This window comes from Coloeus monedula (assembly GCF_965178545.1).
Source record: "Coloeus monedula genome assembly, chromosome: 8".
In the NCBI taxonomy this organism is placed as follows: domain Eukaryota; kingdom Metazoa; phylum Chordata; class Aves; order Passeriformes; family Corvidae; genus Coloeus; species Coloeus monedula.
In genome coordinates, this window is record NC_138788.1 from 30,605,985 (window position 1) to 30,725,176 (window position 119,192).

At 44.1% G+C, this 119,192-nt stretch overlaps 4 protein-coding genes across 6 annotated transcripts in view; 3 read left to right on the forward strand and 1 right to left on the reverse strand.

Annotated features, from left to right (window-relative positions):
• Positions 1-558, forward strand: part of ADRB1 (adrenoceptor beta 1) — a 2,148-nt gene extending 1,590 nt beyond the window's left edge. The window contains exon 1 of the mRNA XM_082286493.1: positions 1-558. This exon is cut by the window's left edge and continues 1,590 nt beyond it. The gene's annotated coding sequence lies outside the window, so the exon portion shown is untranslated.
• A 26,379-nt stretch (positions 559-26,937) lies between these two features.
• On the reverse strand, positions 26,938-62,532 carry CCDC186 (coiled-coil domain containing 186). 3 transcript variants are annotated; one of them, XM_082286190.1, is made up of 17 exons: positions 62,413-62,514; positions 61,696-61,777; positions 47,995-48,685; positions 45,578-45,704; positions 43,551-43,679; positions 42,391-42,603; positions 41,350-41,469; positions 40,697-40,801; positions 40,257-40,355; positions 39,418-39,504; positions 38,510-38,652; positions 35,827-36,082; positions 35,055-35,244; positions 33,915-33,995; positions 32,673-32,883; positions 31,400-31,619; positions 26,938-30,761 (listed from the first exon to the last, which is right to left on the reverse strand). In XM_082286190.1, the coding sequence occupies exons 3-17, from the start codon at positions 48,666-48,668 to the stop codon at positions 30,678-30,680; spliced, it is 2,739 nt and encodes a 912-aa protein (XP_082142316.1). In that variant the 5' UTR covers positions 48,669-48,685; positions 61,696-61,777; positions 62,413-62,514; the 3' UTR covers positions 26,938-30,677. The 3 variants fall into 3 exon arrangements, with proteins under 3 accessions (XP_082142316.1, XP_082142317.1, XP_082142315.1); XM_082286191.1 differs by having other exon boundaries at positions 61,696-61,809; positions 62,413-62,435; XM_082286189.1 differs by lacking the exon at positions 61,696-61,777 and having other exon boundaries at positions 62,413-62,532.
• A 7,193-nt stretch (positions 62,533-69,725) lies between these two features.
• On the forward strand, positions 69,726-86,492 carry TDRD1 (tudor domain containing 1; the record flags this gene model as incomplete). The annotated part of the gene is given in 23 exon segments (XM_082286362.1): positions 69,726-69,922; positions 71,098-71,216; positions 72,362-72,426; positions 72,623-72,770; positions 73,167-73,272; positions 73,595-73,634; positions 75,146-75,182; positions 75,185-75,277; positions 76,790-76,870; positions 77,210-77,380; positions 78,530-78,637; positions 79,140-79,310; positions 79,561-79,809; positions 80,955-81,077; positions 81,995-82,105; positions 82,282-82,452; positions 83,370-83,618; positions 84,143-84,259; positions 84,478-84,588; positions 84,844-85,011; positions 85,350-85,571; positions 85,744-85,790; positions 86,400-86,492. Coding segments are annotated over 23 exon segments (2,997 nt in total).
• A 2,529-nt stretch (positions 86,493-89,021) lies between these two features.
• VWA2 (von Willebrand factor A domain containing 2) lies at positions 89,022-115,738 on the forward strand (the record flags this gene model as incomplete). Its single annotated transcript, XM_082285912.1, is given in 17 exon segments — positions 89,022-89,045; positions 89,049-89,084; positions 89,086-89,130; positions 93,748-93,827; positions 93,903-93,961; positions 94,495-94,569; positions 96,524-96,657; positions 98,006-98,115; positions 106,193-106,387; positions 107,173-107,303; positions 107,970-108,102; positions 108,559-108,614; positions 109,456-109,563; positions 110,353-110,934; positions 111,260-111,811; positions 114,748-114,870; positions 115,605-115,738. Coding segments are annotated over 17 exon segments (2,577 nt in total).
• Positions 115,739-119,192: the final 3,454 nt, after the last annotated feature.

Consider the following 119,192-nt stretch of genomic DNA (forward strand, 5'->3'; position numbering starts at 1 on the left):
ATCCCAGAGACAGCCACCTTGTCCTTAGGAGCCGCGCTGTCGGCGGGGACTGTGGCGGCAGCGCCTGCGCTCGGGTGACTGTCCCAGGACCGTGCTGGTGGCCGAACCCGCGGGTGGTGCTGGCCCTTGGCGGCCGAGTTCGGCTGCAGCTGGGGTCCGGCCACCCCCGCCTGGCCCCGGGGCTCATCTCCTCTCCCAGGGCACCGGGATTTTGGGAGGCGCGGGGTCGGTGCTGCAGGTGCTCCGGGCACAGAGCGCGGCCGGCAAGACGGAGACCTGCTGGCAAGATGAGTTTTAAGCTCGGAGTAGCCGTGCTCTCCTCGTCTGCAGAGTAGCGAGAGAGAAAATAATGAGTAATAAGGAGCACTGGTATATTTCGAAAGGGGGTAAAACAACCCAACCCACACTCTTGTGTTTATTCCCTCTGCATCAGCAAGCAGTGAGTTCTGTGCTTATCTCCTTCGGCCAGACAATAGCAGTCAGGCTGAGAAACTTCTACCTCAAACTGTGCATATTGTACAGGGGAATGAACGGACCATGTTTATATTAAACAGCATATTTACGTACCACTATAGGGTTTTATGACCAGGGCCGGGGAGGGGGGGCGAGGAACCTTCTGCAGCTTGTTCATTGTAATTACAGATGAACGGGGGGAGGGGGGAGAATCCTGGCAACAAAAATTTACTGCACATTTTTTTAAAAATGGCGACTAAGTCGTTTTTTGCACAGTGTTAAAGAGTTGTAAAGTTATTTGAGGATATTAGTTGCACAAGCATACACACATGCAGATTGAAAAGGAAGAGGAGGTTTGAGTAACACCGACCCTGAACCTGATTTTTGGTTTTGTCTGATCTGCTATAGTTTTATTGAGAGAGTGACTTTTTTAATATTATTTTTTGAAGGTACTGTGAATATATCCGTATTATAAATTAAAATATCTTAAGAGACTTTATTATTTTTATTTTTATTTCCAAATGCCCACGTGAATCTGCTGTTATTTTAGCACTTGTGTGTAATTTCCATTTTCCTCTCTGTGTGTGTTTTATAACATATTTATACTTTGGTGCAATTTACTACTGTGTAAGTAATTGGTCTATGTGCAATAAATACCATTGCAGCACAAGCGTGTCTCTATAGGTTTTGAAACAATACCTATCTATAATGGGAAGAACAGCATTTGTTTTTCTCCAAAGATGGCTCAGATTGCCAATACAACTTGATCTAATGGCTTTTCCTGACACAGTGTTGTAAAAAACCTGTTTAAACCCCAGTATGGTTGTGTTCCTGTTGCACTGAGGTCCACTAACTTCCCTTATTAACGAGAAAAAATTAATGGCTAAATTAATGGCTAAAGACAAGGTGTTTCCATGCTGATAATGAATACTCATTTTCTTGAAGTATTCCTTTCTGGAATATACTCTTCTGGGTTTTTTCTCTCTTTTTTTTTTATTTTTTTTTATTTTTTTTGTCTTTTGTTGTTATTTTTGTAGGAGTACATGGCTGGGAGTCAGGAGACCAGAATATTTAAGATTACAGAGGGCGTTTAATTTGAAAGCTTAAAATGGTCTTGAGTAGAAAGAAATCTCTGTAAGCATTACATGCCACCCCAGAAGTAAGTCCACCTCATGCTGACAGCTGATCCTCCCCAAGGAGGTAATGATAACTGAATGTTACATTTTTAATTGTTCTAAGTAAGGAGTTACAGTGAACAGAAGTGCTGCAGCTTTGTGTCCCTGGTCTGATTGTCTTCCTTTATGGCTTTATGAAGGTGTGCTCCATCCTTGTGATTTCATAAAGTTTTTCATTACTGAAATGAATACATGGCAGACAGAGCAACAAAAAGACAGTGCAGAATAAAAGTGAAGTCATTTTTAGCTTTATTAAACTCAGGAGTATAGTTTGATTAAATATCAGCTCCCAGGAAGAGCACTTCCCAGAGCTAGTTCTTCAGGGTGGTGGCTCACGGTTTGTTTTGGAAACCAGTTGTTCGTTTTTCTTTGTTTTCAAAGTTGAGGAATTTGTCCTTTGCAATTTCTAATGTTGTATTTTCAGGGGAGAAAAAAAAGTTGCTCTTTTTATGCAAAGACAAAATAAAGGGACCTGGGAAGTAAATAATGCTTTTCCATTGATGTTACTGGAGTTTGAGGTGAGCTGCAGTTAACGGTGTCTTCCTTGATGACAGTGAAATGGGCTCCTTAAAATGCTGGGTGATGTTAGATCAGGAGCTAAGTGAAGTGGGCTCTGCCACTCTGCCACCAAATGAATTAAAAAAAAAAAAAATCTGGTTTTATCTTTTATTACAGCAAACACAACAGGACCAAAAGGGTGCACTGCATGGTGATGTCTGATGACTGCAACTGCAGCAAGATGTTGGCTGTGCATGTCAGGGATGGGATGGGATGGGATGGGATGGGATGGGATGGGATGGGATGGGATGAGATGGGATGGGGAGACAGTGTTGCCTTGCTCTCCTTGTGAACGTCGGGATCACAGAGCCAGGGCAGGGCCAGGTCATGCTGGGTAGAGCAGGACAGGATCCCAGCAGCTGGCTGGGAACTGAAGTGACTGTCAAACCCTCATCCTCAGCGGGGTGCTGGATCCTGGGGAAGCACAGTGACTACTGCATGGAGCAGGACAACCTAATGGACTTGGCTCTTCCTCTCATAAATCAGTTCACATACTCAATTTTAACTATCCAAACACTCCTGTCTTTAGACTTTAAAAAGTGGTGACAATTTTGCCTCAACAGGTTCCAGCTTAGGTGGGAAATGTATGGCCAGAACTTGCTCTGCTTGCCCTGCTGAAGAACTGTGCTGGGTGATGCATCTCCTGGACAAGTGTAATGGCACTGAGGTAGGATGAGTTTAGCCCACTGGGCTAAACTCAGAAGGGCCAGCTGTGTCAGCAAAGCGGTCAGGATTTGTCTGCTGTTGAATTTTTGCCAGTTGAGGACTTGCTGGAAGAGTCTGGAGGCTGACACGTTGAGTCCCTTTGTAGACAGCTGAAGTAATCCCACTGGCAGCCTGCACAGGAGATGCCAGTCCATCTTGCACGGCATGGAAAAGGCGGTGGCACAGTAACAGCGAGGACAAAGCAGGACATATGGCACACATGTGTGCAAGGAAGGGGAGGCTGCTGGTGAGCAGTCTGCTGTGGATCACTCAGAACAGGCTGTTCTCTGCAGAGAAAAAGGATACTCTGAGAAACATTGTGGGGCAGCTGAAATACTCCGGAGGCAATGAGTCAAACACTCACGATGAATATTTTTTTTCTGACGAAAACCAGACATGGCTTAGCAGTTGGGGCTGCAAGTTAGAAAGTAAAGGTGGTAGGCATGCGGCTGCACACGTACGTGGGCAGGAAAGCAACAGCAAAGAGCAGCAGGCCTGTAGGAAGGGAGACACAGGTAAACCAGAAATCCACTCAGAGAAAATGTCCTGCAGCTGCCAGGACCAAAATTATTTGGCGAGGATGCCTGGAGACTTCCACATGGAAGACGCCTGATTCTCCAAGGCGCCGGCCGCACTCTGTGCAGTGTTTGCTCAGCACTTCTGAAAAGAAGGCTGCTTCTCTCCACGTGTTTAAATGGGAATAGATCAGGTTGAAGGACTGGATTCAGTTTTCCATGTGCTCAGGGAAGTTGAGGCTGTTTCAGACATGCAGCAGGCTCTGCAGAGGGACTCCCAACCAGTGAGAGCTGTACAGAAGCCCTCCTGCAAATCCGCTGTACTCTAAGACTGCAGCCCTCAGCATCCACTGGCTATAGCTCCAAGCAGCATGAAACTATGGGCAGAAAAGGTGGCTTATGATCTGAACTGTGCATTTGACAGCATCAGCTGGGTGTTTGAGTTGCTGCATGCACTAGATGCTGCTTTCCCTCTTGGGTATCCATGTGTTCTCAACTATAAGGACAACTTCTTTATCAGCTTTGGTTTTTTTTTTCTAAACCCTATCTGAGGTTGAGGTTTTATTAATAACTTTTAAGTGGCTATTTTGCAAACCTTCCTTGTGCTGCACACTTTCCTAATTTATTGTAATTTCCCGTCTGGTGGAGTGCACTTACTTCCTTTATGTAATATATCAGCTGCAGGGCTGGAAATTGGGCAGCTATGAATTGAAAAGAGCAGACTTTCGTGAGGCCAAATGCGGTCAGGTATCATTGCCACTGGGAGCAGAATTTGACCTGATAATCTAATCTCATACGAGAGACTATCTCCAGAAAAGTATTGTTACCAACAGCAAATGACCTCTGCTAATGAAGCTGGACCAATCAGTCCTATTTAAAGCTGTCGAGCAAATGTTAACTGCTAAACAACAGTTAGTGCTGGATAGTTCAAATAATGAGTGTTTTGTTTGCTGGTGTGTGTTAGGTGATGTGTTGGGAAATAATTATCCTTTGACTAGCAGCCAGCTTTGTACTAATCAGAAAGGAGAAGTCATGTTCTGTTTGAAGGATTATACCTAAAAATAGTTCTGTTACTGCCACATCAACGAGCAAAATGAAGCAAATTCACAGCAATGTACACACCTTCCTAATGTTTCACTTTTCATCCTAAAAACTCATTGTTCAGCAGGGACTTTCTGTTTGATTGTGTCAAGAGCACTAATGTGATCTCCTGCAATAGCACTAAGCACACTCTCCCTGAGGAACATTACCCTATGCACCACTGACTCGCTTTCAGACCCTGCCAAATCTCCAAACGCCCCAGGAGGAAGTAAGGATTCGTTCTCTTTATACAAACAATCACACATAATGTAAGATCAACAATATTTGTGACAACTGTGTTGCAGACGAAATCGATCTGCTTCTTCTCTGAGATGTTTGTATGCCTGCCCATCTGCGAGGAGCAGCCGCCCATGGTAACAGCAGGTGACTTATTCCTGCAATTCAGTAACTTCAAACTCTGCTGGGAAAAGTGACCGCGATGGGAAAAGGATAAAAAAGGTGATGCTGGTGAGCAAACACAGGATTGTCATTGCAAAAAGGAAAACTGGGGTATCTTTGGCCATGATGCAGGTGTTGCCTTTTACTGGTAAATTGTAATTGGTTTGGAGGGGGATACACCAGGCAGAGGTACTGTGGAAACACAGGTTAAGAAGTGTGAGAGGTGAGACATTCCATATAGGACCATGCCACCAGAGGACTGGCAGCTGAAACATGCCCAAAACATTCCTAGAAGTTTTTCTTATTCTTTTTGGATAACAGCAGCAGACTAAAGCACACCTGAGCAGCTTTCAGCAGATGTAAAGCCGTGCAGCTCCCTCGCCAGCTGCGGACACATGCGACCCCTTCAGCATCTCCCCCTCCTCTCCAAGTGGCTCCAGCTGAGTTTCTTTGGACTTGGAGCTGCTCCCCAGCCTGGAGCCACCCTCCTCCTGCTTGGTGCCAAACGGGAGGTGCCCCGTGGCCTCGGGGGGTGGCAGTGCTGCAGGGTGTGCCCGTGCTGCCCTGGCTGTCCAGGCGTGCTGGCACTGGCTGCCGGCCGTGCCCCTGCCCTGAATCATCCTCCATCCTGCGAACCAGGACCACAGAATCGGGCCTGCCGTGCTGCAAATGGAAGAGAGTTTGGGTTTGTTATGCAAACTGGCACTCAGCTTCCTGGTTCACCAAAACCAGCAGCTTGGTACTTACATTTGCTTCACAAGCTAACTTTTTTCTTCCCTGCCCCACTCAGCTTCCAGGTTTTTCGTGGCAATGTTTGCCTGCTTGGCCTTAGCACCCAGCAGCACAAGTTTTTTTGTGTGTGCCCTGGCAGCATTTTGAATCCAGACATGAATAGTACCAGGTGCTGGGCAGTGTCTGGATTTGGTTGTACCCATTCTTTCCAGGATTGATGCTCAGAGTTATTAAAACTGGCTGCACCAGAGTGCAAAATTCCCAGACAAATAGGAACTGAGTCCTGACCTCCAAGTTCACAACCTAAAGGAGAGAACAGAATCTTACCCAGACTTCTGCCATTACCATGATTAGCAGAGCATCTCAGATGTAATGGTGTACCTTTCCCATCTGATCCTGTGTAATGCACCAAATCTTGTTGTGCTTAATGAGATTAAATGAGGATTTTCTACTAGTTCAGTGCCTTAGCCATTAGCCAGAGTTGTGTGTCTCTAGGCAGTGATGTACCTTTGCAAGCCTGGCTCAGTGTCTCTCTCAAAGCCATGATATTTGGCTTCTTCCTACCAAAATTATTTTGGTAATTGGTCTTAAGCTCATTGGCACAATGTTTTGAAAGGCAGATCTGAGTGTATACACCAAAGAGGCAAATGGAGACACTAAAGAGCCCAAAATCTCAGCAGCTGCTAGGTGTATAAATATTTCAGCTACCAACAAGTCATTTTGCAGGGCCAGGTGAGTGCTGCAGCCCCCTCAAAGTCTGCAAGCTGCCCTCCCTCAGAGGGGCACCCTGCCACTGTAAGAAGTAATTGCAGGGACAGCACAATAGCTCATGACAAAAGATTTTTCCAGGTGGTAAAATTTGAACAGTGCTTTGTGGCCAAAATTTAGAGACCTCTTGTTAAGAAGAAGGACTTGAGACAAGCCCCTGGTGGGAGTTCCTAGCGCGGAAGGGAGAACAGCGTTCCGGCCCAAAGTTCGCATGTGCAGATGAAGAGCCCAGCATGGACTGGTCCCGTGAGGGTTACAGATGCCGCTGCACACCCTGTGCAAGCCGTGGTGAGGGACAAATGCCATCCACCCCAGGGACAGCTCACGGTGCCTCCAGTCACCTCCCTCTGCCCAAGCACCGGAGAGGACCCCAGAGGTGTCCTGAGACACAAAGATGAGTGTCAGCCCGCGTCCCCCCCGAGGCTTGCCACCCCCTCATCGTGCTGTGGAGGGAGGAGCGCTTCCTCTTGGACTGGCGCAGGTGAACTGGGAGATGTCCTACAAAGCTCCCACTGTTTCACAGCTCGCCCGCTCGCAGCGCCCGCCTTCAGCCAGGGGTGGTTTGTTTGTCTGCTCTTCCCCTAAATGCTCACTTGGGAGCCGTCAAATAAAATCTCAGTCAGCTCACTGAGGACACGAAGGGCAGTGTGGGATGTGTTCGCTGGCAGGCAGCGTTCCCTGGCAGGCAGCGTTCCCTGGCAGGCAGCTCTCCTCGCTGTGGGCACGGGAGGCAGGAGGGGCGGTGCGGGACCTGTTGCTCACACACAGCCTCGACCGAGGCATCGCTGGTACCCTGGCAGGTTCCCGTCCCCAGACTAGGACAGCCACACCACCAGGGCATCCCGGCTGGATCTGACACAGGAGCGCCTGATCTGCTCACAAAACAGCTCGTGTCAAATACAGGGGGTTTTGGAGCTTTTATCTAATATGCAGCACAAGGCAGCTGCTGCTGCAGTAATTGCCGGTGACAACGGGTGTTGTAGGAATGCTCTAAACCACCTTGAGAACATCCAAGGGAGAGGTTTTGTTCCTGTTTCACTGCCAGGTAGTTACCAGCTATAGTAGATGCCTGTCTGCGGTTGTCAGCATCAGCCTGTCCGAGCCAGGGCTGGGGCTTGCACCCTCTCCTCCCCAGCCCTCAACTCCCACTACATGTCCTGCTTCCCAGCCTGGCTCTGCTGCCTGTGCTACTGCACGGGCAGTGGGCTTCTGTGGCTAAACACCAGCCCTTTCAGACAAGGTTTGTTTCAGCTGACCCAGCAGGTGACACGAACACGTGTAACAATTGGCATAGGAAGATGCAGAGTGATGTGTTAGGGATCATCTGTTTTGGGAGCAGCCCCGATTTAGATCCATCACTGTGATCACAAGTCTCATGTCTGGTGGTGATGCTGCAGAAGCTGAGACCCAGACCAGCCCTCTCCAGCCTATTTTTTGCTTGAACTTTCTTGGAGAGGGAGGACTCATCACCCAAACCTTCCCTCTGTTTCAGAGGCTGCTCTGAATATTCTATTCAGAGGCTTAGTGACTAAGCCATTAAGCTTCTCACTGTATGTGAAAAGTTAAAATAAGTTTAGGTTTTTTACAAATACTTGTGCAATAGAAAAAAAATTTATTTAAGTATGGTTATTTGCAAGACCACAGCATGGGGCATGGGACAAGCTTTCAACAGAGATTGGGACCAGGACAGCTGAAAGAGCAACTCAGGTGGGTGACAGCACTAAACTGTCCTCAAATGCAAGAGGGTGACATGGCCACAAGCCAGAGGCAGTGGTGAAGTAATTCTCCAGGAAGAGCAGCTCTGTTTGCCCAGAGTGTACGTATGGATCCCAACACTCATGGGCACCACTGAGCTCTTAGGGGCTTGTGAGCAATCCCCATCATGTGTGTCTGCTGGTGAATGATGTTTAGCTGCTTTTATTCCTGCACACTTCACTTACGTGGGAGCAGGGAACGTGGTGATAAAAAGGCTGGAATGATTTCAGTGCTGGAGAGTTTCCATTAATATATTTCTCGTTACATAACGCCGCCATCACAGTACAAAATCCAGTAAGGTGCTTTGGAAAGGTGGAACTTTCCTACGTAGCTGTAATTAGGTAAGTGGGGTTGTAGAGCAGGCTGGGCTTTCATTAGACAATTTTTAATTGCACCAGATGTGTTTGGGCTATTGCATGGTATGAATTTCTTTGCCTTTACGTTACAAGGCACCTCATAAATTAAATGGTTGATGTTGTCAAGTGCCTGCCATTAGCACTCCGAGCAGATAATCCTTCCCGTGGCCTCATCGGAGTCTATCTGAGGGCCTGTCTCCAGATAATGGCCTGGAAGAAGAACAGTGGTACTCCCAGCTTCCCAGGGGCCTCCACTCTTCAATTCTGTGCTTCAGAGAAGAAAAATTATCATTATCTGCATAGCTCAAGCTCCCTTTGAAATGCAGTTATTTTTTACTCATACACTCCCAAGTATTTTTTACATGATATCAGTGAGAAACTTGAAACCCCCTTTGAGAAGAGAAAGATTTCCTGCAGCCCTACTACTAAAGAAAATGGATAGATCAAGTAGTAAAGTTCAATGACTTACTTAGCGTTAAATAAGAAAGAGAATAATGAATTGGATTTTGTGTGCCTGGTTTTCCTCTGCAGGGAGCAGCCAGGCTAATGGATTTTCATTGCCTTGTGCTTCTGTTCATTAGCCTAGGTGAGTTCAAAACACTCTTGCCTTTTCGTGTTCTCCTTTCCCTGCTCACTCGTCACAACTTCAAGTATTTGGAGATTAGCAAACACATAGGTTTGCTGCTATCAGCACCATCTTGACTGCTGAGGAAATCACAGGGTTAACCCTCTGCACCCAGTGATGACTTTTGGCTGCATGGGGATCTGTATTTTATGCCCAGTGGATGCAAGTAGGCAATTCCTTACCTAGGGTGGACACTAGCTTCCTGCTATTATGAGTTCAGGCTGTAACATCCTTCAAAAAAGACATTATTTCCCTGCTGGGCTCACCAAATATTTGTTGGGTCTCCAAACCCTCGTCTTTGTTTACAGGCTTTGCCAAACATGCCGTAGGGCTTTTATTGGGGAAGGAAGGGAGGTGGCGGAGGACGGAACTATTACAAAGCTATTTAACATAAACAACTTTCTCCCGTAAACTCCAAACATGGCTTGGCAGGGAAGAGGTTAAAGCTAGGGGGTGGATGGGGAGAATCATTAGGGCAAAGCAATAAATGACAAATTGGAAAGCCCAGGGAGAGACATGGGGGAAGAGTTGGGCTGACCCTAAATGGGGTTGACTCCCTGGATTGCTGGAAGCCTTCTGCTGCTCTGACCTCGGGGTTTGGACCTGGTTCCTCCCTAAGGCATGCCAAACCTGGGGGATGCTCAGACAGAAATCCTGCAGAACTGATTGGGAGTCATATTTCAAAGGTGAACCTGAAAGGCCTCTACAGAGCCAGAAATTGCTACTTCCTGCCCCAAACCTTGGCTGGGTCTGCCAGCGCTGCCCAGAGCCAGGGAGCTGCTCTCTGCCCACTTGGAGCAGGATTTCCGTTTTCCTACCAGCCTTGGTGCCTCAAGCTTCGTGGTCTGTTTTTTGTCTGAATGGGAAATGCATAATGACAAATTGTTTAAACAACTTATGGTACAAGGAAACTTGCTGGAGTAAAGTACAGTGCTCTAATTTATTTCCAAGGAAGTGATGCAGCCTCCAAAAGCACTGCACTCAAGCACTGCAATTCAAAGTTGCAGCATAACTGCTGGCCATCCTCAGTGCTGCCTGCAGCCCTCATCTAGATTGGTACTCTAGCACAGTTGAATGCCTGAGGAGTAGGGAAGGTCTGGCTCTCAGAGCTGTCCTGACTGTTGGTTTGCTTGTGTGGGTAATTCTGGTCATCCCAGTGCTGGGGAAGGAAAGCCCAGGGGCCACAAAAGCCACGGAGGAATTCTGTTGTTCTATTTCCAGCCCTGCTTTTTAAGACACTGAGGGCTTCAGATCAGATGCATTTCTGAAGCTTATCTTGTGAATATTTCACTGCTTATCCAAGCAGAACAAAAACCTTCAAACCTTCTGAGGTCTATCCATCAAGAGCCTTATCTCCCCATGTCACAATTTGGCTCCTGGCTGCTGCCGCTTGGAGCCTCCTGCCACCAGCTTCCCATCTCCCCTCTCTGTGCTTTTCCACAGTCACCCTGCGGCCACAGACTCCCTGTCACTTCAGTGATGGCCTCTGCACCACATGCAGGAGCAGCAGGCCTGTGCTGCTGCATGCTCTGCAGCCAGCCAGCATCCTCGTGGGCTGCATTTGTGCTGCTGTGTCACAGCCCATCATCTGCGTCCCCCAAACACACACATGGAGCCTGGGATATGGCCAGAGCCATGGCCAGAGCAGAGCACACTGACTCTGCCTGGCCCCAGGAATGGAGAACATTTCTCTTTTTTTATGGGATATTAATGAAGCTTGAATACAGGAATGCTGTCTCCTCTATCTGAGGTTCCAAGACTGAAATATCCAAGGAGAATATTTCTGATCGTCTCCCACCTGGAAGCTGCTGCTCCCCTCTGGCAGAGTCACCACTGCCATGGGGCTGCTTAGAGATCTCAAAGAGCACCCCTAAAAGTCCAGGCAGGCTCTACCCCTTGGTAGCTGAGCATGATACCTGAGCCACTGGGAAGCACCAGGAGCATAGCAAGAACACAGGAGAGGCACCAACATCATCAGCCAAGTGGAAATTCCTGGCCAGGTAAAACAGCTGCATAGTCAGACTTAATGCCCAGTTTATACCCTGTGTTACTGAGCTGTGTCAGAAGAGACTCTGCAGTGCCTTGTACTTGGTATCAGGGCCACAGGATTTTCCTTGCTTTGAAGCTGAGCTGGCACAAGAAGTTGTCTGCAACCATCCTGTCCAAGCTGTGGCCAAAAACAACAGGGTGAAGACTTTGGAAAGAGCCACCCGTCCACAGTGTAACTGATTTAAACCGGCGGCCTGGCTGGCTCAGGGCTTGAGAACAGCTTTTATGCAGGTCAGAGGTTGAAATCCTGTGCACCACGGTGGGGATCAGAGATTTCTGCTGCTTGGTACTGCCTGGACTCAGCCCAGATGTAGACAAGCTTCAGCATTGGGGTGACCTTTTCCAATGGGGACCATTTTCCTACGGTCCTGTTCACAGGAGACTCTGATGTGGGGGTTGCGTTTGCTCTCCTCCCTGTGGCTTTAATTTTTTTCTCTGTTTTGGTAGCCAGGGGGGTAAAGTTAATTCCCATCTCATATAAAACAATGTCTCAATAACAAGAGGATAAATGTACTTTTTATACTGTGGTGTATGATAAACTATTTATAAATTCATATCACTTCTGGAGCACAGTCAGAGTTTAAAATAAAGTTTTAATTTAACCATAGTTTTCCAGTGTTGACAGATATGATAAATACATTTTTGTTTCAATAAAACCTAATTTCAGCAGTGTTTTGCAAAAATCATTAGAAGCTAAGGATTATTTCCCTCGGTTTTTTTGCTTTGTTTTTCTCCATGTTCCAGTGTTTAGTTTAATGTTACATTCCATTATCGAAAAAAAATTGCATCTGTGGTAATTTGTTCTCCAAGGCCTCTGCTTAAGAGATGGAAGGATTTTCCTGAGAGGACTGATGGGGCAGTTGCAGCACCTCTCTGAGGCAGAACCGGCCCTCAGGGCACTGCTGCAAAGCCCATGAGCAATTTCACAGCGATTGAGCAAACCTCAGTATTTAAGGTGACCCCATAAGAGAGCCAAGAGGGCCCAAGTGGGGCAGGTTTCATGCCTGGAAGGTGAGTTTAAACACAAGTCCTCCATCTACAGGAGGGTTGCATTCCTGTTGCATCCATTGATGAGCTGAGTCCCTTCAATTTTTTTCTGGACGCTCTCCAGTTTTCCTTCTTCCCCATGTAAACAGCTTTGTGGAAGATGTCTTTTTATGCAATCAATCATTTTCATTCTGCAGTAAATAGCCCTTACATCAGCTACCATTGTATTTTAGATGTAAATGCAGCACAGCAGAGCCCTACTATGTTGTGGGGTGAGCGGGTCAGATACTGTGCTGGAACAACAAAAACACAAGGAAGGTTGAGCAGGAAAAACAGCTTGTTCTTAAAGTGTTTTAAAGCTGCTGTCTGTCTTCTCAGCCCTGCACTTTACAGCCCATACTTCTCATGCTGCCTCCGCGTTAGACAGACAAACAAGAGATGAAGCTATTTGGAGAGCAAGTGTGTGTGCTGCAGACATAAAAACACTGACACTTGTACCTATATGGACTGGCCTTTGTCTGTGAGGAGCTTCCAGAAGCTGAAAATACCCAGGAAAGTGTAGAAGGGGAGAGAGGTCTTCTTCTGGTGGGCTGCCATGTCACTCAGGCTGCTTTCATGGTGGTACCTAGAGGACGTCATTGATGCAGCCAGCTACGATAATCCTTTCAGTGGGAACAGGTGCTGGGGGATAATCCCTCTGTTTTCCTTGGTTATGGTTCTCTTCAGTCACTAAGACAGAGCAAACAGGATTATCACAGCAGCAATTCAGGAGGTGAAGTTTCTGGTGCTGTGTGCCCGGGGCTCTGTTTCTGAGGGACATTTGTTTCCGAGGGAGGTGCTGGCTTTGCAGAGCAGCCTGTCCTGCTGAGGGCAGAGGGAGGGCAGGTGGGCTTGGCTGGCTGCTCCTGAGGCCTTCACCCACACCTGCCCCTCAGGGGTGAGGGCTGAACTGCAGATGCAAAGCCCATGCTCTCTAGGAAGATGCCTTCCCCAGAACCCCAGACGCGTGTGGGGTGGAGACTGCCCAGCTGTGCATTGTCCCAAACCCTGGGCTGGGCCAGGGCACTGGCAGAGGAGCTGGGGGAGGACAAGGGGTGGTAGCTCTGCCTGGACTGCCAGATTTTCTCTAGCCAGGAGTGTTAGAGGCACTAAGACACCCTGGAGGTTCACAGTAACCCATCCTGTCCTGTCTGTGAATCTTCAGAGCAACTCTGTGCCTGTGTAAGTGTGGGCTCATGCCTCCAGCAGACTTTAATGTATCATCAGGTTTTGTTTTAAATCCCTGGAGTGCTGCACTCATCCATCCCCTCTTAGCACAGCTCCACTGCTCTTAGACCAGCCTGCACCCTGGTGACTGTCCTTGCCATGCAAAGCCACCTTTTGCTTTGCTGATAACAACCCCTGACCCCCCCGTGCGATTTCCTTCTCCACCAGTGAAGGAAAGCCATGTGAGGTTCTTGGAATCAGCCTTCACACAGCCTCTGTGCACAGATGCCTGCTCCCCACTATTGGTTTGCTTTGGGACTTCCTTGACCCCTGATTTCAGTATCAGCAAAGAAATTGATCTTGGCTTCATGGTTTTGAGGCAATCTGGGCCCAAGGCTGTTTTAAATAGCAAACTACAAAATAAACATATGTGTGCAGCATATGTTCACTGAACTGCAGGAATAGGAACCAGGGACGTGCAGCGCAGGAAGGGTTGTTGAAACTCCAGCTTGTACTCGTGCTGATAAGGCAGTTTCCAAGAAATTGCCCAGCCCTTAAATTCTAGAAACTCTCTCTTCCCAGGTCAACAACCTTCTATGGACTGAATCCTGGTGTCACTTACGAGCAAACATGGGCCAGGCAGGACCTCCTGCAGACGGCACAAAAAAGAGAATCTGTGTTGCTAAGAAGGGATCCAGGCACTCTCTGGTATAGGAAACCAAAACACACAATGAGAAGCACATTGGTAACTGGTAGTTTGGCAAAGCACAAGAAAATGCGCTTCAACCTTCATTCTTCTTTGGCTAAGCCTCATCCTTGCCTGAGAGGGGATGAAGGTGATGTTAGCTGAGCTGCTGCTCTCCCTGTGCCAGCAGTGGGCTGCAGTGCTGCAACACCTGGGCTCTCTCCAGGGTCTCCCCTCGTCCAGGGGAGCACTCCATCAGCTCTGAACCCAAGCTGCTCCAGCACCCACTCCCTGGCACCTCCACACCCTTCTTTTGACCAGCCTTAACTTCAGACAGGAACAAAGGCTCTTTGGAGAGCAGATTTTCCATGGCATCCCACAGCTCTGTTAGCAAAAATGTTCATTGTGGTTCTACTGAGAGCACAATCAGGGCTGATTAGACCCAGTTGTTTGGCTCCCTCATTTCATGGGGATATTTTAAAATATCTTATGCAGGTGCAGGAGTTGACACAACAGAGTGTGCACCATGTTAGAGTCTGTCCAGCTTGTGTGTAAACACCACTAGTCCCCTTTTCAAACTCTTAGGAGCTGTTTCATAAACACAAAATACTTCACTTAATTTCCAAACCACGTGGGTTTTCCTCAGCAGGGCCGGTAGTGGAGGACACGGCACCAGCCCTGTGTCCTGCAGAGCTGCCCCAGCTCCCTGCCAGGGCTGGCAGCAGAGCCAGGCAGAGGCTACCACCTGCTGGACCCTCCTCAGTGACTCCTGCTCAGAACGTCTCCACGGTGCCACTTACTGCTGGCAGGGACACCGTGTGCATGGCACAAACCCCTCTGGCCAGCCCTGTGTCGCTAACTGAGCTCTGGACATGTAAGCCTTGCAAAGAGTGAGGATGCTCAGTCAGTAGCCTTGGGTGCCCGACCTCTTTCTTGCTCATTTTATGCCTTCCAGAGTCTGTTTCTCTTCCTTACTGACCCCACAGAACAGGGTCATCTTTCTGAGCTGAGGCAAATTGCTAGAATTTTGCTGAATTGGGGAACCTGTCATCTCCCCATTGTAACTTGCTCCTACCAAAAACCAAAATGACTCTTCCAGCAGTCCTTAGAAAGGGGGAATAAAATTCATGTATACTGGATGGGCACATGCCTGAATTTGTGTGGGATCCCACACTTGCATGGGGGGTTTTGAAGATCTTCATGGGAACATGGGAGACACCCTTGCGTGCTTAGGGGTCTTCATGGGACCTGGTGGTAGAGTGTGGCCCCTGCTCTCACTGTGCAGGCAGCACTCCCAAGCAGCCAGGTCAGGTCACAGGACTGCTGATTTTGTGAGGGTGCAGGGCCTGGCCTGGGTAATCCAGGAAACCCAGGGTCATGTTTGTCCCACTCTGATGAGTTCAGTACCTCACCCTGACTCCTGCAGCCTTGAGATTAAGGGACTTTGCACCTGTGCTGGATGGGCACTCTGTGGATCTTGCAGTGCTGAACACTCACTGCTGCCAACTTCTCCAAGGGGCTCATGATGCGGCAGCAAGTGCATTTCTGGGGCAGAGACTCTGCCTTTTTGCACCAAGCACACTGAGTGCTATTGACATAGTTTCTTGATTTAGCCTTTTTTGTTTGAGCTGCTCTACCACACTGAGCCTCGACAAATCATGCTGGCTTGCACCTACAGTGCATCAGGCTCCATCTTCCCAGTTAGCCAGGCTCTGGGAAAGTCACTGGAAGGACTCCAATGGCTTCAAAACAGGAGTTGAGTCATGTCCCATGAGATCAAAACAAAATGTCTCTGCATATGAAAAAATATTATGGAAACTGTATCATTCATGCAAGAAAGCCACACTTCAAATTTATCATATAAAATACATAATATCGTAAATGGAAAGAAAAATTGCACAAGCCCTGGTGTGCATGAAAATTATTGGCATGTGAAAATGTCTCTTCCCATAAACACAGCTGCAGTCTGGTACACAAGTAGGCATCCAGAACGGGTAAGCTTGGTCCCTTTCTGCTCTTCTTCAAAACTCTCCCTTTCTGTAGGAGTTATTAATTTCTAGACTCATCCCTTGTATTCTCAAGAGTGACCCAGAGCAAGGCTTGAGGTGCAGTGACCAATACGAGGCATTGTGACAGCTATTTCAGGGCCCCACAAATACAGCAGCAGCACCTGAGATCACTGCTTGAGACAGGAGATGGGTGGTCAGAGCACCCCATGGCCAGGCTGCAGCACTTCGGGCTCACTCGGGTCTTTGTGGGAGGCCTGACTCTGGGGTCAGATCCTACTGCCCTCGTGCTGGCCAGGATGTGGCCATGGCATTCAGCAATGCAGGGTCCCTGCGATTTCCTCAGCCGACATCTGCGGCTTGATTGCATTCCAGCAAGAGCTGATTGCCATGGTCCAGGGAGCAGGATTCAGCATATCACCTTGAGGAAATGAGCAGAGGATGGCTCTGCACGCACAGCAAATGTAACTCTGAGGGAAAACATGAATTAATGTGGGTATTAACCAGCAATTTGTCATACAGCCTCTGGAGTCAGCTTCTGATGCTGTGAAGTGTGCCGTGAAAAGCAGTGGCTGCTTCTGTACCTCCTCTGGCTTCTCTGAAGCTCTTCAGCACTGGGAGCTGAAGAAGTGAACATGCCTGTTCACTGCTCAGCAGTGGGAGAAGCCAGGAAGAATGCTCCAGCTGCTGCTGCTGTGTCACCTCTGTCCAGGGGCCATGGGGCAGACTGCAGCTCAGCCTTTCCCTCTGTGCCATGCTTCCCTGCCCGGGTGGGAGCACCAGGAGCTGGCTGAGGGCACTGCAGAGGTACTGTCTGTCCCCTCCTAGGCTGGACCTGACACAGTTTCCATTTATTGCTCTGCGGTGCCTCAGTGTCCCCTCCCTGTGACACCCATGTGGCAGAAGGATCCCAGCACACACCCTCCAGCAGCTGGCACTGAATGCAAACACAGTCCAGATTCCAACGACCCAGAGTGCCAAGGGACCCACCTGCACCATTTGCCCACTATTGCCACCAAGTTGCCCATTTTTTTCCCCAAAGCACACGCAGTTCAGCACAGCTGGCCACACTGTGCAAGCCCATCACTGATCCCCATGCCTACGGAGAGCAAGAGCTGTGAGATGGCTGAGAGGACCCCTGGCTCTCATGGTCCCCTGCCTCAGTGTTACGGGGTGGAATGCTCCTCAGCTAACTGGGCTGTACTGGTTCCCTGCTGGAGCAGGGAACTCACTGACTGGCCCTCAACTGACATCAGGAGACATCCAATCTGCAATGACTAAACCCTTCTTAACTCCAGAAATCCGACAAATAAATGTCTCTTGAAAATCAGCTGGTGTTTTGTTCTGGGAAAGGAGCGAACCATCAGCCTGGCTGCTTGTGTGCAGAGGGCAGAGCCTCACAGGGACCCGCAAGGCACCAGGCAGTAACACGAGCATCTTGCTTGCCCATCCTCCCAGCTCGCCTCTCCTCCTTTGATGGGTTTGGAATGAGCTCTGGAGGTCTAACTGTGGAGAGTAATGATGTGTGAAAGCTCACTTTCATTTTTCACTCTACTTTTTTGGAAGGTGGAACATTTTAGAGTTGACAGTACCATGCTAAAGCCATATGAGGCAAGTAACTATTTTTAACAGGATGGAGACTATCTGAGAGTCTACTGCTGAATCATTTCAAACAAGGAAGAAATCATGGAATCCAAATGTAGGCGTGGGAGGGATGGGGCCAGGAAGGCTTTTATTATACACTTATTCCAATAACAGTCCAAGTGCTTCAAAACTTATGATGACCACTTAGCTGAAAATGCTTGTGGGGTCACTTCAAGTAGTGGCTGCATTTTACAAAATGCTCCTGCTCTGAGAGGGAGGCAGATCGTCAGGTTAGAGCAGCTTGAGAGGCTCCCTGTACTCACCAACTGCCTTTGCACCCTGCACCAGGCTCTGAGCTGTGCCAAATGGGAGAAGACACTTCAACATCTTGGCACTACCTTCTTTGGGCCCCCAACACCATGTACTTACTGGGTGCAACGTGCTGAAAATTTGTGGGACCACAGCCTGGGGTGAGAGGAGAAAGGGCAGCCTCAGCCCTGGTCTGGATGTCCTTCCACCAGACAGTGAAAAGCACTGCTTCTGCCTCTCCTGCCCACTCCAGCACAGAGGTGGTACACCAAGTAATGCGAGTTTGCCAGGTGAAATTGGCCTTGTGGATAAGCTGAGGAATTTTCGTCACATTTCCTTTATCTGACACATCTCAGACTTGCAACAAGAGGCCTTTCTCACTGGCAGCCATGGAATAAGGCAGCCTCTCACACAAGGAAGAGGCAGGAAGTACTGAATTACAACTGCCTGACAGGCCATGGCCCAAATGCTGTTAGAAGCCTCTCGCCCTTTTTGTGTGAATGAATGCACAGCCTGTTTACAGGCACTCAGAGCACAAGGGTGGTAACCACACACATGATGTTCAGCTTTGTGCTGAAGTGTGTTTAACTCCCTTGCAGGTGCAGCATTGACTGGTTCCATGTAGGAAGGTGGCACTGGTTGGGCACACCATGGCGTGGTCATGTCAAATGCAGCGCAAGCTGCCAAGCTCACGTGTGGACTGTGGGGCTGTGGAAAGAGGAGACTTGCATCTCCCATGGCACTTAGCTCTCATTTGGGGTCCCCACCCATGGCAAAGCTCAGAACTGCCCTTCCAGACCCTCCTCTTCTCCCTTTTTCCTGGTTATTTCTGATGTCACCCCTCCTTTCGAGGCAGGGCTGTGGGGAGGATGGCTCCCTGCTGCACAGCCCAGCCTGGTGCCAAGCTGACCCGGGCCCTTGGCTTGAGGAAACACATGGTTGACCTGATGTCACTGGACTGGCATCCAACATACTCACACTTGCACACCACGTGTGGCTTGTTCCACCCCTGCTCCTGCGATTTTGAGTAATAGGGACTGACACATGATTTTTCCAGAAAGCAATCTCTTCAGATCGAATTAATTCTGTGATTTCCAGGTGCTTCCTCCCCCGCACAACTGATGAGAACTTCCTGAAGCTAATGGCCAAGGCTGCTCAAAGCCAGGACATTTAAATTAATCTTTTGTTCTTGGGGACTCTCTGTAGCCTGATGACTCTGGGTGCTACTTCTTTCTCACTCGCAGACCTGTAGGTCCCAAAGCTGCTGGCAAAGGGGCATTTTAGGGGGAAGAGGAGGGGAGGGCAGGGTGGGAAATGGCTTGTCTGTGGGTTTGAGCCTGTGGGGAGGCTCCACTGAAAGCTCTTTGCAAGAGCCTCCCTGTAGAGCTGCGGTCTGGGTGTGGTGTGAGGGCAGCACTGTGAATCCAGCCTGGGATCCACCACAAATGGCCTCAAATGATCCTGCAGGGGCATCCCACTGCCTGAGGGTGAGGCCAGCAGTCACCAGGAGATCCTGAGGATGTGGTAACTGAAGGTTGTGTTTAAAGGCACCAGATGACCTCTCCTTCCTAATTTGAGGGGATGCTTGTTGAGTAGGATGTTTGCATCTGAGCAACACTGACTGTGTGCTGTAGGTCCTCTGTGCATCAAGAAGACCTGAGATTTTGATGGGAGCACCTTGTATTGTGCATCTATTTCCTCTCTCCCACTTACTGGGGTTGTATCATGTTGCTTATGGTAAAGTCTAAAACAGAGAAGAAGCTGTGAGGCACGAACAATAAATGCTACTCATCAGTAGATACCCCAGGAGATCATCCCATTAATAAGGGGTGATGAGTGACTAAAAATGCCTTGTACTCCCTGATCAAGAAATTTTTATCCACTGCTTTTTAGCATAATATCATGTTGGGTCTGAGCCAGAATGTTTTTATTTTTGTGTGGATCTACATTTGCATTTTCTCATGGCTATTCTGTAACCTGACTGCATTGCCAGTAGTGCTGGCATCGTAACATCTTTGTAGCCTGTGAAAGACTTGGAGCAGAAATCTAGAGAACATACCCCACACCTGTCTCCCACCTGCAGTGCAACCACCAGTACTCATCTTACAGGTACAACCTCTCCTAACCGGAGATCTCAAACATCCTTTGGTGAAGTTATTCCTTCTTTTTTTTTTTCAAAAAAATGCTACATATTTCCTTATCCAGCTTTTTACTTGAGCAAGAGGCAGTGTCCTGGTGCTGAGCTGCAGCTTTCTTGCCTTGCTCTCCTCATCAGGCGGGTCTGTTCCAGTGGGGTTTTTAAATGTGGTGGATTTTAAACTAACTAGTTTGAAATGTACAAACCTGAACATGCAGCCTTTGTGGTTACTGCAGTATTACCCCTAAGGGACAGGCCTGGTTGATGCTTTCAGTAAAGTCAAGTCCCTCTTCTTTACACTGGTTTTAGTTGTGCCTGCACTTGTGCCCTTGCTCTCCTGCCAGCTGTGAGGTCAACACCCCTGTTACACAAGCGAATGTCGTCGGTGTTTTCCTTCTTGATTGTTCTGCGTGTAATTTGGATTCCACGAGCGGCACCCAGCTTATGTCATTGCATCACTTTAATGGTGTTTTTCTTGGCTGCAGGTTTGATTGCCTTGGCGTTGCAGTTAGGGCATCTCTGCAGGCAGGGATGCTCGATAGTTGCACACGCCGCCTCCCCTTTTGCACACCTTGCCCTCGCCCCTGCAAAACCAAACTGCAAAGGACTGGCTTTGTAATTCCTCCCTTGCCCATCCACAATGGCCAACACACTCCTCTGCTCCTTCCAGTTTAGTGTATCTGTACATGGATTAAAGTTGTTACTGTACCACATGAAATCTTTAAGGTTTTCTTTATGATAGCAGTGCCTAGAAGATGCCTGCAAGGATCAGGAAGAAGTTGTTCTGCACAGGCAAAACCCAGCACTCCTGGTCGTTAAGTGCTTCTGCTCTAACCTTCACATGGGACAACAAAGGGATAAGGACAGGGAAACAGGATCACCAGGAAATGATGGTGCAACATTACCCATCATGATAGATGCGTATGTTTGGCACCACTCCTTTTCAAACCTTTGTCAGCAGCTGTGCAAAGGGTTTTCGAAGGAACTCGGAAGGGTATCTAGGTACTTTAGAGTGGTCACATTTTGCTTGTCCTTTTCTGGATGCATACCTTCCCAACCGAATGAGTTTGGGATTGTATTTTAACCTGGGCTGTTTAGCAAATCTATTCGTTACTCCTGGCAGTCCTGCTTTCAAGGTATCTCCAGCAACACAGGCATCCTAAAACAGTAGTGCAGGGCTCTTGATGGATTCATGCAAATCCTCACATTTTTGTTCCCAGTACTTTTATAACACAGTTTGCCCTTTCTTGCATGAGCTGACAGTCAAATCATACACGTTTATTTTGCCAGTAGAGAGCTGCGCCTTTTAATATTACCAATTATATTTCTTGCCTATGCTTTTTGTAAAAGAAAATCAAAGCAATCAACCCCCCTCCCAATAACAATCTTTTTCCCCTCTAAACCCATCAGAAGTTAGAATCTGCTTCTTCCTTGCCTCTCCCACTGCCCATACACTTCTACTTCTGTGCTCTCTGCCCAGGGATGGTCCCTGCACGGCTCTGTGTCCTGCTCCTTGGAGGAAATGTGATGTCAGGAATCACGAAGCTGAGTGAGGTCTGGCAGGGGCTGGGGTCCTTGGCTCCCACACAGGCAGTGAACTCCCAGAAGCATGGAGAGGAAAGAGGGAAAGGGAAAATTGATGCTGCTGCGAGCCAACACACAGAGCAGAACAGGCAGGCACTTCCCAGAAGGAACCTCCAAAGTAAATACGAATGTGCAAGCCATTTCTGTGCCATGTTTCCAAAGAGAGGCTTTTCTGTTTCTCTTTCATGTACAGCCACTCAGAAGTGCATGTTTGGATGCCCCAGGGTTGAATAAAGAGAAGTTAAGATCGTGCTGTCAGCTGTACTCCAGATCTGGGCATGCAGCACCCTGAGCACATTCTACGGAGGAGAAGGAAACCCATGACACTCCAAAAGCAAGTGGGGTTTGCTCTTGCGCCAGGATGGCCTTTCTAAAAAAACCATTTCTCTTTCTCCCCCATCCCTCAGTCTTTAACCAGCTAGCCAGTTTATTTCCTCTCCCCTGTATATTGATTTTAGGCCTTTTTTGAGGACTAGCAGCATCCCCGAGGAGAAGGACTTGGGGGTGCTGGTGGATGAGAAGTTCAGCATGAGCTGTCGGTGTCTGCTGGCAGCCCAGAAAGCCACCCATGTCCTGGGCTGCATCTAAAGGAGCGTGGCCAGCAGGCCAGATTCTCCCCCTCTGCTCCACTCTGGCAAGACTGCACCTGGAGTGCTGCATCTGCCCCTGGGGGACCAGCAGAAGAAGGATGAGGACTTGTTGGAGCAAGTTCAGAGGAGGACAACAAAGATTCTGGAGGGCTGGACACCTCTGCTATGAAAACAGGTTGAGAGAGTTTGGACTGTTCAGCCCAGAGAAGAGAAGGCTCCGGGGAGACCTTAGAGAACTTTCAAGTACCTAAAGGGGCTGCAAGAGAGACAGAGAAGGACTTTTTACAAATGTTTGTAGGGACAGGACAAGAGGGAATGGCTTCAAACTGAAAGAGGGCAGGTTTTATTAGATATTAGTAAAAAATTCTTTACTGTAAGGGTGGTGAGGCACTGGCACAAGTTGAACAGAGAAGTTGTGGATGCTCCATCCCTGGAAGTGTTCAAGGTCAGGCTGAATGGGGCTTGGAGCAACATGGTCTAGTGGAAGGTGTCCCCATGGCAGAGGGCTTGGAAATAGATGGCCTTTAAGGTCCTTTCCAATGAAATGATCCTGTGATTTGTTATGAGGGATCCTGTGATATGTTATGAGGGATCAGAACCCCAGCTGACCTCCCTGGCAGCTGTGGCTGAGGCAGACTCCTCACTGGTCCCGAGGCATCCACACAGAGGATGGTGGCCAGACAGGAGCTACTCCTCTGTGCCTCATCCAGCACAGAGGTGGTGGGATATCAGCACAGGAGCCTGTGAGGCTGCTCTGAATCACCCTTTGGAAGGGCTTCACTTCCTTGCTGTCTGATCCAAGGCTGCCTTCTTGGCAGAGGCCTCCCCCCAGCAGTCAGTGGTAAACTCTCTGCTTTGGTTGATTGGTTGGTGTTTTTCCAGTGTTTGCCCTGATACATAATTAATGAAACGTAAGTGCCTCCATTTATTGCTCTCTAGAGAATCCTTGGATTGCAAGTCCTGGCCTTTGGGGACATTTCTATTGTTTTAGCTGCCACCAAAGCCAAGGGAAGTTAAATCACGCTCTGTTCAGTGTGATGGGAGGGAGCTCACCTGCCACTGTGCCCGGGTGTTGCTTGCAGTTGCCTGAACATTGTCTCTAATGAGAGACACGCCACAGTGGCTCTGGCATTGCGAGGTGACCGCTACCCGCGAGGTCTGGGCTCTGTCACCAACCCAAGCAAGGTCAAATCACTTTGAAATAGTTGACTGATCTTTTAGCATCAACAAGCAGCCTTGGAAGACTGCGAGGAAATTCTGAGAGAGGGAAACAGTTTGACATAATTCAGGTAAACAAAAAAAAGCAATCTGCGAGCCTCGTGCTACAGGCCTACTACCAAATCTGCCATCTCTCTTTACCAAGGGCTTCACCTGCCTGAGGAGCAAAGGTGACTCGATCCAACCGTGTTTGGTCAGGTCTTGGTTTAGAGGTGTGCCTACACTTTTGAGGTGCCTGCATTGTAGTCATTACCTGCTGGCAGGAGACCTTCTTGATTTGGTATTGGGGCTGGACAGCCCAAGAAAGACCATGAGGGCTCCCAAGCACAGTGTCCAAGGTCACAGCTACCTGGATTGATGGCTGCTCTCTTTATCAGGTTGGTTTATGAAGCAGAGGCTTTCCTCTGCCAATCCTTGCTGATGGGAAACACCTGCTTGGCACTAGCTGGATCTTTCTAGATCCCAGAAATGTCTGATTAAAGCCAAGCAAAGCAAGGGGCTGTGGATTCTGGGGGAGGTTTTACCTGCAGCTGTGGAAGGATTTCACTGCCAGCTGTCCTGCCTCGCTCATGGCGCTCTGGCTGCACAGCATGGAGGATGTGGGAGCTGTGCAACCACCTCGGACAATCTGCAGGTCACAGAGCAGAATTGCCAAGGAAAACAATGCTCCTTGTTTGCCTCAAAAGGCTGAGCCATTACCTGCAGTGCACCCGGAGCTGCTCGGACAGCTTTGGGAGCAGGTGGACAGGCAAAGACCTCACTGCAGGACAGACCTCCTGTTCCCCGTGCCAGCCACCCCCACGGGCTTGAGTGAGCCCTAGGCCAGAGCAGACACATGGCAAGGGGAAGGGAGCAGGGAAAGGGCATCACAGGTTTGGTTGTCAGCAGCCAGATGTTGAGCCCATGAGAAGCTGACAGCAGGTCACTCTGATTTCTCATCTTACCGCACGGCTGAAGATCCCTTCTGCAGAAGGGTGGAGCCCTTAAATATTTTCAAGAGTCCATTTAATCAATATTGCTCTGACAGTCTAATTACTAAGGTGAAGTCAGGGCAGTGGATTAGTACAAGCCACTTACAGCATGAACAGGTCAGAGCTCTGAGCCCAAGTTTGATTTTTTCAATCTCTTTGACATGGAGAGTTTTCAGGGAATTTGCAAGCTCACAACACAGGTCTAGGCTGACCAGCACAAGGTCTGCTTTTTCAGCCATACACTGCTTTTACCCACAGTGTTGATATAAGTGATTCTCACCTTCTTCCTCTCCCCTGTGCCAGGCACTGACCAGAGTTAAAATAATTTCAGATCTATCATTTTTGGAGTATTTTTAACCACTTCCTTTCAAAGTACAGCCTCAGAAACCCTTCTGTCTGGCTGCAGATCGCAGCTTGAAAAACTCTGCCTTGCATTTGCACCCTGCTTTAGTCCATCTCCAAAGGCAGCAGCAGTTCCCAAAGAACTGCAGGTTGGAGGGCCCAGGGCAGTGTTTAAGGACACACCAGCCACCCCAGAGGGAGCAGCAGTGCCTACTGGGCTGTGCTCGCCTACCCTGTGCCAAACACCAGCACTTTGGTCAGAGCTCACAGACTTCATGCTTTCATCTGCTGCTTTTCCTTATTCCACACACATGGGATTATTTTAAAATAGAAACTTCTTAAGAAGCTCTTAGACATTCATAGGACCCAGCCTGTTAGTGAGCAAGGTCCTTGAGGCGGTTGAGCAGCCCTGCTGAGATCAGTGGGCAGCTGCACACGGTCAAGGGCCCAGTGAAACCCAAGGGCCAGAGGATTTCCTGACTATAGGGCATCCACTGGAGCAGAACAGCAACAAACACATCTAACAGCATATTTATACACGTTAGATGAGAACAACTTGTTCAGCAGCACTCTGCTACTGCAACAGTTACATTTATGCATGCAAAAATCTCTCAAAATCTGGCACAGACCCACTGTGGTTTGATGCAAAATAGCCTAAAAACAACCGCAATAACAAAACCCCCAGCAGAGCTCGCTATTAAAAATCCCCTTAAAATAAAGCAAAGAGAGAGAGAGAAAAATAGCAGTGATGATTTCATCATTCACAATCAGCCACAGAAGAGAACTGCTAGCATTTGGTTAGATTTTTATCACCCAGTAGCTGCAGTATCAGCCTGGCTTACTTGAGCACTGAGCTCTTAACATGTGCCATAAGAACCCTTCCTCTGCATGCAGAGCTGGGCTGGGTCAGGCTCAGACACAGACCCAAAAACAGGGGTGGGAAGTTGTTCGCCAAATGGCCGCTTGCAAATACCACCACAGTCAAAATTAGTATTTGAGGAAGCTTAGCTTCAGGCTGTTATTTCCAAGCAGCAGCGTTAAGTACTCAGGAAGCACAAATAAACCTTGATTTTTGGTCACATCTGTCACCAACAACTGTACCTGCTATCAGTGGAAAAAGCTGGAAGGAAAACTGTGAGCTGCAAAACAATTTCAGCAAAGGGTCATGAAGGTAACTGTAGCCAGAAAATTCACTGGGAGCCATTGGCCTGATCCTGGGAAGCTTGAGGTTGTTTTTCATTAAATTCCAGCAAAAAAGTAGGATGCTCCCTTCTCTCATTTAAGGTACTCTGGGAGATACTGGAATAAACTCCTAATTTATCACCTTCACAGTATTTTTTTCCCTTTTTGTGGGTCCCTGCAAGGGCAGGACAACCCCTACCAATCCAATTCCAAGGTTTTTAATATAAGCACCACCAGAAACCAGACAGCATCGCTTACTTACTATTTTTATAAGAAAAATACTGTCACGGTTAAAAAACAAACTATGCTAGATCTCCACAAGAGAATAAATAAATCAGAGGAGCAAATGTGGAGCTGCCATCAAGGACCCAGTCCTTGCTACTGGGATTGTGGGGTTCTCAAATTCACGTTATGAAAGGGAAAAGCATCGAGGGCACTTAGAGGGACTGCAGTTCTGAACTGCAGCACAGCTATCACCTGTCCACCGCAATTCCCAAGGGATGAGTACAGCAGGAGAGGTGTTTTCCCCGGCTGTGCTGCTCCTCCCACTAGCAGCAGAGGAGAAGAAGCACTGCCACCTCCTGTTTACCGGGCGCAATAGGAAAGCAGGGGCTGGCAGCGAGCAGGGGAGGGGCAGACCCCTGCAGCACTGCTCGGATTCCCCGAGGAATCCCGACCCGCTCGAGGGGAACACGAGGGGTTTTGGCGGTGCCCTCCGTGCCGGCAAGAACAGCCTGCGGGCAGTCCAGCTGCTTTTAGCCCAGAGCGTTTGTTTGCTTGCAGGCATCACGAGCTCCCACTCCTCAAGGATGAGCAGCCAGCACAGACCCCACTCTGAGAGCTGCCAGCACAGCCTGGAGTCAAGGCAGCAGCAACTAATGGGACAAATCACAGACCCAAGCCAGGCTTTCATACATTTGTATGTTTATTATTTCAAAGTACAGTATATACATAAGGTATAGCAATACCTTTGAAAACTTTATACAGAAACAGATATCTACAAAATTAAATCAACAGACATTCTGTGTACAGGACTTACACACATGGATTGGAAGAATCAACATCGTTTCAGTTAGAACATGAAAATGGGAAGGAAACACCCACCCATCTCGGAAAAGCTCTAAATACCACCCAGCTCCCTCTGCAACACAGGCACCTGTCCCTGGACAGGTGAGACAGGGTACACCTGATTCCTTGTGCCACATACTGCTGTCACAGGGACTGGCACAGAAGGGTGAAGGCCCCTTGGGATGGGCCTTGCCCTCTGAACCCCTCCCTAGATTCGGGTCTTTGCAGGATGTGGACACTCAGCTTTACACCTGATGCACTGGAAGCCAGACATACCATTTCCAAATTTTTCTTTTTTTCAGTTATGAACCAAAACATTGCAATGAAAAACATTTTAAGAGATACTACAGGTGTTGCCAGCAACAAATGAAGATAATGAGAAAATATTCAAGGAAGAAATCAATCTCCAGTTTTCTGGATATTATAACTAAAAATATTGCACAACTCTGTGTGGCAGCAAGCCAGTGATTTCTATAGCATAAAATAGTATTCTTCAGGTCAGAGAGTCTGGCTTCAGACAATGACAGTGCTGGATTTTACAGAAGGTGGAAAAGGATAGGCAGCTTTCTTGTAGGGCCTCTAGCAACATCTGTATGTGCGATGTTTGAATTCAAAGAGCACCCTGAGTATTTAAGAAATAGATGTTTAAGCTTGTAAGACACAACCAGCCACAAGCTTGGAATTTTCAAAAGCAGCCTGTGGCAATTACACATCTAATGGACACTGAATTTCAGTGACAGGCATGTAGCTAAATGCTCCAGGCTGCCTTCATGATTAGTTTATTAATTTACCAGTTTATCTCCAAAATTCAGTTTATCTGAGGACAGTTTTCAGTTTCAGGTTGATAATACAATTTCCAGAACAAGGGTAAGTGGGATGAGATTGCTACACAAGCCTTGCAACCCACCCTGTACCAGCTGGTGCTCACCTGTGTGAGCCACCCCACAGAAACACCTTTCCACAGAAAGCGTTCTCGGTATTGCACCAAGAGCATCACACTTCTGACAAGCTACCCCATGGAAATAGGGCCAGCAACATTTTATGGCTGATACATCAGTGCCTCTCAAAATGAGGAACATCTTTATGCCAAGTGCTGGTTGATCCCATCAGGTACACATCACAACCTGGGCTGACTGGAGAGTCAACTTGCCAATGTGCAAGCCAGAATGACTTCTCCATCTCTAGCAGATATGCTTAAAATAACACCTGTGGATGACAGCTTTGGTCCATGAAATCACTGTGCACAATAAACAATGTGTATTTTGGCTGCTTTGTGTGTCTCCATGACCAAGGAAAAAAAAAAAGTCTGAGAAGTTATTAGTGCTACAAAGAGCAAGCAGCATTTCCAGCAGGGCAGGAGGACAGCTAACAAGGTTTCTCAACTTAAAAGGAGCAACAACCATGCCAAAAAGAAGTAAGAATTTCCACAAAGCCATTGCACTGATTCCATCTGCACCACACCCCTCCTTCATTCACACTGTACACCTGGAGAACATACATTAAAAGATTACAATATTAACATGGTATCTAAAATACTGGAGTCATTCAGCTGAATGCCTGAAAACATCCAGAGATCCGGTACATTAAATCCTGAAAACACAAACATACAAGAGCTAAGCTATGTTTTAGCATGCAAATTGTTCTAAAGTACTTTTTCTCAGCAGAAGGTCCAAGCTCAGTCATGAACAACTGTCTGTTCGCTTCCTGGAAGCTGTGACCAATCTGTTTCAGCAGTCAGGTATTTTCACATCACTTAAACAACAGTAAAGCAGAGGGCAGTCCCATGACTGGACTGGCCCAAATTTCCTAACATTTCAGATAACCATTGCTCTCAGGAATTAGAAAAATAGATGTATAAAACCCCACCCAGATTAAAGGCTTGCAGTTTCTATATAATGCTCGCTCAGGTTTTAAACAATTTGTTCCCACTCTCCCTTTCTAAAGGATTACTCAATCCTTTGACACTGAAGGGACCTGCCATCCCAGACTCTTGAAGCTCTCTGGACCACAAACCAGGCCTTAATCCCACGAGGACTTTTCAGAGATGCCCATCTTTAAACGAACAAGGAAGTTCTACTATCTTGAACCTAGCTATTCACACCAAATTAGGCTCTTTTGCTCAACTGGTTTTACTACAAAGCTCAGGCAACTCAGTGGCATCTGAAAATGGAGTTCACAGCCCTAAGCCACCCAGATGTCTGATCAATTATCCCCCTCTGTGCCACCAGATCAGGTCCCTCATTTTGTGTACGATGCAAACAGTGCCTGCAGTAAGACAGATTCTTCCCCCACATCCCCCTTTTTGATTAAAGTAGCTAAAGCATTGCTCTTGTAAATGTACATTGACTCTTTTCATGACAATAGGAAGTTCAAGTACATAATAAAAACCTGAAGTATGTATTTACGCTGTGATCTGATCAATTTATTTTGGTCAAAAGATGACAGATACAGAAACCATGCACTTACTGCTGGAATAAAGATATTTCAGATCCTGTATATTACTTATCCTGGAATTAAAATGTGAACATGATGTTGTGACTAACCCAAATCTGGTCACCTTGATAGACTTCCTTCATCTGAAGGACTAAGTAACAGCTCTCAGTTTGTGCCATTTTGACCAACTAATTCTTCACAACAGTAAAATCAAAGAGTTGCACAGATTTCTGTGCCACTTTCACAGTCAACAATAGATTAAAATCCCATTTAAATACATTTCTTATTTCTTACCATTATTTTCACTAGTTGGTCTAGCCACAGATAATGACAAAATTTAGCTTCCATTTGCCTTTGAAAACAGATGCAATCACCATGTCTACATGTACATATGTAACAAAGGGCAGCTGAAACTCCTACTTCTTAAACGCTGTTAGTTATGCAGAAGCCCAGAGAACTTTATTAGCCAACTATCTGTATCAGACTTCTTTAGATCCACATGTCTAAGGATCAAGGGTTTACAAGATTTGCATTGGTTTCAATTACACGAACTCAAGAACTGAATCAACACTTTCTAATCCCTTAGTTTTACTGTTGTTTCACACCTCTGGAATAAAGAAACTGACCAGCTGAATGTTAACCTAAAGCAGAAAATATGCAGTATCATGGCCACCACTTAAAACCCAAAATTTTGTGACAAAGCATTATTCCATGCCTATGTCAAAAAATGCTTAATCAACTCAAAGATCAGAAATAATATGCAAGAAAGAAAATAAATGTCTGAAAGCCCTTAAAGCTCAGTAACACTGGATATGTTCAATAGCAACTAAGACATAACTGGCTTTATTTTTTTTTTAAGCTCCATCTTTAAGTGACTGATTAATTACACAGTGCAGAAATTAAAATCTCATGGCAACTCACTCCAAACAGTCTGCACTGCAAAGCATCTGTATGTCATTTCAAATAGAAGTTCCAGATAAATGTAGTGTGCAGTCAATTTCAGCAGTGCCTCAGGCTGGTACTGGGTAGACAGAACCACACAGATGCCAACCCTGTTGATCTCTCACACGAGTGAGCCTGTGTGGTCAAAGGCTGCTTCTGCAAAACCCCAGATGCTTGTGCTGGCAGGCAGAATGTAAAACACAGTGGTCTGTAGCACCTGCCTTTCCTGCATCTTCACGTTGGTTAGTCCCCAGAAGTTTTAGTTATGTCTGCTTGATTCTCTGTTCCAGTTCATGCTTGTGTTTAATAAGCCGTTCTATTTCTGTTCCTAGAGTCTGCAGGTTTTCCTTTAGAGGGGGGGAAATGATAAGGTAAGTTATACATGGAAAATGAGTCCATCAGCACAAAATGCACTAATAAGTCAAAATTACTGTTTATGTCAGCAGGTTGATACTTTCAAGTATCCAGAACAAATGCAAATGATTAGACAGAGCTGGAAAAAACCAAGCTCATTTCAATAAAAGACTCAAAGCTCTGGGCAAGTCTTTTTTTGCAGTTACCAATATTCTACAGGATGCCTAGAAAGTATAGCATCCAAGGGGAATGATAATTAGAGGAAGAGATCTCCAACTTGTGCACAACACTGCAGCTCAGCTGGCAGCCCGCACACCATTCTCCAGGCTGCCACCTCTCCCTGGCAGCAGATGTTGCTGCCCCAGGAGCTCAAGAAGAGACCCTGCCCTGCTGAAGGCACAGGCACTCCAGAACTTACTTCAAGCAGCAGCCTATTAGTGCAGCATGCTCTGACAGTCCTGAGCTGGAGGTACAGCAGGGATCATGTCACGTAACTCCCTGGTTAACCCCAGTGCTATCAGTGGCACCAAATCACAGTGAGGTGACTTCTGAAAAGCCTTTTAGCAGCACGCAGTGAAGGGAGTATCTGAGAACCACAAGAATGTGTGGAAGAACTGGCACAGCTACTCACTTTCAATGTAATATTCTTCAGTAATGTATCCTCTAACACAGCCTGAAGCTTCCTGTTTATCTCTAAGGAGAGTTCCAATGTGAGCCCACTGTCTGCAGGGTGAGATGTATACAGAGATGCCATAATCCCACCACGCCTACTCAAGTGTACTTTGTTGAAGTCAGAAGCCTCTGATGACAGCGTTCCAGCTTCTTCCCGCAAAATATAACTCTGAATAATTCTGGAGGATAAAAAAAAACCAAAACAAAACATCACAGCATTACAAAGAAGAGAAGAGTCAGACACTGAAGTAACTTCAGGTTCCTGACATAAATCATTTTATTTTCAAGCAGTACTGTATTACCAAAAAAGCAGTAAAAAGTACTCCTGCAATTTCTAAGTCAGAGGAAAACCTGGGATACCAATAGTGATATAGGAGATCCTGATACGCCAAGACACTACAATGTTCAAGATCTACTTATTTGGAAGTATTCTGAAAAGCTACTGGGACAAAAAAAGTACTTTAAAGAAGTCTCTACTTTTCTCTGCTGAAAGACTCCAGACACTGAATCTTAAGCTGTCTACACATGAGACAAAAATTACTAAGTCTCTTCTCAAGAGTCTTCCCACGTTGTGATCATGTTCTGTGAAATGGGACCAGCTGGGTATAAATGTCTGGACTCAGTAAGCAAGGGCTATTCCTAACAGGCAACTGCACCTTCCAGAAGCAGGTATATGCCAGCGTTTCTTCCCCTCCTAACTGGACTTCCAGACATTATCCTGTAAGATGAGATTTTTATTTAAGTGGAATCTTGTTTCACACATTAACTAATGACCACCTTTGGCTCAGATGCATTGTTTGTTTGATATGCATACCAGAACACCATCTGGAATGATGCAGATTCTCCTTCCAAAACAAACACAATCAGCGCCCTTTTAAGCACATGAGGAGAATGGACTCTTCTGTTAGCCAGTGGCAGCAGTCCACCTCACATCAGCTGCCTGCTGACCATTTTGCTATCAAAAACCCACTTGTGCCAGTTAATTCCTCTTGAAAAAATTCGGTAATAGTAATAATTGCCAAACACTTGGCAATTACTATAACTGCTGGAAAAAGATAAGGAAAAAAAACTCAAAAACTAATTCTACTTTTGCAATCTACTGTCACTGCAATATTTTTACTGTTTCAAACATTTTCATTTAGACAATTATTTTTCTTACATAAAGTCCAAAATGCTTGCCTAGTGCATCAGCTCAACACTGAAAACCTGCATGAACACAACACAGAACATACTTTGTTTTTTTCCTGATTTCCTCTACCAGCTGTTTAATGTGATCCTCCATAAATTCCATCTTCTCATTTTTTCGAGCATGTGCCTTCTGCAGCCTTAGTATTCTTTCAACCAAGACAGCCTTGTCCACCTCTGGGAAGCTGTCCACAGCCACTGCAGAGCCAGTGTTCTCAGGGGACCGATCCTCGTTGCTGCTGCGCGCGTTAAGGGACCCTGCCAACACATCAGCATTTGTAAGAACTCCTTTGGCTTTTACACCAGGTAAAATGCCCCCAGCAGAGCAGTGCATGCACCAATTACCTGTCAGGAGCTTAGGATACTTTCCTCAGGATGCCAGTTTCCCTTTATGTTAGTGGGGTTCTCTCTAAAGGACTCTTACAGAGTTGAAATGAGACACACTGGGACAGCAGTGCAGTCCCCTCCCGTGGGTGCTCTGCCTTTGGTGTAAGTCTGCTCCCTTCAGGAATGCTAATTCCCACTAAAACACCTTCATATTCATTTACTCTGCACAAGACTGCGCTGATTTTAAATGTGTGTTTTGGAGTAAACTAAAATTACAATACTATCAAAACTGTACAGACTCACAAAAGCTCTACATATAAACACTCTGCAGCACTGATCACTTAGAGCTTGCAGTATTTTCTTTACTTTCTGCTGTTCTTTCCAAGCATTTATCTCTCTCACACTGAGATTACAGGACATCTGGACAGAACTAACCCAACTTAAAACTCAAAGATATCAAGGAAGGAAACATGCTGTTTTCAATGCTAAAGATGAGTTCTAACTGGATAGAAAGTAATGAATATTACATAAACCCACTGAAGTCTCTAATGATGCTAATTGATTTCTCATTTACACAGTTGCAACTGTCAATAGGGTAATTAAACAATGTGGGAAGCTACTGCTCATTTTTATTTTGCCTATGGTGGCATGTAAAAAGGTCCTCTATAAACTGGAGTCCTCTTGAGCTTCCTCCAAACACAAAAGCAACAAAATAAAAAAGGCAGGTATTTAAAAAGAGACAAAATATATAAAGATCATAAACATTACACTTTAATCTCATAATAAGCACCTACAACTGCAGTCAGCCAAGTGCATTTTGGTGCTTAGAGGCTATTTTGTCAGTTTTAATGGGAGGCTGCCCACACACTGCATATGCACAAACCACATAAAGAGCAAGCACACTATGGCAACCTTGTTAGGACTGAAGGGCTGTTTGGCAGCCTGGCTATGTGCTCCATTACCTGATGAACTGGAACGGCTCCCCATGCTGCTGACTTCTTTGTCATAATTACCATTTTCCATCTGATCCAATTTCCTCCGTGCTAGAAGTATTAACAAAACAATGGTTACCAACAGCAGAGTAAGAACTAAAAATTACAGTGTCACCAACATACAGAGCCTCTAATCATCTCTGACCTGCACTAATTTAACGTGGCTTGGCAGCTGAAAAGACAATGGCAGCAACTAAAAGTAAAACCCAAACCCCATCTCCCTCTGGCCCCAGCCACAAAGCACCTGGATGTAACATCCACCACGATCCCTACACACTGCAGCAGTTGCAGTTGAAGGAGGTAGTGTCATATGTAGGATTAACTGGTAACAGTAAGACTTCAATTCGATTTTACTTTTGATTAGGTCTACCATGTAAATTACTACTGAATGGCAACTCTGTTCCAGCATCTCATAACTGTATCACTACAACCAGCAGAGTGTAGTACTTGGGCCAGAAGCACCACTCACTTAGTAGGGATCAAGAAGGAAAGCACACAGCTGTTCTTATGTGCACAAAAAGGGACAGGGAACTTGTCTTGTACAGTGCCAATAAGATTTCTTCTTTCAAACACACTTCAAACACATTTAATTATCTTCAAATCTATTTGCATTCAGAGCATATGCATTGTTGGGTATTTAATGACTTCTATTTGTAGACAAAATTAGTCATCAGTCTCGCCATATCCAGCTTTAAAAACTGAAGTGTTCTGTTTAATGTACTAAAAAAATAACTGTCACCAGCAATTCCTGATACAGTCAGCAACTAGGAAACTTCTGGCAACTTCTGAACATACTCCTACAAATACCTACAGTGTCATTTCAGTAGTCAGATACATCATATAACAAAGATGAAGCTCTCTTGAAATAAGTACTTCATTTTATGTGTAAGCCCACTTCAAAAGTTACATTTTAGACTGAAAATTAACACAAAGGCCTGTAACTGCAGTTTCCACAAGGTCTAACTTGCTCACTCTCGCTGTCTTCAGGGACAGGGAGAGCTTGAAGGGTGACACTCAAGCAATGAGCACACAACAGACAGGACCTGAGTCTCTACCAGACCCTGAAGGGATTCCAGATGGGGCTGACTCAAAAGTGAGAATAATCTTCACCTAGCTGAAGTTGTTTTGTGAGGTCTTTCAGGTTGGCTGCATGCTTGCGCTTCTGGGTAGCCAGGTCATCCTTCAGTTCATCCACGTGAGTCTTCAGTGCCGACAGCTCTTCCTGCTCTGAGGCCAGCTGAGCCTGCAGGGTCTCAACCTCTGACTTTCGCTGATCCTCCTCCTTCTGTAACTTGATGGCCTGAAATGTGATTTTGTTTTCAGTCATACACAAAAAAATTCTAACTTAACCATAGTGCATGCTTAACACCCCTACCTGCACTTTTCACCTGGAAATCCATTCACACTTTACTTTTATTATTTAGGCTGAACACTAGCACTTCATGTGAATAGTAAGATTCTTCAACTATCTCCAAAACATCTACACGATACAGTACAAAGTCACATGACCTTCCATGACACACTGAGTTTATTAAAAATTACAATTATCTCATAGTACAAACAGGAGCTGAGGAACAGCTGACAGTAATAAATTTCACAGGCAAATCAGAACTTTTTGTCTGTTTCAATGACAGTTGCACAAACAACTCTCTGCTCCCAAAGACAGAGCAACACAATGACACTTCCTCATTCCAGTGCAGTGTGCCTCAGGATTTCTTTCCCCTTGGAAACATGAGGTATTCATATCCCACTGCTACTAATGGCAAACTCAAGGAGAAATTGCAGTCAGGTAAGTGAAGACATGAGGTGGTATTCATGTGCCACATCTTTATCTGCATCAGACATCTCATTAGAGCGAAAACAAGCTGCCCACTGTACTCACCAGATCATCTTTAGCCTGTTGAACACACTCCAGCTGATTCTGCAGCTCTCTTTCACTGTAAGAAAGCTTATCCAACTGGCTCTGTAAGGAATTGTTTTCAGACTGAAGCTGTGCATTCTTACTGGTTAATTTTTCAGTGAATATCAATAGCTCAGATTCTCTTTTCCGACTACCTTCAATGTCCTTCTGAAGATCAGCAATCAGAGAATTGGAACCATCTATTTCTTCTTTTAAAGCATTGATTTCTTGTTCATCTCTGTCAAAAAAATTGTATCTCATTAGGGATAACCTGAGCTCAAAGACATCAAGTTTTACTGAAACCAAGGCATTCAGGTCAAGCCCACATAAGGCAGGGGAACAATTAATGACCCTGGAGCATCCATTAGTCACTGGATCATTTTAAATGTCAAGGGAGTTTTCGCTTAATTTCACGACACGCTGCAGTGCTGAAGTGACACATTTCTGCATCCCACAGAAGGACATGCAGGCATTAGCTCCTCAAGGAAGGCCATCTTTCCATATTCAACATTTCCATATGTCCTTCAGATCAGGGTACAAACAAAACCCTCAAAACCAGACCTGGTAGGTAAGAGGAAGGTTTGCAAACCCAATAAAGGTGGCCAATCTGTAAGAGGACCTGTCTTTAAGAGACAGGGAAATACAGTTTGGAGTGTCTCTAGGACAGCAGCATGGTGATTCCTGAAACATCCTTATCCAAGCAGTGCAGCTCTGAATCACAGGGCCTGTCTTACTCCACTATCCCTTCCCCAAAAAACAAGTCTCTCCCCTCTACAAAATAAGTTTTTGTTTCTACTGGAAGACTCCCATTAGGAGACCTTTCATCTATCACACCCAACCCATTTGAGTGAAAAATGCTGCATCTTCAGTTAGCATCAACATTCTAGAGAAAGTGTTTGAAATTAATTTCAAAATTAAATAGCTTTTAAAAATGTTACAGAATAAAAACATCCCTCTCATTTGCTTTTGCGATATTACTTCAATAATTTTTCAATCACAGGATTTTCTACACCTTTTCTAAAACTTTACTTTCAAACAGCAGAAAAAACCTCAACTCCCCCACAGGGAGTGTGTATATTCAAATTTAAAAATAAAATTAATATTACACAAAGGAAGAGCACACATCTGATTTAATTTACTGACATATGGTGTAATTACAAGGAGGATCAATTAATTTTAAATCAACAATCCTGTATTGATTTGTTTCTCCAAGAAGAGCTGAGACACAGTCATTTGTGCTGCGAAGTATCTCACCTGTAGCTCCCATTTAAAAACCTGTGCCAGAAGGCTATGCTTGTATTTTACATTTTCAAATATGTTGTTTCATTATGACAGGATAAATCTCTGCCTAGCAGTCAGGGTTGGACCAGAAAAAATTAAAGGTTTAGACCATTCTAAAAGAGATGTCTAGCTTATGCTTAAAAATCTGCCCATGAAGGAGACCGGGGAACACTGGAGGTGATCAGTACCCAATTCAGCCATGAAGTTCTTCCCAGCACTCAACCTAAAATCACATTCCTCCAGTAAACAAGCATAGCTGAACATTCACTTTATAATACAGCCTTTTATACATTTCAGGATGCTTGTCATGAAATTGAAATAAAAGACAATATGAAATTTGATGTAGGGACAATAAATGTTGTATGGGAAGGATACTGAAAAAAAAAATCCAAGTTGAATGAGAGACATATTTAAACATGTCTCAATTACCGAGAGGAAAAGATAACTGGAAAAACACATTTGTAGTTTCACACTTTGATCAGTGTCACTTTAATTCATTTGGCAAGATTCCAAGTGAAAAAGAACTGTTACTGATCCAAGTGTAGGCTCCAGTAGTCTCTAGCAGACTGCATTTCCCTGGAAGGCTGATGACACCATATAGGTGACCAGCACACAGCAAATGGGAAGTGGTTGATTTGCTAAACCCTGAGGAAGGCCTATAATTACTGAAATACTTTTCAATGATAAATGAGAACTGTTTAACAGCATGAGAGGGACAGACATGGATGGTTCTGCTTATCTGACATTTATCTATCTCCATTTATTCAATACCACTGGAACCAGCAGAGTGGGCAGCATTTGTATATCCCAGCCCAGATGTACCACACAGATGCAGGACCATGCTCAGACACTCCTGAACTGTGCATGAGCTCAACCCTCCCCTGAGATTATTTCCCTCACATTCTTAAATGAGCCAACTCTGACACAGCAGAATGAATTCCAGTCCATTAGAAAGACAAGTGCCCCATACTGTCTGAAGACAGCATCTGCCAATTAAGTAAAATTCTCTTCATTAAATACTTCCAGTCATCCATCACCATTTTAAAGCAATTTGTCTCTCTTTCCAGTTAAGTTGCTTCCCCTCTCTCTTTTAATAAAACAAGTACTGGGCACACAGTGAAGAAGATGTAACTTCCAGAGTAGGCTAGAAATCAAGCACATTTTATTCTAATAATGAGGGACGCTGAATTAGATTTATCAGTCTCAATCCCCTTGTTTTGTAAGAGTCCACCATGGTTATCTTCAGTATTAGCAACACTGATTTAAATTAGGACAGGTATTTTTCAAATTAGAATACTTTTAAAGCATCAATAACTTCAATAAAACAAACCCTTCCACATATCAGATAATCTTTTATATCATTACTCAAAGTGCACAGCTGTACCTCTGATGTTGATCCTGCAGGTGATCTACAGTTTTGACTCTGTCCAGCAAATTCTGAATTTCACTTTTCTGTCTATTTATTATTTCTTTATACTTGGATAACTCATCTTCTGTTCTTAAGCGCTCATCCTCTAGACACTTTACCTAAATGGAAAAAAAAAATAAAACCAGAAACTATTTAGTCTCACAAACTTCAGAGTGAAATTATTCTGATCAGCTGTCTAGACTGTTGTACAAAGCTAATGTGTTAATTTTTTGGTGATTCCAAGTAACTTAGAACAATATCCCTAAGTATTTCAGATCAATTAGAGCCAGAAAAATAAACAAAACAAAACAATTAAATTCAGCAAATGTGATTAACATTAGTTTTGTCCAAAGACTAAACTTATCAGCCTAATGGATCAGGATCCACAGATATGATGTTTCCCCAGTTACCAAGCCAACTCCTTACTATGTCTTCCTCCCTTTTTCCAGTCCTACTGAACTGCTCTGGAAAGAAAGATTGCCACAGGTCATGGATAGCATAACCCCCTTACCAGAGGTCACATGTATGAACTCTACAAAACTCATTCCACAGGCAGAAGCTTACAAGCATTTTATTTATACTAAATTTACAAGATTTGAAGTGTTTACAGGATTACGACTTTCAAATGTTTCTCAACTTTTCAGCCAAATGAGGTGCACACCATGAAGCAAAACACTGTTGTGTTATGGATCAGCTCATACTCCCTAAAAAAAAGTTATCCAGAGTCAACAATTAGGTATCCCTTCTAGTCTCATGCCAGCCAATCTCTAATCACACTGTTTATTCCTGAAGAACTGGAAGTACAATTAAGAGATGGAATGCATTCTTGTTCCAAAACCCCAACACTGCTTCCAGCCCCACTCCAATCCAACTCAGCACGTTACCTTTGTTCTCAGTGTTCGAAGCTCATCCATGCTTTCCTTAAATGTTCTCTTCAAATCTTCCAGTTCTTTTATTTTTGCGTGCTGCACCTTTTCAGAGGGTAAAAACCTCATTGAGTAAAGTAAATGTACAGTGGCACCTCAAAAAAATCTAGGCTGATACAGGCCACCACAACAGCTGAGAGGCTTGAGGCAGAAGAGGGGCCCCAAAGGGTTGGTTTACTTCTCCAAAAAGGAAAGCAAAACCTCAAAGCTACTTTATTCTCAGAAGGACCAAGAAGAAAAGTAAGACTGCACATTGTGCTTTAAGGTACACAAATCTATGGCCCAACAGGCCCTAGGAAAGCTCTAAGCAAACTGGCACTTGGTCACCCCTGAAGATGGTGTGTGCACAGATGAGCTGTGAGCAGATACAACATCATTAGAGAATTTCACTTTGGGGTTAGCAAATCTCTACCAAGAACAGAGGCTGGTCCTTGTCTCTCCTTGCCATGTATCTTGGCAAAATACTGGTCAGAGAAAGGCCTGCCTGTCATCTGAATTTGTGCTTTTAATTACAGCAAAATTCATGTTTCTAAATCAAAGAACAGTTATTTTACCTTCATTACATCATATTTTTCCCCAACTTTGTTTTTAAAAAGTGAATCCAAGGTAGTACCTGAAGACATCCTCCAAAAAACAATGCTAGAGGGCAGACACCTGTGATTTAGTATTAGACCACAAAAAAAAGACAAAACCCAAAGAATTTGGCTAAACTGTAAGCAACTTAAAATAAGATTCTCAAAATTAAAATATCATGGAATTCTTAACCACAAAGTGGACTCCACACACCACATATTTACCTCCAGGTGATCAGACTTCTCCTGAATTTGTTTCTCTAGTTCTCCTTTAGTTATTCGGAATTTTGCATCCAATTCATTTGATTTAATTTCTTCTGACTCCTAAAGGGATTGAAGAAATGTAAGAAGAGTTTTAGAGTTTTATGTTTCCTTTTCTATTCTACAAGCGTACAGACAGCTTTTCACACCACTGAGTGTTTCCTGTAAGCACATCTCTGATAATCCTGACCATGCCAAGAAAGACCCCCACACTACATGCCAATCAAGATAAACATTTTCCCTTTTATGTAACAACTTTCCAGTAAAGAAACCAGTCACTATTCATCTCAGCTTTGGAGCTTGCACAGGAAAATTCCTCCCTGCTACTGCTTAAGCTAGAAAGAAATGAAAAAGAAGACTCGGGCACTAAACAATAATTTGACATCTTGAGAAAATGTGCCTACTTGATAGGATTTTATCATTTCCTGACAGTTTTTCCTTATCTGATCTCCTTCTTCTTTTGCTTCAGTTAATTTTGTCATTGCATCTTTGAGGCGTTCTTTGGTTTCCTACAAAAACAGTAATTAAAAGAATGGGTTAAACCTAGTAAAACTTGTGTACTTAACTTCACCTGAGAAGCACAATTCTCATAATGAAACTTTCCTTTCAGTCTGAAAAGAATTAACAAACACTATTTTTCCCCTTGCTTTGTTCAACCGTTACTTCAGGCAATTCCATTCGACCCACCACTGAGGGCACAACAAAAGGATCTCGTTTATGTGCCATGCACATTTCCAGACAGCAGATTTAATTCTATCACTTAAAAACTAAGACAACTTATTTCAAACACTGCCCCCCCCCCCAAAAAAAACCCTAACAACAAATGAAAACATGATGACCAAATTAAAGAGAGTTCCACAATACATCCTCCCTTCACATTCTTCCAACATTTCCATTTCAGCATCAGTATTTAAGAGCACTATTCTGAATTTTGCTGCAGGTATTCAAATTAAACAGAAAAACCACTTTAGAAACAGTACATAAAAAGTAAACACTGTAAGAACTACATTACTCTGATTATATTTTCATGTAATGTTATCAGCACCATTTCACCCACCTTGTGTGAATCCATTTCTGTTTTCAATTTGTTCTGAGCCCATTTTACTTTGATAACATGAGAATTGATTTCTTCTTTCAATTTTTCTATTTCTCTGTTGTGTCGAGTGGCTTCACCATCCTGAGAAAATTTCATAGGTTTTTCATACAGTTTAATGATCCAGTGTTTCTACAACAAAACTCCTGTCCAGGTACCAAGTTGTTTTTTTCTTAATGTCTGGATTTTGCAAAATCATGCACATATTTGAGAATGCCCAACAATGCTTTAATCCAGTGGGGAAAAAAACCCCATTAGTGTTGTGGTTTGAATAGCAAGGTAAGGTTGCATTAGTGTTAGTATATGTTAATGTTACATATCTCTGAAAAGACAAAGCACCACAGAGATCATTTTTGTTTCAGAAGAGTAGTTTTCAGGACTTTTAAGATGTGTCCTTCTGTGCACAGTACCCTTGCTCAGAAGAGGCCCAAACTAAAGCTCGATCCCCAGTCATTTATTAACTTTTGGATCTTCCACATGAAATAGAATTGTACAACACAGCTGTGAAGAAGAATACAAAAAGACCTAGGTAATGTAATAGTGATCTCTTACTGCTTTCTAAAACGAGTAGAAAAATTTTGCATGAAAAATCCTATTGCTTTATTATCTATTTTTAGTTGTACAAGAGAGGAAATACAGAGTGAAAACACAGGAAAACAGCAAAAAATAAGATGGCAATAATTTAATGCCATTACAGCCTTTAAAAAAAAATCTGAAGCCAGAACTACTTCAAAATCTGCAACAAGCTGTCTTCTCAATTTCGTCAAAAAAAAAAAATCCCTAATGTTTCACAAACTAATTTTCAGGGAAATATTAAAAGGAATTCCAAAAAGATTGCAACGAGAACTGAGTAACTTTGTTCCCCTTCCCTTGGAGGAAAGGCACTTTCACAGCTATGCAGCAAAAACTAAATGAGAACAGGTTTTACCAAGTATAACAGCAAACAAGTGATGAGTCTGTTCTGACAGTGCTTTTAATCAAGTCATACAGCAACACTTGGAGTACCTTAGCTTCATAGAGCTGGTGCAATCTTCCTTTTTCCTGAGAAAGTTGTTTGATTTTATTTGTAAGCTTTTCTATTTCTTTATTTGCATCTCTCAGTCTTCTCTCAAGGACCTCTTTTTCCTTTCGGAGGTCAAGTGACTCCTTCTCCCCTCGGACGTATTTCATCACCATCGTCTCCTTTTCATGGCGAGCTTCCTCACATTTCTTGTTTGCCTTGAAAAATATCAAATCAGAATAAATCAATCTAGTATTTCATAATTAACTGGATATTTTCAGTATTGCAGTAGAACAGCATAAGAAGGCAGGACTCAAAAGCTCCAGTTTGGCAAAGACTAACATTAAATCCCTCTTAAGCATTGAAATTACCCACACTCCTAACAGTGAACATATATCTAAGCAGCTGCATCTTCACAGCTGAACATCTCAAATGAGTTATCAATACATTAGTAAATTCTTGTTTAGAAGGAAAGAAGTATAAAGTTTAGGAACAAAATAATTTTGCAAATACTCAGTAGCGGTCCTCTGTCTTCCCTCATCCACATGCCAACTGCACAATCATTATACAGTGGCTAATTTTTCAGATGGCTCCCTTTCAGTGGCTTAATTTTACAGATGCCCCCACCCCAGCATTAGCAAGTTCTGCTTCAAAATAGAAAAAAAAAAAAAAAAACAAAAACCCTAAAATCAGACACTGAGCTTTAGAATACATGCAACAGAGAAAATACTTGGCATAATATGATACTAAGAAGGAAAAAAATTCCCAGATTTCAATAATACATAAAGACAAAATAAGAGCTTTGTGCTGGAATTGAGAAAAATATTAATTTTCTGACATCCTGTCTGAAAAATGCTACTATCAGCTTTTAGCTCCTTCTGAATCAAGTTCAGCTTACAGGTAAAGAAGATGAGATTTCCTTGAGAGCTGAATTCAATACATATAAAAATAGGTATTTTTTTAAAGAGCTTTCAGGCACTCTGAAGTGTTAACAGCTATTTGGAAATTCACTGCTGACAGTTATCAAATATGCAGATATAACTGCACATTAGGAGTTCCAATTTTGGAAAATTTTGTCTTACCTACTGATCCAACATGTTTCCTACAAGAACCAAGTTTTTTCAATAACGGAGATGGCTCAATAGTTTAAGGTTTTCCATATTACCTGTTCCATTCGAAAGGCCATCTCTTTATGCAACTGCTGAATAGTATTTTTGGCTGCTGCATCTTGAGTTACAAGTCTGTCTTTGCTAGCTTTCACTTCTTTATTAAGCTCTTCTATTCTTGCTTCCAGCTAAAATACAACATCATGACATAATTATAGAGACAATAACTCTTTGATCATGGTTTATACAGGCAGGCATATTTCACACAAAATTAGATGCTTCAACAGATATTTACCTATATTTCACACTTGTCAAGCTGCAACCACCCATATCAACATCTAGCTTTGCATGACAGTAAAAGCATGAAAAGATGTCAATTCTTATCTTCAGTGAGAGTGAAGATGCTTCAAATCAAGTAAAACACAAGGCACAGTAATTTACTACACAAAGTAATAGATGGACAGCAAGTGCTGAGCTGCCAGAGCAGAGCTGGCTGCTATCTGAGGTTGCTGCATCTTCCACCCTTTTGTTCCTATTCTCGCGCCATATCCTTCACCGTGCCAGCAAAGCAGCCATGCATGCATACTGAACTGGGCTGGGAATTAATTCACTGAAAAATCACTCAGCAAATAGAGATGAGCTTAGTCACTGTGCTGGCACATTTTTAGCCACCTAGTGAACCAAGTCAGAGACCTGATGCAGCTTAAGAATAATCCCCAGCGTTAACTGGACCACTTCCCAGGGTGTGTTCCCTGCCAAGTCATGCAAGTCCAGCAGGAGCAGTGTGGTGGCTGCAAAGGCTGTGGCACTGCCCAAACGTTGTTCAAGCTGTGCCTAACGACTCTCCTCTTGTCCTAGGGGAAAGCCAATTCACCCAGCTAAGGGGGTTTTGTTTGCTTTGGGGGAGAAGGGGCGAGATCTCAGGGTCAGTCTCTTGCGTTTTGTGCAATCCCAAGCTGCTATGCAAGAGGCAAGAACCACCTAATTTGCTTCTGTTACCACACCATGACTTCACCACACTCTGTTCAGCTCTGCAAACCCATCATGCACCAGACAAAAAGCTTCACGTGTACAAACAGGCAGGTAGAGTTTGTTTAGAGCTGTGAGTGCAGCCAAGCCTTCATTTACTTAAAAGTTACCATAAACACTAATTCATAAATACCAGTAATAAAACACTCCCATCACAAATGAAAAACTCCAAGTGTTTCACTGCAATGTCTCTTATGACTCCAGGTGCTCTCAACTACTGTATAAAACCATTACAGTCCAAAGAATATTTTCTGAAATCACTTGCAAGCATGTAATATCACAAACACCCTCACAAATCCTTTATTCCAGAATGGAATAAAGTAATTGCTGCATGATAGAGCTTCATGAAATCATACAGTGCTATCATGGAAATACAGACAAGAAAGAATGAGGGAGCTGCTCATACTGGTTTATTCAGGAGCAAGCAATTCCAATTTGTAGCCTAAAAATAACACTTTCCAATTCAATTTTCAATCACACCATGGATTTTCAAATATTCTCTGAAATTAACCATGAATATATGAATATATCACATGAATATATTCCTCTAGAATACTTCAAGCCTGACACCCTGCTTTGTGAATAGATTTCTGTGTGATGCAGTTACCAACAAAGAAACCTGACAACCATGATAGTCACCAGCACCTGGACAAACAGAAATTTGTATTTTAAATGCTATCTCTTGCCAGATTTCCAAAACATAACCTATAATCAGTTCCTAAAGCTGGCCAGCCAGCTGCAGGGACATCAGCAGATAGCTGATAACAGACAAGCAGTGACACCTGGTGTGAAACCTTTTCCTCCCACACTAAAACCAGCCTACACCAATGCACACACCATGGTCCTCCTTGACTTGTCCCTGAGGAAAGGCGTGAATTTAGTACCTGAAAGTCAGTTTATCCAAAGACACTAAAGGCTTTTAGATGATTTCTTGGAATACAAGAACAGATTTATCCTCTTAAAAAGCTTAGGATAATAAACATGGGTTAAACAGTGGCAAGAGTTACATAATATACAAGTGAGATTCTAACCAGCACTTCCGTTTTGTTATCCTTACCTGTTTAATAATGCTGAGGTGCTGCTTTTCTGTTTCTGTTCGTTTTTTCAATTCATCTTTTAAGTTGTCCTTTTCTGAGCAGATTTCCAAAATCAGTTCCTGATGCTTTTTATTTTCTTTAATCAATCTGTAAAGAAAAAAAAAATAAAAACAAGGTACATCAGTACTGGTTTTTTTTTTTTGGTTGGTCGTTTTCAATTTTGAGATACATGGTTTTTGCTCTTCGATCTGCAAATTTTATTGGGAAGCCAGAAACCCTAAAAAACTCCATGAAAGCCTTACAAGAAAAAAAAAAATAATGTTGTGCAAGTAGAACTTAACTCCAAAACAGCAAGCAGCAACCTCCTTTGAGGAAATTGCTTGTTTCCAGCATTTTAGTGCTGTTGTGGTGCATAATGACATGGGACATTTGGTAACCCTATGAAATTACAAAACTGTCAATGTTAGTAATTTTAAGGTAATGTAAGACAGTAACTTTCAGTCAGATAGTTACACCAGTCAAATGTCTGAAAACACAAGAGTTTATTAATTTCGTGGACTTTTCAAAAGTTCACATGGAAGAACCCATGTTCTTACCAGGTTCACAACCTGGTAAGAAACAGAATCCTGATTTTTTTAAGTCCTAAGTAGGTAACAAGTCTCCATTTTCAATTTTTACCAATAGTTCCAGTTCAGCTCAGCTGTTTGACCACACCTATCTTGACATTCTAGCATAAAACTCAGAAATTACATTGTCAGAACTGCTAAATAAAGAGTCTCAAACGTATTTACATGTTTGCAGATACTACTACATGGTGGGTATTTTAGGCCACTAATTGCATGAATTTTTGGGAGGCATGCATTCACCTGAAAAAGATACTTAAGCATCCCTTTATCCCCTCCCCTCTATTGAAAAAAAAAAAAAATCTCTAACCAGTCTCCTAAATTATAAGGAATTCAAAACCATCAGTTATAGAGAGCTTAGCACTTGTGATCTGCTTTTTAATCTATTAATGAATATTCCAGGATTACAAATTCTTAATTCACGCCACAGCTGCTCACGTACATATTTAGATCTGATCACAGGAGACAACTGGGCTACTTCCAGAACGATGTTACAAGAAATTCTGCTGATCATAAAGTAAGGGACAAAACAAATACAACCCAGAATACCCTTTGGACCAAACCCAAAATGTTCCACAGCAGTTTCACACTCTTGAGGTGAGTTGCCAAGTGTCAGATGGGTGCAGCTGGCCAAAAAAAGAGACACGGTTTTATATAAAGCCTTCTGGAGGCATACATAACATACACACATATATAAACACTTGTCTCTAAGAAAGTAATTCCGAGGCTGAAAATGCTGCTCTGCCTCTACCATGAACAAGTAAAACTCTTTACCTCATGATTTCCTCGAATTACCCCTCTCTACACACCCACCACTTCAGATTCCCACTCCTCCTCTGTAACTTCTGAATGTCTAACTGTGCACTCTCCAGCTTTCCTGTCATCAGGTGACTTTCCTCACATGGATGGTTTCTGTCAGTGAAGTGCAAGAAAATACTTTCCCTACTGGGAACTCTCTTCCTCTATCTGGTTTCCCTTCCTTTGATGTCCTCCCATAAAATGATTTCGGAGAGCCTTATATGAAAAGTAGGACACTCATTTTCAGCTCTACAAAAAGGAATAAATAAGAAGTTAGAGGCTACATTTTGTTAGCAAAAAAACATTTCTAAAGAGGTAACAAAGTATTAAACATCAAGTAAGGAATTGTGAAATCAAGAAATGAACTGGCTTTTGATGAACAGAAATATTCATGTTGAATACTGCCTAGCAGAACTATTAAGCACAGTTCATTATAGCAACACTTACAAGCCAAGCATTTCAGAAGTCCTCCTATAAAATGTGGAAAAGTGTAGTTCATCTATAAATGACACTTCCAACTCAAACAATACTCTCAGCTGATTAACAACTTTGCTGGATGATGGCAGGAGACTGAATACTACTTGAAAAAGAAACAAGTAATTTTAAACATAAATAAAATGCCCATTGTGGGAGTTAGTACTTTCAAAGGCTCATTTCTCCACAGACACATACGGACTGAATGAATCCTGGACTATTTTTATATCACCATTACTGCTGCAGTATTTAAGTAATTCTAGACATTGGCAGGGTATTCAATGACACAGTTGGCTATTCCGTTCCTGCCAAATCCTGCAAGAATTCAGACATCAAAGCACACACTTTTATTTACAAGTACATACCACAAGTAAAAATGATTCTTTCCTTAAAAAACAATCAAAAAAAGCTCGTTAACTATTCTCATACCAACTCAAGACAACTTGCTTCATACCAAAATGTTGTATGCTGGTGCACATAACATGCAGCCAGAATTGTTCAGCACACAGGTCCAACCATGATGCTCATACTCAAATACTCACTTTGTAATGGTTTGTTCTTGCTGCAGGTATTTATCTTGCACACATTTTTCAAACACAGCCAAGGCATGTTCTCCCTTCTGCACACCATTGGGGAGCTTTGGTCCCTTTGAAAAATCCGTGGATAAGAGTTCAGACTCTATTTCCTTTAGCAAATCCTCCTGTGAGGAAGTCTGATGTATTGTGGAAATAAGCTTCTTTGTGCAGTCTGTGTCATAAGGGCTTTCTGAATAGATTTTATCGCTCGATTTTTTCACAAAGTCAGATTCCTCCCTCAGATCCTGTAATATTTCCATTAATGATTGTTCTGTCTGGTTAGTTTTTGGATCGTGTTGTTCAAGTTCTTCACTAGGTAAAAGTTCTGGTTTTGTGGAGCCTTCTGCCTGCCTTTCACAGTAGGCATTAGCAGAGCAGTCTGCCCCTCCAGACTGCTGCTGTCCTTCTGCTGGGACCCCATTGCTGCTTATGTCAACAGCTGCTGAATCCTGATCTGAGGGCAACAAACTCGATTCCCTTTCCAAGACACCAGCATCACCTCCAGCGCAACTGATGCTTGAGCAGTCCTCCATTCCAGATGTTTTACCAGACTTCTCATCATCCGGGGACTTGCAAGAGGCATCATCTGACAGACTGACTGGCTCCAGTGTGCTCTGCATTTCTGGTAAATATTCCTCCATAATCTTCCTTCAGAAATCTAGATGTAGAATTCATATTGCAACATATTATATACAATATCAAAAGAGATTGAGATAAGGAAAATAACGGCTACTAGAAAATAAAATTCAAAGTGCAAAAGTATTTAGGTAAGTGTTATATAGAGTTTGTTGCTCTTTCAGCCCAACTTTTAAGTAAATGCTCCAATACAAGTTTTTCTAAGAGAAGGTGAGAAACCAGGGATAGCGAACAGGAGGCAGTGAGATAGTAAATACCAAGACAATAAAAAAGCAGCACCTTTTAAAATTAATAACTCTGCCATTTAAATCCACAAAAATTCCAAGTAATCACTTCTAAAAAATACTTAATGACAATACATTAAAAAAATAATTAAGAATCTAGGATCTTACAGCTTTCACTTTCCTACAAGCAATCTGAAAGCAACAATATGTCTTGACTGACTTATTTTTACAAGATAGGATGACTCCCTGGTCCAGCCAGAATATCCAATTTCCTTACTGCCACGTCCTCACTGAGCATCCTTACAGCAAAATGCATCTGTACCCAGGAACCTAAGGGAAGGGGCTGGGGGTGGATGGGGGTGAGATTCTCTTTTCCCATCTGCTTTCAAGCAACCAAAATCCCCTGTGGAAGAGCACAGATGGTCTTTGGCAGATCTGCTCTCTCAAACAGTAGCTTGCAGAGCAAGGACTTAAAAAGCTCTGTAGAAGCTCACTAGAAGGACACCATATTGAGATCCAAATAGCCAGAATACTTCTGGAAGAGCCTGGGTATAATGTTGTATCTTCTTTTTCCAGAATCCCAGATGGCTGTGTGTCTGAAAAGACTACTGGCATTTTTAGCAAGCACAAGAAGCCCTTACTTCCATTAGGAGAAATTCATTACAGCAGTCTTAACTTTTATATGCAACCTTATCCTCCTACACCAGATAATTTAGGCTACTTAAAACGAGGCAAATTTTTCATTTATAAATTCAACTCTGCTATTCCAAGCGTCATCTCAAAGGAAGTGCTTACATGCCACAAATTTTTTCCATCCTTACTTTCTGACTTGTTCAGTTCTCCCTTACAACAGCCACACCATCTGAGCCACTCAGGTACTTGCTCCATGCTCCTCCCTTTGCCTCAGCCTCAAAGGAAACCCCTTTGTGCTACTTGGCTTCACTCCACTCCCCCAGAGTCCTGCCTTATTAACCACCACTTCCTACTGAGGCTCAACATTGTTAAAACAGAGGGACAGGAGTCCCATTAGATCTGTCCTCAATTGCTACCACTGTCACCTTTCACTGTTAGGCACAAAAAGCAGCTTCAGCCCAGCTGTTTCTACCAGGAAACACCACCCCACAAAACACCAACTCAACCTGAAACCAACAGTTGGGCTACAACTGGGACTTAATCAACAAGAGGGAAGCACATGGAAACTGAGCATTCAGCTTGGAGTACAGAAGGGAATGTATCACACCTGGACAAGAGTCACAAATCAGCAAATGAGAAGCACACATTTTTTAAGAAACAAGCAAACCACCTTTCCTTTTTTGGTCTCAAATCCAAAAAAAATCCTCAATGCTACAGCCTCTAACCCAGTACAAATCAGTAGGAACCAGACCATAAGCAGTTAGGGAGAGGTACAAATGAGAATAGAGATCGGGAATGAGAGAGTCTATACAATGTGACACTTTCACAAGGATTCCCCGTTTTACAAACAGATCTTCTCTGGTACTAATAAAATCCCTAATTCCCCTTTGCTTCAAAAGATTTATGTTTAGGTCAACACTGGAACCAGGAAACCCCACCACTTGGTTTGTGCCGTCCAAACAAATGCTCTTTTGGAATCTATCTACCCTTTGATAATGTCTGCTGGTAACGGAAGTTCACAATGTACTACCGTTCTCAAAAACACCAACCTCAACTGACAATCTCAACATGCAACCAAAAATGAACATAACTGCAAGAGAAAGTATTCAGTTTAATAGCAGCAGAACACATTAGTTCCTACTTAATTAAAATGCTGTTAAAAACCAATGCTTTCAGACTAGAGCACTTTAAACAATCAATAACTGAAAGATAATTTGCAAATTATGCAGTTAAGACGGAAGAAAAATTCACCTTCTAGTATCTGTTCCCTCTTCCCAAAAGTAGTTTGTAATACACACTCAGCTGTAAAAGACACTGTATTAGCATAAAGCTGAAGAACTGGTTTTTTCTCTAGTAGTTACACCAGTCTAAGTTCTTGATGATGCTTTCTCTGTAACGATCAGAGGGTTTTTTTACCTCAATTTAAGCCTTTTTTAAAGTACTTTCTGAAGTGTTACAGAACTTCCCGAAATGTGCAGTTGTTTGATGCACTGCCTCAAACCTGCTTGTGACTGCCCAGCTGCTGCAGTTCACCATTACTACAAGAAAGGGAGTGTTAAAATCGTATACATGAACTTCCATGTTGGTTGTTACACACAAAATTTCCAGTCCAGTTAGCAAACTGGAAGGTATTTATCTCCATATGGAAGCAACAAGTGAAAAATACAGCCCTGTTAAGAGAGTACATTAGGATGGTCATTAAGTTTTCTTTTTACTGTGTTACTTCCTTCTGTAAATAATACTGTGAATTAGTATTACAAAGACTAATCTACATGGAAGCAGAAATACAATTATTTGCACAACTCAGTGACGGAGAAGAAAAAAAAGCCACTGACTTAATATCCAAAATAACTTAGTTATTATTACTCATTTAAAAAGTGTAGATTTTTATATCAAACTCATGGGGAATATGAGTAATGATTATACAAATCAGTTAAAGGATGAAAAGTAAATTATGATGACTCAGTGTTCCCTGCGGTTACAGTTTAATTTTCAGTGGTACCTAGAATATAATTTACCACATTAAGTTCAGTCTTTATGATTCCAATACACTGGATTTTAGCCTTATCTGCCCAAATTTACCTGCACCTATCTGCACCTGGTCATTAAATACATAGATCCCCCCCCCGAATAGTATTAGCTTTTACGTTCTAATTACTAACTTTTAAATAGAAATTAAGTAATTCATCACAGGATCACAATTTATTTTCACACCAAAAATGTCCAGACAAAGAAATCATGTGGAGCAGGTGTCAATGCAAATTCATACTGATATTCAAATGTCTCTTGAATATCCTAAGTTTGTCATGCCTACCTCAGGCAACTGAATATAATAGATACTTCCAATATGATACCAGAGACAGAAAACTGCAGTGATGTCACTAAAGAAAAGGCTCACGGTTTGTAAGCAAAACATTTTGTGTGATAAAAGGATCAACACAGTCCAGCAGTAGCCAGTTGAAATGAAACATGCTAATATTTGACTGTTTCATATCAAACATACAAATCCATCAAGCTCCAGATAATATTTGGACACCACCTGATAGGAGCTACATGCCTTTCCAGGTTTAATATCCATCCTCTAATACCCTACTCATCCTTATAAATGACTTTTCCAAAATCAGGGAAGTACTAAGGTTACATATATTGCATTAAGAAAACAAAACAGTTTAGTGCCTTTCTGACGTCTTCAGAATGCATCAAAAACAATCAAAAAGGAAAATCTTGACTGAAGCAAATGAACTGGCTTATGTGATATGCTTAAACATCAAACAAGCACACACTGTGTTGAGTGACAGCAAAGTGCTTGCACTGTTTTGCAAAGTTTCTACCTTCAACCACCTGCTCTGCTCCTTCCTTAGGCCTGATGATCATCTTAACAGTAGGGTAAAAGTGTGTTGCTCCTGGTCCCATCCGTGTGATGTTTGTCCCACCCCTCACTGTAAGTTCCTTCTGCTGCATGTGCCGCAGGAACTTCTCAAAGCAGCACTTTGAGTAGCCCAGCCCAAGCCTGCTTGCCCACATACCACGAATGACTGCCATCCATCTAGGGCAGCATGTGAAAAGCTCTGTCACTGCCTTGTGACAGCTTCTGCAGCTGTGACAGGACTCTTTGCTGTGACTGGACTCACGTAACTGGTCTGACCAGTCGTCCTCCTCCTCTGATTTACAGCTCAAAATTAGTCTGACACTCTAACACACCTTCCCCATGCTCTTGCTTCTGTTCCACAGCAGAGGAGGCAGCCGGCTGTTTTCCCCCAGTGCAGTGATACAAAGCAACGTGAGTAGAAATGCATCAATTCAGACCCTGCTAATGTGAGCAGCAGGAATGAGGAACACGAGCACAGCTCAGCCACGCCTGCAAAACATCTCCCTAGGCATCAGAATAGAGGCAAGTTGAACTCTTCAAAACCAGAAATGCCTTTTTTAAAAACAGCTAGTGTTTTTTCTCATCACAGATGTGTTCTTCAAAGATGCAAAGAGCATACATACTTTTCATAATTATTCACAAAACTAAGTTTAAATCTGCATCAGCACATATGATCTCCAAGTTCCAACGTAATATCTAAAATGAGTAAGTAGTTAAACAGCAGGCACAGGACACACAACATTAAAGGCTAGTACTGGCAAGGGTTACAACCATTTATCACACTACTTACACTGAGATGTGCTCATCTGCTAAAGTGCTGATAGCACAACTGACTGCAATCAGAGGCAGGGAGCAGAGAGCTGGCCAATAGACTGAGTGAACAGCACACCAGCTTTTAAATACGAATGTCTCCCAGGTATGTCAGGGAATGCAAAGACTCAGGAAACAGCAATTTTTTCATTCATTTTCTGTTACATAACAGAAACATCTTCTATTAACTGCTAACCAAATGATATAAGTAAGAACAAATACGACAATGATTCATTTAAGCTTTTCAAGGAAGTATCTGACACAATGTAAGTAACTGATTCTCTTGGGAGAACATCAAAAATCTCAATACATGCTCCTGTAACAGGCCAGCAAAAAGAAGAAAAAAAAAAATTTCCTGTAGCTACCTTCAGCAGCAGTCCAGAGAAGGTTATGCTTTAACAGCAAATTCTCACTTCATAGTCCATCCGCTGGCATGGAGAAAAGCAGTTTCTGTAACACTGGGTCCTCCTCCTTTGCTGAAAGTACATACACTCCTACCTTTTTAAGGAAGCTGTTGGCACCCTCATCCCTTGGCTATTCATCTGCTGTACTAGTTGAAAATCCTTCCCCCCACAGCAGTACTGCTAATTCTAATCAGGAACACCGCCTTGCCCTGCTCTAGACTACTATCCAGTGAGTACAGGCACGTGCTGAGGTTCTGGTATGTTTTAGTTCAATATTGTGCCATTTCAAACTGCCTGTCTTTTCAATCTTCCTGTTGAATGCAAACGTAATTCTTTTAAATCCCTGGCTACAAAGGCCTTTCCTAAGCAGATGTACTATTAATGCTAGCATTTAATTTCATTAAATAGATAGAATTTGACCCAAACTCTCAACACTTATGTTGTAAATAGTCAAGAAGGAGGAAATGACTTTGTTTCAGCCAATTTCAAAATACATGTGAGATGACAACTAAAGAAACGTATTAAATGATAACTATAGGAATCTTCAGCTGAGGTGTGGCTGTCTAGAAGACTTCACTAACAAGGGAAAAAAGAAAGTGTGCCTTGTCACCTAGTAACTATCACAATGGGGCCCTTTAGAACAAACAGATTAAAGAATGACAGAAGGGTATGCCTGGGGTGGTTCTGTAAGCAAACTTAAGGTCAAGGTCCTGAGAAACAAAAATCACTGCTTCAAGAGAAAAAAACATATTTACACCTCAATGCCTGAAAGTACTGCAGAGAGAGGGGCAAAAAAGTGCAAGAAGGGAATAATGCTTCATGGGTATGTGCATATACTAAACCTTGTTCAACCCAGGCTTGAAATGAAAGTGAAGAGCATTGAGATAAGCGACTCGAGGCACAAAACCTTCTCAAAGGGGAATAATAAGAACTTAATACAGCAAATGCAGTTTACTGGACACCAGACACATTCAACTACACATTACATAATCTAATGGCCAGTAGCAGTCAATTATTTCAGCTCCTTTCAACAAGAAAGGGTTTTGCATCATCTTTGGGTAGATGTTTTCCATTCCTGGCTGTGCTCCGAAGAGAGGCCTTGTAGCACAGTCACTGATGAAGAGGAAATCAACTCTCCAAACAAGTACACACGCAGTCTACAAAATGGTGAAAAATCAGTTCTCGCATCAGCTCATACCATATATACTCTTCACCTCCAGATATGTAAAAAGCATCCAAACAGAAACAAGCTCATTTTCAAACAAAAGTACAAAGTAGCTTTCCTTCCAGGTCATATTGGTCACAGCAGAGTACTCAAATAGCCTTTAGCAATAGACTGAAGTCTCAAAACTACTCAAAGCTGCCATACAGATGTGATGCATTTCAGAGAGGAGGTGGGGGACAAGGAAAGGAGTGATGAAATGCTCCATCAGTCACAGGCAGATGACTCCAACACTCAGCAGTGTCCTAAGTACCATGACACGGCCAGGCAAGCAGCTCAGTGACAGAAAAACGTGATGACACCAACAGAAGCAGCCCAAGTTCCCAGAAGTCCCTGCTGCTCTTATATGGATGTCACCTTAGGGCTCAGAGTTGGTTTGTCACTGCAGTGTGTGCCGTAAACTTGCTAAGGAACCATTGCACACCTCTAAACAAAGTCCACGTATTTACAGGAAAAACCTATCTAGAAAATAAGGCCCTTGAAACTGCTTCAGAGCAATTCTCTTTATGCTGTAATTTGTGATCTGTACTTCCTGGTTCTTTGTTAAGAACTGGATGGTAACGTGTAAAATTGCTGCTGTTACTCTTTATTTTGCTTTCCAAAAAGGCACATTCTGAAGATAAGTTCCACTGGAAATTCATCATAAAAATCCAAGCGAACACCCTTAAGCAGCAGTCTCTTCAGCTCTGTAACACTCACTATCCTTCCATATTGGTTCTGGTTTCTGAACTCTGCAGTTCAGGTTTAGTGCTCAGTGTCAGCAGCCAAGAGAAGGGATGCTTGTCCTTTGGAGACAGCTAGAAAACGGGTTTATTCTTAACAGATTCCCCAGTGATAGCAAATAATTACTTCTTTTCCCTAGTAACACACCAAAAGACTGGGCAGCAACACACAGATCAAATAACCAGCTGTCTATCCCAGGCACTGTTACTGTTCTCTGCAACACACTCCAAATGATTTTACAAACATCTCTGCTCTTCTCTATCCTTCTCTCCAATTGAATCAAAAATGCCTGTTTATGAGTTTACAGAGATTCATGTTTGCTAGCAGATCCCAATGTTGTGGGAGCAAGAAAGGTAAAAATAGCTTCATTTTGACACCGAAGGTGCTGGATGCAGACATTTATGAATCACTCCAGTTTTGGCAGAAGTGAATTTAGGAAAGCAGACATACAGCTTGCCTACATATACAGAAAGTTGTGGGGTTTCTCTCTGTATAGCCCAGTACTAGATGAACAGAAAATTCTACAGCCCAGCTAAACCAGGTAGAAATGTAATGCTTTCACAATGACTGCCCTGTTTGCTCACCTGCAATACTTCAGAAACCAAAGTAGAGCACTGAAGCACCTGAAACTGTAGCTGGTCTAAAGACATACCAGGAACTGTTCATTTCTATTACTCCAGCTTTCTAACAGCCCTCCAAACAAGAGGCCTGTTCAGTGATATGTGTTATATGTGAAAAAAGAAATACTTTTAACTTAGCTGTGCAATCTTTCAAAGATTATCCAAATAATAAAATAATAAAGGTTAAAAAGCCAAGATACACACACCAAAAGGCTACTAAAAACCTCCAAACTACCAGCTAAATCTAGAACTAGGATGTCTGGAAGAGAGATTTTTTTTTTTTTTTTTTTACAATGAAAAGCATTATCCTCATGAAATTATAACTGCAAAGAAAATACTGACTTTTTTCCTGCATCACCCAATAGCAAATTAAAATGCAGTCATGTGAATTTGCAAGAGGAAGCTACGTGCATTTTACAGCTATTTTGAAGATTCACACTTACACCTCAAGTCACACTGTAAAACACTCTCCCATCACTCCAGCCTTCCAACTACCCCTTAAAGCTCTCAGCAGCCTACACAGACACACCTACAGACCAGACTCAGCTACAAATGAAACTTCCACTATGTCTTACAGTGTTCTGTGTCTTGACCTGTAAAAGCACTGAGCACAAGTAGTTCCTCACCTTAGCAAATACACAACTTAGAGGTGAACTGAGACTTCAGCTCTTTCTGCTAAAATGGAATCTAACACTTACTTCACATGCAAGCAAGGCCTTTTAGTTCAATAATACTGAGCAGTGTTTTAAAATATGCCTTTTTTTCTGACATAATTTTCAAAAATTCTTATAAAGAAAGATCAGCAATGCCCTAAATCTAACCTGAGACAGCAGTGTTATATTTAACCATTGGAAGTTGTTATTCAACAATAATTTCAGTTTCAGAAAGGAGGCTAGTGTACATGCCAACTCAGAATCAATATATACTCCACCATTTAAACTACTCTGCCTCCTATTCATTCAAGTTAAAGAATATATAATATTAAATTCCAATCCATAGATTGATTTTTACACATGGTTCATTACACTCAAGCAGAATTCCATCTTGGAAGCACCTCTCGTCATGTAAGCAGCTACTGAAGCTCATGAAGCAAAGATAAATACATAACTTCAACAAAACCACATTTATCATTTATGGTGCAATAATGGGTTGGTTCTTTTCCCAATCACTGCAGTACAGACCAAAGGCCCTGGTAAACAGATTTTTTGTATTGCCTTACACTTCCACTCACACATCTATGAAATGAAGTGACATATGACTGAAATGTCAACAGTCAAAAGACCTTCGTGATGAAGCTCTGATGCTCATCAGAAGACCCCAATAAAAGCAAAAGCTGCACATGAGCACCACTTGAACAGTTCAGTTACAGACCCAATTCCCTCTTGCAGGTTCCTGAGCAACAGAGAGAGCAGAAGTGCTTTAGGCAGTTCAACTGCAAATTCAAGTGTTAATGTGAGATGCAATATAATCCAGTGAAACACCGGAGATGGACTTTGTATTTCAAAGACTTAATTAGGATTTATTGGCTGAAGAACACTGAAGAGAACAGTAATGATTTGTAGAGTTTTCTTGACAAGTCACACACAAAGCAACCAGCAACCTAATGTAAAAAAGCTTCAGAAATGCCACAGCCTTTATCAAAAAGAACAAAACTTGCCTGTACAGTTTGTTCCACAAAGAACTGTTCCTCTTCTTTAGCTATCACACTATAAAATATTCTATTAGAAACACAATCTTAGATGAATCACAACAGAAAAATACTTTCTGTTATCTTTGAAGTCATTATCCTAACACAGAGATATTAAAGTAACCATTAACAGCCAGACAACTGTTAGAATCAGCTGCCAATTCAATTCAATTTCCAACCTAGTGCACTCAGGTAAGAGATGAAGCTGTTAGACAGTTTACATACTACCATGTGTATAATGCCAAACCAACAAGACTGCTAAAGAATAATTTGGGGGTAAAAAACATTTCTAGCTTCTTACAGTTGTGTTGTTCATTGCAAAACCCAAGACGCCTCTCTTCAAGAACTTTTCACATCTTTATTAAACAATAATCATTATTTAAGCGAACTAAAATGCTTTTCCAAGTCAGTGCCAACCTGTCATTGCATCAACACTCTTGCTAACAATTTTACATGACAGTAAGACTAAAAACAAAATTGAAGAGAAATTTTATCGTTTGTTTTAGCTCACTGTAATCCTAATAATACTTTTACCTAAACTAATCTGGACAGACTGCACACACCTTTCTACTTCACCTGTTGGGTGAAGTTTTTGGTTTCTTTTTCCTAAGGCTACTTTTTCCTTAACTACTGTCTACTAGTCAACACACTGACTAGCAAAACAAACTTTCCTATTGTTTCCGATTAATACCCAGCTTACCTGTGTTTTGCATGGTATCTTTCACAAGAACTCTGTCACAAAAGGCTTCTTCAGACTAAGCATAATGTCACCAGGTAACACTGCAAAACAGGGAAGTATCTCAAATAACAGAGATACTTCTGTCTTCAACTGAAGTTTATGATTAAAAAAAGAAGAGAATTCTGCTAAAGAAGTTCTGTTGTACATGACAAGATACAAAATGCAGCTCTACTGCAGAGCAGCTCTGTAGAGGGACAAATCAAAAATTTGAACTAAATTGAAAGGGACTGGGATAAAAAGGTCTCAAAAAGCAGGTGTTTCACATGATCTAGTGTGAGAAGAATTTCAAACAGTCTTTCTGGCTTCAGGTTTATATATCTGATTACAATTCCACATCCAACATTAATCAGAGCAGCAAGCCACTCAAATTATGAAACACACTAAAAGGAGATAAACTCGATTGAAAAGCATCACACTGCCGAAGAGAGACAGAATTCGTAAGCTGAAGAGATGATGTGGATCACCACTGCTTGTACTCCATACAAAATAGAGGGTGACCATGAGGTCACACACCCTCAGTCTTCCCGTATTTACAGACAGCACATATAGGAAACAAAAGAAACACACCAGAGTCCCACCTACACTAGGTCTCCTGATATTAATTCATCACTTTTGCCCAAGATCAAATTAAAGTGGAAAACCTGGCTGTACACTGGGACATTGAGTCCTTCAGCTCAGGCAGAACTTGACACAGCTCCTGACTCAACCCACACAAAGACCTGCTTTGATGCACATGTTCATAGGGAAGGGAGTGGAACAGTGACTATACACAGTGGGTACTTTCAGGATTTCCTTACTTTTATCAGTTTAACACTTCAACTCAATTATTCTTCTAAGGTTTTTAATGTGACTTCATTAAACACCAATGGCAGTGCCAAGGTGCAAAGCTCAGCATTTCTATCAATTCTTTGAACACAAGACAAGTACTTTAGAAGACAAGGTTTACTTAAACTTAGTATTTGCTTTCCTTTGCTTACATCACAAGTTAGATAGTTGAACATAAATGTACAATTCTTTCAAGACAGCACCAGGTTTTCCATCAAACTCACGCACATGGTTAATATTCTGGTCATATTAACTCCATGTCTAGAGCCAACAGCAGAACTCCAAAATAAAGTTCATCAGTTAAGGTTTAACAAGTGAGGCTGGATTTGCTCCCATCATAACACAAGTCAAGGGGTACACCTTGGGAGTGTTATTTTTTGTTGTATGAGCCCCAAGGTTGGAAGCTCATGTATCAGGGGAAAACAACATTATTAGCAACAGCATCCTTTTACTGTGAACATCACATGAGACTCAGATACTTCAGGACTTACACAGAGACTTGCAATCTTCTGTGTGTCTTCAGCACAGAAGAGCTCTTACTCTTCCAAGTCAAGAAAATGAGTCTCTACTTCAGCAAGCAGTGCAATGCCAGCAACAGCACTGCTGTCACCTTTCAGGTTTCAGCATCCTGCCTTTAGTTCTGCTTACAACAAGGCCAGGAGCAGCTCTGTCTGTCCTTACTAGAACCCTGCTTGCATTCACGTTCTGACACTGATAACATCACCTGTGCAAAGAAGAGTATCTTAAGGGAGGGGAAGAAACCGAATTTATGACTGAGTACACAACCTTGACAAAACACACATCCTATGACAGATATTCTACACCTATAACAGAGCCATAACTCTTGTTCACACTACAGAAGCTGGAGCTCTGGCAGACCTTCTCAATAACCTGTAGTGTCACGGCATTGGTAAGATATGAATCTTGGTGTATTTGGCACTGGAGATTGCAGCATGTTAGCTTTCAATGGCTCTTTTCAAATGTTATTTCCAGAACATACAGAAGGCTGTAAAATTTCAACCATGGAATTACTGTCTGCATGATCACTGCACGCTGAAAAACACCATTTGAGGGGATGGTAGAGTTCTATTGTTTTCAAACCTGACTTTTCAAGAGTTTCTCCAGTATCCCTGAAAACAAACAAGTAAACACTTCAATCTTTTAAGGATGTGAACTACTGTGAGCTCTACAGAAGCGCTGAGTTCTGTTAATTAAGCTAAGAGGTAGTATTATATACAATATTATTCCAGAATAAAAAATTCAGTATTCCATGTACTTCTTGAAATTAGGGTCATGATTTTCTCCTCTATTCTGACACTGATTTGTTTCTGATGAGATTTTTTTTCACCCTCAATTCAAGGCAGCAGGGTCTTTGGCTAGGACTTGAAGGTAAGTATTATCCATAAGGCTTTCCAAGATTGTTTTTAGCAATTGGAAAATAAGTTCAGAACAAGTCAGCCCAGAACTAAATACTGGATACTGCTTCCTGGAGCCCACATCTACTAATTTAACATACCTAATAACACTATTAAATCCAGAAAAACAGTGCCTTTCTATTTTTCACAGCTCTTTAGAAAGCCAGCTTCAGGAAATTCAACATTAGCCTCAGGTAGTGTTAAGCAACAGAGCTGCTAATTGGAAGCAAATAAACGACTCTGTGCATTTGGTTCTTCGATCCTTTTCTCAATACTGTGAAACAGTGAACCTCACAGTGCCAACAAACATCTGTCAACAACCCCAAACCAAATCTTATAAAATGATAGAAAAACTGTTTTAAAACCAGACAAGAATGGATGACTGAAGATTTTCAGAAAAAGAAGAGCTCAAAGGCAATACAGAACTAGTTCTTTTTTTTTTTAATAAAACAAATGACATTTCAAATGTCATCAACAGCCTCCTGAAACATCTTCATACTTTCAGTTTCTCGTATCTCCAGAGCTTAACCATCTCCTCCCTAAAGTCAACGGCAACATAAGCATTTATAGCAGCCAGTGATTGCATTTCCTTGTCCATAGAGAAACGCAGCTGTGGCTCATAGTTCCAACAATTTCCTTATACAACAAAACATATTGGGACAGTAGCCATACCTGGGTTTTTAGTGTGTTCTGCTCGCAACACTTTGACTTCTGAAAAGCAGTTCTACAAGAAAATAAAGCAAACCACCACTAACACTGGAATGCCATACTCCTTATCTTACACACAGATTTCAACTCCCTAAGAAATCCTCTTCTGGTCTGCACAGAGTCTCACTAGAAGTACACACATATCAGACTCACCTGCGCAGACTGTTTTCCAGGACAAGAGCCAAAATCCGCAAGCCTACATCATAATCATCTCGCTGAAGTCCTTCTTTCAGACCTAGAAGGGCAAGCAGCTTTTGCAAATACCATCTGCAAAAACAAGGACACGTACCCTACCGCAACACCACAGCTTACTCTAAAAAATAACCTTCATAACAGTTGCTGGGCTTTGTTATCTAATTATTTAACCATACAGTGAAATCAACACGCAGGCAATGAAACAGGACAACCTAATTAATAACGCGGAGAATGCTGTACAGAAACAAAGAGATTACGAGCCAGCACAGAAGCCTACGCTGCCCGCTCGGAGGTCCCGGCTGGGAAGGCTCTCCTGTGGCAGGACCTCACCCCCAGCCCTGCTGTCACCTCGCTCCCACCTCCTGCGCCTCGCCCACAGCCCTGGCGAGACCTGTGCCAGCCCAGTGCCCCCACCTGCACAGGGAGAGCCCCTTGCCACCCGGGGGAATTCTGCCTCCCTCCCGTCCTTCCCCCGCCCCCGCGGCCGCGTCCGCCAGGGTTTATCGCCCGCTGACAGCGAAGTGGATCAGCGACCCCGCGGCCCCTCCCGTCCCGTCGAGCCCCGGCGCCCTCGGCCGCCCCCTCGGGAAGCCCGGCAGCGTCCGCGGGGCCGGGGGGCGCCGGCTCGGAGCACCCGCCCACCCTCTCCGCCCTTGCTGCGGCGCGGGCCCTCACCCGGTCGCTACGCGGGCGGCAGCAGCGGCGGCGGCAGCGCGGCCATGGCGAGCACAGCACGGCGCGGCCCCGCTCCCCCGCCGGCCGGCGCGGCCCGGCGCGCTGACACATCAACAAAGATGGCGGCGGCGGGAGGGGCCCGGCGGCGGCGGGGCGGGACCGGGGCGGGACCGGGCGGCGAGGCCGGCCCAGCCCGCGGGGGTCGCGGTTCCTGCGGTTCCTGCGGTCCGTGCGGCGTCTGCGCTGCCGCTCGGGACGGGCCGCGGGCGAACGGGCACTCGCGACAGCCACGAGGATCGGCAGGTGACTCAGGACCCGTCTCGCCGCCTTCCTTCTCCCCCGTGGTGCCACCGGGTTCCCACCCGCGCTGCCGAAAGCCTGCGATCCACCGACGGTGCTAAAAGCTCCGAGCGGCTGCATATAGGACACCGTGCCATGGTATTAGTGCATTCTGCGCCGGGGGACACTTCGGTTGGACATTTAGAAGAATTTCTTCGCAGAAAGGGTGATTAGACATTGGAATGGGCGGCCCAGGGAGGTGCTGGAGTCACCATCCCTGGAGGTGTTTAAGGAAAGCCCGGACGTGGCACTCAGTGCCGTGCTGTGGTTCACAAGGTGGTGTTGGGTCACACGTTAGACTCCATGATCCCAGAGGTGTTTTCCAACCTAATTGATTCTGTGATTTCACAGAAGATCATTTCGGGCATGCGTCTAAAAATTGTTTCAATCTGGATGGGGTTTTGTTTCTCCTCTTGTTTAAACATACGACGTTTCTGGTCAAGGGATCTCATGTCAGACATTCCATGGTGCTATCTAAAACCACGGCCCTGAGCAGCTGCCATACAGGAAGGATTTTTCACCCCAGCAGTTTTCAGAGAAATGGTCACGCAGATGCCTCTCCTTTTTCCAAGATCCAGTGCACAAGTAATGGCTAATAAAATCTTCTCCCTTATGTAAACTGCATTTCATTCTCCATAACCAACCCCTACATATTATGTCAAAACCCTCTACACCCACATGCCATATAAGAGTCAGTCCAGTGATGTTAATAATCAACTTCACTTAGCACCTGCCGGGACTTCATTCCTTACTCTGATTGGATTTTTTTTTTAAATGTGAAAAATTTGCTGGGCATCAAAAATCTGAACTACATTTCAGCACTGGGATCAGCAGTTTTTCAGTGGAACACAAAGCTTTTTGGAATCCAGAGCATGGCATAAATGCTGTTTTATTTAATAAAAAATAAATTGAAAAAAATACCTTAGCAGACAAGCTGTTAAGTGAAAGCAGTTGTATTTCCTATAGCAGCTCAGCTAAAATAAGCACTGGCATCTCTCCTGTAGTAATATCTTAAACAAAACAGTAGAAAAGCAAGTTAGAATCACTGAATAATTCAGGTTGGAAAGTACCTCAGGAAATTATCCTGTCCAATCCCTTACTCATAGCAAGGCTAACTTTGATGTTAGATCAGATTGTTCCTTTATTTTGGCTAATTTATTTTTATATAAGTATAAAAGTAAACACATACCTACATGTATGAAGTCATCACCTACCTAGTGATGATTTCTTCAGTGTGTACTATGGATGACCTTGAAAGTAGAATGTGCTGCATAACTTCACTTACAAACATTAGTTGTGAGAGTTATTTCAGAGCAAGTTCTTTTTCTCCATATTGTTTCTAGGTATTTGGAATTTCAGAGCCGGAACTGCAAATTTGGGGGTCCTAGAAAATGCTCTTTGAAACTTGTTGTTTAACCCCAACCAGCAACTAGGCCCCACAAAGCTGCTGGCTCCCTCCCCTCGCCAACAGGACGAGGAGAGAACTGGAAGACTCAAACTTGTGGGTCAAGATAAAGCCAGTTTCATGTGACAGATAATATATACAAACCGAGTGAGGCACAATGCAATTTTTCACCACTTACTGACTGATGCCCAGACAGTTCCCAAACAGCAGCCCCTGGTCAGCTTTTCGTCAGTTTATATCCTGAGGTGATGCCATTTGGTATGGAATAATCGTTGGCCAGCTGGGATCAGCTGTCCCAGCTGTGTTTCCTCCCTCCACCCCAGCTTCTTGCTGGCAGGGTATGAGAAGCTGAAAAGTCCTTGACAATAATGTAAACACTACTTTAGAAACAACTAAAAACATGAGTGTGTTATCAACATTGTTCTCATCCTAAATCCAAAGCACAGCTCTGTACCAGCTACTAGGAAGAAAATTAACTCTACCCCAGCCAAAACCAGGACAAAACATTTTAACAGATCCTTAAAATCAACTGTGGGATTTTAGAGAAAATCAATCTGTAAACTTTTCGGTGCTATCATAACTATAAATCTTTCAATGTCCATTATTTTGGGAAAGATGATACTGCTTCAGTTAACTAAACAATGTCCTAGCCATCACGTCTAAAGCAGCAAAGGAGTCAGTCACATGAAAGCATGTGTCTTTAAAAACACTAAGTTGAGAACATAAATGGAAGTAGGTTGCAGAGAGCATTTGTGCCCTCAGCTTTAACCTCTAAATAACATTTTAAAAGCAAGTGTCTAGCCCTTGCTTTACTCAAATTATGCTGTGCATTCCATCTTGCTAAAAATACATTAAAAATCAGGTGTGGAACAGACATAAGTAAAAACTGTCTCTTTTTAGAAAGCAGTGCCGTGCAACACTCACTTGCTAATTGCCATGCAGCCCCAGTCTAAGCTTTGCTTTCAGAAAGGCTTCTTTGCCTGCTGCTGTTCTGCAGCTGAGCCACAAAGTTCACACAGTCTTGCTGCTCTGTAACACAGTCACTTCAGTGCCCAAATGCTTCTTATTTGGTCTTCTAGTTATTTAAAGACAACTGCAGAGACATCAGTATGCTCTGGCCCCAGTCTTTTTAAGATTTGTGCTTTTACCTTGCTGTATGCCTTGTCTGCAGTCCCACTGATGTTACCTGTTTGTGGTTTAGTGTGTTCCACCAGACCTGGCAGAATTTCATCTGATTTTTGCCTTTTATTCTGGACATTTTTTTTAGAGCAGGATTAAAATCAGGTTAAGAAAATAGAGCCTGGTTAGTGGAGTTCTTCCTTAAAGGCAGGAGAAAAGGATGTTTTGTACTCAGCTGGACTCCCCATAGCTCTAGTCCCAGAACTGATGCTGACAGTTCTGACTCTTACAATACCGGTGCTAAAACTGAATTTTCATCTGAAGAGTATCTTATCCCCAGGAGGCAGCCACAGATACTAAGGGAATGATAATGACAGGTCACAGAGAGAGTCCTTCCCCAAACCACTTGCATTCGTGTTAAATAAGAATTAATTACTGTACCTCTTAATTAGCGAGCCATAGCTCTCGTTTGGCATGTACAAATGCTGAGGAAAACAATTTCTTAGTGAGAGAACTTACCATCTGAAAGACAGACAGTCCTACACAACAGACTTGTCTGCTGCAGACAAGCTCTGCATTGCAGAGGCAGAAGCAGAATTTGGCCCACATATTCAAAAGGTTGTAGTTCTGGCTTTTGGCTCATGCTTTATTATAAAATAAAAAGAGAAGTAAGTATTCATGTAACTGCTCAGTTTCCAGGTGATGTTTGTTAATTATCCAGAATAGTTTTTAGCTTTGCCCACTGAAAGAGCTTACAAACCTGTTTTCTCCTTCAGCTAAAGAAGTGTTAGCAATTCTACTTTAAGGGAGGAACAGTGTGGTGGCTCAAACAGCAGATGTGCTGAGAGACACCTCACACTCCTCTGAGACCACTGGTGTGCCGAGGAGGAGCTGGCAGCAGAGTCCAAGCTTGCCCAAATCCCGTCTTCTGTATTTGTCAGAAGGCTGGTCTGTTGTAATGTAATTACTGCAGGCTGAATTGATTCCTGCATTTCACATCATGGCAAAATTACATAAAGAGTTATTATTTTCTTCAGTGGGAATAAATGTCATTGTGTCACTATTTTATTCTGAGCAAGCACAGTTTGCCAGGGGTCTTCAGGGGGCACCATTTACAAAGCCCCATCTTCCCTCCATGTGTCAGGTAAGGACAGCATCTCTGCTGAAGCTGCTTGCCACACTATCACATCTGATCTATGCATGGTAAATCTCAAGTGTGACCATGATCACTCAAGTGGTCTGAGTAAGTTACAATTGGAAAAAATTATTTTCAGTATATGTTGCTTTGACTGTCCTTTTTTCAGCATGTAGCACAGTGGTGTCTCAGCTGGATCTGAGACATTTAGATCCTACAGCTAGGGACACACTGGTACAGTTATTACAGAACCTACATGTAGGTAAGCCCAAAGCTCTTGATAACATCTGCAGGCAAGTCACATCAGCCTCGTGCAGTTCCTGGGATGTCGCTCCTGATCAGCCTCCATGCTAACAGCATTGTCCTCAGTTACCTCTGTCACTCAGTTACCTTGCAGGAAGACCGGGATAGGCTGGAAGAGTGAGCTAACAAGAACCTTATTAAGTTCAACAAGGTCAAGTGTAATGTCTTGCACCTGAAAAAACAAAATCCAGAAGTGCAGCACAGGCTGGTATCTACCCATCTGTGGAGCAGCTCTGTGTAAGAGACCGGGGGCTCCTGGTGGACAAGCAGCTCATCATGAGTGAACAGGATGCTGCTGCAGCAAAGAAAGCCAGCAGGATGCTGGGCTGCATCAACAAGGGTACCACCAGCACAGATAAAAAGTATTTGCTCCACTCACTGCTTGCCAGTCTACGCCTGAAATGCTGTGTTGACTTTTGGTCCCTGCTACACAAAAGAGATGTGGACAGGCTGGAGAGGGACCAGAGAAGAGCCACAAAGATCATCAAGGCTTGAGAAGCTTGATATGGAAAGAAATGGCTGAGAGAAATGGGCTTGCTCAGCTGTCAGAAGAAAAGGCTTGTGGGAGGCTTTATCACCACATTCCAGTATTTACAGGGTGGCTACAAAGAAGATGGAAATTCCTTTTTTTTACAAGGATTCCCATGGAAAAGACAAAGGGTAATGGATACAAATCACTTCTGGGGAGATTCCAGTTAGACAGAGCAGTAAAATGTTTCACAATAAGAAAAATCAGCCATTGGAATAATCTCCCCAAGGAAGTGGTGGATTCCCCAAAGCTGGGCAATTTTAAGATCCAGCTGGACAAGGGTGCTGGGTCATCTTGTCTAGATGTTTTAAGCCACAAAGAAAACCTCATTTTTTTTGAGAAAGGTTTGAATGACAGAGAAGTATTTCTAAATGCCTTACTGGTATTAGTTCTTCCTAGGCATGAGGATTATTGGGCTAATCTTAGGGACAGAGGAACAAGGGGCAGGGAGATGATGAAGGCTGTATGATCGTGACTACCGTGTCTCCCTGCAATCTCCTGTATACAAGTGTGCCTACTCTGATATGCAACGCTGATCAATTTGGCACGTGGATTTCCTGAAATCCCTCGAAATCCCACCTAATTCTCCCTCTTGTTTTAAGAGCTGATACACTCAGCTTCTGCTCAGGCTGGAGCTGAGGGCTGGAGGTTCATGTGAGCCAGGAAGTCTTTCCTCTGACTTTAGTAGGGGGTATCTAAACCACCAAGAGAAAACTCAGCAGCCCTTAGATGTGTTGTTCACTTTTCTTTTGAGAATGCTTAGTTTGGCAGACAGGATCCTAGACTTAAACACAGATGATTTAGACTGAAATGCTGTCACAGCCAGATGCCAAATGACTTAAGGCAAAATAGTTATGCCCCAGCTACTTCTCTGTGAACAGAGATAATTATTCCTTGTTGCACAGAACATGTAAGAATAAAATCCATCACTGATTTTATACACTAAAGTACAACAATGTAGGCACTAAAATAGACCAGATTAATTTATTTTTGGCGACAACTTAATTGCACAGCACTGGGAACACCTGAGATCATGTCTGAGTAGTAGCATAAAACTGCAGCAGTCTTGAGGATGAAGTGTGTTTTTCCTTTTAGACACTTGAACGTGGGAAACAGAAGTTGAAGAAAAGGAGAAAACACCTTGTATAGAAAAGAAAAGTGAGTATAGGTTGGAAATGGGAGATGAAGTGATGTCTCTTCCAGGCTGCAGGGCAAAATTCAAATACTTTAAAATACAAATGTCGCAGTGACCGCTACTGACCACTATCCAGGCTAGCTCCAGCAATGTGCAGCAGGAGTGGGGAGCCGCCGAAGGCTCTCAGCTTTAAAGCTGCTCCTCAGGAGCTCAGCTCTGCTCAGGGGAGTTTGAAGCCCCAGACACAGTAGCTGTCAGGACGAGGGAAAGGATAAAAAGTAGCAAGGAGGCTTGCCACACGAGGTAATCCAAATTCGTTGGAGAGAACTCACAGGGGACAAACCCAGACCACCTCCGGGGAACATCTTATAAAGGGAGGTGTTACAATAGGGATGGCTTAACAGGGGACCAATAGAAATCCTTAGGGGACGGATAGAGACAAGGATAGACAATTACTTAGGCCAATAGCCTCAAGGGGTGGAGGGAAAGGGATCACATGCCCCAATGGGGCGTCGAGGTTTAGGGGATTTCCAAAGGGGGAGGTATCCAGAGGGGTAGGGTCTCGGGGGATTGATGGGGACCATATAAGGGTAAACTGGGAGGTTTCAGGTGATGTACACTTAACCTTCGGGAACAACGGGAGGGGTTTGGGTGATTGATAGGGAAAGAGCCAGAACAAGGGGAGAACAACCATGTAGGGAGCGCCGGGGGAGCGGCTTGGGTCTGGGGCAAACCAGCTGGGAATAGGAGTGGGGAAGGTGGGGATGAACCGTCGGGGTACAGAGAACATATAAAAATACAATAAAAAACCTTGCATCACCACACAAATGCATTAATTTTATGTATCGAATTTCATTTTTTTGCCTAGATCTCACAGCCATTTTCTGAATTTGTGTTAAATAAATTGGGGTTACTGGTTACATCCACAAAGATGCTCAGAAGCCTGAAGCACCTCTGCTATGAGGTCTGGCTGAGGGAATTGGTGCTGTTCAGCCTTGAGAAGTCTCTCGGGAGACCTGGGAGCACCTTCCAGTACCTAAAGGTACAAGAGAGCTGAAGAGGGACTTTTTACAAAGGCAGGTACTGATAGGATGTGGGGGAATGGCTTCAAACGGAGAGAGGGTGGGTTTAGATTAGATATTGGGAAGAAATCCTTTACTGTGAGGGTGATGAGGCCCTGGCACAGGTTGTCTAGAGAAGTTGTGGATGCCCCATCTCTGGAAATGTTCAAGGCCAGGTTGGATGGGGCTTGGAGAACCCGGAGTAATGGAACTCTCCTCCGGCCGCGCCTCCCTGGCCGCGATTGCCGCGACGGCGGCACTGCCGGCTGCGAGCGGCCGGGTAGCACATGCCCCGCTCCGCCCCTAAGGAGCGGGATCCCGCCTGGGCGGGGCGGAATGAGCGGCTCGGACCCGCCAGGACGGGCTGGAAACGTCCCTGCCCTCTGGGGGCCGCTGCTTTTTCTCTTGCCGCCGACGGTCCTCGAGTGAGCGGCGGGCGCGGCCTCCCGCGTGGGCAGCGCCGACGGCGGGGAGGCGGCCCGGGGTGAGCGCTGCTCCGAGGGGAGAGAGGGGCAGGGGGCGGCCCGGGGCGAGCGCTGCTCTAGGGGAGAGAGGGGCAGGGGGCGGCCCGGGGCGAGCGCTGCTCTAGGGGAGAGAGGGGCAGGGGGCGGCCCGGGGTGAGCGCTGCTCCGAGGGGAGAGAGGGGCAGGGGGCGGCCCGGGGCGAGCGCTGCTCTGGGGGAGAGAGGGGCAGGGGGCGGCCCGGGGCGAGCGCTGCTCTGGGGGAGAGAGGGGCAGGGGGCGGCCCGGGGCGAGCGCTGCTCTAGGGGAGAGAGGGGCAGGGGGCGGCCCGGGGCGAGCGCTGCTCCGAGGGGAGAGAGGGGCAGGGGGCGGCCCGGGGTGAGCGCTGCTCTGGGGGAGAGAGGGGCAGGGGGCGGCCCGGGGTGAGCGCTGCTCCGAGGGGAGAGAGGGGCAGGGGGTGGGCGCTTCGCTTTCCCCCAGGGAAGGAGCCGGGAGCGGCCCGGGGGTGCGCGCTTTGCTGAGGGGAGAGAGGGCCGGAGGTGGCCGGGGGGACTGCGTGCTTGGCTGGAGGCCGTGGGACGGGGGTGTCTAATTTTATTCTGAGTTAATTAAAATGACTTAATTTAAATAGCACCTGTTAAATTGCAGTTGTTGAAAGCAGGTTTCTGGTTGAGTTGGTTTGCAGTGTCACTTCGAAGACTACTCTGCTTTATTCGCAGGTTCATTTTATTTTGTTTTCTCCAATATTTTTCATTTAAAACAATTATATTGTGTGTTATCATTTGGAGGATTTGGTGCTGAAAATGCATTTCAGCAGAGCCCAGGGCAGTGGTTCTCCTCAGGTTCCCGGCCATGAGGAACCCAGGAGTGTAGCCTGTGGTTTTTATTACTTCAAACTTTTTTACTGAAAGTACAGTGAGGTCTTCTCCACAGAGAGACAGCGAGCTTCACATGTAGGTGGTGATGGCCACTCCTGCTTGTCAGTGTGTTCCTCTCTCCTAAAGGAATTTTTATCATTCAGTCTGTAATGCTCATTGTTGAGATCTTTAATGCAGAAAGTATTTTGCTGTGCAAACAAAAGAAATAGATGGTAGAGAATTAGCCTTCCAAAATGAATGTTTAAATATATGTTCGGAACATGACCCAAAAATACTTTGTGTGCCTGCCTGAATTAATCTTTAAATCCATGCTTTTGCAGTTACCTGGCCCACAGCCACCTTTGGTCATACTCTAATGTGAGCCTTTACATGATGGCAGAACCACTTAATCTTCAACATAATGAAGTTACAGATGGAGATTTAAGCAACAGGGTCACAGGTACCAACTTACTGTTGAAAAGCTTCTAGTTTTGAGGCTGAGTTTCTGAAATATCTAATAAAAACCAGTATTTTGTAAGCAAACAATACAGGGTATTTTTGACAAGTGCAGAAACAGTAGAGAAAGCTTTAACAGCAGTACAGGTGCAGTAAGAGAGACTTTGTCCAAAGATTGACAGAGGTATCTTGACTTTGTTGTTCTGTAATTGTGTATATGCTTGATTATTGATACATGTCATCAGTATGAGTATGGCTTATAAATACAACTCCTAATTATCCAAACTTGTGCCAGCTGAAATGCCCTAGACACTAAAAAAACCCACCAGGATAATTGAAGTATTAGGGAGTTTGGACCAATATGTGGGAGTTTCAGTTCCTTCAGCAATATTTCTTGCCTCTTAAGTGCCTCTGTACTGTCTGATCCATGATCTTTACTCCAAGTTGGGGAGAGGGAAAGGCTTCATTTTGGAAGATCTGAATTAGCTTTGTATACAAACATCTTGGGCCTGGAGAGTTCATGCAATTTGATTTCATGTTAGTCAAGAGTTTTAGTTCAGGCAAAGTTTACAAGATCAACTTGCTTCCAGGTGCGAGGAAAAGGCCATGTGAGCTTTATGTTGTCTCTGTGGAGACCTTGGATAGGCCTGCCAGACTGGAGCAAGCTCTGACTGGCATGCGTAGCCTAGAACAGAAACAAATTCTTTGAAGGTGGATTAGTTTCCTAGTAGGAAACTTGAAAAAGCAGTTCTTAGTATATGGATATGCAGGCTAAGCTGAATGTCTTGTAAGAGTTGTTTGGTAAAGATAAAATTCGCAGGGAAGACCACAGGGTTTATAAGGCACTCAATGGAAAGTCAGAATCTCTTTTTTCAGAGTGTTTTGTTTCTCAGTACTGAGTGATAAGCACAGAAGGTGAAACTGTTATTTTAGTAATACCACTGATTGCATTATTGAATAAATATGGTATCAGAGTGAAAACAAGTGACTTCCAGAGTGTGTCATGGTCCAGGCATCTGCATTCACTCAAAGGGGCTGGCAGAATAGTAGGAGTAGCCAAGAACCTTGTTTCTTCCTGCAAATATTCCATAACATAGGCACGTGTTAGTGTTGTTAATCAGATCCCTTTGCAAATACTTCTGCTTCTAGGAAGTTCTATGGAAGACAAAACTGGTAGAGAGAACTGCATAGCTGCAGCTGATAAAGGAAATACTGTGAGTTATTTCACTTTATAGTTGCCCCAAGTATTCTGAGCATTTCTAGATAGCAGAAATTATCAGCATGTATTTATCTTTCTAGAACTTTGAAGTTTTGTCTCTCTTTGTTGTCATATTTTTGTATATTAAAATATTTCTACCCTAATGGGCAGCTTTTTTACAGTAAGAATGACTTCAGGTTTTTCTTCCACAGGTGTCACATTCTAATTGGATTAATGGGAAGCCAAAGAAATTGCAATATTCCTCTAAGAGTGCTTTTTCTATTTGCTATGATAAGAGTTTCTTGAGTCTGTTAGTACCACCCCCTAAAGGGGGCACTTGCCATCATTGTGGTCTGTTTGGTAAGTGCCTGTTGTCCTGTAGTCTGTGACATACAGTACATTTATCAGTGAAACCAGGTCAGGTTTGCTCAGAAATGCCTTAAAATTGATGTATATTTTTAATTCTCCAACACAAGTATAGACTATTCAGAACATAGTTGGAGTAACAGAACTGACAAGCAGAAGAGAGCATCTCTTTATCAAAAGTGGTGGGGTTTTTTTCCTTAACTGTAGAAGGAATTTGGATCATTGGGGCAGCAATGTCTGACAGCTGTATGTGAATACAAATAGCTATTTGTATGTGCTTAGAATTGCAGGAGAGGTGTTTTGTAAAGCAATTATTTAAACAGGTGTTGTCCCTTCCAATATGTGTTTTGCTCAGACTTCTTTTTTTTGTCTTTTTTGGGTTTTTTTTAGGAAAGCTCAGATGTTCACAGTGTCTGCAAACATACTATTGCTCTGCAGATTGTCAGAAAAAAGATTGGCCGGCACATCGAGTAGTTTGTGATCCCATTAAACAGAAGTAAGTTTGTTGACAGTTCTGCCAAATAATCTTCATGGAAAGACAATATCCCTCCCACTACAACATAAATGGCCATGGGAAGGCACTCTTACAGTAAAATGTGTTGCTTTTTCTTAGGCTAGTACTGCATTATCTTATGTCTGTCGTTATTACATATTACCATATTTGTAATTTTGCATATTCTTGGATAAGGAATAAGTGTTGGCAAAAGTCATGTACAATGAACACAGCCTTTTGTCTCTATTTGCAAGTAGATTGTATTATTAATGCTACTTGTCAGTCTTTTGTTCTTCAAATTTGACATGTTTTTCTTTGATTACAGTTTAAGGAATAGCAAAACCAAGACAGGAGTTTATCTTAAGGTATGGAATACGATTTTCACTATGTCTCGAATGGATCTGGTGTGAGTGAGTGGCAGTGTGCTTAATTTAACCTGTACAGGAAAGGGACAAGTTGCTCCTTTTAGAACGATCAGTGCTTCAAATGAAAAGTTACTGGAGAAGTATTCAGAAAAATGTTAGTTCTGGAGCTCTTAGAAGCACTATCAGACAACTCTGCTTTTGTTTGAAAAAACATTTGTGAAAAAGTTAAAAGCAAAGACGTGTATGATGTTGCTAGAGAGATACTTTGGGAAGGAAACAGATGTAGTGTGTCAAATTCAGAAAACTTTTGGTGTCTTGTTTCTGGGAAAAAGCTGTGAGCTGATTCTTAGAGGCTTGGAAATTTATTAGAGAAATACATTTAATGTAGTATTACACAGTAGCAGATGCAGATAAGCTGTTGTTCCTTTGCTGTAGAAGGAACTAAAGATGACAGTTCTCCTTTGTAATGTTTTGAAGCCTCTCTTGATCTTACTTTAAGCCAAACATTTCTTCCAGTCTTCTTACGAGCTCTTCTGCAGCAGTTGATTTTTCTGTCCTTGTAGCTTCTTGGGATCACATTTATGAAGATGAATAAATGTGCATACCTCCAACTAGCCTCATCTTTGCACTGTAGAACTCCTTTGTCATGTACTTCTTTGAAGTAGTTTATTCATCTGTTTCGAAAGGATTTATTCATGTCATGAGACTTCTGTTAGTTCATCCTGTTAGTTCCTGCTGTGTGTGTACTTGTGACTGTATTCTAATGAAACTGATGGTGAGGGCCCTTTATACCAAATGGTTGTACAATATGAATAAAAAATTTGCAGTCACTTTATTTTCAAAGAACAGAACGTTGTTTTTCTTTTCCCTTTTTCACTTTTTGAAGCTTACATAAGTTCTGCAGGAATAAGAGAGCTTAGATTGCATGTTGAATGTTAATTATATGGGTTACATTAAATTATTAGACTTCTTAAAAATGGATGCCAGCAGTTAAAGCAGTAGCTATAATCTACTCTGGGGTGTTAAGGTTACAAGGAAGCAGGTGGAATTAAATTCTTTTTATTTATGAGAGCATCATAAGTGGGAATTTTAGCTCAGTTGTCCCATAAAACAGATGTGAGGAGGTGAATGCGTGAGTCTTCAGCACTTGTTTTTCATTGATGTTCAGTATATCTCTGCATTGTTTCTTGAAGTTTGTTATTACAAGGAGCTACAGCTGAACAACTCCAGTTTAAACATAACTTGTACCTGTTACAAATAGGGTAATTCAGCTTCTGGGGATTCTTACTGTTTAATTTCCCAATTCTGTAGAAGAGAGAGCAGAAGTTAGTTGAATTGATAGGACTTCAATCCCCAACAACAGCTTTAACTTTAATATGCAAGACAATATTTCTGAAGGCCTTAATTATTTAGTCACTTAGATGGGGGGAAATAATCTGCTATCCCCTCTTGTTCTAATTATAATTATTTCCAGTCCATTAAGTGTTTCTTTGCCAATTATGGTCCAAAAGGAAAAGGATAGAATAAATGCATTGCTAGCTTTTTATCCCAGCTGATGGGAAAGCACTGTTCAGTAACTGGTGTTGATATCTTACAGGAGGAAGTGAAGTTGAGTTTTGCTGTAGATGTTCTTCCAGATTCTGGTAAGTGCTTGGTTGTGTGGGTAAAAAATCCCAACACAGTTAAGGCTTTTATGTTCACATCCCTCCCGAACACCTGTAAAAGGCAAGTGTTTTTTCTTTTGCCCTCCTCCCTCTTGTCACTCTCCCAGTCTCTCCCTTGACTTTTTTCAATTTTATTTTATTTCACCTTTCCATAAAATGTCAGTGCCTGAAATACCTTGTTAAGCTTAATAACCTTAAATTTTAGTGACATTACTTTTCCAATAGAATTGTATTAACTTCAGTGTGTTCTGAATTATGTTGTTAATTTTTCTCTTTTAATAGATGCATGAAAACTTGGTACCATTTTGTTTCTTTCTCATGCATTTTAACTCTTTAAAAATTGCAGTATCAATTTCTAGTTCCATGTAGGATTTTACCAGCTTTCATTATATTTCATACATGCTCACTAAGGATCTCAAAGAAAGAACAATCATTGGATATTTCTGTATCCAGCTGGAGAACACTATAAGCATGTTTGTATTTCCAGCTTAGGAAGCCTCGGTGAGAGACAAGACAAAGCAGCAGACCCTTGAGGAGTCAGACTGAAGATTTTCAGTTGAGCTGGGTGGCTTTGATTGTCAAAGTAGATCAATGCATGCAAGGTGTACCTTTTATCATGTGGAAGATTCTATTGTTTAGATTTTCCTCTGGCTGCAGAGCAGGAGCAGTGTGATGCCAAGAGCATATTCATTTCATTGATCTGCAGCCCACAGAAACTTCGAAGGATGTGGTGGTTGATTGGCTTAGCTTGCTAAATTTCTTCAGGTGCAGGAAGCTTATCTCCATGTTGTACTGTGCAGTCTGTCAGAGAATGATTCACCTTGGTCCCATTTAAATTCAGCTGATTCAGGGTTGTGCTTATTCCACATTTGCTTGCTTCACAGCACACTAGTGGCATAGTGATATATAACCTCCCAACCCTTTGGAGAGAAGATCACATAAATATCACTGCATTCTTGAAATGTTCCACACATTCATTCCAGACTTTACAAGCAACTGAAACACCTGTATTGAGGTTTTCATTTGCAAATAATAGTATTGAAAGTTTGGAATACTGCTTCATGCATCAGAAATGGAATATGTAATAGCTAAGAAACCAAGATTTACAAAGACATCTTAACTAAATCATTACACACTCAGTGTTGTTTATAATGAGGTGAGTCACAAATCCTTGTGTCTGAAAACCTGTAATGAGTTTTTCAGCTAACAGTCTTTAGTGACTGCAAGTAAATGTTGATTGTTACTGCTTTGCTCATTTTATGAAGTCAAACAGTCTTGGAGCTGTGAATGTGCTCAGAAGACTCAAGAAGTTGAGCTAGTCTGAAATTATTTTTGTTTTGCATTCTAAACATAGTAAGTGCTGAGCAAATAAATGGAACGTGTTCACCTTGTGATAGGGATATAGGTCTGGCTCAGAGGATGGTTCTGAAGTGAAACTAACTCATGGCTATTTTGTATAGTAAATCACTTATTCTTACATGTCTGGTTTAGAAGACTACCTAAATAAGGTTCCCTTAGAAATGAAGTCGCATTTAACTCCAGGAAGTGATGCCAGAGGAGACTCTCCAAGAGGTAAGCAAGCAAATCAAACTAAACTTGTGGAATTTTAGGTCCTCCTGTGCTTCATGATATTCTAGCTGCTCACTAGTATCACCTCATACTTTAAATGGTTGGCTAATGGAGATTCCTTCAGGTTACTACTGACATTAGCTCATACCAGCTCATATTACTTTCTAATAGTATTAAATATTTGTTTAATAATTATTATATGAGCATTAATTTCATAGTATGACAGGAGTCTTCAAAGTCCAAAGCATCAACAAAAAGAATAAACTATTTCAGTATGTTTATATTTTCAAAGTCAGCTAGCTTTTGATTGGCAACCTTTTTTCTTTTTCTGTACTGTATCAGAAAACCATTCAAAGGGAAGTGAAAAAAAATTACCTGAGGATGAAGACTCTCCTCACTGTGCTAATTCAATTGCCAAGTTTGTCTCTTTAAGTATCGGAGATGAATTTTCTGGTGTGGTTTCCCACATTCAAAATCCAGAGACCTTTTTTTGTCAGCGGATGCAAAGTGCCCGTAAGTAATGGGTTGGAAATGGGATGTAGGATGCCTAGTATGGCATTTTTCTGTTTGGTAGGGAGTGCCTGGAGGAAGGTACTGCTGGTCTTGGAGGTTGACCTGAAATGGTCATTCCATGTAACTATAGTCCATGCCTCAGTCAGTTAAGAGCCATGCTGGTACAGAGGATAATTTCTGGAAGTGTTAGCTGTTAGTATCACTTACTACTCTGAAAGGTGATAATTTGTTTGAGTAGTGCAAAGTAGAAAAAAGATACAGCTTGGATTTTAGCAGTCTGAAGTCAATTTGTTTCCAGATACTTAATGTTAAATATGTTCACTCGGGTGTTCCAGAAATGCATTTGAGTTTGTAATGACTTTGTTTATTTCTGTATACCTTGTTATTCCCCGTAACTGTTTAACAAGCGTTTTCTTAAGGACTGTGCATGGACGGAACTTCTTGTTTCATAGCATGGGGAAAATCTGTGAGTATGAGAAAGTCAGTGCCCAAACCGTGCTTTGGTGTTTTCTGATAGAGGAAAACATGACTGTCTAGTGGGTCAGAGCATGAGGCTGCAGGGACTTCACATGTATCTTCCACAGTGCCCATAAACACGTGTCTGGGGGAGAATAAAGAGCAGAGTAAGTTGTGAGATATCTCATCATCCCAATGCTGTCTCAGCCAGCAGGTTTTCTTCAGCTAAAAGACTTTGGCAGCTGGATGTGATCTGGTGTATCTCCTACAGTAGGCTTTTCTTCTGTGTCCATGTGCAGCCTTTTAATTCTGGGTAATCAATAGCAAAGTGTGTCCTTTGGGAAGGAGTGACCTACCTCATCATCTGCCTGTTTTTGGAAGGGCTGTCTGTCTTCCTTGGTTTCTTCTTGGCATGCCTCCACTAGCTTGGTTTCAATTTCCACTGGCTTCAGTTTTGTCCCGTCGCTGAAAAAGTCCTTCACTGGCGTCCCTGTCTGTTCAGTGCTGTGATTCCTCAGACACACACGAGGACTCTCTTTGATGCTACTGATTGAAGAGCCCTAGTCTGATCAATGTTAAACATTGGAAATAATCTCCATTTGACTACAAGATGTCTTCCAGGCTTTGAGCTTAATTATTTTGTGATAACTGCAAGACAGGCTGTGTTCCAAAACCTATGTATTTTAACATCAGGTCAACTTGCTGAGCTTGAAGTGTCTCTTAATGAATACTGTGAACAATTTCCCAGTAGTCCATCTTTCCGTCCTGCTGCTGGCAATGCGTGCTGTGCCCAGTTCACAGGTAAATATGGAGTGAAAGTACTAAGCTATGTCACTTAAATGTATTACCAGAAAGATACATGTACTTAGGTTTAGAAATGTTTCATATGGAGTTCGCCTCTGGTTTTTAGCTGTGGATAATGCTTGATCATGATTTAAAAAATTATATCTATAAAATGCCAATTTTAAAATGTCCCTTTATTGAGCAAACTCTTAACACTGGATTCAGATTATTTAGAATAGCTTTTTAAGAGATCATGGAGAAATTTGGGGTTTTTATGTTGCTAAGTACTGTTTCTCCAGGGTTAGAAATAAGTATATCTTTGAAATTTTAGGCCCCAAAAAAAGCAGAGAAGAAATGGGGTTATATGTAATGATGCTGCTCTGATAGACTGCTTCTCGAAATGCTATTTAGCCAACACCTGGTAGTCCTGAACTGTATGGAGATGGATATATTTTTATATTGGTCTGTCAAAAAAACCCCATTCTGTTCTCAGATGTTACATCTGTATCTTCCTTTCTAGAAGACAACCTTTGGTATCGTGCTGCTGTTAGAGCTTATGCTTCTGAAGACACTGTTTTGGTGGACTATATGGATTATGGTAATTCTGACTCTCTTCCACTGGCCAGACTTCGTCCTATTATTCCAAGCTTAATGGACTTGCCAGCTCAAGCCATAAGATGTAGCCTGGCAGGTATGAAGTAAATGATAAGCAGTTTCAAACTAGCTAGGGGGAAAACAAGTGGTATTAAATAACCATCACACTGAAATATGGGGAAGGATGGAGGTAATGGTAGGCATTATTTCCAGAATTCTTAACTGTCATGGCATATATACAAAATGTGACAAATATTTCATAATGTACTCGCAGTTATTGTACCTTTGCACACATTGGTGAGACTGGGACTGACCTCAGAACCTTTCCATCCTGTGTGACTTTCTAGGTGTAAAGCCACCGTTAGGAACATGGACCTCAGAAGGTATTTCTTACATGAAAAAACTGGTGAAAGACAAAGTGTTGACAGTAAAAGTAGTGGATAAAGAGAGTTCTAGATCTGTGGTGGAGCTTACAGATGCATCAGTTACTCCAGTAGTGAATATATCGAGCCTTCTCGTCAAGGAAGGCTGTGCAGCTGAGGAACTGCAGATGGCGTTACCAGCAGCCAGAGTGAGTGATGTTGAGCAAGCCAATGGTGAGTATGAACACATCTTGCTGCACTGGCATTATTTAACCTCCTGCTAGAGTGGGTACAGAGAATGCAAGCTCTTAACTGGTAAGAGCTTTTCGGTCTGGCTCATCAAGTCTAGCCTTCACAAGTCTGAAGTTTAGCCATGGCAACTTAGTAAAGAAATTGTGTGTCTGTATGTGTTTGTGTCCAGGTGTGCACATTTAACAAAGCTGTAATTGCCTGCTTTTGGAAGTTGGTACTTACTCTGGTTAGAAGTTCTTGCAGTTTCCAGTTGAAGTAGGATATGACTAGTAGTTATCACCTGCCTGTTCTTATGCCCTTGTCCATTAGTGCAAATAGTATTTCCTGTTTTCATCTTCATTGTCCTTGTCTTGGGGTGACTTTGTGATGTGTATCCCATATCGCTGCCCAGAAGTTAATTCTTGTGCCTTTCTATGCCTTTAAACTGAGCCTGAGAGGGGGAAGGAAAATTGAGCAAAACTTTCTCAAAGCAGTTTGCAGCTTGTTCAAGGTCACATAGAGATCTTGTACTTCGTTGGTTTCTTGGTTACCTCTCCCCTTTTTTTAAATTTCCCTCACTGGGCGGGAGCTGCTGAATGCAGGTTTTGAACAGTGTGTTCTCCAGTGCGCCATGATTTAGTGTTCCCATGACCTATTCTACAACATGTGTCTGTGTTCCCATGATCTATTCTACAAGCTTCTGTCAGGTACTTGAGCATAATATACAGTGCAAATTTCTGCAACCAGTTTTTCTAGTAATCTTTTTTGTTCTTCCTCCTTAGATTGTTTCCAGTAGTTTTGGTGACAGATGCTTCCCTTTTCTATGCTCCCTGCCCTGTTTCCAGGGACCAAGGTTCCCCAGTATCCCTCTTGCTCAGGCTGTTGCCACCTAGTCATTACCTCTTTGTGTGATTACTCTTCCCTCTTACCTGTGGCTTACTCTCTTTGGTAGTGAAGAAATACATTAAACAACTAGCATATTTCTCTTACTTGGTTTTACTCTGCAAGGAGGCTCTCACTTTTAGTTAGTCTGTTGGACAATTTACAACAAGAAATTTGAGGACGTGAATGAGCATTCAGGATGGTTTTTTTTCCTGTAAAAGTTACTTAATTTCTTTTCATTCTCTGCTTTTCTCTGCTCTCTCTAGAGGACACAGCGAACAAAAGAATGTGCCAGTGGGTTAAGTTAACTCTTAACCAAATGCTTAGTGTCATAGTGTGTACAGTGTACAATCCTGGAGAATTCTACTGTCAGATTTCAAACAGCCATGGTAAGTTTATTCAGCTTTATTCTTTCTGATCATTTCTTTGCCTTCTGATTTGTCATTTATTATAGTTATAAGGAATTACTATGTCAAGTAAGCTTATAGCACAAAGGCTTCTCTCTGAGGTTTTTATCTAAGAATACAAGTGGAGTGACAAAGAAATTGGATCATGGTATTGAAATCTGAAAATGTTGAAGATAAGCAGTAGAGGAAAGTGGAAGAGTTACCATAACCTAGCCAAAAGATATCTTACAATTTTTTTCTCTGGATGAGTGGCCAGGCATTGGAATAAGTTGCCCAGGAAGGTGGTAGAGTCATTGTCTCTGGAAATGTTCAAGAAGCATCTACATGTGGCACTTGGGGATATGGTTTAGGGGTTGTGATGGTGGTGCTGGGTTGATGGTTGGACTAGATGATCTTGAAGGTCTCTTCCAGCCTTCCATGATTCAGTGATTCTGTTAATAAAAGCAAATAAGTGTCATGTTCCCTGTGCCAAGACAACAATTACTGGAGCTCTCTTCTAGAACTCTCTTGGAATTTATAAAAATTTTAAAAGGTACAATTACTGTAACATGAAAATGAGAAAACACAGCCATTGAGATGTCACTTCCTATTGGATTAGTTAAAAAGTAATCTTGTTTCTCTACCAGAAGTCTGTATAAAGACTTCTGATAGCCACTGGCTTTTTAAATGCTAGAAAAAGAATGTGACAAAATTCAGTGAATGAAGTGGGAGCCAAAGGCATTCCAACGAAAAATATGGGGCAGTTCTTAAAGAGCGAGGGATGTTTGTTCCTTGACTTCTGTAGTCAAGGAATACATTTGAAGGTGTACAAGTAAGCTGCACAGTGAAAAGTATTGATAAAGTTCAAGTCAGCTTATTTTGTTGATCTCATGTTTTTTTTTTTTCTTTCTAATTTTCAGAGTTACTTGCTCTAAACTCACTTAACAAATCATTGTCTGAATACTGTCAGAAAACTCCACCAGATGTTTTTGAACCTAAGAATGGAGACCCTTGCTGTGCTTTTTACTCTGGCAAGTAACAGACTAAAATAGTTTTGTTTTTATAGGGTGAACATGAAAAATTAGCTGATAGTTTGCATTGGCAGAGAACAGCAAAGAATTATATTTATTTATTACAAAATGAAAGCTGGTAGACTTACCAAATGTGTGAAGTAATATTAATTTTTTTAAAACTTTTTTCAAATTAGAGGATGGTAACTGGTACCGTGCTGTGGTGCAAAATGTCACTTCAGATGGAACTGTTCAAGTGAGCTTTGTGGACTATGGAAATACTGAGGAAGTACCACTGGGTAATATCCGACAGATCTCGTCCTCATTCCTAGAACTTCCATTTCAAGCAATTAAATGCTGGCTCTCAGGTGAATCTTCTTCTGAATCCTTTCTCTTACAAGAGCTCTTGCATTTAGAGACTTGCTGCTTTGGGGGAAGGTGGTGATGAGAGGGAATAGTGTGCAGAACTCTTGTTCTTTCGGGTTGGTTTGTTTGTTTCTCTTTTCAGCTCCTGCCAGTTCTCTGAGTGATCTGCATGGACTTCGCTTACTGCTTTACTGGTCAAAGGGAACTTGTTTAGTTCTGCTTCATCTGTAGTTCTTACTGGCTTTTGGTTGTTGCCTTGCTAGGAGTAAATGTGCTTTTGTGCAACTTTATTTCTCAAAATTTTTGCTGGCAAAGGAGCTAATGTGTTTTAATGAAGAAAGTTGGCCTTTCAGTTCTCTTTCATTTGACTCCTGAAGAGTTTGGCACTGTACTGCTGTTTCTCAATGTTCTGCAAAGTCCTTTTCCACACCATTCAAAATTCTGCAGAATTTTTCTTTCTTTCTGATGTAGTGTATTTGGTTTAAAAATAAAAAATGTGGAAACAGGAAAAAGCTCAAAACCACACTTCATTAAAGTCTTTTGCAGTTCCCCCACCTACCCACCCTTAAAACACTGAGGTTTTTTTCTGCTCCTTTGATAAAAAGGCATTGTTATACTGATCCAATGACGGTCTTAATAGTAATGTTTGTGCTAAGGCAAAGGATTTACTTGGTTGAAATGTAAAATATAGAAGGAAAAACTTGGGAGTCTGAGGAAATGTGGTCATTTAGAAAAAAGGAGGAAGACCAGTTAACAGGATGAAGGACGATGTATTTCCCTAGGGTAGTAAAAGTAGCCTTGATATTTCAGGGTGTGCTTTAAAAAAATGTTTTTAAAGTATTTTTTTAAGGAAATTATAATGTTGAGGAAGGTCAGCATTAATGAATGGAGATACTTTAACAATTACTTTACTTCCTAGGTATAAAGCCTGGAAATAGCAAATGGAATCCAGAAGCTACAACCAGATTTCATAGGTACACTTCAGGGTTAGAGCTTCAAGCCACAGTAACTTCCCTTTCTGAAGATGGGGCAGGTGTAGAGCTTACTGACAATTCCACAGATTGTCCAAAAATGATCAATGAGATACTAACTTCAGAAAAATTGGCTGTAAAGGAAGTTCTGCAGGATAATAATAACAACTTTCCAAAAAACTCTGTTGACCAAAAAGGTAATTAAAGGAATGTTAACTTTTAGATTTAACTAGAGTTTTCAGTATTCCAGCCTTAAACTGTTATTTTCTTGTTTAATTGTACTTAATATCCATGCACAGTTTTGGTTACATTGTCAGTTGTTGCAGTTGAGCACCAGCTGCCCTGCAGGTGGCATTGCAGACAAAAAGAGAAAGATAAAAATAGCTGTGTTCGTCTTAAATGAATGCTGTTTGTCTCTGTGAGAATTAGAGAAGTTTTCTATGACCGAAACTTTTCTCATGTTTGCTTTTCAAGATCTTATTTTTTCTGAGGTTTTTTTTCTTACTTTAGCTGCTTTTGTATGCAAACAGATTGTGAACAGCAAAGTAAGCATCAATTATCTTGGTTTAGATTTGTCTTCCTGAAGGGAAGACATGTAGTTGTGTCTGAAATTCAAGAAGTTATTATAAAAATAACAATTCCTTAAAAAAAAAAAAATATATATATATATATATGCTTGGGGGACAGTGATAACACTGCATTTTCTTAAAATTTCTATTAGCAACCTCACTTGGGCATTGGAAGTCAATTGAATTGTCTGTAGATGAAACCGTGTCTGTCTGGATAACAGAAGTTGTAAGCCCAGACTTGTTCTATGCTGTACCAGTCCAAAATAGAGGTAAGAAGAAGTGTTCATTGTTCCTAGTACCAGTAAGAAGTCACTGTTGCAAGCTAGTTAATAAAATGAATGTGTATAGTGAACTGAACCATGTAGAAATGTATCTTGGACAGTAGGAAAATACTGTCAAAGGTGGGAGCAGGAGGGGTTTAAAACTTAAATATGCCCTTCATTATACCTGAATGTGATTAGTTAGTGAATGTGGGTATTTTCTGTAGGTCAAAAGAAGCTCTTTAAGGAGCTGACTTCACTGGAAGACTATTGTAGATCTTGTAACAAACAGCCCTTCCAGCCAAAACTGGGTGAAGCCTGTTGTGCTCAATTTTCAGGTGAGACAATCATTTGTCCTTCCATTTCCTTGGCCTTTGTAAAACACAGCTTTTGTTTTGGCTTTAGACAAAGGAAAAACACCAACTTGAAAGTGCTTATGGATCTCTTAATTGTGCTTCTTGTCAGTTGGCCTTTTATATATCCACCACAGTATCTAAAAATTCCTGGAAAACTCTACAGTTTCTTGTTCTCAGGATGAACTGTGTTTATGAGGGATTCTTCACACATGACCGTTCTTGTCCCAATCTTTACAGGTAATGGCAATTGGTACAGAGCTGTTGTTCTGGAAGCTTCTCAGTCTGCAGTGAAAGTACTGTATGGGGACTATGGAAACACAGAAACTTTACCCCTTTCAAAGGTGCTGCCAATCACTGATTCCTATTTAAAGCTGCCTTTTCAGACAATTACATGTTCACTTGCAGGTAAAAAAAACCTCCCCAAAATAACCAAAAAAACCCTGACTGGTTTTCTTGAACATTATAAATTTGTACCTGTTCTGGTGGTAATGTTCATTCCTTAATACTGGTAAACTGGTAAACAACATGATGATCTTCTGAAATAATACATTGGTAAACATGGCAAAAGCTGGTTTAGAAAACATGGGTTTAGTTCATTATCTCTAGAATTTAAGCTATTTATATTAGGAAGATTTAGCATCATGTTTTCCAAAACACGTATGTACGATTCAAGTTATATCTTAAAGTAATTATTTATATAACAAACTTGATTTTCCTTTTTTTTTTTTTTTTTTTTTTTGCAGGAATAGAGAAAGCTGAGTGGTCTCCATTAGTGCTTGGCAAGTTGAAAAAGCTATTATTGAAGCAATGCGTCACAATTACAGTGAAAGGGATTAATGGAAATGTTAATTTAGTAACAGTGGAGAAACATTCTGACAATGGTTCTTTGAATATAGCTGACAAACTTCTAAAGGAGGGTTTGGTCAAACCCTGCAGTGCTGAAAACTTGCATAGTGAACATCAAGGTACATACTTTGGCTTAATTACTGCAGTTTGCTTATTCTGAAGAACTTGGAAGCACATGGGGTGGCTAAATGACTTTTCCTTCTAAAAATCCTGGACAATGCCACATGTCATCTCTTAAATTAGGGAAGTTGTATACCTGTGTATTTTGCTCATTCACTTTGGTTTTTGTAGGTAATGGATGCGAGACCAACTGCTGCTGCATGGAATTAAAAGTGCAAGTAAGATTCAGTCCAAGCAATACTTTCTTTCTTATGTTTCCAGAATTCAAAAGAAACTATGTGTAGGAAGCAAATTGGGAGTAGGGGGATAACAACTAACTGAAACATGGAAGTTGTGTGAAATACATCCTGACACTTTTTCTCCGTTTTTTTTTTTTAATATATGGTAATAATTAGGGCACCCTGAAGCTGAGGGAGGATAGTGTATAGAGCACACAGACTTCATTAGTCTGTACTTTGCCCCACAGACAGCTCTTACTTCATTTTTTTGGAGTGTGAAGTCTCAGGAGTGGTACTTTTCTCTGTTGTCTAATTTAAGATCCTGATTTCAGTCCTAATTTGAGTATTTAATCAATTAGGTTTGAGGAAGCTGCTTCAGGAAAAAGAAAAAGGAGGGGAGGGACACATACATGGACAAGGGGAAGTCAGCTACAATTCTGCTAGCTTTTTCCCCCTCCAGAAGATTTTACAGCACAAAGGAACTATATATTTATTGAATTAATATGGTACTTAGCTGAGTTTGTCATGTTAGGATCTACCCTGATTGGAAATCAGCAATTAAAAAAAAGTAAAATTATCTATTTCTGATTCTTTCTGCTTATTCCACAGCTTGAAAAGCATAAACAAGTCCTACTCTTCCTTCTAAACAAGTTTGGGAATCCAGATGGATTCACTGAAATGAAAAAACTGTTAAAACACTAAGTCTCTGACATGCACCATTTCATTTGCATGTCCACCAAGTTGCTCCCCTTCCTTTTTTAGAAGATCAAGAGCTTCAGCTTAAAAAATGAGGGTCACTTTGTAGAAATTCTGCTGTTTAAGTACCTGCATGTATCTGTATGCTTGGATTGTTACTGTGACACAAATACGTAACTTAGTGGGTTGTAAAGCTGCAAGCTAAATTTTCTGTTCTGTTCTTGGTTTATGCCACCATGTGCTGCTGAAGTTTTTGCTTTTATTTTCCTGTTGAATGCACACAAGTTTATGGAATGGCCATTACATTGTGAGTCTGTTCTGCAGACTTGCATTTGAAATTATTGTAAGGCTCACTTAACTTGGTACCATTAATATGACTTGGAAAACTGTATCTCTTTTGATTACTAGCCTTTCAACCTAATTTCTGGTCTGAAGTTAGACTGAGATTTGTTCTTCATAAACATGAGTTCAGTTTCATTAAAGGTTGAATGTTGGCTTGGACTGCCTACAGGTAATTCTCTCTAAAATCAGTAAACACTTTAATGTGCAGCTCATTTTTTGCACTTATGCCGTATAATATGCATCTGTGAATATTATTTTGAAGCTAATTGTATTGAAGCTGTTTTGTGTGTAGCTACATCATCAGGATTTCTACCCCATCAAGTTTTCACATCATAATAGAAAATTGACATTCTGGGATATGACAAAAATACTGAATCAAATTATTATCAGATTTTCAGTATTTCTTCAGTTGAATACCTAGTTATCATTTCTCACTAATTCAGGAATGTCAGATTATTATTTGTGGGACACAGTAGACATTTGCTGATTGAAACTGCAGGGTCAGCCTTTTTGTCCACTTATATATACTTCAAGTTTGGGCTTTTGCAGATGGGAAGAATCTTGAGATTAAAATTGTTGCAAAATACTTTTGTTTGACTTAATGTTTTATTACACTCAAATTGCCTCAGGTTTTTTTTTCCTGCCACTTAGTTTTTGTTGCATCATCTTCTTGCAGTTACTAATACTAAGATAAATGCTTGCACTTGGGTTTTTAGAGTTCTGTTCATGCCCCTGGTTCTGAACCAAGACTGTGGCTGTGTCAGGTGTCCTTTGGCTCCCTGGGACAAGAGTGACTTGCACAAGCATTTGCCCACATGCAAAGCACCTCACTGATGTTTTAGTCCTCCCACACCTTTTGTTCACTTGTCCACATCCTCCCTCTGCTAGTAGCTACTCACTGCATTTCAGAAGATGAGTTTGCAGTAGCCAAAAGCAGCTGCTTTGCCTGCATTTCATAAGCAGGAGAAGGAACAAGCAAAGGTTCACTTTTCCTCCTTGGGTAAAATAAAAACTGGAAAGTAGTGGTTGGTGTTTCCCGTGGAGTTGTCTGTATGGTGTGGAATAAAGGCACCTGGCAGTAATGGGAGACATAAGAGACTTCATGTGGTTCAGATACCTAGTTCACCCCTTTTCAGGAGCATTGGTGTAGGAACAAATCAAGCAAGAAGTGTGGAAACCCAGTGGAGTTACTCATGTAGTCTTGTGTTCCTCTTGCGTAGTTTTTTTTTTTTTTTTGCTAGTTTTAATCTCTAATTGAAATCTTCTCTTGAAGTGATGAACTGTCATGTATGGATTTTATTTATGTAAAGCCTGTATGGCTATTTCTGAACAAAGAATATTATATGAAACAATAACTTAGACAATAACATCTGTGCTCTTGAAAATAAAATTTCTTTGTTCCCTTCTAGGCAAGAATAACAACAGTGAACTGGAAGTCTAGAAAAACATAGCATTTTTGAAAGGGAAGTAGTATGAAATTAATAAAAATTACCTAGCACTGCAAAACAACAGGGCTTTTTTATCCTTACAAGGTAATTCTCATTTATGAATCACTGTTGCAGGACCTAGAATCTACATTGCTCATTGGGTTTGACTGAAATTATTTATTATTTGGCACTTGGTGTGTTCCTAACTCCACATACTCTGAGGTAGACACAAGGGCATGTTTTGTCTGTGCAATTTGAAAATTACTGATCTGTGTTTAGGTTTTGTGTGGGAAGAGGTGTGGAAGTTCTTCTTTGACTAAAGGCGCTGAGTTTTGTGCAACTACCAGTACTGGCACAGAATAACAATAACATAATAGCGTAATAACAAAACATAATTTTTGAAACGGGCCCCTTACATCATTCCTCCAGGTGTAGTAGGTGTGAATATGGTACTTCTGCTCACAGGTCAAGCGTAGTTTTCTGTGGAAAAGCAAGCATTAGGAAAAACATTCTCGAAAAAAATTGGATCCTGCTTGAAGCTACTTCAGTGCTGCTGTGAGGCAGTGGGACTGGGGCTGTCCTTCAGCTCTGTGCTGCTGCCGGGGCTGCTGGCTGTGCTCCAGGGCTGCTGACATTCTCGGCTTTACGGAGTCTATTGGAGGAGCGGACACCAATGTTCCTCCTAAGGGTAACCTACAGCAATGTGGGTGTTCCTGGTGTTGTTTCCCCACCCCCAGGTCGTAGCTGTAGGTTCAGGCTGTGGTGGATGTGGAGGAGAGGCTGTCCCAGCTGAACACGGTGTAAATCCAGGTGGGAAAAGGCTGCTCATAACCCCCGCAGGTGCACAAGGGCCGTGCGGAGTCTGCCGAGAAAAGGTAAAGTGCGACTCGGAGCGTTTTTTTTTCCCCCCCTTTTTAATTGAGAACATCTTAAACCTCCGGCTGGGAGGGTAGGGGCCGTGTGGGGCTCAGAAGTGCTGGGGGTACGCTTGCTCAGCGGAGCCGGCTGTGCAGCGGCCTTCAAGGGCAGCCCCCGCCCGGCTCCTCCTCCGGCTGCCCCGGGCCGCTGCCTCCCCAGCCGGCGTGGAGCAGGACGGGGAGGCGATGGAGCCCGGCAGAGCCTTCCCGGGGAGGGCTGGGGCTGGTCCCCGGCGGCCGGGCGGTGCCGGCGGGGACACCTTGCTGTCCCTTCTGCGGGGTGCGCGGGGCAGCGGAGATGCGGCAGCCGGCTCAGAGCCCCTGTGCGGCCGGGGGCAGGAGGCACCCAAAAGGCCGGTTCTGCAGCCGAGGTCCCAGCCCGGGTCTGCAGGAGCCCCGGCCGCTGTGCCTCTGGTCCCCCTGCAGGGACCCCCGAGCTCAGAGCAGGGATTGCCCCAGCTCAGCCGGAACACGGTGTGAATCTGTTCACTCCAATAAATAAATAGTGCCATGTCACGTTAGTAAAATAACAGAAAACCCCACCACCCAGGAAATCAGACTCTGCCCGTGCTCTAGTGCTTTAATTAGTTTGTTTCTAGCAATTTTGGGGTGCGCCTAGGGGAAAGTGCTGAACCTGCCAGGGCAGGTTTTCCAACAGGTTCTGTCTCATGTACTTAATAAAAATCTTTCAGCAAAAGACACAAGAACAACTTGATCAAGTCTTGATAATCAAGGAAGGACTGAAGGGCCTGGGATGATACCTGTGATGTGTCCGGACACTTGCACTTCATGCAGGAAATGAGAGTAACTTTTTTATTTTGCATAGTGAGGATGAGGCATCACTGTGAGACAAATCCTCCATGCAATCAGATTTTCCCACTTTATTCAGCAAGGGCTGCACTGGAGAGGCAGTGTGTGTGCTGACCCACTCCTCATCTTATGTGTGCTGGGCTGTCAACTGTGTCATCCTCAGCGTGTGCTCTTAAAGATGTCTTGGTCTTCCAGGAAGACTCTGAGAGGCATAAGTAGATGGAATGGCTTAGAAAGTAGATCTCTCTTGACCCTATCAGAGTTATTAAAAAAAAAAAAAATCCATGTGGAAGATCCCAACTTTCTAAAGTAGGGCCTTCAGGAAGTCTCCTTTTCGGAAGGGGCCACAGACCACTGTCCTGAAAATGCGTGCAGGTAACAGCTTGTACGTGTTTGTGGGACTGACACCATGAAGATCATTCCCAGGCTGTGGCTTGTCCTTTGGGGCTCACAGAGATGCAGCAGGAAGATAAGGTGAGCATTTGGGTTAGTTTTATAATAGGGGGTAGGTATGAGATGATCTCAGCATGTATCAGATTGCGAGAGCTACATTGAATGCCAGAAATGTTAAAAAAGGATTTTTCCTCTCTCTCTCCAGCCTCCGGTGTCGGGAATCACTAAAGCTGACAGCTCTCCCACTCCATTCTTTGGGAGCAATTCACACCTGCTCCTGCTGTAGGTAGATCAGTAGTTGATCTACCTCAGGTGTGGATGTTTCTGGCTGGTGCAAAGCAGTGCAGATCAGGCCAGACACCCAGCTGGAGATTTGCTACCCAGATTTGCCCAGCTCAGGTGAGGGGTGACAAAACCAATTATAGTAATTGCTCCAGAACCCATAGCCTTGAATGAGTTCTCAGTAGAGTGTGTAACAAAGTTACCTGTATGCTTTAATAACCTCAATATAATTATATTGTTTGCTTGTCTATTTTCTTATGCTGCTGTTTGACCTAAGACACCAAATTACTGCAGATCACTGTTCCCCTTTTCTCAGCCACTCCAGAAAACATTTCTTCCCAGCGTCTACCCTGGCTGCCCACTGCTACAAGCATCAAGTGCTTGTGATGCTGAGGCAAGCTCTGGCTCCCTTGGGTGGGTTTGCATTTGGCAAAAGATCTAAAAAGTGAGACATTCATGGGGACGCTCCTGCTGCTCTAGCCACAGGCAAAGTCAGTAGCATAAGCACTTCTGTCAGAACAAACTACACAGTAAGTATAGCAAAAGCTCTTAGGTCAGAAAAGTGTCTTTTATTCTGTAACTCATTGGTTGTACAGGACCTGATCTGCAGCATGTTGATTTTGACAGTACCCCATGTGAGCAGTGCTGCAGGATCAAGGTCTCTTTACATACAGGAGCCTTTATTGTGCAGGGGAGAAGAGCCTCTCAAAACTCCCTTGCTGCAGAACTGGGTGGGGGAGAAAAAATAAGCTGGTTTTGCAGAGCATCTTATGGAAGTTTAATCTTGTTTATCCTTTGGAGAAAAACATTGTCAAAACTTTTAGACTGAAATTTGTGAAGTTTGTTTTAAGGAGAAGTTTAACATTTCCCTGTTGTCTTCCTTCTCACCCCTTCAGTTTCAGATCCCACTGTGAGCTGCCCCCAGGCAATGCCTGTTGCTGGGCAGAGGTGATGCATGGGGCTCCTAATAGAAGTTATCCACTGCCTCCAAACCTTGTCAAGAACATAAAAGTGAAATTTACTTATGGAAAACATGCTGAGAGAGACTGAAAAAGGAGTCAGCACCATTGGTTTCCTCTCTTCCCTCCCTACATCTGAATATCAGATGAGCATGTAGCAGTGGGTCCCCTCAGCAAGCTGGGGCCATTCCTCAGCAGTAACAGGAGGTTACTTAGCTTGTAAAGAACATGCTTTAATGAATATGCAGTGTAATCTTTTCTGCTTTCTCCTCTGTTCAAATGAGTGATATTTTGCAGCGTTGAAAGACATGTTGGGAAGGTACTTGTGAAGAAGAGCTTTTCTCCGCTTTACCTCTCTCTCCTGTCTCTGGTCTCACTCCTCCAAATACAGTACACATGGTTGCAACTCTTAGCTTCAAGTAAGTTGTCGTCATATTCATGTGTCCAAGTGAGAATCTGGGTACAAAAATAGGAGTTTTGACTTAGTATGGTTTAAAAATTTTTTTTTTGTCTCAGTATTGAGGTAGATCATTCCCTATCTCAAGGGCTGAGAAGATAAAACGAAAAGGTCCTTCACTCACTACACCATCCCCCAGCAAAGCTGCTGTTTAAGGTTGCTGCTGCTAAGCCTGGACTAATGCTGATGAGCAGCAGGTGATGATGAAGCTTTCTTTCAATTCCTGCTGCTGAGGGTCTGGCTGGGCTGAAAGGCAGAGAATTCATCCTGCAGATTAGTTGATTTAAACCCAAGATAAGACCAAGTTGTAGAAACATCTCAACCTGTCAATGTTTTGTGTGAAAACAATGTGAAATCCCCCCATACCTGTCACACATGACTGCAAGCAGAGGCCTGTCCTGCTTTGGGTGATGTGCACTCTGGAAATAGCTCCTAGAAATAATGTCCTTGAGGCATGGCAGAAGAATGACCTTTTCTCTGTGGCATGTGCAGGGCTTGAAGCTCCTCAGGGACACACATTGGGGGTTCTCCAATGAAGTCATGTATTGTGTTGACCTCCCTTTACTTAGCCAAGCCTGGGATCTGTTAATTTGGTGGGGGCAGTCTTGTGAGGGTGTTGGGAGGATGTGCTGAAGGGTGATGCTTGATGCATCTGGCACTGAAAGACAGTGTTTTTGTGTCTGTAATCCCTAGTGGGGTAATCCTGGAGGGGATTTCTTAATCCCCTCTTCACTGTGTACCCATGCAGGTAACTGAGCATGGCCTGCTAGGGGTATCTTGCCTTGTCTGATGTGAAAGGTATATAATTTGCTGCAGACACAAGTCTTTCCTGAGAAAAATCCCCCTTTGTTTTCTTGGAACAGCAATTAATAGAGCTGGTTATCAAGAAATGTTCTTACTTTTCTTTAACTACATGAAGAAAGTCTTCTTTGCAATAACAGGGGCAGAGACCCATCAGGAATCTGGTCAAGTATGCTCTGGTAAGTGCTTTTAATCTGGAGAAAAGATAAATACACATGTTTGAAATAGAAAGCCAAGAGCCCTACCAGATACATTTGGTCTAAATCTGGGCATACTTGAAAGTGTCACTGAAATCCACCTATGATGTGATGGCAGCCTCGCTGATTTCAAAGGAAAAATGAGCAGAAAATTGACTTTGCTGGACAGTTATGCATAAAAACATCTCCCCAGAAAGCCAGTCCTTGGAAAACATAAGGCATGAAAGAGCCTGGGCTTGAGTGTTGTTGGAGACCCATGATGGGGTCGGGCAGCAGCGCTGCAGGACCCGAGGGACAGGGACAGGGACAGGTCCCCTGTGCTGGGCTCCACAGCCCGGACGCCCCGGCCGGAGCTGATGGGGAGCTCGGGGGGATGCGGCTCGGGAGTGCTCTGTGAACCCCCGGAGCAGCTTTGTTCGGCTCTGCACCGGCTTCCCCAGGGACATGGGGCCCCGGTGGGACTCAGCTGTGAGAGGGAGGTGCACTGAAGAGGGAGGAGAGGTCTGCGTGGGCATGGAGAGGAGGGGAAGCAGGGTTAGGCTGTCCCTCCTCCCCTGCCAGGGCTGCTCCCTCCGGATGTGATGGGAGGAGAGGAGTATGTAGAGAGATTTTCTTTTCTATCATTTCCTCATTTTCATGGTTTTTCCTTCTGTCTGTTCCCCACCCTTCTCCCCAGGGCAGGAATTACTTTTGCCCCTCAAACTGCATGTTTCTGAGCTCATCACCTGAGACACTCAGGAAGATGATCAGCTGCAGGTAAATAAATCGGCTTTAGGAATTGGATTTCCATTCCTCTCCTTTTTTGTTTGTTTGTTTGTTTTTTCCCTCCAGATTTGTCACCATGAACATCTTGTCATTTGAGTCCATCTGCATTTTCCTGCTTTCCCAAGGTATGTTTAAAGTTGCCATTTTGCATCAGTGGTTTTTTCTCAGGTGCTTCCCCATCCCTTCTCTGAGGAAGGAGAGCCAAGTCAGAGCCTCTCCAGGCAGTTTAGGGATAAACTTCTGAAACATAGTTTCACATAAAAGGGGAGAAGATAATACCTGGAGAAACAGCTTTTCTGAGAATTCGAATACATGGCTGATCTGTATGTGAAGTGTCTAATTGATATGGGAAAAGCTGATGTTAAGATATTAAAAGTGTATAAATCTCTCCAGTGTTTATGACTGTAGTCTCAGAAGCCTAAAGCTGGCCTAGCTCTCATTCTTGCACTGTGTCCTTGCATGCAGTGAGCAGAGGGACTGTCCTGTATGCTAGAGTCATGTCCTTGGTATTTTTCATGCTCTCTGTGTCCCTGCTAGAAGGAATTTCCTGACACAGATACAGTGCTGTGTAATCAAATTATTTTTTGCAACTGTGAAACCTATACAGCAAACCAGCATTTTTGCTGTTACATGGATGATTATCTGCTTGATCCCACAGCTTTGCTGGTGTTGGGTATACAACAAATCCATGCTGACCAGGAGATGATTGGCAAGATTGCAGCTGCTGGCCAGTGTAAGTTTGTTTTATAAAGCAAGTCTTTTCTATTTCTGAATTCCCTCTTTCTTTGGTTGTTTTGGTGTGTTTTGTTTTGGGTTTTTTAAAGTTTTTTGTTGTTGTAGTTACTTACATTTATCAGCCCCTCTTCAATCCATAAACTCCCCATCAATGCTCTGGCAAGCACAGCACTGTGGCTGCCTCTGCCCTAGCCTGGCTTTCTTCCCCATTGGTGTTAGCTCTCCTGGGAAGTGATCTACTCTGTTTTTCCCAAATTGGCTATTTGCCAACTGGATGGTGTTTCTGTCAGTTCCTTTAGTGCCTGCTCCAAGCAATCCTGATTTAAAGACCTGTGTTTAATTACAGACTTGATCAGACCTCCCACGTGGGTGGTTTTTTCAGGCTGTAAAGCCAGCGCCAGTCAGAATGCTGGGAGCAGGAGTGATGGGGCTCTGGCTGGCCAGCATATGTTCACCTTCAGCTCCCTTACTGTGCTTGCAATTGGTTACTGATAAACTCTGTCTGAATTCTCTCCTGATAGCCATTTGTTTCCTATTGTCCTATTGTTCCTATGCCAGGCATGGCCTCCAGCTGTATCCTGTAGTACCACGTGTTCAGCTCAGACTTTCCATCCCGAGGATGAGTGTTTGGGTGTTTCTCCCTCCTGCACGTCACCAGGAGTCCCTTGGTGGGCTGCAGACATCCTGCTTATGAGTGCCTGGAGAAGAGCTGCATTGCACTCCTCAACTCCAGAGCCACCTGAGGAGTGTTTCTCCATGCTGACCCCTATCTGGGGGCTCTGCAGTTTTCTCTGTGCATGCTTAGGCAGGGATAACAGCCCTGTTGCATCTCCAGGTTCAGCCCAGCTCCGAGGGCAGGGCTGACAAGCTGGGACGGCGCTGGCAGGGAGGCTGTGCTCCAGCTTGTCCTCAGCACAGTGCCCCAGGGCAAGGCTGGGTGCCCCGTTAGAAGAACCAGTGACCCAGAAGGGAATGCCTCACAGCTTTCAATCCCTATAATCTGGTATTAGAAAACCCTAATTATAAATTCAGGTTTTGGCTAGCAGGAATGATTTGGAAAAGGTAGTGATAACTAACAAAAAGATTATAGTAATGGGCATAGAGTAACATCACCAGCCAGCACAGCTCTTACGGGGTTGGTATGCTTGATCTCTATTGAACTTCTGGATTAATTTTCCCTTGAAGCTGAATCTGGCATATGTTGCAGAGGAGACTTAAAAATTTCCCTTTAAATGCCTTGAAAATGACTCTTCAGAGTCTGCAAAATGCCATTTATTTATTTATTTATTTATTTATTTATGTGAAATTGTGGGTTTCCACTGCAGCAAAAGCACCTCAGAAACTTATACTTGGGAGCAGTCATGTTCATGCAGGCAGGGGTGATACAAAGACACCTCTCTGAAGAGGAAATAAAAGGCAGATTTTCATTAAAAGTGTTTCTGTCACTGTCTGGGAGCTGTTCAGAGAGTTCGTGTTCAGGAAAATGAGAGCCTGTTTTGAAAAATGTGCTGCAGATGAAACACACTGGGCTCTGTGGGACTCAGTAGACTTTGCAAATGTCTCCTGGATTTACATCTGTGCCTTGGGCTGGGAGAGCCTGCAGATCCCACTGGGCATGGCTCCCTCTCCCTGCTGCTCACCCCTCCCTCTGTGTCCTCTCTGGGAGAGCATCTCTCCCTGTATTTCGTGATACTTCACTGCACTGGCTGCTCCTGTGCTGTCTCTGGGACCAGGCTGGGGCCTTGAACTCCAAAGTCAGTCTTGCAGACTGAGAGCTGAGCTGGAGCTGCTGCAGGCAAGAGCAGGGATGGATGTGGGCTTCGGGTTGTGACCACTGGGCTGGCCCAGTCCATCCTCTGCAATTTGTCTGGATTTTCAGCTCTTGGCTGCCTGCTTCCAGAGAGTGGGGCTAACAAAGCGTGGTTTCACAGTGTATGTATTTTTTCTCCTAGTGATGCAGTGCTCTGCCTCATTAGATGTCCTTTTCCTTCTGGATGGCTCCTACAGCATTGGCAAAGGAAGCTTTGAAAGGTCCAAGCACTTTGCAGGCAAGCTCTGTGATGCCTTGGACATCCATCCAGACAGAGTGAGTGTCAGGAATATCTCCTCTAATTTTCAAACAGCTCAGCAGTGTGTCTAAATGCCAGTGGTAACATGCTGAGTAAAATTGCAAAATTCAACCTACCAGCTGCCATGGGGGCAGAGTATTTATTCAGAAAGATGCAGTTTGTGGAGCAGTGGGATTGGAGAATGCTTCTTGATTCTTCACAGATTTTAAGCCGTTCCTTTTGATCTTGAGAAAAGACATAGTCCTTCAGGTTAAAGATTATTATCTGGGGTTTTTTTACCGATTTTATTCTGGTTTGGATGCTCATCAATTAAAGTAATTGGATCTTTCTGTTGCTTTTCCTTGGAAAACTGCAGAATTAATTTCTGGGAAGTTAACCACCTTTCTGTATAGATGTAAATTATGTAGTCTGCTTGCTCTGCTTCCCCCAGAAGGAGATGGATGCTGTGCTGCTGTAGTCTTAGGTCTTGCTCCCTGGGGTCAGCCTTGAGGCACCTCTGGGCCTGAATGACACATCCTGGGGTTTTTCTGAGGGGATTTCAAGCCAGACTGGCTGCGGTTCTAGGTGTGCATCAGCCCCACAACACTACCTCAGCTGAGGGCCTTGGAGCAGGCTGGGCAGGTTGCTGCACTTGATTCTATGGCAGAACCTTTCCAAATAAATGTCAGGTCTTTGGGAAGGTTGTGTCAATGAATATTTAATATTTGCAGATTTGGTGTGGTGTTTTGCTTTATATTTTAAATACCATCTTTCCCCTAGCCTTTCACTTAATCCTCACATAGACTGGACTAAAACTTAGTAGTCTTTTCACCTTCGAAGCTGTCACATTCCATAATACTTACGGTAAGACTTCAGAGAAGTCTTAAAAGAAGTCTGGATGCATTGCCCAGTACAGACCATTTAGCGTATTTGGGTTTTCAGCTGGAGAAAATGGTTTTAGAGAAGCTATTAGAAAAAGCGTTGGTTTGTGTTGCCTGCTGTGCTCATTGCCAGAGGGAGCCGCTCTTAGTAATGGAAAGATTGCCTGCACAGTGTGTAAATGGGTTGGTGTAGAAGGTGTTATTTATAAACTTACTGTCCCTGAGGCTGTGAGCTGCTCTGGGTGGATAAATATAGATCCTGAGCTGCCTGTAACTGCTACAGAGGCTCCTGTTGTTTCCAGATAAACTTTTTTTGCCTTGTTTATAGTCTGTATAGATGATACTGGAGTTTCTGCTCTATTTTAAAGTTCATTTAGAGTGCCAGTGGCTCAACGGTGAAAATAGAGTTTGCCTCTTTACAATTTAGACTTCCCAGGTTTGTAAATTGATCAGAAGAGTAAAACTTGCACAGACACCTTTCATAACCTTTAACCTTTCCTTTTAGGTCCGTGTGGGAATGATACAGTTTAGCTCAACTCCCCACCTTGAATTCCCACTGGATTCTTATCTAACCAAACAAGAAGTGAAAGAGAGAATCAAGAGGACTGTGTTCAGGTCAGCTTATTTTACAGCTCTTCTCTTTTTCTGGGCTATGAATAATCTCTGAATTGAGAGGTTTTTTGAGGTTTAGAAATCTCTGCTTCTGCTGTGCTTGCACCACCAGTGTGATGCTCCCAGGGACGGAGGTGAATGAACACTGTGGTCCATAATCCACAATCCACTAAAAATGTGAAACCTGGTCTGTCTCAGTGAAAGCTGACAGGGGATAAAGTTTTCGGTGTCCCTTTAGAATGTGAGAGAGTTCTCCAGATCATTAAACAGAGAGTTCTCCAGGTCTTTCTGTCTATTTGAGCCAGGCAGTGGGTTACATCCTGTGTGCAAAAACAAGCATGGTGTTCCCTCATGGCTGAGCGAAGGCAGCACAGTGTGCTGCTTCATTTTTTGGTGGTTACAGTTTGTCACTAACTCCTGTGAATTAGTGACAAACTGCTGGTCTGTAGATATTTATGTGTGCTTGCTGAATTCAAGAGGATCAGGTTTTCAAATGGAAACCTTTTTTCTTCCTGAATGTTAAGACTTGGATGTCTTCCCATGACTCAGGAAATGGAGCCAGAAGTCCAAAAAAGAACTGTCCTTAGAGCCTCTCAAAATCCAAACTTTCCATCTTGGAGATATACATTTGGATCTGCTAAGGATCTGACAATCATCCCTAAATAACACTTGTTTTGATGATAGATGAGGTACTGGTAAGGCCTGTGGATGTCTACTCTTTTAGCTGATCTGCTTTAGGAGTAAGGGTTAGATCAACATTTCCCATGCATATCTGCCGCTCTCAGCATGATGTACATATTGCAAGCAAATGTGATCAGTTTTGCATTTTTCGAGCAAGATCAGTTGGCTGGATTTTGTTGTATTTCTTTTGATGAGTTTAGCAAATCGAGAAAACCTCTGGTGTACTGTTACAGGAAAAACTTACAGAAAACAAGATACATTCCTCCTCTCTGGTTGTTGTTGAAAGTCTGTGAGAGCAGAGAAAGTGAAGCAGCATTTGCTGTCTGGCACTGCATTTCCTTGATGACAACAGAGGCATGCTGACAGATCAAACAGAAATGATGACTTTCTGCCTGGCTATTTCATCTAGTTAAAACTAAAAGCTGACATTTTGAAGTAGATAAAATAGTTATGGATGCATTCCAGTTGGCTTCTGAAAAAAAAGGGGTGTTTGACATCTTGCTTGAGAGGTTCCTTGATGTGCTTCTGATGAGCCTTTGGCCAGTGAGGCCTTTCCTGACTTCAGCCCGGAGCTGACAGCACTTGGAAGGAGGCAGCACCGGGCTGAAGTGAAGCTTTTGTGATTTATTTGGAGACTGCCAGTCTCTCTCTGTGAATGCTTTCCAAATAGCTTTGGAATTCATTGGCCAGTTCCAGCCATACTCAGTGGTAATCTCAAGCTAAATTTCATATGGACTTCTTTCATCTAAGTCAGCAGCTGGAGAGAAACCTTCTTAGTGCTGTCCCCTGAAGAAAGATAGCGGGTAAAGTCCAGATTTCCTTGTACTTCAGAAAATCTTTATTGGAGTGATGCCTCAAACACAATTCCACTGTGTCAAAACCCAGTGAAGCTCTAAATACAAATTAATAAGCAAATCAATTTAATGAGCTCTTTATTAAATTTTCTAGTCCTCAGGGCTCACATGGGCACAGTGTACTGAGTTCATCAAGATTTAGTAACCACACTCACTATGCACAGCGTATTTTTCCTCATGCAAAGCACTCTTCACCGAAACATCTCACAGACATCTGGTCAGAAAAAGGCAAATTTGGACACATGGTCACTGAGTATGCTTGGAAATTATGGAAACGCAGAGAAGGAAGAAGTTCAAAGCAAAGAGGCCTGGCAAGTACAGAGCGAAAAAAGTTTCTGTGAAAATCAGAGGTGCTAGGAATCAGGTGCTAGGGCAAAGGATGGATGTTCAGAAAGCAAATGAGGTGTGTTTGTTTCAATGCAGACAAAGAACTGTGAATCCTCCAAGGAAGGAGTGACACTTATGGTTTGATTCCCCTGGATTGCTCTGGATAGCAATAAAAGCAGCCCTAAAGGGCAATTACAGGAAAATATTTATAGCATGACAGAATTAGAAGACAGCTTGAAATGTGCACTCTGCTCTAGTGCCTTTATTATCACCAGGTCTGTGCCATGTGTGGGAAGAAGCTGAGTGGGGCAGGGGCTGAGGAGAAGGACTTGGGGGTGCTGATGGAGGAGAAGCTCAGCGTGAGCCAGCCCAAAAAGGCACCCATGGGCTGAGCTGCATGGAAAGGAGCGAAGAGCTGCAGGTCAAGGGAGGTAACTGTGGCCCTCTAGTCCATTTTTTGAGATCCCACCTGGACCACTACATCTTTGTCTGGGGGCCCCCAGGATAGGAAGGGTTTGGACCTGCTTGAATGAGTTCAGAGGAGAGCTACTGAGGTCCTCAGAGGGTTGGGGAACCTCTGCTTTGAAGACAATCTGGGCAGAGAATGTGTTTCAGAGAGAGATGCCTCTGCCTAAATTCCATATGATGACAACATACGGATTTTATTTAACGTGGATTTTATTTAACGGGAAATGTGAAGGAGAGAGGAAGAAAAATAGGAGCTATTTCTTTCAGTCTCAGAGAGAGCAGAAGAGACTCTGTTGGAACTAGATGACCTTTGAGGTCCTTCCCAAACTAAACCATTTGGTGATGCTAGAGTATGTGTAGATGTGTATTTTAACTTGATATTGTTGTAATAATAATAATAATAATAATAATTTTCTACTACTATTTCATCTTCATCTTCTTCTTATCCCTATTCTTCTTCTTTTTCTTCTTAGTGTTTACTTCTACTATTTCTTCTTCTGTATCAACTTATTCTTATCCTTAGTCCTTATTTTTATTCTTATCCTTATTTTTATTCTCATTCTTATAATTCTTCTTTCTCCTATTCTTGTTTAAATTGTTATTCCTTTTCCTATTCTTCTCCTTATTCTTTTTTATTTTTCTTCTTATTATTCTTATTCCTTTTCCTGTTCATATTCTTTTTCTCCTTCTTATTCCTTTTTTTTCATTTTTCTTATTCTAAAACCTTTAATTATTCCTATTCTTCTTCTTCTTTTTTCTTATTCTATTCCTATTATTATTCTTACTCTTTTTTTTCTTGTTCTTATGCTTAATTCTTTTTCTTGTTTACTACTACTATTTCTTCAACTTCTTCATCTTCTTTATATTATTATTAGTCCTATTTTTTCTTTTTGTGTTTTTTTTGTGTTTTGTGTTGTTTTTTGGGTGTGTGGGTTTTTTTGGTTTTTTTTTTTTCACTACTGCTATTATTTCTTAAAGCCAACTTCCCTCTGTTTTGGAAGAATTGTTTGGCAAAGTCGTGCAGTGGAGTCCTGGGAGCAATGCCTCCTGTCTGTGGCCATTCCTCATGGATAAAATCCCAAAGGATCAGCATGTAGTCCTTTCAGGATGAGAGGAAATGGCCTTGGATTCCAGCAGGGGAGGTTCAGATTAAATATTCCAAACAATGTTTCCCTGACAGAGTGGTCAGGAATTGATTGCAAGAAGTTGCTCAGGGAGGTGGTAGAGTCACTGTCTCTGGAAGTGTTCAAGTATTGTCTGGATGTGGCACTTGGGGACATGGTTTCAGGGTGATGATGGTGGTGCCAGGGTGAGGGTGGGACTGGATGACTTTCAAGGTCTCTTCCCACCCTGAAGAGTCTCTGGCGTTCACCGCTGAGCCACCTGGCACCAAGTGTCCCGCATGGATACTGGTTGGAGGCTGGCCACACGGGTAATATTTGCTCTTGGCTTGGGATGCTCCCAAGCAGCTGGGGACTGCTGAGGCTGCAGGGACATGTCCAGGCAAAGGCAGCCCGTGTGGCTCCCCCAGGACGTGGGGCAGGCTGCCGGTCAGCTGCCGGCCAGGGGGCCCGGGCTGGCACCGGCCGCAGCCCTAATCCTCGGGCTGTGGCGCCAGGCAGGGGCAGCGGAACAGGCTGCGCAGCATCCGCAGCGCCCGCCCGAGGCGGGAGGGACGTTTCTTGCGGGGACCCAGCTGCTGGCTGAGGGCCTGGGCTCCCAGCTGGGGAGGCGAGGCACAGAGCGGCGCTTGGGGGCACGGCTCAGATGGCCCATGCTCAACCCAGGCCTCGCGAGGGGCTGGCACTGGGAGCCTGCCTCCTGCCAAACCTCCCAGCTCTCTGTCTTCTTCACGGAGCTCGAGGAGGCTCACTCCATCCCACTCGTCCTCCTCCCGCGGCAAGGGCTTGTCCCCCATGTTCTGTTCCCAGCTGTCCTGCATCAGGTCTCGGTCACTGTCATTTTCCCAGCTGGACTGAGCTGAAGGTCTCTTGCCATTCCCTTTGGAAACCTCCTGGCCAACGGAGTCTTCCTCTTCAGAAAGCTCCTGGCCAATGGACTCTTTCCAATCAGACACTTCTTGGTAGCTACAGACATCTCTGTGGGACAGCTCATGCTCGCTGTATTCCTTCCAGTCAGAGAGATTCTGGGATCTACCGACTTGTCCCTGAGAAAGGCCTTGCTTTGTGCCTTCTTCCCAGTCAGAAACTTCTGTGTAGCTGCTGGCTTCTCCTAGGGACAGCTCGTCCGCAATGGATTCATCCCAATCGGAGAGCTTGTGGTAGCTACCGGCTTCTTCTGGGGAGAGCTCCTGCTCAATGCAAGCTTCCCCTTGGAGCCCTTCCTGGTCGCTGGTGGCTTCTTCCAGGGACAGCTCATCCCCAGTGGATTCATCCCTGTCGGAGAGCTCATGGTAGCTACCGGCTTTTACTGGGGAGAGCTCCTGCTCAATGCAGGCTTCCCCTTGGAGCCCTTCCTGGTCATTGGTGGCTTCTTCCAGAGACAGCTCCTGCTCAATGCAGGCTTGGCCTTTGAACCCTTCCTGGTTGTTCCTGTCTTCTTCTCGGGACAGCTCCTGCTCAATGCAGGCTTCCCCTTGGAACACATCCTGGTTGTTACTGGCATATCCAGGGGACAGTTCCTGCTCAATGCAGGCTTCCCCTTGGAGCCCTTCCTGGTCATTACTGGTTTCTTCCAGGGACAGCTCCTGCTCAATGCCGGCTTCCCCTTGGAACACATCCTGGTTGTTACAGGCATATCCAGGGGACAGTTCCTGCTCAATGCAGGCTTCCCCTTGGAGCCCTTCCTGGTCGTTTCTGGCTTCTTCCAGGGACAGTTCCTGCTCAGTGCAGGCTTCCCCTTGGAACACATCCTGATTGTTCCTGTCTTCTTCTCGGGACAGCTCCTGCTCAGTGCAGGCTTCCCCTTGGAACACATCCTGGTCATTGCTGGCATATCCAGGGGACAGCTCCTGCTCAATGCAGGCTTCCCCTTGGAGCCCTTCCTGGTCATTACTGGTTTCTTCCAGGGACAGCTCCTGCTCAATGCCGGCTTCCCCTTGGAACACATCCTGGTCGTTCTGGGCTTCTTCTAGGGACAGCTCCTGCTCAATGCAGGCTTCCCCTTTGGAGCCTTCCTGGTATTTGTTGTTTTCTCCTTGGGACAGCTCTGTGTGTTCCTCATGCTTGCACTGAGAAAGCTCAAGCTCCCCAGCCGAGTCCCTGTCCTCAGTCTCTTTCTCTGCCAGGACTGAGCCCCTGTCTGCCTCCTCCTGCTGCTCACTGAGGGCTTGGGCTCTCAGTGGGCTGGGCGAGGGGCTGGGGGTGCAGCAGGGGCTGTGCAGGGCAGAGATGGGGCGCTCTTGCTTTTGTTCTGGAGCTGCTGCTTCTAGTTCTACAGCCGTGCTTTGCTCCAGGTCCCTCTGTTCCTGTGGCTGCTGGCCTGCTGCCTGGACCTCAAGCACAGCCTCTCGCACCACCTCATGGCTGATGTGCCACGCCAAGTCCAGCAGAGCCTGGCTGTAGCCTGGGGGGCTGCGTGGAGCAGGGACTGGGCTCTCTGTCGCTGCCGATGGCACCTCCTCCCTGAGGCCAGGAGAACCTGGTGCCTTTTCCACCTCGGCAGGCAGAGGCTCGGGAGGCTCCTCCTCCTCCTCAGCAGCTCCAGCTGGAGCAGCAGCGGCTGCCAGCTCATCCTCTGTGGGACTCAGCGGGGCAGGAGAGGCGCTGGGCAGCTCACGGGCTGCCTCTCCTGCCACCTGGGTGCCCACGCTGCTGGGAGAGGCGGGCCCCTCCTGGGCATCCTCATCCTTCTCTGGGTACAAGGGTTTGTCCCAGATCTTGCAACTGACACCTTCTGCCCATTGGGGCAGCCCCTGGCTGCTGACACTTCCTTCCCACTGGGGCAGCTTTTGGTCACTCCTGTCTTTTTCCCACCGGGGTAGCTCCTGGACATTGTAGTCTTTTCCTTGTGATAGCTCCTTGTCCTTGTTGTCTCCCACTTGGGGCAACTCTGGGGGGAGTCTCTTGTCTCCTTCCCATTGGTACATGTGCAGGTGGCCTTGCACATCTTCTTCCAAAGGAGACAGTTCCTGGTGTCCCTCCCCTACCCACTGGGACAGCTCTTGGCATGTCAGGTCTTCTTCCCACTGGGACAATTCTTGGCATATCTCATCCTCTTCCTCCCATGGGTACAGCTCCTGGACTGTCAGGCTTTCTTCCCAGTTGTACAGCTTTTGCTGTGTTCCATGCCCCCACTGGACTTTCACACCTACCTCCCTCTGATGCAACTCTTGGTGTGTCACAACTCCCCATGGGGAAACTTCCTGGGTTGTCACTTCTTGCCCTTGGTAAAACTCTTGGATTGTCACTTCTTCCCAGAGGCAAAGTTCTTGGCCGCTAATGCCTCCCCACTGGGAAAGCTCTTGATCCGAGTCGTATTCCCAGTCTTTGTCCATGTTGACAAAGGCCCCCTCCTCCTCAGTGTCCGACAGGGGCAGGCCTGAGCCGCCTGCTCCCAGCCACTGCCCACTGAGGGCCTGGTCTGGCAGCCAGCCGGGCAAAGGGCTGGGGGGCTGTGAGTTGGGGTTCACCTTGTCCTCCTTCACGTCTGACGTCGTCACAGGGATCCCGGGAGCTGCTTCCTCCTGCGAGAGCGGCTCTGGCGGGACTGGGCTCCCCAGGGCTCTGCGCCCCTTGGATACCCCCTGGCAGGGCAGGGCGGGGCTCTACCGTGTCACAAGGGCCTCCGGGCACCACAATGTCCCACATCATCCAGGGCCCTGACACAAGGCGCCTGTGTCACAAAGGGCCACACCTGGCACCCCTTTTGACAGCTGAAATGACCAGGATTTCCGGATGGAAAACAGAAGCTATAGAGACATTTGTCAAAGCTGGGAATAAAATTCAAATATCCCAAGAGTTCTGGTTACTGGACTTTGGGGTATGCCCAGCCACTGCCCTGGAGGGATATCTGCTGAGATAAGGAGATGGAACTATCTCCCAGCAGGACTCCCGTGGAAGGCAGCTAACCTTTTACTCATGGCGAGAAAAGACAGACCCAGAATTCTCTGGGTGACCCTATGCAGATCCTTTGTAACCCATTGGCCTTTACTCTCTGGCACCCACCCCCTGTATCCCTGTAAAAGCTAGCCCTCTGCCCCTGTGAGACAGAGAGCTCTCATCCCTGGCTCCCCTTCGCTGGACCAATAAATAAATCTACTTCGTGTGGAACAGCTACACGGGCCTCTCGTCTCTCTCTGGTCTGGCCTGGAGGCTGCCCTGCAGAGCTGAGCTGAAATCACAAGCTGACAATCACTAAAGAGCTGACAGCTTCTGCATGGGCCCTCTTAGCTAGCAGCTGAGGGAAGACACTGGACCTTGGGAAGGTGATTCCTTTTGGGACCATTTCTCTGGACCGGTCACCTCTTCCTCGGTCAGAGCTACTGACCCATCACCAGCTGTAATACTGCACCAATTGCAGAAACACTCCACTGTATGTTAGAAGTCTCTTGGAGACCACTCTGGGTTTGAGAGGAGGGAGGTCAGGGTGAATAGATGGGAACTGTGGGTAGGAAGATGAGAAGAATGACAGGATTAGACATCCCCATGGATAAGTTGTGTGGCGACAAGCAGAAATAGGCTTCATTTCCCATTACCAGAGGGTAAAAATTTGAAACCCAACGGTAAATTCAGTAGCAGGAGAGAAATTCTGATTTTTTTCTTTTCTGATTATATCTCCTTGCTTTCTAGAGGTGGGAGCACAGAGACAGGTCAGGCTCTGAAGTACATTCTTCATAAGGGTTTCCCTGGTGGCAGAAACTCAAGTGTCCCTGAAGTCCTGATCATCATTTCAGATGGAAAGTCCCAGGGCAGCACTGCAATGCCTGCAATGCAGGTGAAGGAAAGACACATCATAGTTTTTGCAGTGGGAATCAAGTTTCCAAGGTAGGAAACTCTCCAGAGTGGGAAGTAGACACCCAGCTAGCCAAATGGCAAGTCCTGGTGAGTGACTGGTCATCTTGGGCTAGATACGAATTTTGGAAAGAGAAAAGGTGTCCTAGTTTTTGCCAGAGCAGAGTACAGAGTATTTTTTTTTTTTTTTTCCTGTAGCTGGGGGGGTGGGTGTGGTTGTAGGTGTGTCTAGGAGATAATCCATACCATTTTATCATTGCTAGGGGCAGGGGAAAAGGACTCTCTCCCTTCGGAGAGAGGAAGGGTGGTGGACAAAACAGTTGGTATTGAGACAGACTTTCCAAGTAAATTGATTTTGTCTTACATCTTTTGTTATTAATGTTGTTATTGCTGCTGTTACTGTTTGATTTCTCATCTCATTTCTGTTCTCAAAAATTGTTCTTACCTCAGTCCATGATCTTTGCCTTTTGTGTTTCCAGCTGGAGGTGAGAGGGGAAGCAAGTGTAGACCTGGTTTCAGTGAGACCACTAAATTTGGGAATACCAAACTTAAACCATGACAAAAGGGAGTTTGCAGGGCAATACAGGCATGGAGGAAACACTGACCTGGTGGCTGATGTAGGAGGAGCACTAGAGTTGATAAAGGAAACTTCCACTGAGTAGAGCTACGCTACTGCCTGAGGCTAAACATGCCAGGATCTTGGAAACTGAAGAGTGCCATGGTTTTGCATCAACTCTCTATTTGTTGCACAGGGTTGGTTTTGATTCTTAATTCTTTGTGGGGGAGACTGAGCAGCTGACCTGTCCCTTGCTTGGCAGGTGGGAGGAGCTGCATGTGCTGGCCAGTGAGCCCCCTGAGCGGCACCTGCTCTTTGCTGGAGATGCTGATGATGCTGCCAACGGCCTGTACAGCACCTTGAGTGACCCTGTCTGCACTGCCACTGCTCCAGGTGACCCTGCTGGCCCCACCTTCGTGCCCATGCTTTTAGCTTGGACCATGGCACTGAGTGAGGAAGATAGGGCAGTGTCAGGAAGCATACAGGGGAATTAGCAGGTGGTGCACTTCGAGGCAACCTGCTTCTGGTTCCCAGACTGGATGGCATGCTTTCCAAATGCCTCCAAGCTGTAGAATCCTAAATCTTTCTGCATCCTAGTTCACCTCTGAAAGTGGGAGTACTGGCTTTTGCTCATGTGACAGGGGATAGAGGGCTAAACGCAGTTGTGTTAAATTTTCTAATGGACTTGGCTGTGTGTTAAGGGCAGGCACCTGGGGCTTGCAGGAGTTATAAAGGATAGAACTAGACTGCTCCAGAGGTAGCAGAACATCAAACACATGAATGATAAAGGCACCAAAGAGGCTGAAAAGCTGTCATTGAACCGTGAACTCAGCAGTATGAGGTTTGTAGCAAATCAGAGGAGGCTGAATATTTAGCTCCCTGGAAAGTAGAGTAGGCTGGTGAGATTTTCACTGGGAAATTTCTCCTCTGGGGTCTCATGGAGGCTGTTGGAAGCTCTGCCCAGTCTGTTGTTGTCAGGTAGTTGAAAATGGCTGTCTGCTCTCACAGCCATTGTATTTTCAGGCAAATGATGCAAGTTTGCCTTTTACTTTGCTACAGGCTGCAAAGTTGAGTCCCACCCTTGTGAACGAAGGACCCTGGAAACTGTGAAAGAACTGGCTGGCAACTACGTGTGTTGGAAGGGCTCAAAGCAGCCCAATGCAGTGCAGGCTTCACTGTGCCCTTTCATCAGGTAAGCTGGACACCCACATCTCGAAAAATGCATGGGGCTGAGAGATAAAAAATACAGTAATGAGGCTTTTATCTGACCTTGACTGTTACTGGGATGAAGATCCCTCAGAAGACTGATGCAAGCATGGTCTCTAGTCCTAGGAAGAGTCTCTGCTCTGATCATTGGCTGATCTGAGAAGCAAGCAAACAAAATAATTTTTTTGAGTCTTAAAAATGCATCCATAATCTTCAAAATGTAAAGATTACAGCTGAATTCAAAATCAAAATGGTAGATTTGATGCAATTATGTTTTTCCTTTTGCCACCTCATTTAGAATGGACTTTTTTTTTTAAATACTTGTTTTGAAAACCTGTGTTTTCAAAGGAAAATTTGTTCCATTGAAAACACAGTAAGGTCAACCTTAAAGGCACCTTGTTAATATTTAAATTCATGATAGGTCTTACTCTTCCTGTTTCAGGTGGAAGCGAGTCTTGATAAAACACCCATCCAGATGCTTCCGAACTGTATGTCCAGGTGGGAGTTTGCTTTTCCAAAATTTTAATTTATGAAGCAGGAGAGGTAATAACTAAAGAACAAAAAGACAGGTGTTTGCTTTCACTTCTCAAAAATTTTGTTCTGAGTGAGAGACAGTGGTCAGTAGATATTTAATCAATTTTTTTGTTTCTCATGGGTATCTATGACCAGAGTTCTTTTGGATTAAAATGTCTCCCAGTGATTTCTCCTCCACTTGAGGAGCCGGTGAATCCTTGGCTGTTCATGTCCTGGGGGCAGAGTCTTGTACTGTTTCCCAGTGCCTGCAGGGAGTCAGTGTTCTCCAGCCAGAGGAGCACCCAGTGATGCCTCCAGTCATACACTTGGTACCATAAGCAGCATCAGGTTAGCAGGGAGCCTGACACATGATGATCACCAGCCTATTTTTTGGCTGTTGAAATAGCTGTGGTCCTTCAGTCCTTTTTGCAAGTTCAGGTGACAGCAGCTTTATTTTCTTTATCAGTACAACACTGTCTAAGCAGCAGACCAGACCCTGACCCCTTCACTGCTGCTGTAAATCTGGCAGGGCACAGGACCTTTAGCATTTCTCTGTTTATACGAATATGGTGTCACTGGCATTGTTCCAAATCAAATGAAGTCACAGTCTGGTTTGCTTTCTTGCTATAGCCTGCTGGAGACCCATCCCAAAAGGAAATTGCCATGGAGGTGAGAGTACACATGGCGCTGTGTTAGTTCAAACTTGTAGCAAGAGGAGCAGAGCTGTGACCCTTTTTCCACTAATGGCGATGCTCACACTGGCAGAGGATGGGGAAGGGCAGGCTCCCTGCTGACTCCCTGTCTTTCTCTCCCCTGTCCTGTTTAGACCCTTGTGACTCGCAGCCGTGCCAGAATGGTGGCACGTGTGTCCCAGAGGGACTGGACAGATACCACTGCCTCTGTGTGCTGGGGTACGCAGCAGACGTCCACTGTGGTAGGTGTGAACGTGTGCTCTGTCTCCTTCCCTCTCGGCTGAGTCCTGCCTTCGTGGTGCCCTTTGTGCCACCATGGGGACACCTGGGGATGGGCTTTTCTCCAGAAGGCAGGCCGAGTTCATTCTCATGCTGATCCCAACTGTGTCAGGCCCAGTGACTGGGTCCTGTTGTTCAGACACCATGTGGGTACGGAGAGAACCAATATTGACAGTCTCACCCTGGCATGGCTGCCTTTGTGTCTAAATGCAGCTGCCATGTGATCAGGAGAACAGAGACACTGGGAGAGACATGGATGTGTCTGTTGGTCCCCTCCCTGCACACATGGGTCCAGCAGGAGCTCCTGGTTTTGGGGGTTCAGTGTAAAAAAAGCCAAAAACTCCTGATCATTAGAAAGCACCTTGTACTTAAATTCCCCAGGACCAAGGCTCCCACTTCAAAGCATCTCAGGATGTCATAGGTGAGGGTCTGGTGCTTGGACTCTCTCTCCAGTATGTAATTGTGTCATTCAGAGTGTTTTGCCCACAGCACTAAGAGGGTGGAGTTGCCATTTCTGATTTGAAGTTTGCCATCCAAAAGTTCATGAATTCCCATAGATATTTCCTGTCTCTAAAGGCTTATATGGCATCCAACCGAAGCAAAGCCTGCTCCTGGCACATTTGTCCTCCAGCTCATGATGTGAGTGGCAAAATGTTTGGGTTACTGGACACAATGTCCCCTCTCCACAATGCTTCCAGCAGGCCCCTGCAGGGATTGCCCTGCAAATGACTAATCGCCTTCTCCCTTTGCAGCAGCAAAGCTGAGCCTTGACTGTGGCGTGGATCTCCTTTTTCTCATGGACAGCTCAGCAGGGGTCACACTGGAAGGGTTCCTGCGCTTCAAGGCCTTCCTCAAGAGATTCCTCCAAGCCGTGGTGGGCCAGGACTCGCCAATGAGCCTGGGGGTGGCCCTGTACGATGATGAGGTCAAGATACCCATCGGACTGGGCCAACACAAGGATGCATTCAGTCTCATGAAGAGTATTGATGCCTTGAATTTCAGTGGGGGAAGAACCCTGACAGGCAGAGCCCTGCAATACATTGCAGAGCACGGTTTTAGGAGTACCCCAGTCTTTGCAGATGTGCAGGATGATCTCCCACGTGTGGTTGTCCTGCTCACTGACTCCAAGTCCCAGGATTCGGTGGCAGAAGCCACTAAGTACGCAAAGGACCAAAATCTGTTCTTGATCGGCGTAGGCAACAGCTTCATGAGAGCAGAGCTGACCACAGTGACTGGCAATCCACAGCAGACCATTGTCTACTCTGACCCCCAGGACCTGTTCAACAGGATCCCAGAGCTGCAGAGAAAAATCTGCAGTGTGGGCAGTCCTGAAGGTAAAAGCGTGGTAGGGGCATTGTGGAACAAGTCTGCAAAACCATGCAGAGGTGTCCTGAATTTCATCAGGGAGGAGGGAAGGACAGAAGGATGAATGTCCTTGTTTTGGTTTTAGTCACAGATCCAGGGACTAACCTTCCATGAGTGATTTTTGTGATGAATCTCTGCCTATGACTGTGAAAGGGACACAGATCACCCTTCACAGTTGGTGATCACCAGTGTTGAATTTTGCCCACTATTTCCTCCCACTGCTGTTTTTCAGTCAGAAAGGAGTAGAGTAGATGCATGTTCTGAGAGATACCATATTTGTGCTCCTTTCCACAGGCTGCCAGGCCCAGTCTCTTGACTTGGCATTTGCTGTGGATGCCTCGTCTGGAGTTGGCCTGGAGAACTTTCTGCATCTGAGGCGCTTTGTCAGGAGCAGCTGTTTGCACTTCGTCATCGACCGGGATGTCACCCAAATTGCGCTGGTGATCTATGGCAGCAAAGCTCACACTGTGTTTGCTTTGGACACCCACACAAGCAACTCTGCTGTTGTCCAGGCCATCGACCAGGTGCCTTTCCTTGGGGACTCAGCCTCTGCTGGAAGTGCCTTGCTCCATGTTTACAGTGATGTAATGACCGTGCAGAAGGGAGCAAGACCTGGTGTCAACAAGGTGGTGGTGTTGCTCACCAATGGAGGTGGCATGCAGGATGCAGCTGCCCCAGCTCAGCAGCTGAGGCACAACGGCATCTTGGTGTTCGTGGTTGTTGTTGGGGATGCAGAGAGGGACACGCTGCTGAGAGTTGCTGGGTCTCCCAGCTATCTGGTCCACATCTCCTCCTATGAAGACCTGCAGTATTACCAAGGGCTTATCATCGAAAGGATCTGTGAAGGTAGGAGAGCCTCCAGTCCACTCTCTCTGTCAGTGCCACCAGCTGCTGCTGTTGTAGGTTTTCTGATGTTGTACTGACTGAACTCGATACTATCTTTTACCTTTTACAGATGGGGAAACTATGACACAGTGATCTGATGACTGTCCAAAGCAATCATAGAGGAATAGTAACCAACCTTCCCTAAGATTCAGTCCAGTGGGTGAGAGTGGGCATAGTGTGACTGGCTCTTTCCAGTCCTGCTAGGTCTAGGTTCTGCTTTCTCTGAAAGAAAAAGAAGTTTGCTCTTTTTCTGATGTTATTTTATATCTGTAGAATTTGCTGTGTGTTACTGTAGCCCTGCAGTGTTGCTGGGGGCGGGCTTAATGGGTCCCTTTTTTGTGCTGGTCCCTGAGTGAGGTATCTGCTCTCTTGTTTAACAGGTTTGTGACCAGGTGTTTGTAAAGTGGTGAGTCTACAACCTCATCATTCCCGTTCCTCCTTAATATCCCACTACTGCAATTATCATGTAGGCTTTTGAGATTTTGTGTTGCACTGTATTTAATCTTAAAATCAGAATCTGTCAATTTTGAAGCCTTCAGACTGTTAAACTAGGCCTTCAGACAAATTGTGATTAATCTTGTTTGTAGGACCAAATCCTTATCTTCAAAGTGGAAGGAAGAATTTCAAATATTCCTATAAAACTTGCATTTGTGGGAGGCTAAAAATAAAGGTGCACTTTCTTTGAAACTTAGAGTCCTGAATGTGAGTGCCTGTATTTAACGGAAATCAGCTTTTCAAAAAGGACAGCAGCCCTAGTTTGCAGACAGTGGTGGTGAAAGTGCTCCTAGTTAAAATACAATGCCTTGTTTTCTCATTCAAAATAGCCTAAGTTTAACATCTAGCTATTTGCTTTTATTATGTTTTAACATGTTTATAAAATCAAAAGGAGAAGCATGTTTGAGCTTCAGCACAGAGGTCCTTTTCATCTCTGGGCATGCCCGTGTCTCCTTCAGGCTTAGAAAGAGCTACAGCATCATCTCTTTGGGGTGAGGAGCCCCTCTCCTGGCAGACTCTGCAGATGGTTTCTACCTGGAGCTTTTCAGCGTGTTTCTGTTGCAGTGGTACTTTCAGCTCTGTTATTACAAAAACAATGTACTGTACCTTGAAATTAGCTAAAATGCCAGGGGTGAAGGGGAAGAGACAGCAAGGTTCAAGGAGTCAGGGTAATAACATACCATTTCCTGAGACTGAATTGCTGCTTTCGTTTCATGTGCAGGTAATCACAGCTTGTACTAGATAGGCTGGGACCAAGGGCGATGTAAAAATAAGCCCTTCACTCAGTCTTCTACTCCCAAGTCTGAGGCTTAATAACAGAATCATTGTCTGTAAAAGGACTTCAAAAAATATATGACTCATGAGAAACAGACCCTGCCTCTAGGTACCTGGAATATGGTATTAATTCTGAGGCTCAGCTGAAAAGAGTACAGAAAAAAAGGACCCAGGGTTTAGGAGAAAAGATCCCAAGCGTTAAATAGATATGAATCTGATTAATAGAAATACAAGTTATTGGGATCATCAAAGTGCAAGAACCTTGTTTAAGGTATGTTAACAGCAGGCTTGAATTCAGAGAAATGATTCCCCAAAGCAGGGACTGTGAGGTTATGCTGTGGAGCAGCCCTGGAGGGATGTGGTGGACACATGACATGTAGAGCAGAGCACCATGGAGCAGCTCCCTGGGGAGCAGCAGCACCTGGGAGATGAGCAGTGTGTCCAAGAGATCCAGCTTTCATTGCCAGTGGCTCTTCCAGCCCAATGAAAGTGGAAATGTCCACCCTGGGGGATGCACTACCAGGCAGGACCCCATCTCAGAAGTCTCATGATGACAAAAATGTTTCTGACCCCAGCTGGGTTTTCTATAAAATCCACTGGAGCTAAGGATTGAGATGTCTCAGATCTAGAACTGTCCAAGAAAAAATTCAGTTATAATTTTGCCAGTGTTAGGTGTAGGTTGAGACTTGATGTGCACGTATCTGTACAGTGAGAATGAGCACAGTGTGTGTTAAGCTGTAGAAAGCTGCCTGACAGGTAGGGGATGGTATTTGTATTCTTTCTTCTTCTCCTTTTCCTATTCTTTCTGTGTTTTTTCTACCCTGGAGCAAAGACTAAGGCAAGCAGCTCTGCACCATGTAGCTGTTGAGCAGAGGAATTTCACACCCTCACCAACACTGCAGTGGTGTTGCCAGCAGACTGGAAGCAAATCCCTCTGGGATGCTGCTACTTAACCTAATGTATTGGCAGCAAGGCAGCATGGAACACTGCCAGCCCCGCTGACAGCTGGGCTCTGTTGTGTTGAGAGGGTTGGGAAAGCTGTCACATACTTCATAACAACAGGGCTAATAGCTTGGGCTGTGCTTGCAGGCTGCTCTCAAACCTCCTAGAAAAGAAGCCCAGAAATTTTCCCTGTGTTGTTTTCCATTCATGCCATCCTCACTTCCCAGCTGGCAACTTCTTATTCCTCTCTAGTGGAAACTTTTGTCCTCTCTGGGGCAAAGTGAGGTTTGAACTTCAGTGGCATTTGGGATTGTGAACTTGTTAGAGCAGGGCATGTGTCTTGCTCTGTGTTGTCCATGTCTGGATGTGGGGAGTTTGGGGGTGCTCACAGCTCTGAAGATGCTCCATTTTGCTTTTCTGTAGTATGCAGCCTATCATGATGTCATTCTTTTAGACTTTACTAGGAATATTCTCCTCCAGATTAGGACACCTAGCAAAGCCATTCTGCTCTCTAGGTTAAAGTGTCAAGACAGGGTTGTGGCTTGCACCCTCTGCCATGTTAATGTGTTTTTCCAGTCCCATTAGCCCTTGATACCATTTTTTGCAGCATTCCTGATGGATATGGGTCCTAGCTAGTAACACTCCAGAGATGCCTGAGCCTGCTCCTCTGCTTGTGTCTGTTGCAGAAGCAAGAAGCCCCGTGAACCTGTGCAAGCCCAACCCGTGCATGAACCAGGGCGTGTGCATCCTTGGGCCGGGGAGCTACCGCTGCGAGTGCCACGGCTGGGAAGGACCCCACTGCGAGACCAGTAAGGATCAGCTGGAAGCAGTCCCTCCGAACTGATCCCACGTCTCCACCTCTCCCTGAAGCACAGAAGTGGCTGTAACTCTTGGACAGCTGTTGGGTGGCCAGGTCTTGGTGCTGAGGTGGTCTCTATCTTCTGGAAAGTGGAGAGGTTTGGGGTGCTGAGGGGACCAAGGGCTTCTCTCAAGAAGCTGTGCATTTTTACACATCCACTAAGTGAGTTGACTGTGGGGAGACCTCAAGAAGATCTAATAATTTTGGTACCCTTCCACTCTGTTCTGTTCCCCTTTTCCCTCTGCCCTGCTACAAGAAAGAATCTTTCCTAGGCTCCCCAGGTGAAAAGACGTGACTCCCTTTTAATGGGAGGGAGCTGTTTCTGTTGGAGCAGACCCCCTCCCTATTACTTTCAGTGCTGTTCATGGTGTAAAAGCCTCCCCATTGCCTTCCTTCTGTTCAGCAGGGGAGCAATGGCCAGGAGGTGGGGAGTCTCTGGCTCTCTAGAGGGGTGGGGAGTCTCTGGTCCTGTGTCCATAGCATGAAGTTCTCAATTTAAGTGGGTTTTCCCCTTGCCCAGTATTTTGCTTTTTACCTGAACCCAGAAATTCTGACTTCCAGTGGCCTCTAATATCTGTCAGCTAAGGCTAGGGGAATGCTTGTTTGGTTGTTGTGGACTGAGTGTGACCTTATCCCTTGGTCCTAAAGCCCCCATCCCACATCTGTGCTTGTCTTCTGCAACAGGAGTTCTCCGGGGTGACGCTCCGAGATCTCCAGCCCTTCCTCTGCATTCCCATGTGAAGTGGAGTCCAAGGGGTTTGCAGCACTTCTCCAGAGCCCTCCAGCACAGCAAAAGGCAAATGGATCAGAGGCACTAACACAGATGTGCCGAGGGCTCCAGTTCTCTGTCCAGGAACACTTTCTGACACTCACAGGCATTGTCCAGCACAGGGACTGTGTTGAGGCTATTCCCAGTTCCTGTATTGCACAAACTGGGCTTCCCAGTGCTCTCTTTCTTTTATAATTGAAGTAAATACTTGTGTTTAAGTATTTCTTTCTGGCATTTTGCATTTCCTCATCCAGGTCTTAAGGTGGTGTGATTGTTTTGGGGTTTTTTTTAACAGATTTTGAGAGATCTTCAAGTTAGCAAAAAAATATGTAGAGGTCTGAGCAATTCTGGAGCTCCTGCTGAAGGGGTATAACACAGAGAATGCACTTGCAGCCAGGTGCTGGAGTGAATGGCTTGTTACATGCAGGAAGACAGAGGAAGAGGAAGGAGAACTGATTACAAGCCTCTATTCTGTTTCATATGTTGTCCATGCTGCTTTCTTCTCTGAATTTATTGGGCTGTGATGGTTCACATATCTCCAGAGACAGTTTGGCCACATCCTTTGGAGCATCAGCCTCACTGCATCACTAGATCACTTTGCCCACAAACCTGTAAAATTTACGTAACTGCTCCCCCAGCGCCCATGGTTCCCAGTGTTGGATTGCTCTCTGCTGACTTTCCCATGGTGTCTGTCACCTCAGGAGAGTGCAATCAGGTCTGCACAGAGCCAAGGCAGAGATATTAACTGTGACTGCCAGTGCTCGTGAGAATAGTGTCTATTGTTCCCAGAAGAAGAAAAATCCCTCTACCCAGATGTCCTGGCCCCAAGTTTGAATAGTAACATTGGATGGACAAAGAGAGACACAAATTGCTCAGCAGGTTTGTTGTCAAAAGAAGAATGGTCTGAAAGGGATGAAAGCTGGCACTGAGACAGGAGAAGCACTGTTGTGCCTTGTGGGAGAAACCAGGCTAGGAGAAAGAGGAAAATTCTCCTTTCTTGTCCCTGTCACTTTGGTAGATTGTCTGTGTCCTAAGGCACAGCAGAATAGAGGCTTAGTTGAAGGGCTGACATTTGGGATACAAAGGGAAACTAATCTATTAATGTTACTTCGGCATGGCTGTAGCTCAGCATTGCCTCTGCTATTAACCTGCCAGTCTTCTCTTCATGTGGGGAGAATGGGCTTGATCAGACTCACACCAAAGACGTGGTTCATGGTATGGTGCAGAAGTGCCTGTGGAGCTGGCTGGATTCCAGCCAGACTGCTCTCAAAAGTCTCCCTGACCTCCTTGTGCATCCTCCTTGTGCATCCTCCTTGTGCATCCTCGTTTGTGTGAAGGGTCCGAGGGACCCCCCCCCAATCTCACCCCACTGTTCTGGTGTGTCTGCAGCTCCCTGGGGTTTTCTGTTCCATTGTTTGCCTAACAGCATCATTAGCTCACTCCTCACAGGGATCAGTCTATCCTCTCAAACAGCAGTGTATTTACATTGCCTGGCATGCAGCTCTGGAGCTGGGACATGCTTTCCTGGCCTTCTACAAGTGCTTAAAGCCTTTTCCTTGTGCTGTTTGCAGGATAGTTTGTACAGTACTGCTGCTGAGCACTTTTCCTTGCAGCAAATGCCATGTGGTGTAATCTTTGTGAGCTCTTTGTTTTAATGCACAGGTATTAACTAAGTGTTTAGCATGCGTGGGTTGTATGGGGGATGAAGCAGGCTTGCCTGGGTCCTGAGCTGGGGAAACCCTGCATTTTTACCATCCTGCTGGTTTTAAGCACCACAGGTACACAGATATCTCTGTGGTTTTCGGGAAGCACAGACTGCAAAATCTCATGCTGGAGACAATATTTTAACACTGGACAGGACGAATCTATCTCTGTGCATCAGTTTGTCAAGTAGAAATGATGTGAGAGATTGGAAACTCATGGAGCAGCTCAGGAAAGCTGGTTTCTAAACCCAGTTTTTGGGCTCTGAGTATGCCCTGGCTGAGGGCTCAGTGCCCAGAGTGCCCCAGAGATCCCCACATGTCAGGGATCTCCATGTGTTGTGACTGTGACCTTCCTCCTGACACTCCTCCTGAAAGTAGGTGGTTCCTGAAGCCTTGGGTAGATGCTCAAGACATTCTCTGGCAGCAGCAGCACCCACCAGCTCTCCTTTTGTATGGGACAAAGCACTCTGCAAGGTAATAAGATCATGGGGCATTGGGAGGGGATGGGAAAAGCCAGGCTGATAATTAGGATATATGGTCTTGGAGAGACCTGCTGATCCCACAGGCAAGGAGGACACTGCTGAGCAGTTTTTGGAGCTGTTTTCCTTTTCTTTCTAAAAATTTGTGTTGACGATCCTGGCTAATTTCTAGGCCCTTTCTCTTGTAAATTTTAATTTAAAAAGAGTGAGTAGGTAAGTGGCTGGGGTCTCTGACATGATCCCTTATTAAATTCACTCTCAAAGACTTGCTTTGATTCAATCAGAAATATTTAATGAGACTTTACCTGATTTGAGCTCATTCCCTAAGGCTGGGTCAGTATTTGAGGCTGGCATGGGCACTGAGGGGTCCCCTGCAAAGGCAGCACTAATCCTGTCTGGCATCAGAGGAGCTCAGAGGCTGCTGCCTGTGCCAGGTTGTCACTAGATGTCTGGGCTGTTGTAATGGAGCTGTGAATTACTCTCGCTCTGGAGGATTGCTGGGTGAGCCTTGGATGGTGTTGGGCCACATGCTGATCTCAGGAGAGAGCCTGTTTCTCCTTTAGAAAAATGGGATTTAAGTAAGTGCCATGATTTTCACTCCCTTTGGTCTTACCTTCCCTCAGCAAGCAAAACCATGCCTGTTTGTGTAAGTAATGTTGTATGGTGCCTGTACTGGAAAGGCTGCAGAGGGAAGCTGGGGTTTGACCCCACTGTGCCATTCTCCCTGCATACCAAAAGCCGAGGCCAGCCTGCAAGAGGTCTGCTGATGCTCCCTGTAAAGCCAGCTGGCTTCTTCAGCTTCAAAAACCCCTGCAATCTTACTCTGCAGTAAAAGTAAATTAATTTGATTCATACCTGAGACATCTTATATAAACATTCAGGCCCAATTCTCCACTGATAGCAGGTAATTTTTTTTCCTTTAAAATCTATCACTTCTGTCTTAGTGGAAAATCATGTGCTAGTCAGGAACCCCCAGGAGCTGTTTTGGGGTTGTTCTGTGTATCCAAAGCAAGAACTGTGGAGGTACTTAAGTGAGAAACTTGCTAAGGAAAATGGTTTGTAGCAGAAAATCTCCCTCCAGAAGAATATGGAATTCTGCTTGGGACACTTCAGGCCCCCCGGTGGCCTGGCTGCAGTGTGCACAGGTGAGAATCACACTGGAATGACTAACAAAGCAGTAACTTCATCAGCTGGAGCTGATACAGGGGTGTTCTAAAGCAGCTATAGGTGATGGGGCAGTGATTCTGGGGAAGGACAAAAGCAACTGCTGCTGCTGTCCATTCAGTGCACAAAAGCAATCCCCCAGAGTTATTTGGGGATT

Bases quoted from the DNA above. Each gene is read 5' to 3' on its own strand.
- CCDC186 (XM_082286189.1), bottom strand. From the start codon at position 48,668: ATGGAGGAATATTTACCAGAAATGCAGAGCACACTGGAGCCAGTCAGT. The intron at 43,680-45,577 runs GTAAGGATAACA...GTTGTATTTTAG, and splicing joins ACCTCAGCATTATTAAACAG to CTGGAAGCAAGAATAGAAGA. The intron at 40,802-41,349 runs GTGGGTGAAATG...CTGTTTTTGTAG, and splicing joins CAGAAATGGATTCACACAAG to GAAACCAAAGAACGCCTCAA.